General features: G+C 37.7%; 4 protein-coding genes across 4 annotated transcripts; all 4 read left to right on the top strand.

Annotated features, from left to right (window-relative positions):
* Positions 1–10,476: 10,476 nt before the first annotated feature.
* LOC121237847 (SNAP25 homologous protein SNAP33-like) lies at positions 10,477–20,608 on the top strand. Its single transcript, XM_041134747.1, is given in 7 exon segments — positions 10,477–10,482; positions 12,656–13,257; positions 14,830–14,851; positions 14,854–14,922; positions 15,141–15,268; positions 20,056–20,153; positions 20,363–20,608. Coding segments are annotated over 6 exon segments (912 nt in total). The 5' UTR covers positions 10,477–10,482; positions 12,656–12,762; the 3' UTR covers positions 20,463–20,608.
* Positions 20,609–57,861: 37,253 nt separating this feature from the next.
* LOC121236529 lies at positions 57,862–58,404 on the top strand. The gene has a single exon (XM_041132980.1). The coding sequence runs from the start codon at positions 57,862–57,864 to the stop codon at positions 58,402–58,404; it is 543 nt and encodes a 180-aa protein (XP_040988914.1).
* Positions 58,405–60,409: 2,005 nt separating this feature from the next.
* Positions 60,410–61,026, top strand: LOC121236419. The gene is made up of 2 exons (XM_041132843.1): positions 60,410–60,608; positions 60,801–61,026. Exons 1-2 carry the CDS (start codon positions 60,459–60,461, stop codon positions 60,891–60,893), a joined length of 243 nt encoding a protein of 80 aa, XP_040988777.1. The 5' UTR covers positions 60,410–60,458; the 3' UTR covers positions 60,894–61,026.
* Positions 61,027–96,069: 35,043 nt separating this feature from the next.
* LOC121236502 (translation initiation factor IF-2, chloroplastic) lies at positions 96,070–111,789 on the top strand. Its single transcript, XM_041132944.1, has 13 exons — positions 96,070–96,270; positions 96,424–98,051; positions 98,197–98,229; positions 98,502–98,615; positions 99,388–99,537; positions 99,691–99,789; positions 99,887–99,949; positions 100,729–100,884; positions 101,074–101,139; positions 102,034–102,270; positions 108,136–108,411; positions 109,280–109,468; positions 111,282–111,789. Exons 2-13 carry the CDS (start codon positions 96,519–96,521, stop codon positions 111,441–111,443), a joined length of 3,078 nt encoding a protein of 1,025 aa, XP_040988878.1. The 5' UTR covers positions 96,070–96,270; positions 96,424–96,518; the 3' UTR covers positions 111,444–111,789.
* The last annotated feature ends 32,390 nt before the right edge of the window (positions 111,790–144,179 follow it).

Below are 144,179 nucleotides of genomic sequence, written 5' to 3'. Positions count from 1 at the left end.
TGACAATGAATATTACGTGAAATGAAATACATGTAACAGATGGCATACTTAACTTAACATGACATACTTGCAATGCATAGCAATGTATAGAAATACGTGACAGAATATCTTATGTAACAGATGAATAATTCGTGATAGAATAAATTCTGTGTAACAGATAAATATGTAATGACCTGGCATAAAACATATGATAACATGCATACATACACTTTAGTTCCCTTACTTATCACTCATACACATTAAACTGATAGTAAGTTAAAAGCTAACTTACCTTGATAGTCGCGTTCTACGAGAATAAGTGTGAAACACGAGGAACTGTAAGAGGGTATTCTAAAAGTTAGAAATTAATTACTAACAATTAGAAATGTGAAAAGAGGCAACTTATAGTAAAATTACCATTTTACCCTTTACAAGTGGGAAAATGACTATTTTACCCCTAACTTAAGGATTTCATATTCTATCTCCACAAATTACCAAAATTTACATTCCTCATGTAAATTTTGTCCTAAACTCAAATATCAACTCAGAAAAATTTAAAATCATTCACAACTATGGAAAACTCACTATTGCCGAAACCTACTTAGGTCATTTCTCTTGATTTTGGTTCAATTCTTTCAAAATTAAAAACTCATGATTAAACTAAAATTTTGTAACAAAGATCTTCCTATTCTAAGTTTAAAAACACACTTAAAATATCCATTAGGAAAAATCTATTCATCAACACCAAACTTTTTGTAAAAAGACCCAAACTTTTTAACAAAAAGTAAGCCATTTAAATCACAAGTTTTGACCTTAATAAAAACATCTCCAAGAATTCCAAAAAATCAAATCTTACCTCTAACATATTCATAACATCATTCTAAGATCAACCATGCTTTAAATCATCAAACAAAAGTCACCAAAAATCACAAAAAAACACTTGGAGTTTTTGGTTTTAAACATAGTCCAAAACAGAAACTTTTCTCTCAACTACATTTGATCAATCTCTTGATCCATGGCTTAAAGACATGTGATCTTCAAACTAAAACATCACATGGTCTAACAATGTGTCCTAAAGAAGATCTAACCATCAAACTTAAAATCACATAGCTAAAATTCAACAAAACATGGATCTAACCCAAAAACATCAAATCTTAGGCCAAACCGAAATCCTCTTACATAGAAAAATCATATCTTTAAAAAATAATACTAAATATCTTCGAAATAACATCCTAAAATGTATATAAGAGGCTTAGGATCATCATATAAAAATATCAAAGCCTTTGGAATAAGATTATACCACGAAATATTTAAACTTTCACAAAACAAAAACTGTTTTCCCACCTCCAGTTTTCAAGTTTCTAAATCTAAGGAAATCTATCATCAAAAGCTTTAGTCATGCAATAAAACTCAATGAACATTCATAAAAACATGTTAAAAATACTTCATAAAATTTTCGGACCAAGATATGTCCATTAGCTTGGTCAAAAATTTCAAAACATATCATACTCTCCAGTTTCAAGCCCAGAATGACCTTTTCATGGTTAAAAATATTTTTTACTAATCAAATGAGCATGGATTGAGACGAATAAGATACCTACGGAAACTAGACTCAAAGACGAACAACTTAGTGAAGGAAAAATCGTGTGAAAATACTTACAAAGGGTCAAAAATGGCCACGTAAAAATACACAGAAATCTGCCCGAGAGAGCGCTTTTGGGTTTCTTTCTAAGAACGAGGGAAAGAAGTGATGAAATGGAGAGAAGTGTGTCTTGCACGACTTTAGACTCCTGGAAGGGGAAGTTATGGACTTGAAAGACCCTTTATTGGAGTTGGCTATGTGACATAAAGTAGAGAATAGTGGGAGGCATGGACTGCCTGTAGCAGCTGTGAGAGATGGAGGTTGATGGAGTGGATTTCTCCTTCACATCAAGGCACTATTAGGTGCAGCCAATGGCAGTGGATGGTCTGCCATGTGGGGGAGGAAACTTCTCCAAGAAGCTTTGCCAAGGTGGCCAATTTCGTGGGCCTTGGTGGGCCCCACCAAGTGGGCTTCAATTTGGGGTTTAAAGGGGGTTTGGTTAGGGTTTGAGATGCTATCAAGCCCAAAATCAATTTTTCTTGGCCCAATAAAATTCCCAAGGTTTAAAAGGTTGAATAATGATGTCATAAAAAGGATTTGATTAATTAATAGCATGTGGAAGTGATTTAATCAAATGATTAAACACAATTCTAGAAATTAGGTTAAAAAGGGTTTGGAGACCAACTTTAGGGTTTGGAAAAACCATTTAGGGTTTTGGTTTCAACCAAGCTTTTGGGGTTTCAATTGGATTCCAACCATTTAGGGTTTTGCTAGGGTTGAAACCCTCTTTGGTCTGGCACAATTTGGTTGAACAGATGAAACACAGTTTTGCTTAGGTGGCATGATCTCACACCTTGATTCCTTCACAAATCTATCTAATGGTTTTTCTTTGTGCCAAGTGTCTAATACTATTCACTATGTGTGGCTAAGATCTTGCCGAGTGACCAAATAAAACTTCCCTAACCTAATTTGGACATTCCACACTGTGATTTTAAAAAATACTGCACTCGGTGCGCTTATCGAGGTTACTATTCACTCCAAAAAATTGCATAATAAAATTAGTACTGAAAAATTCTAAATATTCATATTAACCTATAGTGAAAATAGTTTACCGAAATTCAACCCCGAAGTGCCACTAAAAATAATTTCACAATTTTCAACAGACGTTTCGTCCGGAATTATGAAAATAGGCTATTGCGCCATAAAATCCTAAATAATCCACTGAGTCTAATGGCGTAGACCATAATGCATTCTAACACTTCTAACTACCTCAAATAATTAAACTCGTAAATTTAGCACCATAGTGAGTGATAACACTGATTATGATGACAGACTAAAACCTAAGCGATTGGTCGATTCGTAAAAACGTATGGATTTTCACGAGGTTCCTAAGGTCAAAAGAAATTCTACCAGTGAATTTCTTGTGGGCTGTTACAGCTAATGTGTATGGAGTACATGAGAAAGCATCATTTGGTCAGTTTTATAGACTAGATTGGTATTTCTTTAAAGAGAATAGACTTTGTGAGCCTACTAGTCTTATGCGTGAGTTGCTTGTGCATGGATTTATTTTGATGGGTCATTTTGGTGTAAAGGAGATTTTAGACATAGTACATGAACGTTTGTGGGAGTATCATTTGCCATTCATTTACTTGTTGCATGAACGTTTGCGGGAGTATCATTTGTCTTTCATTGAGTTTGTATATAATTGGAGTGGACATTTTGGACCAAAGAAGATTTTAGACGTGTTGCATGAATGTTTATGGGAGTATCATTTGCCATTCATTGACTTGTTGCATGAACGTTTGTGGAAGTATCATTTGTCTTTCATTGAGTTTGCATATAATTGGAGTGGTCATTTTGGTGTAAGGAAGATGTTAAATGTGTTTCATGAACATTTGTGAGAGTAGTATTTGTCATTCAATGAGTTTACATATAATTGGAGTGTTCATGCTACTACTAAATTTTCACCTTTTGAAATTGTTTATAGACTTAATTCATTTACTCCTTTAGATTTAATGCCTTTACCTGTTGATGACAGGAGTAGCTTGAATGGACTTTTCCAAATTCTTAAACAAATTAATGATAATGTATATCAAATGAATCTTCTAGGTAAGTATCATGTTTCTGCTATTTTCAATGTTACTAACCTTTTTCACTTTGATGTAAGTGGAGATTCGAGGTCAAATCCTTTTAGGAGAGGGGAAATGATGGGCACCAAGATGGACCTAATCTTAAAGATCCTTTGCAAGTTCCAGATAGGCCAATTAAAAGGTCAAGAGCCAAGAAAATCAATGAGGCAATGCAAGGTGATGGGAACCAATGTGAGCCTAGTCTTAAAGATCCTTTGTAAGTTTCAGAGGGGCCAATTACAAGATCAAGAGCCAATAAGATCAAGGAAGCAATGCAAGAATTGGTGCAATCCACTTGGAATGAAGCTAGCAAGAGCCCAACACTCAAGATGGGCTTGAAAGAAGGAGAACCAGTTTTGATCCACTTGACAAAGCTGTGGAAGACATGACTTAGAGTTATTGTTTGGGCCTATTGTTGTTAAATGCATTCAATTTGTTTAAATCATTTAAAATATTTATTTTATTAGTTATAGAAATTAATCTAGAATAATCGGGCTTGAGGATGCTTGGCCCACATATGTTTTATTTTGTTGAACTAGAGTTTCAAGAGTTATTGTAGCCTCGTTACTGTAGCCGCGATACTATTCATCTAAGGGCATTTTGGATAAAAGGGGCTTTGTTTTGGCCTAGGGTTAATTGGGGTTTAGGTATTTAAATACCTTGTAGCCATCCAACACAAGCTCTTTAGATAATAATGAATTTTCATTGTGAATTGAGTTTACTTCTCTTGTTTTTTATTGAACTTATCAAAAGTAAATCACAACTTTTGTGGCGTTCCTCCTTGTAATATGGGTTCTTGAGACAGGTTATTCAATAGGTCTAGATTTTAATATAATCTAGGTTCTTGAAATAAGTTCTCAACGGGTCTAAATTCTCCATCTATTGACTTAATTTTTAGCTTTCTTGGTTGAGTTTTCAAATTAATTATAAGTTCAAGAGATTCCATTTCCACGGGTTCATATCAAGTTCAATTAGCTGCAAAGGACATGAACCTACGACTTCTAACGACCACACCCTCCTCACTGAGTTTACCAAAATTCTTGAATTCCTCCTTGATAAGGATAAGGTCAAAGCAGATTCAAAAGACAAGTCCAACTCTAGGATAAGTTCAAAGCAGATTCAAAAGACATCAGCTCCAAGTCCAACTCCAAAAAATGTGTATTCATTGGCATTAGTGACCTCCGCAAAGGTTACAAATGCCTTGATCCTGACTCTGGCAAAGTATTCGTGTCACGGCATGTAATTTTTTATGAGTCTTTATTTCCGTTCACAACACCTACACTGCCTTCAGTCATGCCAAAATTCCTCCTATAGCGTTGTCCACTCTGCTCCCTATTTTAGTTTCTTCAAACGACCAAACTGGCCATGTAGTTTTTGCTCCTCCATCATTTCCAGTTACGACGTCGCATATGGATCTCCCTGAAATGTCAGCGTCCCATTTATCTTCTTCCTCTGCTGCGATGACTGAGTCTTCTCCCCTGTTTTCAGTTCCTTCATCATCAACGCAGTCTCTGGTTCCCGCTCCATCCGCTGCTGCCTTGCTGTCTGAACCGCTTCCATCTCGTTCTCACCCGATGACCACCCGCTCACAGAACAATATTGTGAAGCCCAAACAATTTTTTGACGGCACTACTAGGTATCCTCTGCCCACTGCTCTCCTCACCATTTCCACCATTCCTACTGATCCCACATGTTACTTTGAAGCTCATAAATTCTCCGACTGGTGTCAGGCTATGGATGTAGAATTTTCTGCTCTTATGAAGCAAGGTGTGTGGACCTTAGTCCCTTATAAAGCTAGCTTGAACCTGGTTGGAAACAAATGGGTTTACAAAACAAAAATTAACTCTGATGGCACTCTTGAATGACGAAAAGCCCGTCTAGTTACAAAGGGCTATTATCAACAGCAAGGGTTAGACTATGATGATACTTTCAATCCAGTCATCAAGCCTGCAACTATTCGGCTTGTTCTTAGTCATGTTGTATCTCACAACTGGCCTGTACATCAGATAGATATTAGTAACGCCTTTCTCCATGGCTTTCTCTCTGAAATTGTATACATGCAACAGCCAGTGGGTTATGTCCATCCTCAGTTTCCTACTCACATTTGTAAGTTGAATAAGGCATTATACGGATTAAAACAAGCCTCGCAGGCTTGGTTCTCATGCCTCAGTGACAAACTGATGGATCTCGGGTTTATTAACTCTCAGTCGACAATTCTCCATTTATCTATGTCTCGGACTCTCTTACAATGTATGTACTGGTGTATGTAGATGATATTTTAATCACAGGATCAAACGTAAGTGCCATCACTTATCTTCTTACTCAGCTCAACTATGACTTTGCCGTAAAAGACTTGGAGCCCTTAAATTATATTTTAGGCTTGGAGGTCACCTCAGTTTCAGGGGGTCTTCTCCTTTTTCAAAGACAGTATATCCTTAAACTCCTGAAATGCACCAACATGTTAGAGGCTAAGCCAGTTTCATCTCCCATGTCCTCCTCCCAATAGTTATCACTTTTTTATGGCAACCCGTGTCCAGATGAGAATTTATTTCACAACATGGTGGGAGCTCTTCAATACTTATCTCTCACTCGCCCAGATATCTCCTTTGCAGTGAACAAAGTGTGACAATTCATGCATAAGCCAACGGACATCCATTGGACTGTCGTTAAACGAATACTGAGGTACCTTAAATTTTCTATTGATTTCGACCTACTCATCAAACGTAGTCCCTCTACACAGCTCTCAGTCTATTCCAATGCAGACTGGGTTGGCTCACCTTATGAATGTAAATTCACTTTTGGCTACTGCATCTACTATGGCCACAACCTTATTTCATGGAGCTCCAAAAAGCAGCCCACCGTGGCTAGATCAAGCATCGAGGCCGAATATCGTGTTGTTGCTCACGCTACTGCCGAGACCTTATGGTTATTATCCTTGCTTCATGAACTTCAGATATTTATTCCTTCTCGAAAAAGTTCATGATAAATCATTGGATGTTCGGTTCCTATCCAGTAAGGATCAAATCGCCGATGTGGTCACCAAACCACTAGTTTTTGTTCGTTTCTCTCATCTGCGCGACAAGCTCAACGTGAGATCATCCCCATTGAACTTGCAGGAGCGTGATAAGGATAAGGTCAAAGTAGATTCAAAAGACAACTCCAACTCCAGGATAAGTTCAAAGCAGATTCAAAAGACATCAGCTCCAAGTCCAACTCCATCCCAAAGTATTCGGATACCGTCATCTCAAGCCCAAGTTTATAGGAGATAACATTTATCATATTGAGAATATCAAATCTTGTAGCTGACTCTGTCTTGTAAATAGTTTATTATATATATACAATCTCTCGTCAGCCATTAAAGGCAGAGTGTAACCCAGTATTTCATCTTTTGTTTTACTCCTCAATTTCAGAAGCAGATATAGGTGGTAAGTTTCTCACATAAACAGACTTGATTTCATTTGCAAGCTTCGATACATCAAATCAAATAAAGGCTCCAAAATCCAACATAACCAGGAAGTTTGAAGGAAATTACAAACATGATATCTTATCCAATTTTGCCGCAAGAAATTTAATTTATGCCACTGGATTCAACTACGACTTTGAACTCAGGTTCACACAAGAAGAACATTAATTTCTCCATGCCCTAAGCCACAAGAAATTTAATTTATGCCACTGGATTTATCCCAAGTAGATTGTGGAACAGCAAAGAAGTGGAACAAAGTAATACTTCTTTAGATCCACAGAATATGGAAGGAAAAATTGTTAATCAGTTACCTACGAAGCTGAGCAAGGGCGGCGCTGGTTAGAAGGATGAGAGTTGTGGGTTGGCGCTGGGCAGACGAAGGGCGACGCGGGGTGGTGCTGGGCGACCTGCTTTGCTCCGTTTATTAAAATCGCGAGGAGTGGCAGCGCTGGGCAGACAGAGGAGCTAAGAAGGTGGCGCTGAACAGAGGGACTCCGTCACGGCGTGGAGCTAGGTAGAGGGAGGCGACGCGAGGAGCTGGCGAGGGAGGAGGTGGTTTTGCACGATTGGGGCCAAAATTCAAATGGCTTCGTGTAACACACCTCTAGTTACTTAAAATAAAAATAGACTGAAATTGCTCACTTCGAGGGGAGCACCTCCATAAAAGAAATGAAGAAGAAGATAGGAGAAAGGAATAGGAAATTTCATTAACTTTTCTGAATGATTAAACCCTAGAGCCCTTGGCTCATACATAAAGAAGATGATCCCTACATGGGCCTAGGCTAATCCAACTAAAGGCATACAAGAAAATAAAACTAAGGCCTAAGGCCCACTAACTCTATTGTAGTCCAAATAATAGGTAACATTAAAGTAAATGAGATTGTAAATGAAATTAAATTGACCCGAGGCCCATGACCCATGTATTTCGGTCGTGGACTATGACAAACCATCCCCTATAGAAGCACCTTGTCAACAAGATGCGTTATTCTTGCCCACAATTTGCCCACCACCAGGGTCAAAAACGAGAATTTTATTTTTACCAGTAGTTGGACCAAAAAGAGAAATCTCATTTAGAACACCAGGAGGAAGTCCAGCTTCATGCAAGAGATTTCATGCAAGGAGAGCAGACAATGGCGTATGCTCTGCAGTTTTCATAACAATAGTGTTGCCATATGCTAATGTTGGCCCGATCTTCCAGCCATACATGAGAAGTGGAAAATTCCATGGAATAATCTGACCTGCAACACCAATAGGTTGATGCAAGCTTTGCACATGGTATGGGCCATCAGCTGGGACTGTTAGACCATGAATCTTTTCCACCCAACCAGCATCATATCACATTAGACGTGCCAACATTGGAACTTTAATTTTAGTAGCCTATTCATATGACTTGCCATTGTCCCAAGTTTCAAGGGCTGCAAGCTCATCATTGTGCTTTTCTATCAAATCAGCAAAGAGCAAAAGTATCCTTGGTCTTTCATATGCTAGCATCTTTGGCCATGGTCCTTCATCAAATGCCTTGCGAGTAGTAACCACTACTCGATTTACATCCTTAGCATCCATCACCTTCAGCAACATGAGCAATCACATCCCCTGTCTTGGGATCCAATGTCGAGAAAGTTTTTTCTGATGCAACCTTGACAAATTGTCCATTAATCAAAAGTTAGGTATAATTTACTTGAACAAGTGGACGGACTGGTTCCTCAATAGCAGAAGCGATGCTATATTTACTTATTCCTCTACTCAGACTAGAAATATTACCACATGTAAATCTAACTTCCTCAGGCAATTCAACTTCCTCAACTTTACCTTTGACTACTGTGATCCGTTGACCCAGTGATGGGTTCCCATCAATAAGTTTTTGTGCATATTTTGCCATTTCAGATGCTTCCACAGCATAAACATGCTTTGCACCAGTCTGAGCAACAATTAATGATAAAAATACCAGTCTTTGGATGTAAACAGTGATGACTGCTATTTAAAATAACCATCGTATTTGAGTTCAGATAGCCCACATTACTCATTGCCTCATAGATCTAACCTACCATAGTTGTCCAATTGCTAATGACAACAGCTATATGCTTCCGCTTTCCTTTAACATCCCTTGCAATCGCCATACCAAGCCCAGCAAAAATGTTGTTGCAACCATGACCCTTTAGAATTGGAACAACTTGCTTGGCAAATAGCTTTGTGTTTGGTCTGACTTGGATGTCCACCAGCAATAGCACAGTCATTTTATCAAACACCCGACTTACAAGCTTAGTTATGGTGACAGCTGCATAAATCCTCACAAAAGTATTCCCTATATCAACTGACTGCATCGTCCCACCTTCTCCAACACTCAAGCACTGACCACAAGCTTTTATAACAAAAGAGTATGGAGGTGTAAAATACATGAGTAGAGACATCATGTAGATGATAATAACCAAGAAAAACTATAACGTAGGCTTGAAATTGAACAAGTATACAGATAAAACCATGGTAAGCAGCATGGCCATTGATGTGGAATACACCTTCACAATATTGTTAGCATACTTCATCAGACATGAAACCAGCAAGCCTGTGGAGCCAAGGTTTAATACAACCATCCAAGTTGTAATACTATATCCATTAAAAATTCGGTGCCACCAAGGATCATTCTCAAATTCTCCAATAATTTTCAAAGAAGACTTCCAGCACGTTCCAATTTGCAGAGCCTTTTCAGGCATATTCTCAAACAACTGAGGGACAAAAAATTTCTTACCTATATACATGAGATTTGTAGCTGCTTTCTTAGCAAGTTCCCTTCTCCCCTCGAGTTTCTTGCTGTCTCCATACACAAGAGATGATGTCTGAGTTGCAATAGTTGAAGAGACACAAAAGGAGGCACGACAGTTGTAGAATGTGCTTGTGAGGACGAAGCAGGCATTGATTGTTTACAAAACGAAAAACCAGGAAGCCCTAATGAAGCAGCAGTTGCTCTCGATACACCAAAACCCGTGAAAGATCCCATGCCACTGGAAGAAGCAACAGATCTGGCAAGAGCTGTTGTTGAAGCACTACCCTTCGTCGAAGAAGAACTTACTCCTAAACTAGGCACAAAGAAGGAACTTTGTGTAGTAGTACTACTACTGCTAGTAGCAGCCGGAGTCGAAGCACTTGTGGTGGTGATGATTGAAAACAACGGCGATGGAGATGTTCCGAGAGATAGAAAAGTAGGCGCTCTCAAATCCAGGATGGGATCTTCGTCCTCCTCTCCGATGGAGACTGCAACCTTCCCAAGCTTAACAATCAGAGCTTCATCGACGCCACTGGGATCAAACTCCCATCTGACGATTAGTGAGTAGGTGGTGCTAGGCATGACCGAACGAATAGAAAAAAAGAGAAAATAATTTCTGAGAGGAAGAGAGGGACACGAGATTCGGAGGGGGAGATCAGAGAATGGTGGAAATGATTTTTGGTTTCTAACGAGATTTATGGAAACATGAGAAAGAGTAAGCCGAGTGGGGATGACTACCTCATTTTCTTCCATTGTTGTTGTATATTTTTCTTGTTCTTGCAAAGTATAGAGTTGGTTTTCTAGATTTGATAACTCTTCGTTGAAGTTATTCTCAAAAATTTCAAAATTGTTTTTGACATCTTTAAATGTTTGCAAAATAACATCCAAATGTTATTGCGATTGTTTGACTTGCTCTTTGATATTGAGTAATTATGAGATAATTTCGTCCATTTCTATGGATTGATGAAGTAGCTGTCAAAGGAAAATCTAGCTCTAGATACCACTTGCAACACACCTCTAGTTACTTAAAATAAAAATAGACTGAAATTGTTCACTTCGAGAGGAGTACCTCCATAAAAGAAGTGAAGAAGAAGATAAGAGAAATGAATAGAAAATTTCATCAATTTTTATGAATGATTAAACCTTAGAGTCTTTGGCTCATACATAAAGAAGATAACCCCTACATGGGCCTAGGCTAATCTAATTAAAGGTATACAAGAAATTAAAATTAAGACCCAAGGCCTACTAACACTATTGTAGTCCAAATAAGAGATAGTATTAAAATAAAAAAAGTTGTAAATGAAATTAAATTGGCAGAAGCCATGGCCATGTATTCCGGTCGTGGACCGTGACACTTTGACAGAGAGAAGAAAAATAAAAGGGAGAAAAAAAAAATGACGTGTGGGGTGTGTGATCCGTAGTAGAGATTAATATTAGAGTCATCGGTGTTAACGTCCAAGCTGATAAAATAGATACACTTCTAAGGACAATTCCGCCCAAGAAAAAGACAGTAACGGGATCTTTATTCATAGAGAACGGATATATCATGGCCGGAAAAGGGCCTCCCGTCTCCGTTCTTGCTAGTTTTCTAGGGGGAAAAGCTGGGCCCCCCCAAGACTCTGCTGATGCAATTTATTTGTGCTTGCCCCAGCCTTTGTTATGTCTTCATTTGAAGGCTTGAAGCCGTCTCGAATATATTGCCTGCGCTCCACTCGTGCAGGATATTGTCCCTCATTTGGTGGAGCTTTTGAGGTACCCAGATCGAGTTACCCACTGATCATAATTATTGATGCGTTTAAACGATGGATTCTTTTTCTGGGTTTTGATGGATTTACTCTATATATATATATATTTTTTAATCTTGGCTTCTCTTGTTTTATTTTTAGTAACATCAATACTATTTCCATTTTCTTTCGTTTTCTAGTTTCTTACGGGCTATAAAGTCGAAATCCCTTTTACTAGCATGTGCTTGATAATCCTTCTGTGGACTTGTCCTTAAACTTTCGGGTACTTTTTGTAATATCGTACATGGGTTCACTTTTTGGTTGGTGAGAAAACAGGAAAGAAAAGGAAAAGAAAATGACTTTTCTACTGTTTTATTGCTGTTAGAGAAATTTTATAAGTCAACCGAGTGAAACCGCTGTCTTGGGATCCTCGTTCTGGTTTTCTCTATCCTCGAACGATCAATAATTTTAGATTCACGACTTTATTTTTTTCGCAACCTGGCAGAATATTCGAGTATGTTGATTCTTTGAAATATTTTTTATTAATTTTTAACCAAAAGATAATACTTATTTTGTTTGAACTTTTATACCGTTTGATCTATTTCGTTTCTCGCCAAAGTGTCCCCCGGTATGTTAATTTTCAAAAATTAATAGTAGAAATCTATGATTAACTTTTTCATGCTTCCTTTGGTCACCTCACTTCTTTGCTTTTGGAATTTCGGGTAGGTTATGGTCAACCTCGTAGTAATTTTTCCCCTCTTTGATGGTTACCTATTTATAGCAATGAACTGCCTTGGTTAGATTGCTCTTGGGTTTTTTTTTTTTTTATTCCTCATATTTCAGTTCTGGTGGCTTTGGATTATTCTTTACAATTTTAATTTGTAAACTTTGTTTTTTGAAGTCTCGAAGACTTTATAATTTTTTATACTAAATGCTCTTTGAATTTGGCTTGTTGGCAATCGATTTTCTCATTGTTACCGGTGGTGCAATCTCACATATTGTTCTTGTTTTCCTTTGCAGGATCATTGTTAATTTCTGTATGACTCAATAGTATCGGTGTTATATATGCAAGAGCTCGTACACCATCAACTTTTTTTTACTGAAGTCTGCATATTTTTCATTGCAAAATGTTTGGTTTAAAGAAATCTCCCATGAAGATTGCTAAACATAACTCAGTTGATCCTGGAAATTCTGTTCCCTCTAGCTTGAACCCTTTTGACCATGATGATGAGTTGGATAATAAGCGAAAACACAATTCCTCGAGGACTTCTTCTGAGCGTGCCCTAGTTACACCAAACTTTGGAACCAACCCTTTTGATGATAAAGAGCAGAAAACAACCTCCTCTTCTTCATCTTCTTATGCACTTACTTCAGCAGAGAGAAATAGGTACAAGAATGCTTTCCATGACTCTGGTGGATTAGAGAACCAATCTGTGCAAGAGCTGGAGAACTATGCCGTGTACAAGGCTGAGGAGACTACGACAGCAGTCAAAGGTTGCGTGAAGATAGCAGAGGACATAAGAGACAATGCTACCAAAACTTTGGTCACCTTGCACCAGCAGGGTGAGCAACTTACCCGGACCCACATGGGTGCTGCCGACATTGATCACGATCTTAGTCGGGTATGGCTCGTTTGCATATCAGAATATCTACTATAAGAAATTAGTTTATAGAAGTAAAGGCAAATTAAAGTGATATGTTTCATGTTTATCAAGGTATAAATTTATAATATGTGAGGATCGCATGGTTGTCTTTGATATTGTTCACTCTCTATAATAAGATGTGGATATTGATTTTGGATGTCAGCTGCATGCTTTAGAAATTTGATTTGTAATGTCTCTGCATTGGTAAAATCTCTTTTTATTTTGTGCTCATGTTCCTCCATCAACCAGTGTGTATAGTTATGACCTTAATAAAATAGCCCATGCTCCAAGAGTCAAAGATAAATATTTTAACCAGAAGTGGACTAATCTTCATAGACTTGGTATTTTATAAGATAAGAGTAAAGAGTAGGTGATCTTTTGAATTTCTTATTTAGTTGTCATCAAATGTCACCTGTAGGATTTCTATTATATTTGTTGTGTGCATGTTATGCTTTTTGGAGGAATTTTCTCATTCTTTGTTGTTATTTATTTGAGCAATTAGTACTCCCACTTTACTGAGACACCGGCACCGGGAGAGGGGGGGGGGGGGGTGGAGTTGTGATGGATCTGATTTTCATATATTGATATTCCTTTTTGAATCCTGTTTGTTATATTATTTTTACAGGAATTAACATGATGAAGACTGAATATATGAGAAGTGTTAAATCCACAAAGAATCTCACAAAAGTAAACTTACAAACTGACATTCCTTGTGTTACATCAAATCTAAACAAAAAGAACTTTCAATCTAACATACTACATCAAACCATGTCAATTTGTAAGTTTATTTTTGTGAGATCCTTTTGTGAATAAAGCTTTTCTCTAATCGTATCTCTTCAGTCTTCATAGATTTAGTATTTTTTATGATAAGAGCAAGAGACGTTAATCTTTTGATTTCTAATGTATTTTTCACCAAATGTCACCTGCAGGTTTCTATTATATTTGTCATGTTCATTTTATGCTTGAGGAAGGGAGGGATCAATCACTTTTATCAGTTTCATATACTGATATTGCTTTTTGCATCCCGTCTTCCTATTGTACTCTTGTTTAATATACATGCATCGTCAGAATTCCTTGCACTTTTTTATGGAGTTTCTCGTCATAGATTAATTTCACATCTTCATGGAATTGCAGAATCTTCAATCAACAAATACTTAACATGAAAAACAATTCAAAATGTGAAGACATATGACTTGTAGTCTCAATTCCGAAGTAGTATTGTAACATTCCAAGCCACATATCGGCCTATATTCTAAAAGAATTAGTCAATGTTACAATTAGAGCCTTTTGGAAATATTATAGAGAGTAAGTACATCTCTTTCAAGCAATTTGGAATCTCATTTACCACCTTGCTATGCATAATCCGGGTTAGTACAAGTATATATTCTTCATGGGAGTCTTGACATAGGAAATATTGCTTCTTTTTGCATTTCAGTCCTTTAATGGCAACTATGGTCCTCTCGATTTTTATGTTGTTGTCTTGGGATTTTCTTTATTGATATTCTGAATTTAAAGAAACAGTTTCATTTCATTATTATTTGCTGATTTCAGGGTGAGAAGCTTCTTGGAAGTCTTGGGGCATGTTCTCTAAGACTTGGAAGCCAAAGAAGACACGCCCAATAAGTGGCCCTGTTATCGTAGGAGGTTAATTTTCTTTCTATTCTATACATGCCATGACTCATTGCTCTCCCCCCTCCCCTGAAAAAACAAATAAAAATTATATTGGTTTTGGAAAATGATCAAAGAAGACTGGCAATGATTGAACCATCTCTGCCTTGCAACTCTTTGCTATCTGTCCTTTTTCATTATCATCTTTTGCTCTGTTTTCTTTATATGTGTGTTTTTTTTTTTTGGTTATACAGATGATTCATCCCGGAGAAACGTCAACCACTTGGAGCAGAAGGAAAGGTTAGGATTGAATACAGCCAAGGGATCATCAAACACACTAAACCCATCTGCTGAACCCATAAATGCACTTCAGAAAGTTGAGGTATGTTCGTCTTTTCATAATCGAGCAATAAGCTCTTTTCTTTTTTTTTTTTAACAAAGCATGAAACAACATTACTTTGAGGGGTTATCTGTTCGCTTGACCGAGTTAGTCTAGATTGGGTTTTGAGGGGTCATTTGTTTGCTTTAGTTTAAATTCATTCGCCATAAAATACGAAAGCAACATGTTTTGGGTTTCCCTCTAGGAAGGGGAAATTCGTTATCTGTTCATTCTATTGGGCCACAATGTCATAATAGATCAAAATAGTTCATTCTTTGAGTGATCTGTATATTATATAGGAACTTTACAAGAGAACTATACATGGGAAGAAACTAATTGCCAAGTGATTCTAGCATTCTAGCCTTATATGGAAACTATATATTTTGTCAATATGCTAATTGTACAAGCCTAAGTAAAGGAAGTAAAGGTAAAATAAGGAAAGAAGAATAGAAGGAAAGAAGATTGATTAATGGACAGCAATGTCCTTTGACAGCCCAATTTAAGAAGCAATGTTGATGGCAAGTGAGAGTTTTGGTGAAGATATCAGCAATTTGAAGTTCAGTGAAAACGTGTGGAAGAGTGATAACACGAGCTTCAAATGCTTCACAAATAGTGACAGTCGACTTCAATATGCTTCGTATGCTCATGATAGACAGGATTGGTCGTGATCTGAATAGCACTCGTATTATCAGCATGTAGAGGTGTAGGATCAGTCTTAGAAAAATCTAGCTCAGCAAGCAAACCTCGAAGCCAAATAATTTTGGAACAAGCAAGAAACATTGCTCGGTACTCAGATTTTGTAGATGACTTAGAGACTCTGTCTTGCTTCTTACTCTTCTAGGAGATTAATGCATCACCTAAGAACACACACCAACCAGTGATGGATCAACGTGTATCAGCACAACCGGCCCAATTAGCGTTGCTATAAGCAGTAAGGCGAGGAGAATTGCCTGCAGGAAAAAATAAGCCACGGGCAGAAGTGCCCTGAACATAGCGTATGATCCTACGAACAGCAACCAAATGAAGATGATGAGGGGTCTGAAGAAACTGGCTGACTTGCTATACTGCAAAGGAAATGTTCAATCTAGTAATGGTGAGGTAGACAAGACTACCCACCAACTTCCGGTATAAACTGGGATCAGCAAGTAAATCGCCCTCCTCTTTGCGAAGCTTGACATTCAATTTCATGGGAGTATCAACAGAGGTGGCCTCTTGTAGGCCAGCTGTAGCCACCAGGTCCCTAGTATACTTATGTTGATTGAGTGAAATACCAGATGGACCATGATGCACCTTGAGACCGAGAAAATATGTGAGAGATGCAAGATCTTTCATATGAAAGGACTCAGAGAGATGAGTCTTGAGCTGGCCAAGTAAAATAGAATCAGAACCAGAAATCACAATATTATCAACATAAACCAAAAGAACAACAATACCCATGTATGATTTCCGAAGAAACAAAAAAGTGTCATACTTGCTCTGCTTGAATCAGAATTGTAATAAAGTGGTTCGAAATTTATCAAACCAGGCCCTCGAAACTTGTTTGAGACCATAAAGGGAGCGGCGAAGCTTACACACATGCGAAGTCGAAGAAGAAAACAATCTTGGGGGTGGCTTTATATAAATACACTCTTTAAGATTCCTGTGAAGAAAAGCATTCTTGACATCCATCTGATGCAGTGGCCAATCATTGGAAGTAGCAAGAGCTAGAATTATACGAACAGTAGTCATCTTAGCCACAGGAGCAATGGTCTCTTCATAATTGACACCATATTCCTGATTATTCCCAAGTGCAATAAGTCGAGCTTGTAACGATCCAAACTTCCCATCAAATCGAATCTTGGTTGAGTAAACTCATTTGCAACCCAGAGGAACAATTGTTGGAGGACATGGCTCAATGTCCCAGGTATGATTGGCCTCTAGAGCAGCAATTTCTTCCTGCATAGCTTGTTGCCAACAGTTGTGCTTGGCAGCTTGTGAGTAGCATGTGGGAATATTAAAATTGGACAATGCAGTAATAAGAGCTGAAATAGAAGGGCCAGAAGAAACCCATACCTATCTGGAGGTACAGACACTTGAGGAGAGCGACGTACCAAGGGCTCTGGAGGTGCTGCAATTGATTGGTTTTGGAGTATGGTAGGATCAGATATCGGGTGAGCCACCAGAAGAGACTGTGGGAGGGATCATCTCGTATACATAATAACTGGTTTAAAGCGAGAGCTGACTTGATGAAGATATGAGAACTGCTGCTCAAAGGAGGGGAGGACCATAGTAGAAGGAGAGGACACAGGAAATAAATGTTGATTTTCAAATAAAATAACATTTCTAGAAATGCGTGTGCAATGTAAAGTAGGATCATAGCAAACAAATCCCTTTTGACACACATTATATCCCAAGAATGCACATCTAACAGATTGAGCAGATAATCTATGTCACTCATGAGGAGGTAAATGAACAAAACATACACAACCAAAGGTACGGAGATTATGATAATTAGGTTGCTTACCAAATAAGCGAAAATAGGGAGACTCCATTTGTAAAATTTGGAAAGGTAAATGATTAATCAAATGAGTAACAGTTTTCAGAGCCTCGACCCAGAACAAGGATGGAATAGAGGATTATAACAAGAGAGTACGTACCACGTCAAGAAGATGGCAATTTTTGCGTTCAACTACTCCATTCAGTTGGGGAGTAGCGGGACATGAACGTTGGTGAATAATACCTTTAGAAGCTAAGAATGCCTGAAACTCAGTAGACAAATATTCACCACCAAAATCTGTGCATAATGTCTTTATAGTCACAAAAAATTGTTTGTCAACATACGCTAAAAATGCAGTGAAAGTATGAAAAACCTCAAATTTAGAGCGAAGAAAGCAAACCCAAGTAAATCTGCTATGATCATCAATGAAAGTCACAGAGTATTTAAATTTTTCATGTGAACTAACTGGTGAAGGTCCCCAAACATCACTATGGATAAGATCAAAGCAATGAGAAGCTCTACTAGCATGCAAAGGAAAGGGAAGAGTTTTGCTCTTACCAAGTTTGCAAGAATCACACTTAAGAGATAAAGAAGAATGTTCTTTATTACCAAGAAAACCAAAGTGCAATACATGAGAGAAGATCTGAGTATTGGGATGGCCTAAACAACGATGCCACACCATACTCAGATCAGGAACATCATTACAAGTAAAAGACTTAATAGAAGAAACTGGAGAAAGTGCTGGAATATGCAAAAATAGTGGAAACAAACGCTCCACTTTAGGTCCCTTCGCGATCGGCTCCTCCGTTACCTGGTCCTGCACAACACAACCATCACCAGAAAAATTAACAGTACAATGGTTATCAACTAATTGACTAACAAAAATAAGACTCGTGGAAAGCTGAGGAACAAGAAACACATCAGTAAATTTAGAAGAGGCATGTCCAACAGCAGCTATTGGCAAAGAACTACCATTGGCAGTCTGAATGGCAAATTGACCAGCATAGGGCCAAACATGACACAGAGTGGTGGGCCTATTCGTCATGTGATTAGAAGCCCCCGAGTCTACATACTAGAGTTTAGTATGAAATTTGAAGGGAAACCGAAACCGAAAAAAATAGATGTGTCTAAACCGAACCAAAACCAAAACCGAGAAGGGAAAAAAATTCGAAGGAAATAAAGAGCTTAGTAACCTGGCTCTTGATGCCATGTCAAAATAGATCAAAGTTTTGTATGAATGGCCGAATCAATATGGCTTTTGAGTGATCTGTATATTATATAGGAACTTTACAAGAGAACTATACATGGGAAGAAACTAATTGCCAAGTGATTCTAGCATTCTAGCCTTATATGGAAACTATATACTCTGTCAATATGCTAACTGTACAAGCCTAAGTAAAAGAAGTAAAGGTAAAATAAGGAAATAAGAATAGATGGAAAGAAGATTGATTATGGACAGCAAAGGTCCATTGACACACAAACGGAACTTTGAAGACAAGGAATGCTCAATGGATGAACTTAGATGTTTTTTATTCAATACTTTATTTCTATGGGAAATTGCAATAGACTTCAATGGATCAAGCTTTCATAATTTTCTTGTATCTATTTATAGCTTTTGACCAACTGTTTTCTCTTGAATACATCCCATGTACTTGAGTTATGCCTATTCCTTCATTCCTATTAATAAAATTTCATATACCTATAAAAAATACAAAAGCAGCGTATCAAAAGCAACATGTATGTATTAATTGAAATATAAGACATGCTCAAAATGGGTTTCATTATTATGCGTAGGGTATTTGTTCAGTTCCTAATTTCATTCAAACTGAGCCGTCCAACCTGACTAAACAAACTGGGCCAACCCAAATTTTGCTTTCCCCCTCCCTTTTTGTTTATTGTTTTGGCCAATTCAACTTGATTCCTAGCAAGCTACAATCAAAATAATTTTGATTCTAGCAAACCATGCTCAGATTATGCTTGCTTTGCTTTATTTTTGACTTTTTTTACCCTTTTTGAAGATGCTTCCATGCAAATCTGGGTTTTGATATCCTGGGCTTGAGCTTGAACACATGATAAACTTTTATAGTTTTTTCAACTTTTTCTAATTTACCTCCTTGCCCACACCATTTCTTTCTCCAAAAGAAACAAAGAAAAGAATCCTTTTCTTTTCTTTTTAGACGTCTTTGTTCATAATGTTTACTAATGAATAGGAAACCTCTGCCTCCAAACTCTGTTAGTTTCTGTGGATTGAAGTTTTCGAGCTCTCCAGTGCAGTATATATCTGTCATTCAATCTCTTTCATTTGTGTTAGCAGGTGGAAACGGCAAAGCAAGATGATGCGCTGTCTGATCTAAGTAATCTATTGGGAGAGCTCAAGGAAATGGCTATTGACATGGGCTCAGAAATTGAGAGGTTGGTTGTGTTGATTCCTTTGTCTATTTGATGTTTTGCCATTTTAAAACATCCTGCATTCCCCTTTTCCTCTCTGACTCTCCCCTTTCAACCTTCTGAACAAAGCGAGGTGGCCGCACAACTATTGGCAGATATTGCACCTCACAGTCTAATCAAGTTCTTGAAACTGTAAATTTATTCCTTAATTACATCACTCATGATTCTTGCAGTCAGAACAAGGCTTTGGATCATTTCGATGATGATGTTGATGTGATAGACACACGTGTAAAAGATGCTACTCGACGTGCTCGTCATTTACTTGGAAAGTAGGGTGAGGATTTGCACTGCTAATTGTTTCTCTTAAAGCGCCCGTGGAAATGGATTAGAACCCCTTTGGTGCATATAGTGTGTGTGTGTGTAAGTTTTAAATTCTGCTCATGTTGCTTTACGCACGATCGAGAAAATGGCAATGATGATGTAAACTCATTTGATGGAAACTTTACAAACTTGCGTATACACGTTTTATTTTTTTTTTTCGGATTTGATGGAAACTGAAGAAAACTCATTTGATTTTCTTGGACAATGTATGGTCAGGATTGGCTTTTCATAATGAAAAAATATATTTGTAAGCCGATCCATGCTGTTAACATGATAAAACTTGATTTGTAAGAAAAAATTTAAAATTTAATTCTCTTACAAATATAATATACATTCAATTTGCATGTCACATCCTTCCCATCAAAACATGACAGTTTCCATCATATCAGTTTTTCTTCTTTTTAATTTATAAAACAAAAGAATGCTTTAAACCATCCAATGGGAGGCTGACACTAGTTTGCAAAGAAAAAACGTAATGATACCCTTGTGGTTGAACTACTACCGCTTTACTACTTGTTCTATATGGACAACTTTTTAATTTTCTCCAAGCTGAACGCAACTCTACCTATATCTCTTCTAAAGTTAACTCTATTCTAATGTGATGTCTACTTTTTATTAGAGACAAATTTTAGAAATAAAAAATGGCGCTCAAAATAAAGGCTTCTTCTTCAGCTTCTCTGAACGCTACTCTCTCTCTCTCTCTCTCAAACCAGATTGATCATTTCCGTTGCTTGCCCCACCATTTCGTGTTCTTGCCCCACCATTGAACAACACTAGCCATAGCCCACGAGCCCAAACCACAATCCAGCCCAGCGTCGGTGACTCTCCAATCTTCATGTTAACCCACCAACATCGCAATCCAAGAAACAAAATTTCTCTAAGTCATCCTATCAAAAATAGCATGGGCCGAACCTAGATCTCCACTATTTACATAACCCACAATCAATGCATTACAGGATATCACATTTCTCAACAGCATCCCATCAAACAATTCTTGGGCATTTACCATATCCTCCCCAACTTTGGCATGACCCCTTAGAAGAGAATTATAGGACAAAACATCTCCTTTTGCACCCAATTCATCAAACAGTAGACATGCCTTCTCCAACATACCACATTTACCATACATATCAATCAAAGCATTCGAGACTGGAACACACACCAAAACTCGTTTTCACAACGTGTCTATGGATTTCAGTTCCACGACAAAGATCATTAAGACATGCACAAGAGTTAAGCCAAAAGGGGTATGTAAAATTGTCTGGTCTAATCCCAAAACGAATCATTTGGGCATACAAATTCAGTGATTCAAAACAAAGCGACAGAATCTTGGAGAAAGTTCTAATGGCATGGTTGAAGAGAGAGAGATTTGGGTGAGAGAAAGAAGAGAAGACGAGACGGGAGTAGAGAGAGGCATAGAGAGAAACAAGAGTGGAAGCTAAAGAAGTGTTTCTGTGAATATCAAAGCGGAAGATGTGGGCGTGGATTTGCTTGAGCCGAGAGAGGAATGAGCATGTTTTTAGTAGATAAGCGTGTAGTTGTTTTTCTTAAGTCAAGCAACAAGAAACGAAATTTATATCATCTGGTTTCAAAGAGAGCAGAGCAGAGGGGAGGGGGAGAGAGAGAGAGAGAGAGAGAGAGAGAGCGTAGAAAAGAATAAGAAGAAGGGCACTTCATTTTGAGCGCCAATAGAACAAGCAAACATCACATCATGCAGAAATTTCAGAATGGATAAATTCGGGAGAAAATAGTGACCGCACCTGATAAACCAGTGAGCCAAAATAAAAATGGCGATTTTTGTCTTTTTCATCTTCATCGTAAGGTCGTCTACTTCCATGAGCATCTCAGGTACCTCCCAAAACCCTCATGCATAAGCTCTGTATGCTCATGTTTGCTTTCCATTCTCTTGCCAAAGGACTACTTTCAGTTCTTTTTCATTCCCAACACCAAGTTTTGCTTCTTCTTTTTTTAATTTTTTTATTATTGAAATTGAAATTGATCTTGGTTTGTTTGGTTTCCAAAGTTAGGCTTGTTGAAAAGTTTAGAATGATTTTTCTAATTGGGAGGAAATTTAAATTTGCATCGCATTGATTTGTAGATATTTGGTTCTTTCTTGTTCGATCTTTTGCTTTCTTGGTTACCAAATAGAGTGCAGAAAATATATAACTGTGAAAACGGTGTACATTATGAGATGATGAGTAGAATTTTTTGGATACTTTCATTTCAAACATGATTATGTGTGTTAATTGAGTTAATCATACGCATTTGAGCCAGGTTCCAACAACTCAAGTCTTCATAACTGGGCTGCATAAATGAAGTAGAAAGCAACTGAGAAAGTGTAAGGGTGTTGTTGTGTGTATGGATATGTAAAGGGATGGAAATGGATTGCACAGAATGTAAAATGAAAGGGAAAAGAAAATGTACACAAACTGTTTGATAAAAGGCAACCGAGATTTTCAAATTGCCAATAGGGTGCTTCGAGGGATCCCTTAACCTCCAAAATGAAGAACAATTCTGCAATAGTGTTTTTCCAGATGATTCTCTACCAGTGCCTTTATGATTTACATACCCACGCAACCTATCAAACTGCTCTACTAAGCTTCTTACACGTGTCCTTATTATAACAAAAAGCAAATACAACATCAAATGAAACAACATTCAAAAAAGACATAAACAACAGTGCTTGTAAAATGCAATGAAACAACAGTCTTCTATGGCAAAATGACAAGTCTCCTTAATTCAAATGGTGTGTATCCTTCTTATCTTCAAACGATGGGTTTCGAGCAAAACACTCAAACGGTGCGTATTGAGTTTCTTCATAACCCTCCTTCTATTTCAGTTCACTTAGTTCTCGAATGTTCATTACCCTACCTCAGAGCTCTCCCTTTGTCCTCCTCCTCTCTCCCTTAGAGAACCCTAATAATCCTCCTCCCTTAGAGCACCTTGCCCACAAGGTGTGGGTAAAGGGCTCACAACTTCCACAAAGATTCCCAACTATCATCCTCATGGCCAGTACTAACCCATTTAATTAACACCTCAATGGTGGTGCAATGGCCCCTTTTCTTCAAACGCCTGTCAACAACTTCCTCAGGCTCTGGCAAAATTTTGCCGTGAGTATTAGTGGGTGGAAGGCTTGGTAAGGGGTAGATCTGAGCCTTGAGTTTTCATTTCAAACATGAAACGTGAAAAACCGGGTGGATCCGTGAGCTTGGGAGCAGATCAAGCATGTAGGCCACTTGGCCAATACGTTGGAGTACACGGAAGGGGCCATAAAACCTCGGATAGAGCTTCAGGTTCTGTCGAGCAGCCATTAACTTCTGGCGGTAAGGTTGTAAACGGAGGTAAACATAGTCTCCCATTGAAAATCCCCTCTCTATGCATTTTTTATCAGCATAAAGGTTCATCATTGATTGGGCTGCTATAAGATTGTGCTTGAGTAAAGTCTTAATCTGTTCTCTGGTGTGTATTTGGTTTTCCACTAAAGCATTTTGTGTAGTGCCTGGAATGTAAGTAGTTAGCTTAGGTGGAGAGTAGCCATAGAGGGCTTCGAATGGTGATACCTTAGTTGCTGAGTGATGAGATGTGTTATACCAGTATTCCACTAAGCCCAAGTCTTAGGCTTAGCCCCTACGTAGCACCTTAGGTATCCTTCTAGGGTTTTGTTCAGGGCCTCTGTTTGGCCATCAGTCTCAGGGTGATATGCTGAGCTATAGTTCAATATGGATCCTTGCATTTCAAAGAGAGATTTCCAGAATGAAACTTGGGCATGCCATGATACTTGAAAACTTCTTGAAAAAAATTTTGAGCCACCAAGACTATAGTATAAGGATGAGAGAGGGCAATGAAATGACCATACTTGATCAATCGATCCACTACAACAAGAATAGCAGAAATCCCTTGGGACTTAGGTAACCCTTCCACAAAATCAAGAGAAATGGCTTCCCAAACTTGCTCAGGTATAGGAAGTGGTTGGAGTAGACTAGGATGAGGGACAATCTCATTTTTATTGGTATGACAGATGTCACATTCGCACTGTCTTTTTTATATCTTTCTTCATTCCAGTCCAAAAGAAGTCCCTTAAAGGCAGATTGTGAATCCACCACTATTCTCCCCTTCTTTAATATTAAGCCTTGCTGAATAGAATAACCCTTAGGAAGCTCTAGGCCTAAATTAAACTTGGTCAATAATTCCTGTAGGTCCTGAGAAGCTGCATAAGTGCCCTTAAGTTCCTCAATCCATAGTGGGGTAGGAAAGGTAATAACTGCCAGGGAGCCTTCCCTACTATGATAATTTTCATGCCTTCTAGACAAGGCATCTGCAACTTTGTTTTCCTTCCCTTGTTTGTAATTAATGGTGAAATCATACCTGAGGAGTTTAGTAATCCATTTTTGTTGGGCCACCATTCCCACTTTTTGCTCCAATAAGTATTTGAGGGCTTGTTGGTCTGTCTTGACCTTAAAAGTTTGACCCAATAAGTATAGGCACCACTTATGAACTGTTGTGACTAGAGCTAAAAGCTCTTTTTCATAAGTGGATAAGTTTAAGGCCCTGCCCTTTAAAGCTTTGCTAAGAAAAGCTATTGGCTGCCCTTGTTGCATAAGTACAGCACCAATGCCTCCTTCACTTGCATCACATTTCGAAGTGAAGGTTTGAGAAAAATCTGGAAGCCTTAAAACAAGTGGTGAAGTGACAACCTGTTTACAAACCCTAAAAGCCTTGGTAGCCCTTTTTGACCTTGAATTCCTTTTTAATAAGGGAATGAAGGTGGGGGGGGGGGGGGGGGGCAATCAATCTAGAGCCCTTTATGAATTTACAGTAGTACCCTGTTAACCCCAAAAAACCTCTCAAGGCTTTAATATTTTTAGAGACTGACCATTCTAGCATAGTAGCTAGTTTCTTAGGATCTGCCTTGACCCCCTTTCCCGTGACATTGTGGCCCAAATATTCAACTTTTGGTACCCCAAAATGACACTTAGATCTCTTAGCAAATAAGCAGTGGTTCTGAAGGGTTCTTAAGACCTGTTTTAAGTGGCCAAAATGATCCTCCATGAACCTGCTATATACTAGTATGTCGTCGAAGAAAACCAATACAAATCTTCTCAGAAATGGTTTGAAAACTGTGTTCAAGAGCTTCACCATTCATGTGGTATGATGCCATAAGGAGGAGTTGTTTGATGAAAGTCGACGTAGCGAGAAGCCTTGAAGATCCAACTTGCCGGATCCTGACCATCAAAGTGAGGGAACTTGAGCTTCATACCTCGTTGTAGGGGCCTTATATTGTCATTTTCAGCTTCAAGTGGTGGCTCACGAAGAGCCAACTGGGCTTGTAATTTTGTCTGAGTTCCCATCATTATTCTGAGTATGTCATTCATTTGCCTCATCTGATCTTTTAATTCATGTCTACTCTAGTCATGGTGGTTTAGAGTCTCTTAGGTTTACTTGTTGGAACGAGTATTCTCTGCCATTAGAATCCTAGGCTCTGGATACCAATTGTAAGGGTGTTGTTGTGTGTATGGATATGTAAAGGGATGGAAATGGATTGCACAGAATGTAAAATGAAAGGGAAAAGAAAATGTACACAAATTGTTTGATAAAAGGCAACTGGGATTTTCAAATTGCCAATAGGGTGCTTCGAGGGATACCTTAACCTCCAAAATGAAGAACAATTTTGCAATAGTGTTTTTCCAGATGATTCTCTACCAGTGCATCTACGGCTTACATACCCACGCAACCTAACGAATTGCTCTACTAAGCTTCTTACACGTGTCCTTATTATAACAGAAAGCAAATACAACAACAAATGAAACGACATTAAAAAAAGACATAAATGGCAGTGCTTGTAAAATGCAATGAAACGGTAGTCTTCTATGGCAAAAATGACAAGTCTCCTTAATTCAAATGGTGCGTATCCTTTTTATCTTCAAACGGTGCATTCTGAGCAAAACACCCAAATGGTGCGTATTGAGTTTCTCCATAACTCTCCTTCTACTTCAGTTCACTTAGTTCTCGAATGTTCCTTCCCCTACTTCAGAGCTCTTCCTTCGTCTTCCTCCTCTTTCCCTCAGAGAACCCTAACAGAAAGGGCATCCTTGGGGCCGAGGAGTCTACAATGCCAAAGTTAGTAAAGTATTTTCGAAGTTTATAAATAATGAGAAAGCCTAAAGATCAGAGAGCATTCTTGTACCTAAAATTTGCTATTTATACTAGGAGATAGGTGAGCAGGAGACTCAACCTCCTCCTCCGGGAAAGCGGGACCAGCCCCCCGGCAGCCCAAAAAACTTACCATGACCCCTATCGTGGCGAATGAGTAGGCCAGCCACATCGCCGTCCGAATTACCTCTCCATTGGATACCAAAGGGATGGGTGTAATGCCTAAGGCTACTTTATCCCTCCTGTGGTGGAGTGCGAGTCAGTCCTTAGCTACCCGAAAGGGAAATATTTACCTTCCTCGTAAGTGTCAACGGGAACGGGTCCAATAGCAGACTGCCAGAACAACCTACCTCTTCGAGCCAAAGGCCTCCTTGTCTCGTAGCGGCGGAGAGTGAGACCAGCCCCATAGATACTCAAAGGACTTACCCCGACCTCCGCTATGACGAAGAGTGGGTTCAGCGCCAGCTTGACCAAAACTTACCCTTCCCTGCTGTGTCAATGGGCCGGAGTGGATCTAGTATCAGACTGATCTAACAACGTACCTCCTACAGGGAATGAAGGGACGGGTTGAGCCAGAGGTAACCTTGTCCCTCTCGCGATAAAGAGCGGGTCTAGCCCTAAGTTGCTCGAATACTTACCCTGACTCTTATCGCGGCAAAGGAGCGGACTAGCCACATCGCTGACAAATTACCTCCTCAAGGTGGCAAAGTGACAGCTTGGCTTGAGGCATTCCGACTCCTCCCTGATGGAGTGCTATAGTAGTCCTGAGCTGCTCGAAGACGAAAACTTACATTCCTTGTAAGCGTCAACAGGTGGGAGTGGATTAGTTACAGACTGTCCGAACAACCTACCTCCCCGCAGACCAAGGAGACGGACGAGCCAGAGGCCACCTTGTCTCCCTGCAGCGGATAGTGGAACTATCCCCACAGCTACCCGAAGAATTTACCTCTACCTCTGCTAGGATGAAGTGTGGGATTAGCGACAGCCTGACCCAAACTTACCTTTTCCTGCAGTGTCAATGGGCGAGAGCGGGTCAAGTAGCAAACTGCCCAAACAACTTACTTCTTGAAGGGAACAAAGGGACGGATTGAGCCAGAGGCCACCTTATCCCTCCCACAACAGAGAGCATGTCCAGCCTCGAGGCTGCCCGAAAACTTACCCCAACCCCCATTGCGGCGAATGAGGGGACCAGCCACACCGCTGTCTGAATTACCTCCTTGGGGGGCAAAGGGGCAATTTGGCGTAAGGCATTCTGAACCCTCCTCGATGGAGTGCGGGCTAAGTCCTTTGACAGCTCCAACTTTGTACCAAGGAATGCGGACATCAACAACATGGTAAAAAGCGGCAAGCACATTGCATCATAGGCCGAAGGGCCCAAGTTTGCAAAGTCTAATTCCTACAAAGCTAAGGATGAAGTCATCATAATTTGCTTATTTTTCAATCAAGAATTAGATATACAGTGCCAACGGGTGGGAGCGGGTCCAGTCCCAAACTGCCCAGATATCCTACCTCCCTACGGATCAAGGAGACGAGTCGAGCCAGAGGCCCCTTGTCTCTCGACAGCGAAAAGTGGGACCAGCCCCATGGCTAACCAAATAACCTATCTCGGTCCCCCATTGTAGCAAAGAATAGCCCATATTATTTATATTCAACCCCATGACCACGGTGTTACTCGGAGGGCATAGAGGCGGGTTAGCAAAATGCTTCCTGACCTCTCCCACTGAGGAGGCAACCAGAGTCTCACTGACGCGGCTTAACTCCTAGGAGGGATTTCCATCCCCTCCAAGTCGACGGTAGCAGACGAGAGCCAACATACGCTGATAGCACTTCTCTCTTTTTTCAATTACGTATCAAAGTAAAGCACAACAATGCAAAATGGAAAAACGGAAGGACTAGGTGGGGTAAAGCACATCCGAGAGATCAACGGCAAAAAAGAAGGAAGTTGGCTCAAAGAAAAGTGGAGAGATATTGGCCTCATCAACGACATCCCTAAAAGCACTAAGAGAATAACTAACTAACGAAGGCGAACAAAGGCAGTATAAGCAGGGAACCGTCGGTCGGCGGGTCGTTGGGGATGGGTTCAGCCAAGTAGGGTGACCCTTGAAGCTTTAGACAATGACAATCCCCCGGCCCGACACAGACCCCATAATTCCCTGCGTCAGACCCCTCAGGCCAGCCATACAAAAAAAAAAAAGGAAAAAAAAAACCCAAAAGACAATGACTGTAGAAGATAGACAGTGAGCAAGAAGGATGATATTGAGAAATTAAAACGTGAAGCCGCAAGCTTACAAAGAACAAATTACAAAAGACAAGTTACAATGTAAAACGACAAATTACAAGCTTACAACGACATGTAAAATTCGACTAGATACGACAGAAAGTAGTGGAGGCGCAAGTAAACCAAAGTCTCTGATCATATCATATTTCAGTAGAAGTAGCAAACAGGCATCTCTATCATTACAGCGTGCTGATAACGCCAGAGGTTACCTCGAAAAAATTCAACAATGGAGATAATGAGGCAGCTAATTGGGCCGTATGGTGTAACAACTACTGAGACATTGCCAAGAGTCGCCCTCCTACCGTGGAGAGGTGCGAGAAACTGTTAGAGGAGGTGAAGACAGGAGAGCGAGATGACAATAGGAGGGCAGTCTTGGAGCGTGAGAAAAGGTGTTACATGATGGAGTGTGCACAAATAAAGGCTGAAAGCAAGTTTGAGCTTTGGAAGAGGAGGTATGGAACTGGAACCTCTAATAGCAGAGAAGAGCAAGACCCATCAGAGGAGCCGGTGTGACGCCCCTAGCCCCCACTTGGGATTGGACAGTGATTGAGACGCCGGGACATGTAACACAATATCCCTTGTACATGACAGATAATATGCTATGCACCTAAGTACACTAGCAGTATGCAATAACGATGCGGTGGAAAAATTAATAAGTCGGATAACTAAGTAACGCGATAAGCAATTGCAAAGTACATGGTACCACAAACTAATATCATAACCCAAAACATTGTCCCCAAAACATAAACATGGGCCTTAAAGGCAAAATATACCAAAAGTATGAAACATATAATTTTAAAGTTCCCAAAACACGAGAATCCCACAAAAGAAACATAAGTCCACAAAAGATGGCCATAAATGTTGTTGCCTTCTCTTTTTTTTTTTTTTTTTTTTTGTTTTTTTTTTTGCTTTTTCCACAAAACACTTATACTCCTGTACTCTTCATAACCATCGTCCCATTGGGAGATAGACACCAAAAGACCCCATGGGATTGCTGAGGCTCAGGCGGTAACAGACCTGATTATGCCCAAAGAATAACGCAGTAGTTGTAGCACAGATTTGGGGTGTCGATTCCATATAGAGACAAATTACAAGAATTGTAGAAGGAATAAAGAAACTAAAGAAAGATATTTAATGATTAATGGAGAACAAAGATTAAATTTAAATACAAATTTAAGTGAAGCAAAGTGACTAACGGAAAAAGTTCTCAAATTTGACAAACAATAAAGCATTAGGAATCCCTTGCACAAATATGGTATTTTAATTATTCTTAATTCATTAAATAACTCAATTGAGAACTCAATTCTTAATATTCCCAATCGGAAAGTATAGATTTATAAATTAAACCAAATGTAACCCTTTAAAAAATCATTAACCACTTTTAAAATACGTAAATTATTATCACTATTGAAAAAATCTAAAGATAACAATATACTCAAGAACTGATATTGCAGCAAAGAATTAAATCAATATAGAAAAATAATTGATCCAAACATAATCAAAGAGTCAATCCATTCAATAGAAAAAGCATGACTAAATCTATAAACAGAATAAATTCTATAATTATTTGGAGAAGAAAATATCAACAATGAATTGAGAATGATAAAACAAAAGAGTTTTAGTAATTGAAAATCAAATACATAAATTAAAAATAACATCTAATGTGCAAGTTCATCCCTAGCCCTACTTGAGAATTTAGTTACACATAAATATACTAGACAACAAAAATCTCAAGAGAAAAATAAAGTAAACGATGGCCATGGAAATTAATTTCGTCTCCCCTTCTTCAGAATTGAGCTGTCTCACCTCCTTATGAACTCCAAATTTCGTGCTAATGAAATACTTATATAGCGTAGGAAAGAAACCCTAATGTCTTTCATATTCCTGTATACAAAATCGTCTAAATTTTAGGACTCATCTTGGTAGCCACATACACGCTTCAGGATTATAAATTTGAAAATCGTTATTAGAGACAACTTTTTAGCCCTTTAAGATAGCTTTCCAACTCATCAAGAATCACGTTAATCCAATCTCTGAACGGAAAGTTATAATCAAAATACTAAAATATGTACAGGCTGTCTTCTAGCGAATTTTGGACTAGCTATTTCTCTTGATCCGAATTACTCTCAAACTCCATCATTATCCTTATTTGAAGAGTCCTACACTCATTGAAAGTTTTTAGGTTGTTCCAACGTCTTGCCCACTTGAAAGTCCTTTGAATTTGACTGGGTTTGGACTTGCTCTTTTATAGACACTAAAATTAAATATAAAAATCTACTCATGAGTATTTCAAAGTAAATAGAAACTCAATTCAAGAATACACATTAATTCCTATTATTTCTATTCACATTTTAGCATTTTAGTCCAATAATAGGATATTCAGAGTGCACTTTCGTACACTCATCAAAACCTAAATCCTTATCTACTACCTTTGTGTCAGCCTAAGTCTTAGAGGCTCGTTCTAAGTATGTAGACAATTGGTCCATGTTCCACCAAAACTTCAAGTTCTTAGAGGGTTGATGGATCGTAGCATCAATCTCTGTCTCACTAATACAATGTAAGATCTCCCTGAGTAACTTAGCCGTGTGAATTAGTACATCCGCAGTGTAGTCTTGACGAGCATGAACAGTAAACTCGTCTTCTATCATAGAACTATCTTGGTTCATGTTTCCTAGGTATATGGGGTACCTGTTACAACTTCTACTATTCCGGTTAGGGAATGGTAGTGGAAACTACCACAATAAGATTTCCAGAAATCTCAGCAAGTAATCACACAACATATCACAATTAATACAAGCATGCAAAAAGTATATCATGATATGCGTGCATGGACATGTACTTGACTTATGCCTTACCCAAAACTTGACTTATGTACTTGACCACTTACAAAAGACTTGTAACAAAGACTTAAACTTTTCATAAAATCTTCTTAACTTTTTTTTATTCATGTGATCTTATTCAGAACTTGCCTTATCAGAATGTATCACAAGATTTTCATCGAGTGATCCTTATCATATGAGCTCTTATACTTGTTCAGAGGGTGGACACGACACGGCTTCCCTACTTGCACCGCGTGTTCCTGCTAGTTATCGCACCATCAACGATCCATACACCGTGATGAATACGTCATATATAGATAATCATATTAACTCGACCTTACTTCGTTGGTTTACATGCCTTATGCACCCACTAGCATTAGGTGCTCCCTCACTCCGACATTCTTTAAAAAGAATTCATTCGAGGCTCGTCGACTATTCTTCGTAGATTCAGGAGTTACAACTCCATTCTTAAACGCTCTAGAGTGAACGAGGAGTTCCACTAGGACATTCTCTCGTCCCAGCACTTGGGGTTGTGATAAAATTTTTTCTTTGAAAACAATTTCTTTGAAAACATTTCTTCCCCAAATGCATGTAACATGAGACTTAACATGCTTACTTATACTTGACATATGACATATGAAATCCCGAGCATGAAACAACCAAGCATAACATGTTCATTTCATAGCATGATCACATAAAACACATGAAAAATCTAAACACATTCATGAAACCATGGGAACATGCTTAGGTCAAATTGCAGCCGAGGGGAATCAACCATCAATGGGCAGGATTACGTCTGGCAGAGTTACCCCTAAGGGCACTTGGGATTAAATCCCTCTCGAGGAGAGCAACCTGTTCCACAGACATTTCGCCCGGGGAAAGCTCCCACACACTTAGAGCCCTCAGATCGCATCAGGGATTCGGGAGGATATGAGTCTTCATCCTTTCCTCGCCGTTAGTGTAACCAAAGTGCCAGGCATCATCATGGACAATACAACAACTCCTCCCACAGAACCCGGATGGTATCATCACGGGCCTCCAAAGTGCTTAGCTTCGGCTCGATCGGTCTCCAAATCCCTCCTTCGTTTCCTTTCATCTTCTAGGTCCTTTCTCTTGTCCATCCAAGACTGGGAAACCTTCTCATACTGCCCCAACATCCACTTGTACGATTGATCGTCAAAGTCTTACCGCTTGCACAGTTTCAATTTTTCAGCCCGCAGTCGCTCAAGCTCCTGCTGACAGTTATCGAGCGACTTTTGTAGCCCCTCCCCCACCTCAGAGGCAAGCACCACTTTGAGACAAAGAAGGCTATCCTCATCCCATGACTTCGACAAGTCAACGAGGGCCTCCTCAACCTCTTCCTTCTTCTTCCGCTCATCTGCTACACAACATAAAGCAAGTTGTGCGAGCGAGCAAATTTCTCTATTCTCGCTTGCACCTCCTCTCGGCCATCCACGATGAACGCTGCCAAACGCTTAAAGTCCTACCTTAAAAGTCTGGGTTAAGGTCAAAGAAGGAAACAGACAGAGGTGCAGAGAGCTTACAAGCAAAGATCTTACCCTAGTGAAAAGCCTCTTGAGCCTACTATCCGCCTTGCAGATACGATCGACACGGCTCTCTGCAGCCATCGACTGAAAGTTTGCCAGGACCTCATGAATAGCCTCCTCATTCGCGTCGAGAACCGCAGAAGTCATAGCTATCTCAGCCAGAGGAATGCCCACCACCACCTCATTGGCCCAAGCAACGGCCCCTGCCACTTCATCACCAAGTGAGGCGACCTTGACCTCAGGAGAGGTAAGGGGACTCTAGGATGGAAACCCGCTCAGGAGACCCCTCGTACTCTGCAAAATGCTCCATAGGCAAGAGCGAAGGGAACCGCTCCAAGGCAATGCTAAGGGGCGAGGAGACTACTAAAGACCCCCTCACAACCAACGGGCCCGACGGGGTCACAGGAACGGTTTCAGCAGCAAACCCAAGAACTGGCGACTCAAGTTGAACATCCACAACAACTCCTCAAGCCAGCTGCACAGCACGAGGAAGGTTCACGATTGTCATCGTTTTCCTCGGCGACGATGGCTTTGGCTGAATGACGAGCACCTCCACAGAAAGGCCTCCAGAAGGAATGGGAAGGTCGCCAGAGTCAGCTCTGGCGGGGAAATCCTCTTGGGCTTTTTCCCTTTCTCCTCCATCGACGAGCTGGGAGAGCAGTTGCGGATCCGGGATGCAATTCCCTTAGCCGGAAGGCTATCTCAGAGCGTAAATTGGTTGAAGGGGTCAAATGCTGACGAAGGCTGTCCTTAGCTAGCAGAGCCTCTGAAAGAACGTTGTCTAGGTGGGCCTTTGCCCAAGCACGAGCGACCTCGATCCTTAAGAGTCTCAGCCAAGGTCGTAGTGGGATGACGGTCCTTGTCATCGCCTAGTACCCCCCATATGGCGCAAATAGGGAATGTGCGCCGACTAGCCTGGCCAACAGGGAACTACCACCCCTTGTCGAATAGAATGAAGAACAGACGACTACACCCCCTCGCAGTAGTATATTGCGACTCCAGCCGAACCAATGCTTTGAAGCCATAAGTGTTATGACCTCACCTTAGAAGATGGTGGGTGAGGAAGAACTCATATGCCGTGAGATTCGAGTAGTTAGCTCTAGCCTCCTCCAACGCATGACGCCAACCAAAAATAGTCTAGCACTTTTCGCACTGGACGACAGAAGGGCAATCTGAGGTTGCTAGAGAATATGGCGGGGTACACCGCCACTTTGTTGGCAAAACCCTCAGAATCTACCGCCCTTTCGGTAGGAGGAGGCACCTCAAGTTCCACAGTCTAAGGAACCCTGTACGTCTCCCTCAATGACTCCAACTCAACGGGAGTCACCTCCGAACGCCACGAGAAGACAGCAAACTCCTTTGGAGCAGTGTCTAATAAGTGTGATTTTTATGTAATTTTTATTATTCTTTTATTTATGAAAAGTTTCAGTTTTCCTTCAATACAATTGATTTTATTTTATTTCTACATATTTTTCTTTATTTTCTTGGATTTGAAGGAATGAAAAGATTTAGTGCGAAATGAGGGCATTTTTGTACAAAATAAGAGACTACGGATCCAGATTGACAAGCGGCAATGAGATCTGAAGAGAGCCGAGGAGACTTAATGGCGACCAGAATTGACTACAAGAGTTAGGCGATGAGCGAGATATTTTACCTCCTGGGCGAGAAGACTTGGCGACAAGACTCTGGGAGGTTAGATTGGGTGACTAGTCTAACTGATCAACTTAAAAGACCAACCTAAACGATATCATGGGAAACAACTAGCAAAGTGCTTGAAAGTAATTTTTATCAAGAAAAAGAGAAAGAAATCAGAGAAGGAATCCACAAGAAGTCCAAGTTTGGAATTCACTGGGAGACAATCTAGACATGCTTGAGTATTTCAATCATAACTTTCTACTCACATATCTGATGGATGCAATTCTAGATGGGTTGGAAAGCTAACTTAAACGGACATAAAATTGTCCCTAATAAGGATTTCTAAATTTTGACTCTTGGAATGAGTACATAGCCAGCAATAAAAGTCCTAAAAGTTAGGTGAGTTTTTAGGTGGGAATGATGGAAATGATTAGGGTTTCTTTTCTACCCTATATAAGCATATTATTAGCATGAAATTAGGGAGGAGAGTCTGAGTTTTAGAGTCCAATAGTCCATAGATTATTTTTTAAGTTTCTTTCAAGGAGACAGATCTGGGGAACAGAGGCAAGAGCTGCATGCTTCAATCGACTCCAATGAAGAACAATAGTTTTATTCTTTTTCTTTTTAGTTTTGTGATGAACTAATTTTATTTTCTAGAGCTGTAATGTAGTCTAGCATTGAACACACAATTTATATTGTAAGTTATTTTATTTTCAATATTTCCATGATTGAGTCTTTATTCCTTGTTCTTAATACTTGTAATTTTCTAGCTAATTATTATTCGATTTATTGAATTGCAATGAGACCGAGAGGTAATTTGTGACTAAGACTCTAGGATTAAGCACCATTAGTTGAGCAAAAGTAAAGATACTTTACTGTGATTAGTGTGATTTTTAAGAAAAATTTAAAGAATTTAAATGAGTCTCCAATTAGTTAAATTCACATAGAGATATGGAGTTATTAATTGAAGATACTTTTAGTATTGTTTGAGAGAAAATACTGAATAGTTAGGGGATTTTTATCATCAACTTGAGATAATTAGAATTCTATAATAAGGAAGAATAAATTGTGTGGGATTTGCTAGGTGAAATCAAACATTCTATATCTATTATTGTTATATTTAAAAATCTAAATTTTAATGCTCTTTTTTTCAGTTTAATTTAGATAATCTATTCCCTAAATTTTGATTATTCAAATAGTAATTAATTTAGTAAATTTCAGTATTCAATAGCATAATTAATCTCTGTGGTTCGACATTCGTTTTCTTTTAAACCACTTTACTACTTGTTCTTTGCACTTGTAGATATTTTATGCGAACAGTGTTGCCCTGCCCGTCTACAGCACGGGCAACGTCAGAAGATCTAGCCAGCCTAGAAGGACTCAAGGATTTTCTTGGGGCCATTAGCAACCAGGTAGAAAGAAGAGGAATTGGAGAGAACAACGCAAGGAGAAGTGCTTGAAAGAGGAAAGGGAACATAGGATATCCAGAAAAGAAAGAATAGACAGAGTAACCCGTTGTGGAGAAGGGAGGGGACCTTATATAGGCAAGCTCGATAGTTGGCATCTCGAGGTAGTAGGAACCCACGCGCCCCATGGAGTGCTAGAATCCCACGATCGCCTCGATTTCAGCAAAGCGTATCCAATGATGCAACATGGGAAATAAGTAACTAGCTGACACGAGTAATGACGAAGTGACTGAAGGGGCGCCACTTAATGTAGTACAATGGAACCTTCGAAGTACAACCATACAAACTGAAGGCAAACCATTGTCAAATATTGTGTAAAGATGAAAAAGCTACTCAGATATAGCTGGGAAGCAGAAGTGCGACACGTGAGCATAGAGAAATCCACAACCCCCCGTCCTGGGAAGGGAAAGACAGCATAGCCAGAGTAGCAAAAGTTGATTAATCAAGGAAGAAAAGGAAAAATTCCCATCAGACCCATCCGATAAGAATTGGCAGGGTAACTGTAAGGCGATTTCCCCCTCACTCATAAGCCTATTGGACACTCAACCGAGCATAATGGGCCTTGCCCCAATGCCAGGCCCAGGGCCCAAACTTGCCCTCGAAGTAACTCACCTACAAGGAAAAGTAAATAATGATGGATGATGGGACGAAAAGACCTAACGCCGCTCAGTCACACCCCACTCATAGGGAATCGTACAGGGCAGAACGGAAAAGACGGAGGACCTTTGATCTTTGACAAGGAGACATCGATAGAACACCAAGGACACCAGCAGGGTAAGGCAAATCGGTGAACCACTTCATAATAATGGCACCACTATCCTAGCTATACATCACATTAATGACGTCGTTGCAGCAATAAGCCGTATTAAAGAACTCTGACAAAAGAAACAATAAAAAGAATATGGACTCCATGGCGGTAGGCACGATCTGTCCCCCCTCAGACTCCTTGCATAAATAGCAACTTTCAAATACAAGAAGGGGCTTCTCTCTGATCACTAGACTCTCTCATTATTTACAAACTTTCAAAATACTCTACTAACTTTGGCATCGGAGTCTCCCCTGCCCCAAGGCCACCCTCTTCCAGTTTCCTTTTTCTCTACTTTCGCAGGCCTAGTTCTGAAGACTTGAGTTGTTGGAACCTAACCCAAATGTGTACGAAACACGACGTCAACACAATGTTTAATGAGAAGATGAAACAACACAAGGATACTTCGTTCAAGAGACCAGAAGAGAATTTGTAACAATAATTTTATTAATAAATTTATAAATTTTATGAAATTCTTTAATACCCGACTCCAAGCAAGCGAAGTAAGAATTTATAAGGGTCATTAGCACTCCAATAGTAGTATGTTAGCCAAGAGAACTTGGGATCAAGGATCCTCTATTAGTCGAAATATTTTAGGCATGTGCATTTGGCTAGTAAGAATGTCGGGTCATGTGCCCTTATGCATAGTAAATAAGAGTTTAAAAATGCATACCTAGTCTAACATGTTATCTATGGGTGGAAAAAAAAACTAGGAAACTGGAAAACCGAACCGGACCTGCCTGAACTAGTCAAACCAGCCCCAAGGCCCAAACTTGTCCCCGAAGTAACTCACCTGCAAGGAAAAGTAAATAATTATGGCTAATGAGACGAACAAGCCTAACGCTGCTCGGTCGCACCCCACTCATGGGGACTCGTACAGGGCAAAATGGGAAAGACGGAGGACTTTTGATCTTTGACAAGAAGACATCAATGGACCACCAAGGACACCAGCAGAGTAAGGCAAATTGGGGAACCATGTCATATTAATGGCACCACTACCATAGCTATACGTCACATTAATGACGCTGTCACAGAGGCATGTCGTATTAAAGGACTCAAAGTGAGCAAAAAAAAGAATATGGACTCCACGGGGGCAGGTACGATCTGTCCCCCCTCAGACTCCTGGTATAAATAGCAACTTTCATATACGAGAAAGGGCTTCTCTCTAATCCCTACACTCTCTCATTATTTACAAACTTTCAAAATACTCTACTAACTTTGGCATCGGAATCTCCCCTACCCCAAGGCTACCCTCTCCCAGTTTCCTCCTTCTCTACTTTCTCAGGCCTAGTTCTAAAGACTTGAGTTGTTGGAACCTAACCCAAATGTGTACGAAACACTACGTCAACACAGTGTTTAATGTGAAGATGAAACAACACAAGGATACTTGGTTCAAGAGACCGGAAGAGAATTTGTAACAATAATTTTATTAGTAAATTTTATGAAATTTTTTAATACCCGACTACGAGCAAGCGAAGTAAGAATTTATAAGGGTCATTAGCACTCCAATAGTAGTATGTTAGCCGAAAGAAGTTGGGATCGAGGCCCCTCTATTAGTCGAAATATTTTAGGCACCTACATTTGGCTAGTAAGAATGTCGGGTCATGTGCCCTTATGCATAGTATATAAGAGTTTAAAAATGCATGCCTAGTCTAACATGTTATCTACGGGTGGGAAGAAAAAAACTAGGAAACTAGAAAACCAGACTGGACCGGCCCAAAACCAGTCAAACCGGCCCTAAGGCCCAAACTTGTCCCCGAAGTAACTCGCCTGCAAGAAAAGGTAAATAATTATGGCTAATAGGATGAACAGGCCTAACATTGCTCGGTCGCACCCCACTCATGGGGACTCCAACAGGGCAGAATGGGAAAGACGGAGGACTTTGATCTTTGACAATAAGACATCACTGCACCACCAAGGATTCCAGCAGAGTAAGGCAAATCAGGGAACCACGTCATATTAATGGCACCACTACCCTAGTTATACGTCACAATAATGACGCGGTCATAAAGGCATGTCGTATTAAAGGACTCTAACAAAAGGAACAATAAAAATGACATAGACTCCACGGGGGCAGGCACGATCTGTCCCCCTTCAAACTCCTGGTATAAATAGTAACTTTCAGATACGAGAAATGGCTTCTCTCTAATCCATATACTCTCTCATTATTTACAAACTTTCAAAATACTCTACTAACTTTGGCATCGGAATCTCCCCTACCACAAGGCTGCCCTCTCCTAGTTTCCACCTTCTCTACTTTCGCAGGCCTAGTTCTAAAGACTTGAGTTGTTGGAACCTAGCCCAAATGTGTACAAAACACTACGTTGACACAGTGTTTAATGAGAAGATGAAACAATACAAGGATACTTGGTTCAAGCTACCGGAAGAGAATTTGTAACAATAATTTTATTAAGAAATTTATAAGTAAATTTTATGAAATTCTTTAATACCCGACTCCAAGCAAGCAAAGTAAGAATTTATAAGGGTCATTAGCACTCCAATAGTAGTATGTTAGCCAAAAGAAGTTGGGATCAAGGCCCCTCTATTAGTCGAAATATTTTAGGCACCTGCATTTGGCTAGTAAGAATGTCGGGTCATGTGCCCTTATGCATAGTATATAAGTAAAAATGCATGCCTAGTCTAACATGTTATCTACGGGTGGGAAGAAAAAACTAGGAAACTGGAAAACCAGGCCAGACCGGCCTGAACCAGTCAAACAGGCCCCAAGGCCCAAACTTGTCCCCGGGGTAACTTGCCTGCAAGGAAAAGTAAATACTTATGGCTAATAGGATGAACAGGCCTAACGCTGCTCGGTCGCACCCCACTCATAGGGACTCGAAGAGGGCAGAATGGGAAAGACGGAGGACTTTTGATCTTTGACAAGAAGACATCAATGGACCACCAAGGATACCAGTAGAGTAAGGCAAATCAGGGAACCACGTCATATTAATGGCACTACTACCCTAGTTATACGTCACAATAATGACGATGTTACAGAGGCATGTCGTATTAAAAGACTCTAACAAAAGGAACAATCAAAATGCATGGACTCCACGGAGGCAGGCACGATCTATCCCCCCTCCGACTCCTGGTATAAATAGCAACTTTCAAATACGAGAAAGGTCTTCTCTCTAATCCCTACAATACGAGAAAGGGCTTCTCTCTAATCCCTACACTCTCTCATTATTTACAAACTTTCAAAATACTCTACTAAATTTGGCATCGGAGTCTCCCCTACCCCAAGGTTGCCCTCTCCCAGTTTTGTCCTTCTCTACTTTCGTAGGCTTAGTTCTGAAAACTTGAGTTGTTGGAACCTAATCCAAATGTGTACGAAACACGACGTCAACACAGTGTTAAATGAGAAGGTGAAACAACACAAGCATACTTGGTTCAAGAGACTGGAAGAGACTTTGTAACAATAATTTTATTAATAAATTTATTAGTAAATTTTATGAAATTTTTTAATACCCGACTACGAGCAAGCGAAGTAAGAATTTATAAGGGTCATTAGCACTCCAATAGTAGTATGTTAGCCTAGAGAAGTTGGGATCGTGGCCTCTCTATTAGTCCAAATATTTTAGGCACGTGCATTTGGCTAGTAAGAATGTTGGGTCAGATGCCCTTATGCATAGTATATAAGAGTTTAAAAATGTGTGCCTGGTCTAACATGTTATCTAGGGGTGGAAAAAAAACTAGGAAACTAGAAAACCGAGCCAGACCGGCCTGAACCGGTCAAACCAACCCCAAGGCCCAAACTTGTCCCCAAAGTAACTTGCCTGCAAGGAAAAGTAAATATTTATGGCTATTGGGACGTACAAGCCTAACGTTGCTCGGTCTCATCCCACTCATGGGGACTCGTACAGGGTAGAACGAGAAAGACGAAGTACCTTTGATCTTTGAGAAGAAAACATCAATGGACCACCAAGGACACCAGCTGGGTAAGGCAAATCGGGAAACCACATCATATTAATGGCAACACTACCCTAGCTATACGTCACATTAATGGCGTTGTCATAAAGGCATGCCATATTAAAAGACTATGACAAAAGGAACAATAAAAAGAACATGGACTCCACGAGGGCAGGCACGATTTGTCCCCCTTCAGACTCTTGGTATAAATTGTAACTTTCGGATACAAGAAAGGGCTTCTCTCTAATCCCAAGACTCTCTCATTATTTACTTACAAACTTTCAAAATACTCTACTAACTTTGGCATCGGAGTCTCCCCTGCCCCAAGGCCGCCCTCTCCCAGTTTCCTCCTTCTCTACTTTTGTAGGCCTAGCTCTGAAGACTTGAGTTGTTGGAACCTGATCCAAATGTATACGAAACGCGACGTCAACACAGTGTTTAATGAGAAGATGAAACAACACAAGGATACTTGGTTGAAGAGACCAGAAGAGAATTTGTAACAATAATTTTGCTAATAAATTTATTAGTAAATTTTATGAAACTTTTTAATACCCGACTCCAAGCAAGCGAAGTAAGAATTTATAAGGGTCATTAGCACTCCAATAGTAGTATGTTAGCCAAGAGAAGTTGGGATTGAGGCCCCTCTATTACTCCAAATATTTTAGGCACGTGCATTTGGCTAATAAGAATGTCGGGTCATGTGCCCTTATGCATACTATATAAGAGTTTAAAAATGTATGCCTACTCTAACATGTTATCTAGGAGTGTAAAAAAAAAAAAAAAAAAAAAACTAGGAAACTAAAAAACAGGACCGGGCCAGCCCGAACAGATCAAACCGGCCCCAAGGCCTGAACTTGTCCCCGAGGAAAAGTAAATAATTATGGCTAATGGGACGAACAGACCTAAAGCTGCTCGGTCGCACCGCACTCATGGAGACTCATACAGGGCAGAGCAAGAAAGACGGAGGACCTTTGATCTTTGACAAGAAGACATTGATGGACCACCAAGGATACCAGAAGGGTAAGGCAAATTGGGGAACCACGTCGTATTAATGGCGCCACTACCCGAGCTATACGTCACATTAATGACGTCATCGTAGAGACACGCCGTATTAAAGGACTCTGACAAAATGAACAATAAAAAGAACATGGACTCCACAGGAGCAGGCTCGATCTATCCTCCCTTAGACTTTTGGTATAAATAGCAACTTTCAGATACGAGAAGGGGCTTCTCTCTTATCCCTAGACTTTCTCATTATTTACAAACTTTCAAAATACTCTACTAACTTTGACGTTGGAGACTCTCTTGCCCCAACGCCGCCATCTCCTTGTTTCCTCCTTCTCTACTTTCGCAGGCCTAGTTCTTGAAACTTGAGTTGCTGGAACCTAACCGAAATGTGTACGAAACACGACGTCAACACAATGTTTAATGAGAAGATGAAACAACACAAGGATACTTGGTTCAAGAGACTGGAAGATCATTTGTACCAATAATTTTATTAAAAAATTTATTCATAAATTTTATGAAATTTTGTAATACCCGACTCCAAGCAAGCGAAGTAAGAATTTATAAGGGTCATTAGCACTCCAGTAGTAGTATGTTAGCCAAGAGAAGTTGGGATCGAGTCCCCTCTATTAGTCCAATTATTTTGGGCACGTGCATTTGGCTAGTAAGAATGCAGGTCATGTGCCCTTATGCATAGTATATAAGAGTTTAAAAATGTATGCCTAGTCTAACATGTTATCTAGGGGTGTAAAAAAAAGGGAAAATTGAGAAATCGGACCGGACTGGCCCGAACTAGTCAAAGTAGTCCGGTTCGGAACCGATTTTCGTAATGGCAAAACTAGCCAAAATGGGACCCAGTTCCAGTTCTATATAATATATATTTTAAATTATTTTTTAATATTATATATAATATATATAATAATATAAATTAATTTAAAAACAAATTGAAATTGTAAAACTTTAAACTGAAATTGATAAATCACATTAATTGAAAAAGAATCCTAAATATCAAAATATTTGAATTTGTATACCAAAGTTGTAAATAAGATCACTAAAATATCATTACCAAATTTTTATGACCTAATAAATTCTCATTATATTCTTTTTTATAAGTACATAATACATTAATAAATTAGTAATACTAATATACATTTGTATATAATGTATATTAATTATAATTTACATTTTATGGCCTAATACTAATAGTCTAATACTATATTACTATTAGTAATATACTTTAAGTCTATATATAAATTAATATATATACTTTAAAATTGGAAAATCAGACTAAACTGGACCGGAGCCGATAAAAATCGGATGTTCCGGTTTAGGGAATAAATGGTGCGTAATCGGTTTTTGAAAATGCAAAACTGGTACATACTGGTTCAGTCCTAAATTTTATCTAAAACCAGACCGGACCGAACTAGTTACACCCCTAATGTTATCATATTCCATGTTGGAAACTTGGGATTACAAATATCGTGAAAACTAAAAGCATAAATATAAAGTCATGTCACCACCTTGTTCACTTATTCAATTGTCTCCACCAAAACAACAATAATATAGATAGCTCTCTTTAAAGGAAACATTAGTGCAATGCCTATGCCTCATCACCTTCATTGTCAGCTTCAGTTCAAAGATGCATGTGGGACCACAACGTTTATACCACGACTCGTAGACTTGCCCTTTTTTCCAATTTAAGGGATTACGTGTGGGTTTGTACTATGAAGGTTTTCAAACATCTATAGAAGTTTATTTCTTTTGTAAAACAATTATCATACTGCTAGGTGCGTCCGTAAACGATGGGAATGTGAAAGTGTAACCCAATATTGCATTTTTCGACGTCTCGATCTCTGTCAAATTTCAAGTAGAGGTTGGGGCGTCACACTCATAGATTGTTATCTCTATTTTAATGTTGGAGATTGAATCATATAGAAAAAAAAAATGTGAATAAAATGTGTCCACTGTCCAAGCTCTTTAAGAGCAATCTCAATGGACACAGACTCATTGGATTATGCAAAGTATTTGACCAATTGGTTTTTTCTACAATATATCTAAAACAAAAGTCATATTTGATATGCATGGCAGATAGGACTATAAACGAGCCGAGCTCAAGCGAGCATGGTGTGTGCAAGCTCGGCTCGTTCACAACTCGAGTCGAGCTTGGGCTAAGCTCGTTTACAGCTGGGCCTATAAGAATGCCCGAGCTAGACCCGTTTACATGTAATGCAAACTCGAGCTCGGCTCGTTAACAGAATATTTGATATCCAAAATAAATAATATAAAATTAAAATAAATGCATCAGTAAAATAACAAATTAAATACAAATTACATCATGAAGCCTTCAAGAGTATTATGACTATGGTACATTAAATGACACTTTACATCCTAATGGAACAAGTGAATCAAAAAATATTTTACAACAATAAATTATGAAATAAGGTATTTTAAATTTCAAAACAAAAAATGGGCTGTAAAATCAGTGAAGTCTTCATTCTTCATGAATGGAGCCAAAAATCTTGACATTGTTGCCCCCCATACACTAATACACTAATACACTAAAAAATTTAAGCTTATTTTTAATCCCTTGTTCAAGTACTATTAACTTAGTAATACTGTCAATGGATGTTTGACAGGAAATGCAAAACTTAACTTGCCTAAAGAATCATTGTCATATCTTTAACATAGTTACACAATACAATTATACAAGCAATCTAAGAAATAAATATGTGCATCAGGGATTCAGATAACACAGGCTACTGTTTGAACTTCTATCGGGCCCTCAATAGAGACAGTATTAGGGGGCCTCAGTATTTGTAATGTCTCCATCATCATCAGATATGAGATCTACTAAGCTAATCCCAATAGAATTTTCACTTTTATTCTCCTCCACCGGATCAACCAAATCCATACGATCATCCATTTGCTCCAAAAGCAAGGCACCTCAACACCATAAACACAAAACAGATTGGGTAAAGAAAAAACTTCATTTCATAAACACACAACACCATTTCATATTTGAAGAAAGAAAATATTTTATGAAGCAAAACATGTTAAGCACATCACCAATATTTCTCATATTTGAAGAGAGAACATAAACCCAGAACATATTGGATAAACACAGAACAGAACATAAACACGGAACATAATATAACTTAAACACATAAACACATAACATAACAAATTATAAACATATAAACACGTAACAAAACAATTTATAAACAGATAAATACATAACAAAACATAAACACATAAATATAGAACACCATTACATAAACTCATAAACACAAAACAGAACAATTTATAAACACATAAACATGTTAAAGAAAGCATGTTTATATACTTTCAGTAGACATAAAGCAAGAACTAAATCAAGGAAAAATAAGTTAAACTCACTGCATTGTGGATTGCAAGTTTTGCTTCAACTTTCAAGCATAGATTTGTAACTTGTAAGTTCTTTCTTCAGAAGGTTTTTTCTCAAAATTTTTAATATGACAATTATAAAGCTCGAAACAGATAGTATAATGCAATGTGCAAACAACAACAAGATAAAGATAGATTGGAATGATAGATAGAGACAGTCACAATCTCAGACTCTTACAGAAGCTTTCAAGCATGCATATATCATATATGTCGTGATTAAACATGTATGGGCCTATGGCAGGACAATATCACACTATCAGACCATTTCAGCGTACTAGGGTTTCCAAATACAAACATGAATCTCATGATTAGATATATAATACTAGAATTTAGAAATAATTAAGAGAGAACCAGAGGTTAAAAAAATACTCCAATAATTATATACGTGCTTCCAAACTTCCAAAAGAGTCAAGAACCAAATCTCCCAACTTCCCAACGAAATGGTTAGAAACAAGAAAATAACCTGGCTAATCGACTGATGGACGAACAAACATAGAACCAAAGAAGCATAAACCATGAAATTAGGGATTCAGTTGGTCTGTCAAGACTTGACTGCCATCTCTGAGATTGAGATTGCATTCACGGCTCCCCTCAAATCAGGTTGACGCCTCCATTTGTGAGGGTTTCGAGCAGTCGCAAACTTGCATACAGCTGCATGCCTTCAAGAATTAAGAATCAAGCCTTGATTCAAAGCTTCATTCCATGGAAATCACAAGGTAAGTGACAAAGCGTAGGACTAAGGAGGCTAGGGTTTCACGAATCACGATGAGTCTAAGAAGAAGTGAGACTTGTGTGTGAAACAATGAAAGTGAAATGGCAGAAGCGTGAAGGACAAAGGTGAAAGGACTGAAGGGGCGGCTAGGGCTAGGGTTGTAATGAGTTTAATCAACGGCTACAATTTGCTTCTACAGATTCAACAGCTCCGAATTACGGTTGTTACTTTATAAATCAAAGGCTACAATTTGCTTCTACAGATCCAACAGCTAAAAATTAGGGATATAACTTTATGATTTAACGGCTCAGATTTAGTTATAGAGATCCAACGACTAAGAATTAAGACTGTAAAATATGTTATATACTATAAAACTATATATTTAATATTTATACTATATACAGTTATACATATATAAGTTTATAACATTTTCTAACTTTATATATGACAACTTTATATTGCTTGATGGAACATTATAATTTATATTATTACAAGTTCATATTTTATTAAAAATAGATAAAAAAAAAAAATATTAATACTCCTCATAAAGATAACATTGTCTAACTTTATATATTTTTTTTATAAAAAATTTATATTTTATCAAACATTATAATTTATTACTCATAATATAATATTATAGTCATATTATATACTATAGTATATGACTCTATAATACTATTATACTAATACGATAACGACATTGTTTAATTTGTAAATTTATAATGTTATATATTATATAAGACTATACTACTAATAAATTATTAATTTATAATACTATATATTTATTAATACACCACCATATGTATGTACTATAATACTAATACGAAAAAAAAATTGTTCTCTCTCTCTCCTCCAGTGGGCGACAGAGGAGAAGTTAGTTAGTCTCCTTTATTCTCGTGTGGAGTAAGGGGAGCTGAAGTTAGCCATTGACAGTGGTGGTAAAGATCGAAGATGGAGGAAATTGAAGTTGAATGGGAGCAATTAAGATTGAATGATGAGGAGAGCATTCCGATAGCTGTGGATTTGGGAAATATGAAGGAATTATGGAAAAAGATGGATGATATGAACCCGTGGGAATAGAAATCCCTTGAACCCACAATCAATTTGAAAACTCCCCAAGAAAGCCAAAATCAAGTCAATGGATGGAAAATCTTGACCCGATCAGAACTTATTTCAAGAACCTAAATTATATTAAAATCTAGACCCATTGAAGAAACCGTCTCAAGAACCCAGATTACAAAGGAGGAACGCCACAAAGGTTGTGATTTACCTTTGATAAGTTCAAAAGTTCTATCAAAAACAAGAGGAGTAAAACTCAACTCACAATGAATAAATTCATCAAATTTCATAAACTTCTTAAAATGAGGTAACATAGAGTATTTAAACCAAATATAATTAAAACCCTAGACAAAATAAAGCCCTTTGTTCCAAAACTACCCTTGGATGAATAGTGTTGCGCGCTATAATACGGCGCTACAGTAACTCGGCTACAGTACTTTTGAAACCCTAGTTCGCTACAGTACTTCATAAAATCCTAGTTCAACAAAATAATAAATTTTTCAACTTGCCCTTGAATAGACCCCCCTTAAGTCCTTCTCATAATTAAACCCAATAATTCTAAACTAATAAAATAAGTCATTTAAATGAATTAAACAAGTTGAAACCCTTCAAGAGCCCAAAGCCTTTAAGTCTTGTCGTTGCTCTCTTCCATAAATTATCAAATGAATCAAAACTGGATCTTTATCCTTCAAGTCCATCTTAAATGTTGGGCTCTTGCTAAACTTGTTCCAAGTGGATTGCATCAATCCTTGCATTGTCTCCTTGATCTTCTTGGCCCATCTGGAGTTGCAAAGGACCTTTAAGACTAGGCCCATCTTGGTTCCCATCATTCCCCCTCTCCTCAAAAGGATTCGACCTCGAATCTCCACCTGGATCAAAGGGAAAATTGTTAGTAACATTGAAAATAGCAGAAATAGGATACTTACCTGGAAGATCCGTTAGATATGCATTTTCATTAATTTGTTCAAGAATTTGGAAAAGTCCATCCAAGCTACTCATGTCATCAACAAGTAAAGATGTTAAATCTAAAGGAGTAAATGAATTAAGTCTATAAACAATTTCAAAATGTGAAAATTGAGTAGTAGCATGAACACTTCAATTATATGTAAACTCAATAAATGGCAAACAATACTCCCACAAATGTTCATGAAACATATCTAAAGCCTTCCTCACATCAAAATGATCACTCCAATTATATGCAAACTCAATGAAACGCAAATGATACTCCCGCAAATGTTCATGTAACAAGTCAATGTATGGCAAATGATACTCACACAAACGTTCATGAAACACACCTAAAGCTTTCCTTATACCAAAATGACCACTCCAATTATATGCGAACTCAATGAATGACAAATGATACTCCCACAAACGTTCATGCAACACATCAATGAATGACAAATGATACTTCCACAAGCGTTCATGCAACACGTCATTGAATGGCAAATGATATTCCCAAAAACGTTCATACAATACAACAAAAGTCTTCCTTATACCAAGGTTACCCAACAAACCACCATGTCTATCACACACAAGCAACTTACGCATAAAACTAGTAGGCACACAAAATTTATTCTTTATAAACAAGTACCAATCTAGTTTATAGAACTTACCAAATGATGTTTTCTCACATATTCCATACTCATTAGCAAAGTAATCATCATTAGCATGCAATTCCTTATCATACTCAAGTCTCAACAATTTTGCATCTAAAATGAAGATAAAGACATACCTTCTTGCTAAAATATCAACCACAAAATTTTTCATACCTTGTGTATATTTGAATACATGAGGAAAAGTCTCAATACAGTCCTCCCACTTAGCATGCATTCTAGTCAACAACTTACCTTGTTGTCCCTTCAAGTATGTCAATGACTCATGTTCTTGAAAGAAAGGTCGGTTAGGAATTGTCGCACCTGGCACAAAATCAATTTAGTGCTCTATCTCCCTAATAGGTGGCAATCCACTAACACGCCTCTAGGAAACACGACCTCATATCCTTGCAACAAAGAGACAACAATACTAGGCAAAGATAGGTTAAGTTCGTTAGTATTAAGACTCGCCTTAGCATATAAACTCACTTTTCTCTTTGTTTTTCTCTCACTTTCTTCACTCTCTCATTTCTTTCCACTCATTTTTTCTATTTCACTCACTCTTTTCCTTTCACTCTCTTTTTTTCTATCACTCTCTTTTTCTTCATCTTTTTTTGTACTCTCGACCTCACAATTGTTTTCCAACTCATTCTCTCTTTTTCTCGAGGTCTTAGCCTCACTCACATCTTTTTTCTCTCTCATTTTTCTCTCTCTCTCCTTTTAGACCGCACTATTTCCTTTTTTCTCAATCTCACATTCACTCTTGCTTTTTAGCTCAATCTCACTTTCACTCTTACTTTTTAGCTCAATCTCTTTTTCACTTTTTCTTTTTTGATCACTCTCACTTTCATTCTTTCTATTTTGATCACTCTCATTTTCACTCTTTCTTTTTTTATCACTCTCACTCTCACTCTCTCTTTTTTTATCACTCTCATTTTCACTCTTTCTTTTTTGAGCAACCTCACTTTTGAGTTTCAATTGGTCCCCATGGACCTGTGTTGGAGCTAAAGGAGCAAGTTTAATTGTTTTTCCATCCTTCTCAAAACTGTACATGTTCCTTAACCCATCATGGATCACCTTCCTATCATACTGCCAAGGTTTTTCCAACAAAATATGACCAGCATGCATAGGCACTACATCACAAAGGATCATATCCTGGTATTTCCCAATTAAAAAGAAAACTAGCACTTGCTTATTTACCCTAACCTCCACGCAATCACTCAACCACTACAACTTGTATGGTCTAGGGTGTTTCAAGGTAAGTAAATTCAATTTCTCAACTAAAATAGTGCTAGCCAAATTAATACAACTCCTCAAATCAATGATCATACTACATACCTTGTTGTTGATGTGGCATCTAGTATGACAAATATTCTCGCTCTGCTGCTCGGTATCATCCATCTTAATTTGTGTATTGAGTGCACGCGTAGTAACAAGAGAATCACCATACTCTTCTTTCTCATACCCATTTTCAACACTAGACTCACTTGGCCTCTTATCTCTCATGTCCTGTAAATTTCTAATTACTGCATCTTGATGATCTATCTTATCTCTCACTTCACCCAACACTAAGTTCAACCGCTCAAACTATTGTTGCATGGATTGCAACACAAAGGATGAGTTATCTACCATCCCTTTTGATGAAGAGCCACTCCGGTGACACATTGTAAAGTACTGTACAAAAAAATGTAAGTGGAAAACCTCACACACTCTCTTACGTGTTTACACTCGAATAATGGCACTCCACTCGTGTTTCACTCTCTTAATTGGCTTTTTTCCAATAATAGTCTCACACACTCTTGCCTTTTATCTCAACAGTTTTCTTGCTCAAATTCTTTAAGAACTAGTTGAACTAAATCAAGATAATACAACCTTGTATTATTCCAACTAGTAATATAGATCCAAGAAACAAGAAACAAAGAAGGAATAAAATGACACGAGACTAAAGGAATTTATACGAGGGAAAGAGTAATTATAAAACAAGATATCAACTATAAATATGTAGTCAACCCCTTTGATGATAAAACTCAATCAACAACTATTTTTCTTTTCTCTTTGTTGTAACTATGTAGCAACCTTTGAATATGCTACCATTTTTCTTTCCTTTTCTTTTCCTTTCCTTTCTTTTCTTTTCTTTTCTCTAATTCAATCACAGATAGCAATATTCAATTGTGAAAATCAAGTAATTGAATTCAAGCAAACAAGAATTGACAATGAAGTAGAAGAGAAACAAGGAAACGACACTCTAAGCAATTGACAAACTTAGAGATGCATTAAACCCTAGAATTTTGAAACCCTAGGTGATGAAATTTCAGCCAAACCCAAAACCCTAAGAATTTCGGCAGCCTACTTTTTGTTTCTGCAATTTTTTTTTGGCAACCCTAGAACAATGTAGCCCTAGAATTAAATTTAAGGATGCAAGAAATTAAAAGATAGAATTAGACCTGATTGGAAACCTTGCTCTGAATACCAAATGATATGAACCCGCGGGAATAGAAATCCCTTGAACCCACAATCAATTTGAAAACTCTCCAAGAAAGCCAAAATCAAGTTAATGGATGAAAAATATAGACCCGATGAGAACTCGTTTCAAGAACCTAGATTATATTAAAATTTAGACCCATTGAAGAAACCGTCTCAAGAACCCAGATTACAAAGGAGGAATGCCACAAAGGTTGTAATTTACCTTTGATAAGTTCAAAAGTTCTATCAAGAACAAGAGGAGTAAAACTCAACTCACAAGGAATAAATTCATCAAATTTCATAAACTTCTTAAAATGAGGTAACATAGAGTACTTAAACCAAACCTAATTAAAACCCTAGCCAAAATAAAGCCCTTTGTTCCAAAACTACCCCTGGATGAATAGTGTCGTGCGCTACAGTACGGCGCTACAGTAACTCGGCTACAGTACTTTTGAAATCCTAGTTCGCTACAGTACTTCATAAAACCCTAGTTCAACAAAATAATAAATTTTCCAACTTGCCCTTGAATAGACCCCCCTTAAGTCCTTCTCATAATTAAACCCAATAATTCTAAACTAATAAAATAAGTCATTTAAATGAATTAAACAAGTTGAACTTCAAGAGCCCAAAGCCTTTAAGTCTTGTCGTTGCTCTCTTCCATAACTTATCAAATGAATCAAAACTGGATCTTTATCCTTCAAGCCCATCTTGAATGTTGGGCTCTTGCTAAACTCGTTCCAAATGGATTGCATCAATCCTTGTATTGTCTCCTTGATCTTCTTGGCCCATCTGGAAGTTGCAAGGAACCTTTAAGACTAGGCTCATCTTGGTTCCCATCAGGGGAGAGGAGCTTAGTTGGAAGAATATGCTCAGATCAAACGATTGGTAAGGAAACAATGAGGAAGATGATGGAGAAGATCTGGTGAGTAAACATGAGCATGAAATTTACTGAGATTGGAACAAATACTTTTGGGGTGACTTTTGCAAACCGTGGAGATAGAAACAGAGTTATTGCGGGATGCCCATGGTTGTTTGATAGCCATCTGTTTGCTCTTAAACAATTTGATGGAAGTACGCAGGCACACCTCCTGGATTTCACAATGGCAATCTTTTGGATCCAGATGTACAACCTGCTGCTAGGAGGAATGAATTGCAAGATGGGGGAATTGATTGGTAAATCCATCGGGAAGGTTCTAGAAGTGGAAGGTGAGGAGAATGAGGTGGCTTGGAGTCGCTTTCTGAGGGTGAAGGTGGAGTGCGAGCTTACAAAACCTTTAGCTTGAGGAATAATAGTGAGTTTTGAAGGAAAACAGCTCTGGATTCCATTTAGGTATGAAAAACTACCTAGAATTTGTTTTCGTTGTGGTTGTATAATGCACTCAAAAAAGGGGTGTTTGGGTGGAGAGTTGGGGGATACAAATGAAGATGTTGATTCAAAGCAGCTTGGAGTTTGGATGAGGGCCTCAACTATTAGAGGTAATCGGGCGGATAGGCAACCAAAAGCTTCAGGAATGGGAGGGAATTCCACTAATACTGATCAGGGGAAAAATGGAGAGGAGGAGATAGGTAGAGGTGTATTGAGGAAGGATAAGGGGAGCATGGAAGGTGGTATTGAGACAACAGAGGTGGTTGAGATGACTCAAGGGGTCCAGAAGCAGAAGATGATCAAAGTAGAACAAACTTTGGTGCCAAAAATAGTGAGCTCAACAGAAGATCCTAAGGAGGTTCTCTCACTTGCTACTGATAGTGAATCCAATTCAGCAAGCTTAAGGAATGTTAATGAACAAAAGAAGGGAAAAGCTAGTAGCTGGAAGAGGAGGGCTCGTGTCCTTAAAACTTATGGTGAGTCTCAACCTTCTAATTTGATTTTGAAAAGAAATGTTGTTGGTAATGTAGATAAGATGGGGCCTATGGAAGGAAGGGGAAAAAGATTGAGAAAGGGAATTGTTGGGATGGAAGGTATGAATTCAAATTGTATGGTGGAGGCTGCCCCGCCAAGACCAATGAAAACCGGAAAGGAGGTCTGGCTTGATTTTTCTGATGGAAACAATGGTGAAATCAGGAAGAATAGAGAGATTAAAAAACAAGTTAAAAATGGAGGGTTGTTTTGTGGTTGACTCTTTAGGAAGGAAGGGAGGTCTGGTTCTCTTTTGGAATAGTGAAGTGATGGTGGAGATTATCAATTTTTCTCAATGGCATATTAATGCCATGGTTAAAAATGGTAATGGAGAAGAATGGATTTTTACTGGTTTTTATGGGCACCCAGAGACTGCCAAGAGGAAGTTCACATGAGAGCTATTGTCCAGATTAAAACCTAGTGAGGGAAGAGCTTGGTGTGTGGCATGGGACTTTAATGAGATTTTGACACAAGATGAAAAGAAAGGGGGACAGATGAGACCTGAGGGTTAGATGAGGATGTTTCGTGATGCTTTAGAAATAAATGAGCTCTTTGATATGGGTTATGTGGGGGACTGCTTTACATAGAGTAATGGTCATGCTGATCATACTTTTACAAAAGAAAGATTAGATAGATATGTAGCAAATAAGGAATGGAAATGAAGTTTCCATTTAGTCAAGGTTGAAGGTCTGGTTGCAAGAAGTTCATACCAGAAACCTTTGCTAATGACTGCAAGTAATGAAAGGATTAGGGAGAAGAGAAGAAGATTTTTGTTTAAAGTTGAGACCAGTTGGCTTAAGGAGGATGATTGTGAGGGGGTAGTGAAAAAAGTCTGGGTAAAGAAGCAGTTAACACTTGAGCTAATTAAACATGTGCAGAATCTGTTGCTAAAATGCAGTGATGAGCTAACAAAGGGATTCAGAAAGAAAGATAGGGAATGAGGAAGGAATATTGAGCAATTAACAAAGAAGATAAAGGAATTGCAAGATATGGAGGGTCCCGAGGCTGTAGTTGAACTGAGAGAGCTAAAAAAAGAGATTGGGAAGTTGCTTGAGCAGGAGGATCTAAGATGGAAGCAAAGGGCAAAGATGAATTGGTACAAATTGGGAGATAAGAACACAAAATTCTTCCATGCTTGTGCCAATCAGAGGAAGAAAAGAAATAAAGTACTTTTGTGAAGGATGCTCAATCAGTTTTGAGAACTGAGGAAAATGAGATAGATGAGACTTTTAAGAGGCATTTTTCTGAAGTTTATAGATCTGAATCTCCATCAAGGGAGGCTATTGAGGAATGTATACGCCCCATTGATAAAAGAATAACAAGTTGTAAGAATGAGAAGTTAGAAAAAATATTTAGTGGGGAGGAAGTGGAGGTAGCTTTGCGAGATATGGGCCCTCATAAATCTCCTGGTCCAGATGGATTGGGGGACTGTGGGTGAAGAGATCAGTAAAGCAGCTTTGAGTTTTCTGAATGATGGCAAGTTTGAAAAGTCTTTGAATTTCACATACATAGCATTAATTCCAAAGCTGTCTGAGCCTATGGAGGTGGGGGATTTCAGGCCAAAAAGCTTGTGCAATGTCTTGTACAAGCTTATTGCAAAAACTTTGGCAAATAGATTGAAGAAAGTGTTAAATGGTGTGATCTCATAGAATCAGAGTGCCTTCATCCCTGATAGATTAATCATGGATAACATAATGGCAGCCTATGAAGCACTTCATTCTATGAAAACCAGACTCAAGGGCAAGATGGGGACAATGGCTTTGAAGTTAGACATTTCAAAAGCCTATGACATAGTAGAGTGGTGTTACCTTGAGACAATAATGGTGAAAGTGGGCTTTGGAATGAGGTGGATTAATTTATCATGACATGCATTACCACTGAAATTACCCAAGTACCCCTATAATGCAGAGGAAAAATCCACTAATTCACTCAACAAATTGGTTAGTCGTCAAGTATGTAATTAATTTGATAAACAATCAAGTATATAAAATAAACGAAATGCGTAACACTAAGATTGGTATCGAAGGGAAACCCCTTAAAGAACTCTTTAAAGGTAAAACCCTACAGGGCAGCCAAACCCAGAAAAGTCAATTTTATTATTTGAAAATCAATTACAAGTAAAGCTCAATTACAAAACATTTGTCAATTGACACTCTTACTTAACCAGACAAATGACCCATTTGTCTTCTACCGCAGTAGCAGCCAGAACCTCTGACAATCTTCAAACATTGGCTTTTCTCCTAGAACTCCAGTGACTGAAACTCGACCAATCAATTCTCCAACATGGAGTATGCACGCACTCATAAAAGAGAGATAAAACACTTTTCTCACACTCAAGTACCACTCTCTGAGAGAAACAGTATGAAAATTCTCTAAGAAATTTTCTCACTAAACTATGCACTGGAAAGTGCTCTAGAAAATATGCAAATCTGAATATCTACTGATCCTAACCAATAGGATCTCTTAAATAAAAAATCTAAAAATCAATTCCAATTGCAGTAGGATTCTGCTGTCGGAACAAATCTGATGGGAGTTTTATCTGTAGTAGGACTCTGCTGACGGTCGCGAAGTCATCTCCTGATGGAATGCTGACGTTTTGCGATAACTCTTCATTGCAGTAACAGATTTCAGATCAACCTCTTCTCTGGATAAGTGCAGATTTCTTGGGACTCGATTTTCCCATTTATGACTTATCTAAACAACCTCTAATACCTCCAAGATAAACTTAATATTGTTATAGATAAAGTCAATAAATAATTTACATTTATCCAAAATTACCAACTTAAAGATAGGATAAACTCTATCATTTTAGTCACCTAATCCTATACAAACTTATCTACTTAGTCATCTAGTCCTAGCCAAACTTTTACATCTACAACCACTGTCTCCTATGCTGTGTTGCTGAATGGAAAACCTGGAGAGGTGATTATTCCATCGAGAGGGCTGAGATAGGGTTGTCCCCTTTCTCCTTATCTTTTTCTATTATGTGAGGAAGACTTGAGTGGTTTGATAAATGAGGCTGAAGGGGCAGGGTTGATTAGAGGAGTGGCAGTGGCAATAGGTGGAGTAAAGCTTACTCATCTCCTCTTTGCTGATGACTGCATCATCTTTGGAAGGGCTTGTTGGGAGGAATGGGTGAAAATAATGGGCATTTTGCAGATTTATGAAAGGACCTTAGGTCAATGCCTTAACAAACAAAAAACCACTATTATGTTCAGCTCAAATGGAAGGAAAAGGGATTGGGAAAGGATTATAACAGATTTGGGTGCTCGAGTTCAGAATAGCTTTGAAAAGTATCTAGGATTACCTGCAATGGTGGAGAAATCTAGATACGATACTTTTAGAGGAATTAAAGATAAAGTGTGGCTGAGATTGAACAATTGGAAGAATCACTTCCTGTCTCCTGCTAGGAAAGAAGTCCTCTTAAAGGCAGTGATTCAATCGAATCCTACTTATTGTATGAGTGTTTTTGCACTCCCAAAAAAACTCTGTTAGGAGATAGCTAATGAGATGGGAGAATTCTGGTGGAGTTTCAAAGGAAATGACAAAAAGATAAGGTGGATGGGTTGGGACAAAATGGGAGCCTCAAAAAAATGTAGTGGTCTTGGATTTAGGGAACTTGAGAGTTTCAACAAAACTTTTCTAGCAAAGCAGTGTTAGAGAGTTTTTCAAAATCCTGAATCTATTACATCCAGGGTCTTACATGACAAGTATTTTAAATTTTTTGGTCTGTTGGAGGCAAAGCTAAGCAGTAAACCTTCATTAATTTGGAGGAGTTTGTGGGGGGCTATGAACCTGTTAAAAGAGGGGCATGTGTGGAGGGTTGGTAATGGGGAGAGTATAAAAATATGGGGTGATAGGTAGATTTCTCAACTGTCCTCTTATAAAATAAAATCTCCTACCAAGTGCTTAAATGAGGTTGATAAGGTGGCAGTGCTCATTGATGGAGAAAATGGTGAATGGAAAGTGGAGTTGGTGAAAGAAGTGTTAAATGAAGTTGAGGCTGGGATTATATGTGGTTTACCTGTTAGCAAAACTAGTAGGCTAGATAAACAAATCTGGGCACCTTCTAAGAGTGGGGTTTTCAATGTGAAATATGCTTACCATTTTGAAATGCAGAGGAGGAAAAGGTTGCTAGGGAAGTCCTCGAGGGTTTTTTTTTTAAGATGAAGGATGGAATGGTATTTGGAGATCAAAAGTTGCGGGGGTTACAAAGATTTTCATTTGGAAAGCTTTAAATAACTGCTTGCCAACTAGAAGGAACCTGTTTAAAAGAAAAATACTTGAAAATCCTTGCTGCCCTATATGTAATCAGTATGAAGAAACTATCTTTCATGTTTTATGGAGTTGTGTTGCAGCAGTGGATGTTTGGGCAGAAGGTAGAAGTCCAGTTCAGAAATGGCCATCAGAAGAAGTGGATTTTGGGTTTGTAAGGAGGAAAATGTCACAATCTTTGAGTATGGAAGAATTGGAATTGACTGCTATAGTCTTGAGGAATATCTGGTTAAGGAGAAACTAATTTATATTTGAATCATGCTTTAATAGTCCTGCTAGTATTTTTAAGCAAGCTGAAATGATAAGGACTGAGTATATGGTAGCAAATAGTGCAAAATACCCTAGAAGAAATCTTGCAGAAAGAGGGGAGGTGAGATGGAGAAAACCAAGGGAGGGGGTGACAAAAATAAATTGGGATGCTGCCTTTCTGAAGGATAGCAAGAGGATGGGAATTGGGATTGTGTTTCGAGATCAAGAAAGGGATATTCTGTTATCTGCATGTATACTACAGTCAAGGGTCATGTCAGCAACTCAAGTGGAAGCTACTGCTTTATGGAAAGCTATGAAAATGTGTGATGAGCTGCAGATGGGTGAAGTTGAATTTGAAGGGGATGCTTTATGCATTGTTAAAGCTGTAAACAATAAAGATGAAAACTGGGAGTGGGGAGGTCAGACAATTGAAGATATTCAGGGTTTGTTACACAACAGATCTCAATGGCTAGTTACTCATACATTTAGAGAGGCAAACAAAGCAGCTGATTATTTAGCAAAGTTTTCATTGAATGCAAGTGAAGAGGTAATTTGGATGGAAGATGGCCCTAAGGGTCTGTATAGTTTGATTTTACAGATAAAACTGTAACTATTTCTCATTAATGAAATTCAGAGGTATGTTTTGCTTCAAAAAAATAATAATACTAATACTAATATGATATGTTAATATAATAATATTAACATATGCTAATACACCACCATACATTAGTAATAGTATATGAAATTATGAATGCAAATTAGTTCTAACACCACCATCTTTCTAACACCACTATATATTAACATACATATACTATTACTAATATTAATATACCATCATTCTAACATACATATACTAATATGAATATATATATATATACATGAATATATATAATATGGACTATATCATCTATATGTGTAATTTGTAAAAATATAATGTTATATATTTATTGGAATTTGGACTCATGTATTCATCATAACTTATAGTTCTATAAGACTAGAAGATAATATTATAATTTATAAATTTATATATAGTATATGTAGTGGACTATAAGTCTATATACATAATTATGTATATTATAAATTATATATATTGTATTATATATGTAAAAATATATACGAATCGATTTTACAAGTCGACTCGGGTTTTATAATAGTTTGCTCATGAACATTAATCGAGTCGTTCGAGCTTTATACGAGTTTGTATCGTTTAATCATCGAGCTTATTTTATGTGTTTGTGAACGGTCTATTTAATATTCGATTCGAGTCGAACTTAAGTTTAATCGAATCGAGTTTGAGCTGCCTGTCAAGTATCTTGTTCATGTTACAACTCTAACGGTAGATGAACTAAATACTTTTTTTATTATTACTTTTGGAACTCTCTCTCTCTTCTCTCAACATTTCCTATCATATACAAAAGTCCCTTTATAGAAATAAATTAAAAAGTCCCTTTTTAATTAGACGTTTGTGGTTATTAGCATTAAATGATCATTGAAAATATGATTTTTTTTAACTAATAATTTAATTAGAATATGATTAATAATTAACATATAATTGGTAGATTGGTAAAATTTGATAAAAATAAATAAATTAAAAAAATAAAAACGTAATTATTTTAATATTATATAATGAATAAATAGATAATTCAATGTGAAGATTGGATGTAAATAGAATAAGCAAAGGCAAATTCATGTCATATTAGTTAAAACTTAGATTTGACTTTGGCTATTCCAATAAAAGTGCTCTAATAGCTAAATTCTATGTTTAGTCATTAGTAAAAAAATATTCTATATTATATCTTTTTCAATAATATATACAGTTTTAAAATGTACAAATTCTGCACTCTCTTTGAAAAAAAAATTGATACACATGAAAAAACTCGCATTTTAATAATAGACTTTACTATTTTTAAAATAAATGCTTGAAACTTGTCTACTTTAAAATTAATTTCTTTCAACAAATATTATTGGTTGGTTTCTTTTCTTTACTAAAGAGTAAGGAAAATGCTATAGGTCCCGACAATGTGTCTCGACTGTTTGTTTTTTTAATTTTTTTGCTTAATAATTAAAGAAGTATTTTTTTAATTGTGATTTTTTTTAAATATTTGAGAATATTAAAAAATAGATGAAGAAAAATTAAAATACACTTCTGGACACATTCAGTACCTGTAGTGCCACTCAAAGAGACTTTTTAAATTGGGTGGCTCTAAGCCTCTACAACCACCAATGGGGCTCCCCATTGTGCATTTTTTTTAATGTATTTTTTTAGTACTTTTAAATATTTAAAAAAGAAATTCACAATATCATTAAAAAATATTTTCTTAATTATTAAGTAATAAAAAAAAAAAAAACCTGTTGGAAGCGAACGTGAGGAGTAGCATTTCTCTTTTAAATTTTAAGCCTTGTCTTGAATAAGTTTAGGTTAGATTTGGATAGTGAGTTGAGAAGAAATAAAAGTTAAAAGTTAAATAAAATATTTTTAGAATATTATTTTTTTAATACTATTATTATTTTGAGATTTGAAGTTTAATTGTTTTTAATATTTTATGTAAAATTTATAATGATGAAATGACATGAATTAGATTGATATTATTTTTCAATCCAAACCTAACCTAAGGCTCGGTGCGCCCCTCATTTCCTCTGACTCTGTGTGAGAGTGTTGCAACAATGAAAGTTTCGGAGATTTCGATCAAATCAACAACCACCGGAACCAACAACAACAATAACAATATCCAGAGCAGTTCGGGGCAACCTCACAAACCAAAACCCCCTTTCAGACCAGCTCAAGATGACACCAAGCCTGTCCTGCAAGATCCAGTACTCTCTCTCTCTCTCTCTCCCTCCCTCTGTGTGTGTGTGTGTATATATTTATTTTCTTGACGCGTGCAGTTTTATTTGGTAGTAAGTTTTCCTATTGTGTGTTTATCGCTTAGTGGATAAGTTTATTCATTTTGTCGATTTAAGACTAATGGTAACTTACATAGATTTCAATTTCCACTATTTTTTTAGATTCTGAGATCGGACCCGTTGGAGAATGAGGAAGCTGTGCTCCGATTGCCTCCTTTCCCTGTTACCAGTAGAACAAATCTCGGTCCAAAATGAGTTCAATGCTACTATATTGTTGTATTGTACCTTTCTTCTTACGTTTTCTATCTTTTGGAATGTGATGTTGAATATGCGTTCAGAACCAATTGTGCTTCCCTTCAAATGAGAATTATCGGAATTTCTGTTTTATCATGCGTGCATTGCATACCTATGTATCATGTATGACTTGTATAATACCCATGAATGTGTTGGAGTTCACACACACACAAGGATAGTCTCTTAGGAGTAAGTTCTATGTTTGACTTTCCTGTGAAAACTCAATTCGAAGAACTTTATGCTTAATTCTATATGATACAACTCCATTAGATTCTTTTTTATAAATGTAATAAAACTATTAACTGAATTTCTTGGTTCAAATAAAGGGAAAATAGGAATATAAAATTCTGCTTTGCCTTTTGATTTATGGTTTTCCATTGGCCTCTTTCTCATAATTTAGCTCAAGCACAATTCACTCGTCCATGTGAGGCTTGTGTATGACTTGTATCGGCTGAGAGGGAAGCAATATGACATCGAGACAGATTGTACAGCTGCTAATTTCTAAGTAGATTTTTGAGACAACCCATTTCTGCATTCCTCAAACATTCTGTCAGGATTCAGGTGTCTTACATGACTTGAGTACAAGTTTGATCCTGTGTATTTAAGCTCTTGGGAACCCTTCCCCTGCAAGCTGGTTTCAATGATGAGTTGTACCCGAGTGTTTGTATCTTTTAATATTGAGCCCTACATCACGGTATGGGGATCTAATGCAACTGGACTTTGTAAGTGAAATACCTTGAGGGTAGATTAATGTGTTGGTAATGTATGGATATAGTGCTAAGTTATTGAATACTGATATATGGAGTTGAGTCACCAAAAAAGAGAAAGAGGTATCATTGGGTCAGCACTCTTCTTGCGAGCTAGTTCTCAAAGGTTAAGTTCTGCTCATGGTCTTGTACCACAATTCTACAGAGTAAGTACCCAACTTGTGTGTTCTATTATCATCGACTCATTGAAGGGCTATTTTCAAAGCTGCCATGTATGCTAGAAGTTGGTGACATGACATATGTGTTAGAGTTTATCATATTTACTTGGCTGTGAAAATGATGTGTAGTTGTTCTGGGTTGCTCAGATGATGCTTGATGTGTAGATAATGCAAACAAAAAGTAGAGTCCTGCTACCTATACTAACTAAATACGCGGTTTTGGACACTCGCTGACATGGCAGTGACAGGTGTCATTGCCACATCATTATTATTATTAAAAAAAGAAAGATATTTTTCGGTCTGAAAATTCTGTCTAGCCGTGGCAGCAAAACCCTAGGGGACTGTCTGGGTCTTCGGTTTGGTGTGAATTTTCTCTAACTTTCGATTTCTCTAGCCTCTTATTCTCTCTTCCGTTTGGTAGATTTTGGTGCGGACGAGTTTTAGGTGGTATTTGTAATCTTTTGGCCGTGTAAATTCTCATAAGCAGAAGTTTCAGGTCTGATCTCTATTTGGCTGTTCAAGTTTTCACTTACTCCCTTTGTCTCGTTGATGTCTATTTCACTTAATTCCTTTGTTTTGAAGGTTTTGAAATCACAAAAACAAAAAAAAAAAAAAAAAAAAAAAAAAAAAAAAAAAAAAAAAAAAACGTAGGGTTTTATAATAACCCAAAATTTAGAAATTACATAGATCAATCTAGGGTTTTCCAGGAACCCAAAAATGTTTGTAAGAGTAGAGAAGAAAAGGCATCACCAAGTTGTTGCCTCTATTGCTTGCACCACATCCAACTTTTTCCTGGAAAAAAAGTATTTTTCATATGGGAGAAGATGGTGCAGATCTGTTCTAGCCGTTTGAAAAATGAAAAAGCAAAAAAGGGATAGTTGTGAAAGAAGAGAGCACAAAAAAAAAAATAAGGAAGACGCAGAAAAAAGAGAAAGAAGAGAGCCTGAGAGAAAACTAGAGGTGTAAGGAGTTTGGTCTAGACCGGAAAAACCGACCGGATTGAACTAGACCAAACCGAAGTTGAGACCAGTCGGTCTCGATCCCACAAATTGTGGACTGAGAAAATTCGGTTCGATCCTTATGTCTATAAATTTTGGATCGGACCAGATCGAACTCCTATATATATTTTAAAAATATTTTTAATAATTTAATATATTAATTTTATATAATAATTATATAAGTTCATGATGTAATTTTCATCTAATTTATTATCTTAACCATATAAAATATAAAATAACATACGATACAAAGGAGGATAAGTTTTATTACCACACTCAGGATGAGATGTCAAAGGATGGCGATGAGAGACCCCCATTGAGCCCTGAGTATAGCATAGTTGGTGATTCACACTTAACTTTTATATAATGCATGTCTTACTTTGACCCCGATTTCGAGGACGAAATCTTGTTTTAAGGGAGAGGATGTAATACCTCTTAAAACAAGATTTACCATCTTGTTTGACCCCTTAAAGAAAGGGTTAAGCACAAAGAGGAGAGAGAAACACTCGTTTGAAAACCCCGTGTGAGAGTTACCATCTTGTCGCTGCCTTGGCCGGCGAGTGGTTGCTCACCGCCAGCTCAGACATCATCATCGAGCCCCGGCGACCTCACAGAGCGTTGTTCGGAGCTAGTCATCCCGTCGGCGAGAGATACACCAATGCGTAAGGTTATTACCCATAAGAGAGAACTTTATTTCGCCGTCACCTAGGCCGGCGAATGGCTCCCGACAGCACAGAATAGACCGACGGACCACGGCAGCTACGCCAAGGGTCTTTTGGCATTGGTCACCCTTCGTCGACCTGGTTTCTTCTAGTTTGGGTTCCGTTTCGGGCGTCCGTGTCGTTGGTTCTGTCTCCTAAGAAAACAGATCTGCCGCCACACACCCTTACAGGCGAGAGACACAGCACGGTGGTCACAGACCACCCTCCGTCTTTCTAGCTCGTTGGTCTTTAGTAGTGGTTCTTAGTCGTGTATCGAGTTTTGAATTGGTTTCAATGTGATGATGAATGGCTGTTGAAGGAGGGGAGTTGCTTAGTATGGGTTCTTCTATGGTATTAGCCATAGAATCTAAATCCTTTACTCTGGTGAAGGAAGGGAATGTTGGCCATTACTGAAAGGGGTCGAAGGGTGATTTCTAAGTTGGTTTTGGGTTCAACAACAGTGCAGTGGCTAGCTAAGGCCATGGAAGCATGCACAAAGGATGAAAAATAAGATTTTTTTCTCCACTGTTCAGAAGGTAGACGCAGCTTCACGGCGCACCGCTGCTCAACTACTCGAGGACGTTATATGGCAGTAGAACAATATGGTGGTGGTGGGAGGAGAAATTTTATCTTCATTCCTGAGGAGGGGGGCAATGGTTGGAGAAGGATGGGGGAGGTGCTGCGTGACTTTTCCTTCGGCAAGAGAGGGAGCGAAGGACAAGGTGCTGCAGGACGTGGCTCTGCTAGGGAGTCGCGTAGCAGACATGTCGGTGGCGTGTCAGGGAAGGAAAACTTGGAGGTGCACAAAAATCCCAGTAAATCCTCAATGGCGAGGCAATCCTATGCAGCAGCTCTAAAGACAGGTCATGTTTCGAGAGTACAGAGTGAAGGAGATTCACAAATCACGTCTCAGGACCAGCTTGTTGAGATGCACAATTCCTTAAAGGAGATGGAAACCCAACTTGTCGAGTTGAAGGCAGCGATAGCTTTCTTGTCTTTGAAAATAGACTGACTTTCAGTTGGAGGCAACAAGGTTGTAAGAAACAAGATAAGCCTGAAGCATTTAAACCTAATTAAAGGAAAACGGAAGATCGGATTTGGCTCTATCCCTATATCTAGATCCAGGAGAGTATGGCGGGTCAAAAAGAAATCTGGGTTATTTGAAGCAGGGTCTACATCGGGTATCAGCGTAGAGACATCAGTAATGGAATGTCATTCGCCTCATGTAACACAGGATAGACCAATATTCGGTACTATACCCTTGGACCTCGATTCCTCATCAGAGTTGAAGGAAAATGGTATACTGCCAAGGTCTGAAGGAGATGTAGGAACCTCAGAGGTAAAGAGACTTGTTGTCACTCCAGAATCTCCAATGAAGACCATGATACCATTGGAGCGAACCAATGGAGTTGCTGGAGAACCAAAGGTTTTGGAGTTGGTGTCTCATGTAGATGAATGCCTAGAGTCGAGAGTGCATTTGGATACTGTGTTTGGGGATAACGTTGCTCCCTTGGTGTTTCTTCCACCAATAGCGGACTGGATTTTGCCTAAAGTTAACGAGATTCAACAATTTGTGGGAATTTCACATGGAGGATGTGAAGACCAATTCAATGAACTAATCACTACGATTGAGGCAAGCCACGCACTTGAAATCAAAAGTTTCAAGAAAAGCAGGGAGTTACAGCGTCTTTCTTGGGCAATTAACTACGACGCTAAGGGTGGTAGCTCAACTAGAGGGAAGTCTAAAGGAAGGACATTGCGAAGACGGGAATCAAGGGTTTGGGCTTGGGTGTTCGGGTAGAGTTTTAGGTCTACGAGAAACAAGGGTTGGAGACCGGTCTGGTGTATTTTGAGTTATTTATTTCATGGGCTTTTTGGGTCATTAGGGGCTTTTTGGGTTATTTTGGGCAAGGTGTTTTCTTGTATACATTTTGTGTACTTGGTTTCTCCTTTGATATATAATATTTTTTTACTTATCAAAAAAAAAAAAAAAATACCCTGCCTAATTAACCAATAGGATTAATCTTTAAACGTCCTTAGATTAAAACTTATGATTTTGAGATTTAAATATTATTTTATTACTATTATTATTTGTTTATTTGTTTATTTTATTTATTTATTTCAATGGAGATATGAGATTTATTTCGACTATGGCACTTAGTGTCATTAGTTATTAAACATGAAAGATTAGAGAAGCAAGCTCATTAGTAATTCTATTAAGGCCTTTAGAACTTTAGGACATTTATGGGTCAAGCCTTAGAAGTCTTAAACCAAACCTCATAGGAGTATAATAGGAGTATAAGTCTTGGTAAAATAGCTTTGACCCAAATATGAGGAAGGCATAAGGCGTTTTGGGCCACGCATGGTATAATTTTGACCCATGGCCCAATTATGTCAAAGTAAGCCTTTCAAACCCCATGTTTGTGGATCTTGATACCTCTCTTAATCTCTCAAAATCTAGAAACAAGGCCTCTCATCCACTCAAACCCAAAGCCCATGGACCATTAACCCACATTCATGACCCTTTTAAGCCTCACAAGGCCCAAAGCCTTGTTTTGCTTCTATTCACTCTTCAATTTGAAGCCCAATACACAATACCATAAGTTTCCTCAAGCCCATGTCATACCCTAAGTACCCAAATTAAGTTTTGAATTTGGGTTAAGACCATTAATCAACTTACCCATGATTAGTGATCTTTAAACCATGTTTTGGAGCTTAATTTTCGTTCTTAATTTTTTTAGCCTTTTTGACCTTTTTGATATGATATTTTCTTATTTCATTATTCAATTACATGATTATTAGATCATATTAGGACCCCAGATAAAGTTTCACACATGCCATTAGAAGAGATGACAAATCAAAACCCCAAACTACACCAATCGGCACACATGTGTGCCTTTTGTGTGCAATGGATTGTTTTGCCTTTAAGCTCAATACTTTTGTGCCTTTTTTCTCAAGAGAACTATGGTATTTAAACACCCCATATGATCCCTTTAGGGGGAAAAAAAAAAAAAGAAAAGAAAACATCAAAACCAATTTCACCTTGGGCACTAGTTGGATGGGAACTAAGTTGGTTGAGTTTCAATCCCCTCATGCCTATGGCTGAGCCATCACCCAATGCCACGTCCATCACCACCCAATCCCCAAAAAGCCCTCATGGTTGACCAATCTTTCCCACCCAAAGAAAGCACCAAACCCAAGGCATCAAACCACATTTATTTTGGCAACCCACTTTCCTTCATTTGAGCTATCACTTCATGATCACTTGGCAGCCAACCAAGAACAGTTCCCTCATCTGGAAAGCCTTCCAAGAATGGCTTATGACCTACACAAAGCATCCATGGAGATAAGACAAGAGGGTGAGTCAAAGCCATGATCAAAACTGGCCAAGAAAACCACCCTTGAACCCGTCTAGTTCATGGATGATTTTGTTTTGTTTTTCTTCTCTTTCTTCTGTACCACGACCTGACCAGCACCCTTAGGATCAATGTAGCACCTGAATTGATGAAATCATGGTGATTTAGGGCATTATTCACTTTGCACAAGTGACACAAGATGATGAAATGCAAGCTGAAATTTCAGCTCCTTACACTACCACCCATATCAACCAATCCCATGGGCTTAGGCCAACATCTCCTCCCCCTTGGCTACCTATAAAAAGCCCATCCACCCTCTCATTTCCTCCACACCTCATCTCCAACTTCATTTGAGCATTGAGAGCCATCTTTCCCTTAGTTTTGAGAGAAACTGAAATGTGTGTGTGTACTTGAGTGTTATTGAAGTTCTTGTAAGTTCTTATGTTGGAAGCTTGAGTGGGCCATGAAATTTGTAAGTTTTCTTGCCCTAGATCTTAGTTACATGTCAAGTCTTATTTTCAAGTGTTAGATTGAATTTTGGTTAATTTTAGAAAAGGTTACCATGCTCAATTCAAAACCGGATTCATTAAGAATGGTTTTAAGTGCTTAAATTGTTTTAGTGAAAATTTTAGCTATGGCATGTCTTAGCATATTTTTGTATGATTTATTAATGTCTTAGAATGATCATGGAATGTTTGATTTTTTATTAGAAGCATGCCGTGATAGGTTTTAATTCTATCTTGTGTTGATCATCAAAACATGCATGGGTTTTAAGTAAGTTTGTGATTAAGGCACGAAGTTTGATTTATTCCACCTAGGCTTGATGATTAAGCATTTAGAAAACCTTCTGATTGAGATAAGAATGAAAATACATGTTTTGGGTGAGTTTTGAAAGCATGTCTTTGTGATTTATACTAGGAGCATCAAGCTAGATTAAGTATTAATGAAAATTAAGGTTTTTAGCCATGATTAAGTATTGGGATGAACTTGACCACTCAATTATTGGCCTTTATCATATCATTTAGGACTATAGTGATTACCTTTTACTAAAGAAAATTTGCATAAACATGCATTCATAGAGATCAATAGTTGAAATCACATTAAGACATTAACTAAAGTGCATGCACGGGTTGGGAATGTTTGAGCTAGTTCCATTTTGAATTGTACAATTCTAAGGGTATAGATGGTCTTAGAATATAAAAAATATGAGGTCCATGAAGTTTGGTTAAATTTGAGATTTGTTTGTAAATAATAGAAAATTTAGGGCCTTAGTGACAATTTTTTAGAGTTTAGGGGTATTTTTATCAATACTCATTTTTAAAACCTTTGATTATAAACATCTTCCATAGTGGTATAAATCCTAACTTAGTATGAATTTGATTTCAGCTACTACGACTTTAGGAAATTTGTAAGTTGGCCTCTAACTAACACATTAATAAGTTATTTATGATTTATTAATAAATGTCACATTCATGTTATAATTGTCATTTTGAGCATAAAATATCATGTTATATGATACATTGAGTGCATACTAACATGACTTGTGATATTTTCACCATTTTAGTATATTGCATCTATAAATGTCATTTTCACATGAAAGCTTGCTACATATGCACATATCATGAAATACATTTTTCAACATAGCACAAAAAGTTAATTTTTGTCATGACCCTAAAGGCTAGGATGTGGAATTATCCTAGTGAAACTCCCATGTCCACTCTAGAGTGTTTAAGAATGGAATGGTAACCCCTAGGTTGATGAAGAACAGCCAACAGACTTCGAATGGGTTCTTTTTAAAGAACGCCGAAGCGAAGTCAAATGTTATGACACCTAAGGCTGGTGGTGTACATGTTATAATATTATGTTATGTTATCAATGCATTGAAAACGAGTTTGCAAACAACATAGTTTCAACGTGAGTTGTACTACGATCACCAGTAGGTACTCAGAAACTGTGACAATACAACACGTTATAATGTTACAATTAAATTACTAATAATGATGAAACATTATGATTATCTTACTAGTAAAGTGAAAAATGTTCTTTGTACGAGAATGTGTGTCTCAGTTTTTTTAAAAATGTTGAGGAATCTGGATGAGTGACACGCACTGATTTTCCGCATTACATGCATTTCATATTTATCATTCATCATGCATAATTTATCTTTGTGCATTATAACGTGAGGATGGAAGTGTGGATCCAACTGATTGAGGAGGAGCTAGACCTTGAGAAAAGACTAGACCTTATCCTAATGTTTATAACGCTAGTCCTTCATGCTCTAGAACGTATGAAGCAATTGATCTAACTTTGGAGACTTTTTATGATGATTAGCTGTACTAAGATTATGCTACTATTTGGTTTGAATTTAGTTATTTTGGCATAAGTTTTATTTTCAACCTTAATCCATTGCAAATATTGCATTCTGCTAGTTGTACTTATAGGATATATTGCATATTAACTGTCATGTACGGGAGTATATAACCCTGTGTTACATGTCCCAATGCTCTAAGTCTTCATTCCATCCCAAGCAGAGGTTGGGGGCATCACACTTTCTCACATGATTTTTTCCATGTGTATGTTTATTTTTACAAATTACTTATTACTTTAACGTTACTCTTTCAAAGTACTTAATACTTGGTTTTAAAAGGATTTTTGGGTGCTTGTTACAAACCCCAAGCCAGGATGTAGCATTATCTCAATGGAGCTTCTCTTGTTACTTGGGTATGAGAAATCGTCGGGCGCGAAAGGGAACAGACTATTCTTGGAGTTGAGTGGAAGACAAATATGAGAAATACTCCAATGGTCTAAGGAATTAGCAGCAAGCGCTACAAAGTGTAGTCAGTCTAGCACATGGTCGAGCAATCACCTTGCAAACACTTGGCTAACGTGTTCGAACGAAGTGGAGATAAGTGTGTCGTTTCACTAAAGGCATGCACAAAAGGGCCACTTATCGAGAAGGAGAGAAAAAGGAGCCGCGGAAGCTAATAACTCTGACAAGACAAAGAGTTACCCGCCAAGGCAGGTAGTAGTCTAGAAGAGACTAGGTACGTGAGGGAGCTTTCTGAAAGTACATGGAAGTGCTTAGAAAAGTGGCAGCATAGCATGCAGAAGCCCTACTCCATCTGAAGGGTCACATTCGAGTGGTTCTGTGATGAAATGTGAAGGCTTGACGAGTCATGTCGTCTGAACGTAACAGTACAACTCAAGCCACGACCAAGACTCTCTTTCGAGGAAGTTTAGAGGACCAAGCATATGGGCAAACCATGCTTGGCAATTTGTCTCTGTCATCTTGCAGTATGGCTGAGAAGGTTTAAATAAAATCCTCATTGCAGATCCGGAGTCAGAAATAACATCTAACAACTCCACCCTATTTAAAGGACCTGGACGTGGGACAAGATCTCACTTTTGAGACTTTATTCACCAAAGCGCTCATGAAGTTAGTTGCTTCAGAAAGTAGAGAGCAGAGAGGCAATGAAAGAATTTTCAACATAGGAATGTAGGTTAGCTTCTAAGGCAGTGCTGGAAAATGTGGGATGAATGTTGTGAGTAAGAGGCATTGCATCATCTTTGTAACTTCTCTCCCCCATTCTAAAAGTATGAATAAATATTTCGATCATTATGTTTATGCCTACATTATGCACTGATTTCCAATGTTTGAATGTGTTGACTGTTTTCATTACATGACTTTGAATCCCTGTGTGGGAACTCAATATCTTTGTGTGAGAATATCTATCTATGTGTGAGAAGTCGATAGCGCAAGTATATGATCATGGGACGAGACGGAGAATTCCCCAAACCATTCTTGAGAAACATTTCCATGTGCTTCATATAAGAAGGAGAATGCCTCTTAGGGATTGGGGTGGAACGATGTCGTATTTGACCTCACTTGATAGTCGGGATGTAGGATCCCCCAACGTATCACATGTTGGTGTCTTCAAGTTGGTTGACCAGGTAAAAGCATCCCCAATACAACAAGTATCTCTGTGTGAGAAGTCTGTGTGATGAATATCTATATAATAAGTACATGTGCATCGGAAGAATGTTACAGGAGCTAAAACAAGCCAAATACTAGCTTTACAGGTTTTATACTTATATTGTAAACAAATTATTCCTTGTCATACTAATACTAATGTGTTTCTGTATTTTGCATAAGAGTAAAAGGCATTGTCCCCAAAGTGTGATCCCTTGCCATGCATATGTATGTACATGTGTTATTTAAGAGGGTAATTCCTCGCCACGTATGAGGATGCACGTAGCTGTAATTGTAAGGGTGATTCTTTGCCACGCAAATACATGTCTATCCAATCTTTTCGTGAAAGTGCTCATAGCATCTTCGGTAGCATTATCTCTCATTAGCAGTCTTGTCATAGCTACCTAACCTACCTATAGTTTCATTCTTGGGACCATAGATTTTGATGTAAATCCAAATCCCGGCATGATGCCCGAGTAAGAAGAGTCAAGTCTGCCCGACCCCTGAGTATGGAGACTAGTACCTGTTGTAGTTTTCTTGTACCTTCCATTAGAATATGTATAATATTAAGTCGGGCGACTACTTGTAATCGGTCCATCACCTTTTGGCGACTAACTGTATGTACATTTAGATGATGTAATATCTTGAGATTTAATGAAGGGTGAGAGGCCCCCTTTTATGGTGAAGTTTAGTATTCTGTTACTTAATAGCTAGCATTGTCCACGCAACGTAATCCGCTCAAACTTCTATTGTAATTTCATAGACATATACCTTTCACGTGTACTTCACTCTGGAAAATTACACACCTAATTCAATTTCCTCTTAGGTGTTGACCTTTGACCAGTACTCTTGGCACCACGGATCCTCGCCTAGACTTTCATGAGGAACGAGGCTCCACATTGGGAACGTCTAAGAATTGAGTAATGTCTCTTGGGTTGTCACTGGGTAATAACGAGATCAAGCGAGATGGTAACACTCTTAAGTCGATATTTTTGCCTCTCTACTGGCAGAGGATAAAGGACACTTGGCCATGAACGCGCCTAGTGTGGAATTGAGTATTGCTTGTTACGAAGTCGGTTGTAGTCATTACCCACGGTGTGGCAAAGGGAGCCATGGTGTGTGTACATGTAACGTCAATTCTTGTGTTGAGACTTTATAAAATAATTTTGGAAAATGAGATGGGAATTACTGGACTTTTTAAAACTTTTTATTTTCCTCCCCATGATATAAAAGATTCTATGGTTAAAATTAAAATCTACTTTGTAAATTAAAAGAGAGTTTACAACAGTACTCATTAGATTAAAAAAATAAATACAGAGTCCTTTTACAACATGTGAGTTCATACATTACATAAAATGTGCCTATGCTTCTGTCATCTATTCCATGGGCCATGTTTGTCATGACGCTTCATCCTCATTTTGAGTCAAATACTCAGTAAACATTAACTCATACTGTAAAAATATATTAATATAGGTTTTCATTCATGCATTTGTTATTTATCTACATAATTTATATAAAACATTTATTTTCTTTTGAAAACATTACAAGGTGGAGGTTTTTCTTTAAAAGAATTTCATTCTTTATAAAACATTTCCCACATCTTGTATATTCTTTCATAAAGAGATAAAACATTTCATACATTCATTTAACTCTTATCACTTTCCTTTGACCAGTACACACTGTTATGCCCCATGTGTTGGAGTTACCAGTTTATTGGTTCTAGGTTCTGTCCATGGCCACAAGTTGAGAATCTCTTTTAGTCAAGGGCAGGACTGGGTGCACTATCAGTACTACTTACTCGGTATTGCAGTCTGCCCTAGCCATTGATATCATCATTCATTCAGTCATAGCCGTTACGTAGCTTCATACATTAAAACATTATCTATTTCTTTTCCTTTCATTCATTTCTTTCAGTCCTTTCATTTTCATTCATCATTCCATTTCATTTCATAAACATCATTTCATAGCATAAGCATACACATCATCAATAAATATCATTTTATTGCATCATTTAAACATCGTTTCATAGTATCATTTAAACATAATTTCATAGCATCATTTAAACATTGTTTCATAGCATCCTTTAAACATCATTTCATAGCGTCATTTAAACATCATCATAGCATTAAGCATAAACCTCAAAATTTCATTTCATGGAACAAAAAGACAATAACTACTACATATAACATTCATTTCACATGCATATAACTATTCTTGATGTGCATGAAAATGGATTGCTAAAAAAGATCATTACATACATATACTTTAAACATTAATGCACTAGCATATATTCATAAGCATCATTTCTTTTCATAAAGCATCATAAAGAGAAATATTTCATTTTCATTTTCATATCATTAGAAAACTCTAGAAATGTATGAACAATAGTACTTACCTGGACTCCATGTTATTTTCATTTCATGCAATCCATTCATATGCATGTCAGATGGCAACCTACATTCATACATAACTTTACATCATTTATTTTCTCAATTGCATAAGCAATTTAACTTAGAAAATGCATAAAACTACCATTGACTTAGGCTTCCTTCAGTTAGACTCATTCAATTAACAAATCCATCCTCCATACATTCCTTTATCACCCTCTTCTAAATTATGAAAGTTGTAACTTGGGACCCACTTGAGGTCACCTTCTCAACACATAGCATTCAACTTCATGTTCTTATCCTTTAAGATATACTATCACTTTCATCATTCTCTCTCTACCTTCATTTCCATTTTATAACTTCAACCAAGTTATATAACTCATTCTTAACCAATACATACATCCCTTCCTCTATTCATATATAATCTAACCAACACCTCATCATAATCTCAACTAAGCATAGTACACAACTTTAAGCCAATTTTGAGACTTAAATATTGTATATTCATGCTTAATACATATTATCCATTACATATGGTAAATATTTTCAATACATGCATCCAACTAATTTACACATGTACCCTAGATTTTTATCATCTAAGTTCAACCTATAGTTCACCAATCTTGATATATTGAACTTCAACCATACTTCACTTAAAAATCCAACCCATGAAATCTCACGCCATCTTCACATATAAATACAGCTTCTTAATTTAATCTCAACACTTCACACAACATATAACCACTTCACAAACTACACAACCATCCCATCACTTTACAAAGCACAACCACATCACAAACTTCACATTTAATCCCCATCACTTCACACTACATATAGCCACATTACAAACTACACAAAAATCCCATCACTTCACACAATTCACAACCACATTTAAAACTGCATAAGTAATCTTATCACTTCATACAGCACACAGCATCACAAACTACACCATTCACAATTCACAATAATCAACAACAGAACACCTTTCACAACACCATTTCAGTTTCATAAGCATAATATTTCTTCTGATAAGGAGATAGAGATTTATACCATAAATTGAGGGCTAAGCCAGGCAGAGGTGCAACAGGCTGGAGGTGGGTAGTGAGGAGCTCAGGCATCTTGCTGCGTACTGGTCCGCGATGATCCAATGGTGGTTCGTAGTGACAATGATGGTTGGTTTGGCTTAAAGAGGTAGATGGCCCTACTGGTAGGGTGGTTCATGGCTGAGTATGGTTGAGTCATGGGCTTGTTGAGTCCTTGGTGCAACGTTACACGTACATGGGGTTGGGTGGTGCAAGGCAGTCCCATGGCTATCGGTTGGTGGTTGGCCGTGAGATGAGAGAAACAGAGAAGGAGAGGGAGGCGGCTGGGCTCACGACAGAATGAGAATTAACGACTGAGCTTCACGGTGACTAAGTTGGGCTTCACTAGCTATGCACGGTGTAGAGACGGAAGTCACGAGTAGGCTGCCGTGGTGGAACCTGTAGTGGAGGGAGAAAGCATGGAGGCTAACTGGGTGCTTGCTACAATCATGGACTGCAGTTTCTAGACCTCCATGGTAGAGGTTTGTGTGACAATGGAAGATTTTGGTTTTGGGCAGCGGCGGCTTCATGGATTCTGGATTTTGCATAAATTGACAGACAAGATTTACAACATAAGCTATATTAGGACGAGTCAATGTAAGATACTATAAGAAGCCAACTAATTGCCAATATATGGTGGGACCATGTAATGGAACTCCTTAGGCAACAGACAATTGTGATCTTGAAGCAAGAGTTGTGTAAACAACTTTAACACCATCTAAACCAAATTTGCGCAGAAGTGAGAGCACATATCTATTTTGAGTCAACATGAGAGTAGATGCATCTCGAGCAACTTGAATCCCCAAAAAATAATGCAGATTGCTGAGGTCATTCATGTTGAAGGCTAAGGACAATTGAGAAATAAATTGAGTGATCTGCAGAGATGAACTTCCAGTAACAATAATGTCATCCACATATATCAAAAGTAGAATAATATCAAAGCCGTGATGTCGATAGAACAAAGAGGTATCATAGGGACAACACTGAAAATTCATTTGCTGAAGATAGGTACAGAACTTCATGTACCAAGCTCTAAGAGATTACTTTAAACCATACAAGGCCTTGTGAAGGTAACAAACATAATCAGGTTGGGACGGATCCACAAAGCTAGGAGGTTGAGAGAGATAAACATTTTCTTGTAAATCGCTATGGAGAAAGATATTACTTACATAAAGTTGCTGGAGAGACCAATCTTGAGATAAAGGTAACGTTAAAACCAATCGAATGGTCCCAGGTTTGACAACTGGACTAAAAGTTTCATCATAGTCAAGGCCATGAAGTTGAGTGAAACCTCGAGCGACTAGACGAGCTTTATATCTTTCAAGAGAGCCATCCACATGAGTTTTAGTTTTAAACACCCATTTGCTACCCATTAAGTTCATATCTGGATGTTTTGGAGCAATGGTCCACGTATGATTAGCATGCAAAACATCTATTTCTTCCTGCATAGCCTTACGCCAATGGGTTCTTTGAGTGCTTGTTTGAAGGTTTTTGGTTCCTTGAATGAGCAACCAAATCTGCCAAGAAAAATGTGGGAATAGGAAGACGTGAAGAGAAGTAAACCTTGGGTTTTCTAGTAAGATCTTGAGCCCGAATAATCATGGGACCAGTTCAGGTGGGAACTGGTATAGATTCAGGCTGAGGAACAAGTGATGCATTAGATAAACTAGTGTTAGGAACATCAGACAAGGTTGATGTGAGGTATCAACAGCAACAGATGAAGAGCATGAAACTAGATCCACGGGTGAAGAAATTTTGAACTGCAGGTGTACATTTTGAAGGTCTTTTAGAAGGGGTCGAACCTTAAAATGTTGATTTTTTTTTTTGTGTATGACCTTGTACATGTTGAAATGGAAACATGAGTTTATTAAAAATAACATGACGTGAAATGTATATGTGGCGTGTTTGAACGTCCATGCAACAATATCCTTTATGTTGAAGAGAGTATCCAATAAAGATACATCTAGCAGATTTATACTCAAGTTTGGATCGTCCAAAAAATGTTAGACATGGGAAGCATGCACATCCAAAAATTATTAGAGATAAAAAAGGTGGTGAACGTCTGAAGAATATCTCAAAAGGTGACTTATTATGTAAAATCGGAGTGGGAAACCAATTAATAAGTGTTGAATGTAGTAGTCCAATATTTTCATGGAACATATAAATGGGCCATAAGCATTAAATCGGTCTCAACAACACACCGATGAAGACGTTCGGTGAAACCATTTTGTTCAACAGTGCCAGGACAAGAAAGCCTGTGAATAATTCATTGAGACTCAAAATAATTCTTCAAATACCATTAACATATTTCTCACCTCCATCACTTTGAATGATTTTAATGCGAGTGTGAAATTGATTTTCCATCAACATTAGGAGGAACTTGGGAAAAATATTGATCACACTAGATTTTCGCATAATGGGAAAATGCCAAATAAAATGAGAGTACTTATCAATTATAACACCATAAAAGCAAAAACCATCATAGGAGATAATGGGGGCTGGTCCCCATACATCAGTGTGAATGGTGTAAAGAAAAGTAGTAGCATAATTTGTATGAGATTGAAACGACAAGGTTATTGATTTCCCAAAATTACAACTTTCACAAAATGAAACAACTTTATTTGAAAATGGTAAAGAAGGTAATAATAATTGAAAAATCCAAAAATCTGGATGTCCCAAACTTGCATGCCATACACTGCCTAAGACTTTATTTGCTTGGAAACACCTTGGGTTGATTGGGTACAAGACATCCACCATAGAGCCTTTAAGTAGGACTCTGCTTTTCTTCAAATCCTTGATAAGAAATCCCAATGGATAAAACAAGAAGCGACAGTTATCAGCTTTTGTAAATTGAGAGATAGAAATGAGATTTTTAGCTATGGTAGGAACTATAAGAACACCATCCAATTTAAGATTAGTTTTAGGAAGTTAAAATTCACCAATACCAGTGATGGATAAAAAAGCGCCATTTCCAACCATTAGAATTGTTACCATGATAAGAATCAATACCTTCAGCTTCAGTAACATTAGAAGTCATATGTTGATTTGCCCCAATATCAGGATGCCAAGTATCCTCAATAATTTCACCAATTTGCAATGCCGCAAAAGCTTTGTATTGTTCAACCTCATCATCGGTTGCACAACAACTTTCAACTTTATGATTCAAACCACCACCACGGAAACAAGTGATGCAAGGGCAGTGACTTTCACCACATCCACGACCAGCATTGGAAGCATCACGATTTTTGAGTTGTTGAGGACGCCCACCAGATGCAGGACCTTGAGAAAGAACACCTCCTTTATGGCTTGTGTGATGTTGCTAGTTGGATGATGGAGGACCATGTCCATAGCCTCCATGACGACCTCGAGACCTAGAGTTAGAACCACCTTTGTTCGTGTAGAAAGCAACAGTAGATAAGCTCCTTTTGCAACTATGAGTCTTATTTCAAAGTCTCGAAGTTTTCCAATAACATTTCCAAGTGAAGGAAATGTAGCACGAGCATTTATAGCAACAACAATAGGATCAAATTTAGATCCCAGCCTCTTAAAATACAAATAATGAAATCTTCATCATCTATTGGTTTCCTTGCACCCCTAAGCGAGAGAGAAAGAGACTTTGCTTGAAGGTAGTCTTCCATGAACAAAGCACCTTTGGAGAGGGATTGGAGTTCACCTTTCATTTGTTGAACTCGGTCTCATGTATGACTTCCATACAAAGTTTTCATAATAGCCCAAGCATCATGAGCAGTCTCACTATTGATCACCTGAGATAGAGGAGTATCCAATAATGAACTATTGATCCATCCAAGAATCAATTGATCTGTGTGCAACCAACGTGCGACTAATGGATTCGGAGTTGACACATCACTATCACCAATGACAATCTATGGAGGACAAGGAACTTCATTTAAAACATATCAAAAAAAGACCATAGCCATAGAGGACAGGTACAAATTGAGTTTTCCACAATAGATAAATTGTTTGAGGCTAATTTAATTGAGATATCGAGGAGATTGGATTTAACAGAGAACGCAAGGGAAGCAAAGTCATCAATTTGTGGGATCGAGGAGGAGGTAGAAGACGACGCCATGCTATGTACCTCAGTGACTCTTGATACCATGTGAGAAAACAGTCTACACCAGTCTGTGCACTTTATATTAATTTATAGATCAATTACATCTGTCAACACTGAGATCTTACAACTAGTCTACGAAGTATACAACCTGTTATACATGGGCAACTAACAGCAATATTACAAAACATAGAATGCAAAAAACATGGACCATTACATGTGGAGAGTATCACTGCTAGAACTATGGAAACAGGGGATCACGATTATAACTATGGAAATAGTGGATCACAACTATATTCTAAAAAGTTATTTCAAAATGGCAGACACTGCAAAGATATACGTGTATGCACACTTGCTTGTGCCTATGTGCATATCATATATATATATATATATATTATCTCCACACAATCAACCCATCTATCACTACCATGTCGAATATAATTACACTAATGAGCTTTAACGGATGAAAAGAAATTTTTTGCATAGGCAGTTAAGATAAAATATATAGGAGCAAAAGGAGTTAAAAGGGTCAATGCAAATGATCCTTATGGCTTCATCAAACACCTCCCTTGTAGCCCCTCTCATGCCATTACACAATGAAGAATTACCATGAACAACAGCTACATGCTATGCATTTTATAACTTCTATTCCTTTAAAGGATGTCATGAATAGAGGTTAAAGGGACAAAATGAGGATGTATATGCATGATTATGTATTGAATATGTAAAAGAGTTGTAGTTTGATTGGACAAATTTGCTATAAATGATATAGAGGTTGTTTTTATGCATGAATGTACAATGGTTAAGCATCAGAGTTAGTTTGAAATTGTATATTAGGCTTTGTATTGGATTGAATTGTGAAAATGAATAAAGTCTGGTAATGTGCTATGTTGAAGTGTTGGGTTGGATGGCACATGGATAGAGGCCTTCGACTTTAAAGTGAAGAGGGCTATTAGAGACAATTGGATCCTAAAAACCCACAAACTAACGTGACACAGTGACAACGTCCACATCCCTTCACCAACATCGCCCCTCATCGTAGCCTAGCCATCTTCCTCGCCCTTCACCGACATCACTCTCTAATCTCTCTCTCACAATCTTTGGCAAGATGAGGGACATCGTCATTGTCGCCCCTCATCGGCAAGTGAGCGATCTCTCTCTCTCTCTCTCTCTCTCTCTCTCTCATGCTCTCTCTTTGGGAATTGAACGGGTGGGGGATAAGGGAGTGAAAGAAAGGGAAAAAAGTAACGTGGCAAACTGACTTCGTTTGGGTCAAGGGCGAGACATAAATATCATGAGGTTATGGTAGTACTATAAGAAACCCCTAAGCAAAAAAATTCAACCTTAATAAGTTTGCAACTTTGCTGGAGTAAAGTGACAAATATGTGATAGACTCCATTTGGCCTGAGGATGGAGCATTCATACCGTGAGGTTATGGTAATAGTATAGGATGCCCCCGGGTGAAAAAATCCAACCTAAATTTGTTTTCAACTTTGCTCTTAATATGTTTGTTACATGGTATAACAAAGTGGTAAAAATGTAACTAACTCAGTTTGACCCAACGATGGATGTACATACCATGAGACTATGGTGGTGCCATACGAAGCCTTTGAACAAAAAAATCTAATTGATAATAACTTGATTGTGCATACTTTCACTAATTTAAATAAAACATTATCAATATTTTAATGTCTAAATCACAATAAAACATTATTGTGCATAATGCCACATTAACCGATTTATTTAATTAAAAAAAAATATTTATTTAATTAAAAGAAAAAACAAGAAATCGAACACAAACAGAAAAAGGAGGGAAAAGGAGGGTATTGTTTTCATTTCAGAACAAAATAATCCAGCAAAAATGCAAAACATGGAAGAAGAAGATATTGAGCTCTGAGGCAGTCGATTTTTGGGTCTAGAAGAACCGTAGATCTCTTCATCTTCACGTGAATAGCTATAGGATCTCCTCTAGTGACTGAAAAGTTTTACATTTCAGAAAAAAAAAAATCAGCAAAAATGCAAAACCGTGGAAGAAAAAGATATTGAGCTCCGTGGCAGTTGATTTTTGGGTCTAGAAGAACCATAGATCTCCTCATCTTCGCGTGAACACTTGTGAGATCTCCTCCATCTCTGTTCTTCAGCTTCGTGTCTCCATCGGTAGCTTCAGGTAAGACATCCCGCATCGTCTGCTTCCTATGTTCGTGTCTTCGTCTTCGTATGTGGTGTTTTTGTTTGTATTTTGGTGGCTAGAAACATCTATAAGCATTTTAAGTTGTTAAAAAGGAAGGCTCCATAGCTACAGGATTCGTCGAGAGGCCGACCAAAAAGTATAGGAAGTAGGAAATTTACTGCACTGGTTATCTCCATTAGCTTTGTCACAAGGTTCGCATTTTATAGATGTTAGTATTTCATTTTACCGCTTCTTGCGTTGATAATGTTATAGTGCAAAGTGTCTGTTTTTGTTGGCTTCTTGTCACAGGGTAGGCATTCTGTTTTCAGAGCAAGGAGACAACCCTACAGGATTAATGGCACATTCCCATGTTTAACTACATGAAGACATCATATTAAGTAGAAAAAAGACAATTTGTGAGCTGATTTTGAGGTTTAGAGACTGGGTTGTTCAAACAAAACCATTTCATAGTTAAATTTTTAATAAATTTTCAAATGATAGAGTCCATTCTTCAATTGTTTTTTTAAAAAAAAAACTATTTCTTTTGATAATAAATTTAATTCATTGCATATGATTAATGGCACATTCCCATGTTTAACTACATGAAGACATCATATTAAGTAGAAAAAAGACAATCTGTGAGCTGATTTTGGGGTTTAGAGACTGGGTTGTTCAAACAAAACCATTTCATAGTTAAGTTTTTAACAAAACTGTCAAATGATAGAGTCCATTATTCAATTGTTTTTTAAAAAAAAAAAAATCTATTTCTTTTGCTAATAAATTCAATTCATTGCCCAGATTAATGGCACATTCCCATGTTTAACTACATGAAGACATAATATTAAGTAGAAAAAAGACAATTTGTGAGCTGATTTTGGGGTTTAGAGACTGGGTTGTTCAAACAAAACCATTTCGTAGTTAAATTTTTAACAAAACTGTCAAATGATAGAGTCCATTCTTCAATTGTTTTTAAAAAAAATCTATTTCTTTTACTAATAAATTTAATTCATTGCACAGGATTAATGGCACATTCCAATATTTAACTACATGAAGATATCGTATTAAATAGAAAAAAGACAATCTGTAAACTGATTTTGGGGTTTAGAGACTGGATTGTTCAAACAAAACCATTTCATAGTTAAATTTTTAATAAATTTTTAATGATAGAGTCCATTCTTCAATTGTTTTAAAAAAACATCTATAAGCATTTTGCTAATAAATTATTTCATTGCACATGCTAATTGCTAATGTAATTATATTTTGTTAATTTGTTTGGATCATTTACACTTATGCCTCTAACTAGGGGTGGGTAGCGGGCCTGCTTTCACTCCGCCCCTTTCAACTGGGCGGAGCACCCCATCTGTCAGATGCCGGGGGCGGGTGGCCCTGCCCGCATCTAACCCCCCAGGCGGGGGTGGGATAGGGGCAACCCCCACCCCACCTCGCACATCATAAATATATATAAGTATTTATATATAAAAAAATAACCTAGGCACGTCATTTCATGCTTGGGGTTTTGTTTTTAATACCCATAACGAAACAACGTCGTTTCGTTAATGGCGAAACGGCGTCGTTTCATGTTTTGTTTAGAATCCTCCCCCCCCCCCCCAAGATCACCGTCCCACTCACTCAACTAGAATCTCCGTCTCTCTCTCTCTCTCTCTCTCTCTCTGCGTCTCGCTCCATCGCTCGCCTTCACCTTGGGATAAGATCTGATTTTTAATTGGGAAACCCCTAAATTATTTTAGGGTTTCGGATTGGGGGGATTTTGAGGATTTACATTAATGTGGGATAAGATCTGATTTTGAATTGGGAAATTAATTTTTTTTACAACTTTTATAACCCATTTTAATTGGGTATTTAATTTTTTTTTATAGCTTTTAGTCTTTTATCACCCATTTTAATTGGGTAATTGGGTATTTCATTTCTTTTACAGCTTTTATAACCCATTTTAATTGGGTAATGGTATTTATTTTTTTACAACTTTTATAAACTATTTTAATTGGGTAATTGGGTATTTCATTTCTTTTACAGCCTTTATAACCCATTTTAATTGGGTAATGGAATTTTTTTACAACTTTTATAACCCATTTTAATTGGGTATACCGTATTTCATTTTTTTTACAACTTTTATAACCCATTTTAATTGGGTAATTGGGTATTTCATTTTTTTTTTTTTATGTTTGATGTTTGATATTCCAACTTCCAATATATATGTTAATGCTTGGATGTTAATTGTTTGGCATGTTGCTATGTTTGTTTTAATTTCAGATTTCTTGTTTGCTTGAATTCATGGATATGCCAGCAAATTCTAGTGTGGGCTCTCATTTCCATGTCCAGGGTACCCCTACCCCTACACCTACCCCTACCCCTACCCCTACCCCTACTCCTACTTCTACTTCTACTCCTACCCCTACCCCTACCCCTACCCCTGACCCAACACCTACCCCTACGACACTTTGCCCCGCCCCCAAGCCCAACAAGAAACATGCTTCTATAGTTTGGGCTCATTTCACCAAACTAGAGGGTGGTAACCCCAATATTCCTCAAGCCAAGTGTAACAATTGTGGAAAAATATATGGATGTCACTATAGGAAACATGGCAACTCACAATTAAAGGTGCACTTAGAAGAGCAATATAAAAAAAATCTAATATTAAGATCATTACAAGAAAAGAGCCAATCTAGGCTAAAAATTGGATTTCAAAACATGGCAGATGGGACTGGTGGGGGTGCAACTTTGAGGGGGTATACTAAGTATGATTCCGATGAGTGTAGAAGACACCTAGCTCGTATGGTCATCATGGACGAGCTACCTGTTCAAGTTGTTGATGGGAAAGGGTTCCAAGCATTTGCTCATTACTTGGAACTAAGATTTAATATTCCTTCTCGAACCAAGGTTTAATATTCCTTCTCGCCACATGGTGGTAAAGGATATAAAAAAACATTTTTACACTGAAAAAGACAAGTTGAGGGGTGAATTGGCCGGTCAATTTGTTTGCCTTACCATTGATACTTGGACATCAGTCCAAAATTTTAATTATATGTCTTTAACTGTGCATTTTGTTGATTGTAATTGGACAGTACATAAGAAAATTATAAAATTTTGTTAAATCACTAATCATAAGGGTGAGACAATTGGGAAGGCCTTAGAGGCCGCAATAAAGGAGAGGGTGTTGACCCGATTTCTTATAGTCACAATTGATAATGCCTCATCTAATGATGTCACATTGGAACATCTAAAGCCCTATCTTAGAGAGGCAAATAAGACAATCTTGGGTGGTGAGTGTCTGCATGTGAGATGTGCGGCACATATTCTGAATCTTATTGTTACTGATGGTTTGAGGGATCTTCATGACTCGATTGCTCAGGTCAGGACTACTGTGAGATGAGTGAGATCTTCTCATTCGAGGTTGGAGAAATTCAAGATTGCTTTAAGATCTGCGGGCCTAACATCCAAGAAGGGCCTTTGTACTGATATGCCTACACAATGGAACTCAACATTTTTTATGTTGGAGGCGGCCCAAAAATATAGGCTGACATTTACACTATTGGGTGATGAAGACATCCAATATGTTAAATATTTTGATGATCACGAGGGATTGGGGAAACCCGTAGATGATGATTGGGAGATTGTATATATTTTTATGGAGTTTTTTAGCCTTTTTTATGAGGTCACCACGACGATATCTGGAACTTATACCCTACATCCCATCAATTATGTCAGCAAATATGCAGGCTAAAAGAAGAATTAGATGACATGGTCGCGGGTGGTCACTATAGGCTGCGGGAGATGGCATTGGTTATGAGGTCAAAGTACAACAAGTATTGGAGAGATTTTACTAGAGCTAATATTTTGTTATATGTAGCTGTCGTCCTTGACCCAAGGTTTAAGGTGGATGGTTTGGTATTTGGATTGGGCCTTGCGTACGGACAAGCATGGGTGAAACTTATTGCAGCAAGGGTTCGGGAAACTCTTAGTAGATTATTTGATGAGTTTACCGTCCTGCGGGGTGGTAATATTGCGGTACCTACACCTACCCCCCACCGATTCAAGTAGTCGATAGTGGGAAAAGACGTAGATTGGACTGGGGTTAGAGGTTTGAGCAGACCCCCTTAATGCGGAGTTATGTAGAGGCTCAGTCAGAGATAGACATATACTTAGTAGCAAAGGTAATACCATTTTCACGAGACTTTGATATATTAAGTTGGTGGAAGGTGAATGCCTTGAAGTATCCCATCCTTAGAGGGATAGCCCGCAGTCTTTTGGCCATCCCTGTTAGCACCGTAGCCTCAGAGTCGGCCTTTAAGTATGAGGAGCCTTCAATTTACACGCAGAATTGGATTAAGGGAACTCCAATTCATATTCCGAATGTTCTTAAGTATGAGGAGGCTGACGTTGAGGAGGTGGGTGGTGATCAGTCTGGATCTGGTACTTAATTTAATTTAATTTTCTAATTTCTTATTAATTAATTTATTTTCATTTAATTGGTATTCATTAATTTCATTTCAAATTTTATTGTTATAGTGATACATGAGACGGCGTCTACGGCTACCTCCGATGCAGTATGACTTTGTATTGGATCCACCATTGCCATGGTTTGCACAATTTGTCTTTTATTTGTTTTTTGCATTTATAATTTTATATCATATTTTAGTATCTAATTATTTTGCTTGTATGTTTTTTAGCTTTTATATTCTCAATATACACATGCCGAATCGTAATGACCAATCTATGTTCATCTGCCTCATCTTCATCTCAAATTCCAATTGCCCAATCCCAATCTCATCTTGGTTAGTACTTTTAATATTTTGTATTTTAATTTTTTTAATCTTTGTTTCATTTTATAATTTTATAATTCTAATTTGTTTTATTTTTAACTTATTAATATTTCAGGTTTTATAACTTATTAATGTTTATGATCTTGATTTTCAGTCTCACAGCAGTCGACACAACTTACCACTCAGAGAACTTACCGCCACCGCGCCATCCTAAATTGATCAAATTGAAAATTTATTAGTTATAATTGTTAATTTACAATTAAGTGTAATGTTGTTACAATAGTTAATAGTACAATTTGTAATATTTAATATTTTTAGAGGAGCTTGTAATTTTGTAATAGTTTAAGTTTATTAGTTCTCTTAGAATCTTAATTTGTATAATTGGAAATTGTAATTTGTAATAACTTAGGGCATACTGCCTTAGTTATGATTATTACTTAATTAGTTAATAGTTGAAATTTAGTATATACTTAATAGTTCTATATATATATATATGTATCTTTTTTTTCAATTTTTAAATATTTTTTTTAGTTAAATTTTGGGTCCAAAGTGGCCCAAAAAATGGATTATGGGCCCAAATTGGTCCAAAAAAAGATTTTGAGCCATTTAGGGCCCAGAAAAATGAGTTGGGCTGAAGGCCCAATGGAGGGCGGACGGATGGGGGTCCACCCCCACACCTCGGCGAACGGACGGGGTACCCCGCCCCTCATGGGCGAGGATGAGATACGGTAGAAATTTTGACACCCCCGCCCAAGCATGGGCGGGGGGCGAGGGAGGGGTGGCCTTGCCCCTTAGGAGGCGGGTAGCACCCCTACCTCTAACATTTGTTTTCCTAAGGATGAGCAACTTAATCTGGTGATTTTTTTGTTGTTGTTACAGGAAGTATAGTTTTCCTTGAGATTGTTAGCATGGAAAAAGGAGAAGACCACTCAATTGGGCTAACATCATCTAGCTCAAATCCTTCAAGCGCAGTATGTGATATTATTTTACAGATTTGTTGGAATGTGCTGAGTTGATGTTTATTGGTTGATTACATTATTCCCCCATGGTTGCTACTTATCATTATTAGTTTTTATGTCAGGACATCCCAACAACTGCTCCAAACCTTTCAAATTACATGCGCGTTTGGCATGGACCAGTGCCTGCATGGTCACCGACCTTTATGCCATTTCCAGATGGCAACCAATATCCAATCAACATTCAGGTAGTGATGCAACTTTGTTAGTATTTTTTTTTTTTTTAATAAATATACCTTTTCAAAAGGTTTAATTGATTTAATTTTGTGATTTATGCAGAATGTTGATTACAAATTTCAATATGGGATATGATCTCTCATTCCTCTCATCACTACAAGCTCCACAACGAGCTCAAGAGTTCATATAGAATATCCACGCAATTGTAAGGAAACTGAAGCACCATATACATCCTCTAGACTTGATGAGGAGAGTACAGAGGATACACCAAATTCACGGGATACTGAGGATGGTAGTGCCTGGACATCTGAATGTGTCCAAATGAATGGTGGTGATACGATTGAGGAGCCAAAGTCGGGGATATAATTTAATTCTTTTGAAGAGTTATTGAGCTATTATAAACAATATGGTAAAAAATGCGGGTTTGGGGTGATGACAAAAAGGAGTGAAAAGGCTGAGGATGGGACTGTTAAATATGCCACCCTTGCTTGTGCCCGCGGTGGGAAGGCCCGGAATAGAACATTGAATGTTGTCAAATCATGTCCTACAGCAATGACTGAATGTAAGGCAAAAATTAATGTCTTAAAAGTTGAGAGAAATGTGTGGTTGACAACATGTCATAATATCCATAATCATGGCGTTAGTCCAAAGAAATCCTACTTCTTTCATTGTAATAGAGAAGTTAGCGAGACAGTAAAAAGAGTTCTAGATACACATGACTTGCCTGACATTAAAATGAATAAGAGCTTTGACAGTCTTCTTGTTGGCACGGGCGAATTTGAGAACCTCCCGTTTTTGGAAAAAAAATTTCGTAATTATATAGATAAGGCAAGAAATCTGCAACTTGGGAAAGGTGGCTCTAGAGCACTTCGAGAGTACTTTTTAAGAATGCAATACAAAAATCTCGGGTTCTTTGCATTGATGGACTTAGATGATGTCGGGAGGTTAAAGAACGTCTTCTAGCAGACCCCCGTAGTAGGGCAGCATATCAGTATTTCGGTGATGTGGTCACATTCGACACCACGTATCTGACGAATAGATATGCCCTTTGCACCATTTGTTGGTGTAAACCACTACGGCAAGTCAATTTTGTTGGGAGCAGGATTGATATCTAATGAGGATACAGAGATATTTGTGTGGTTATTCCAGACATGGTTAAAATGTATGGATGGTATAACTCTGAGCGCCATAATCACAGATCAGGACATAGCGATGAAAAATGTGGTTGCCATTGTATGAGCCATTCCAAGACCACACTTAGCTATCCAAATGCCCAAACAGCCACCGTACGTGGGTTAGCCGCCACATACGACCCTTCTGACATCATCGACTGTGAAGATCAGCGAGCAACGCGCGGGTTGTCCCGTCGATGGTATAACCCTCTATCCCTCGTTATTGATGTTAGATGTTAATTAGTTGATTAGGTTGTGGACTGTGCTGTTGGTATTTGTGGAGTTTGCTATATTGGGATGTTCTGTGTAGTGAAGTGTTGGGCATATCTGTGTAGTGTGCTGTGAAGTGTTAGGCGTAGTTGGGAATTGTGTTATGTAGTGTGGTTGTGGAGTATGTACTGTATTGGTACGTGGCATGTGGAATGGGAATAGTACACATGGAGTGTACTCCATGTGGTGGAGTGATGCACCATATGGCGTGTACGCCATAGTGGTGATATGGCGTAGCGTGTGAAAATGGAGTATACGTTGAGTGTACTCCAAGAGGTGCAGCGACAGATCGTGTAGCGTGTCGCAGAGATAAGGATGATTGTGTGGTTGATGGGCGTAGAGCTTGGTGAGTCGTGTCGGGAACTATGGAACAGTGTCCCAAAGTAGTTATGGTGTGGCCTGTAGTCTGAAGGTGACAAGTGTCACCATAATTGACTTATGGCTAGGAGTATGGGTGAAGTGGTAGAATAAGTGTAAGAGTGCACAGCGGAAGCATGACTGGGGAATGTCACAAAGTGACATGATTACCAGCAGTCGTGCTTATGACAGGTGAGGAGTTAGCGTAGGCATGGTGCAGCAAGATCGTGACGAGATGTCACGATGTGATAGGAGTACGTGAGGAACCGTACTCGTAATCAGTTAAGAGTTGGCGTAAGAATGACATAGTGGGATGTCAGGTGATGTGACAAGTTCACGATGTAGCTTGAGAGTAGTCTCGAGCTATATGATGTGACGTGAGGCGTGGTTGTGAACGGAGTCTTGTCATATTAAGTGTTGTGATGAACTGTCAAAAGGAACGGGTAGCATGAAGAGTCATGCTAGCCGGGTTAAGAGAAGGTTGGTATTGGAGTATGACCCTTGTCCCTACGATCAGGTGATCAACATGTTATATGTTAGTCTCAGGTGGTAAGGGGTAAAGTACATATGTAATTTAGTTAAACACATGTGCCAGACGGATTCACCATATGTAATGGGTAATCTGTCCTGAGCACAGTTACACGGTGCTTAAGCCTCAGAGTTGGCTTAGAGCCGTGTGGCTTGTATGGATGGGAATGAGGATTTAGTGTGGGCTAAGGTGCATGAAAGTAGTGACGGGTATATTGTTAGGATTGAGATGCGTGATTCTGTCGGTCAGAATCATGCGTCGGAATATGGTTAACAGAAAAAAAGGACAAATGTCTTAGTGTCTTAGTCTTAAGGTGAATCATGGGTTTACTTTAGTAATGAGCACTCGAGGCAAGAACGTCAAGTTGAGAAGAGATAGTGACCGTAAGTGGTCCCTGAAGGTGTTAGCATAGTAAAGGGCACGTAAGAGCATGAGATAGAAGGAGAGTGTTCCAAGTAAAGTATAGCTTATGTCTTCTAAGTTTAAGTTGCTTATGTACTAGATAGAGAATGACGCTAAGGTTATGTGTATGCATGTAGGTTGCCATCTGACACGCACATGAATGGACTGCATGATATAAAAGTAGTATGGAGTCTAAGTAAGTATTGCGTTCATACTCTTCTAGAGATTTCTAAAATACAAGAAACGAAAACGAAACGTTTTTCCTTACTAAACGACACGAAAGATGTTTTTACAAAAGCATGCTAAATATAAATAAATGTTCAAAGGTATACGTATGTACGACCCCTCCTTGGCAGCTCCTTTTTACACACCCAAAGTATTAATTATATGAATGTGAATGGATGATTATATGTTGTATCTATGGTATGTATTTTCTAAGAAAAAAACTGTTGCTTTAACTGATGCTTTTACGGTTGACATGAAAGATGATATTTAAGCTCACGCTTTTAAACGATGTTTTCCATAAACCGAAAGGATAGAGCTAAAATGAACTGAAAAAGGAACGATGATTTTCGAGCTTACACCCCAAACAATGTTTTTCTCATGAAATGATATTTTCTCATGAAAATGCTTTCAAATGACGTTTTTCCATGAACGAACTGTTAAATGAAAAGGACTGAACTGTAAGAAAGGACTTAAATGAAATGAACGTTTACTATATGAAGATATGTAACGGCCACATGAATGAATGGAAAGGGTACCAATGAATGGGCAGATTGCAATGCTGGGTAAGTAGTGCTGGAAGTGCACCGAGTGCTACCCCTGACTGAAAAGGGATTCCCAACCAGTGGCAACGAGCAAAGTCCGGGTCCAAAGGAAGACCGCTAACCCCAACACACGGGGCGTAACAGTGTGTACCGGCCAATGAAAATGATAAGAAAGAATAGATGAACGTATGAACACATGAACTTTTAAGAAATGAAAGCACTGACGGGAGAAACGTTTTACGAAAAGAAAGTCCATTTTAAAAGAAAAATTCCGTCCAGTGATGTTTTCAAAAGAACGCACGTATGCACGCACGCATGTACGTATAGTATGTATGAATGATGAATGCATGAATGAAAATCTATGTTGTTGTATTTTAACTGTATGAAGTAATGCTTACAAGTCATCGACTCATTTTAGTTTTTATGCATGTCCCTCCCCCCACAGGGACAGAATGAACTGCATGCGTCAGGATGGACACGACCCATGGGGAAGAGCACTGAAGTCTAGGCATGAGCGTTTAAATGTATGAGAGGTGTTTTTATTGTTAAAATTGATGATTTCTGTTGTGAACCTCTGTTATCCTAAAAGCACATTTTATTTTATAACGTAGAGTCTTGCACCTTGGGTATGGAAGTAAAAATTTTTAAATCAAACGGTAATTCCCGTCATCTTTTCTAAAATCATTTTATAAAAAGTCTCACCACAAGGACAGGCGTTACATAAGCATCCCAATAACAGTAGCAGTTTAACATTTTAGTGAAAGTAAGCATCCCAATAATAGTAGTAGTTTAATATTTTAATGATGTTTTGTGAAGTTTAAAGAACACTATGACAATTGAAAGGGTGGCTCATTTTAAAAATAGTTGATAGTCTAATAAAACTTTCAGTGAGAAATTGAGAATTGAACCCTGCTTATTCAATTCCAAAAACAGTATATCATGCAAAGTGTATCTTCTTGGACTGCAGTTGGCAACCCTGAAAGGAAAAAAATACTAAATAGATTTGCCATATGACATGGTATACTATCATTTTTGCACCAAAAAAAAAAAAAATCATTGTTTTTTGGGTTTGTGTGCTAGCACTTTTGATTATGTTTCATGCTATTGTGCTAGATTGTGTCCATTAGGAGGGCCCATGTTGATATGTAGTTTTAGCTTTGCTTATTTGACTCTTACTTTATATATGCCTATTTGTTTACAGTCATTTGATTCTCAAAATTACATTAATAATAATAATAATAATAATAACAATAATAATAATAATAATCATAATATGTGTCCTATAGCATCTCAAGGAGTTTCTATATTCATTGACTCTTCAATTTTCAGTTTGACAGCCATTACTTCTCTACTTAAGAAATATGGGATTGATCCCAAACAGACAAGAGTAAATACACAAGAGTAACTGTTTAATATGGTAGTGAGACTGTTATAGACAAGAGTAAAACATCCCACTAACATTTTACAGTAACAGTTTAATCAAATAAAATTTGCTAAACCACCCTGCTCAAATATTATTTTATGCATTCCATATAGATGCTACTACTCTCATACATGAATGGAATTTATAAATTGGCAACTTAACAACGATGATATGGTATGTGATTTGAATAACTACATGACTAAATAGTTAATGCAAGAATTATACATCATAGGCAATGTATTACATGACTAAATGTACAATGTATGATAAAGAATTATTGACTACCAAACATTTGGAAAGTAAAACCAAAGCACAGAAAAAAGAGAAAACTAACGACATTTTTGCTGTGAGGATACGTTGAAACTCGGCCCGATCGATAATTACATAAATTTTTTTGGGGTTAGGGTTAGGGTTAGGGTTTCGGGGCTTGATAACCAAACAAATTTAGGGTTAGGGTTTGAGGGCTTGATAACCAAACAAATTTAGGGTTAGGGTTAGGTTTGGGGTTTTGCAGGAAGAGGATTTTAGATTTGGGTTTGTAGGAAGGAGGGTTTGTGGAGAAGACGAAGAGAAGACAAAGAAGACGAAGATGATGTGGCTCTGTGGCTTCATGGCTCTATGTCTCCGTGGAGAAAATGAAGAGAAGACGAAAACAGTGACTTTGCAAAACCGTTGGTTCGTGGGTACGAGGGCTCGTGGGCTAGTGGAGACCACGAAGACTGACTGCGGAGAAGATGAAGACTGCAAAACACAGTGACTTCGCAAAACCGTTGGTTTATGGGTACGAGGGTTTGTAGGGTTCGTGGAGACCACAAAGAATGACTACGGAGAAGATGAAGACTGGGCTGCGGCGGCTTTGTGGGGTAGCCAGTTTGTGGAGGATGATAGGGCTTCGTGGAGTAGAAAAGGAAGAAGAAGACAGAGTGGAGGGTAAGTTTTCATGGGGATGAGCGAAATGGGAAAGAAGGCGAAGCGACCCTTTCTGTCTTCGAGGAAAAGGAGCCTAAACGACGACATTCCACTAATTGCCACATCGGATATGATGCTGCGAGGGTTCCCCTACGCGGTTGTGAGTAGCATTTTTTAAAGGATTATATGTGTATGTACACGCCCGTGAAAAGGGTGGAAAGCTAATGTGCAGGATGAGATCGCAAGGCCGAGCATGTGCAAGCGTAATTCATCTTTATACACTATATACATCATATTTATATTTATATTTTTTTTTTATTTTTTTATTCTTAAATTAATTGAATCGTTCTACTCATCATTTATATATTACACATAGATAATGCTAGAGTCACCACTGGGGGCTCCCGCTGGGAGTTTCCACTAGGCTCTAGCATGTATTTTTTCATGTGTTTTTTTAAGAACATCATTAAAATATACTTCATTAATCACAAAGTAAAAAAAATAAAAAAAATATTAGCCTTCCTGTTGGGAGCTTCCACTGGGATTTTTTTTATTTTTTTATTTTACTTTGTGATTAAGGAAGATTTTTTTAATGATGTTGTGAATTTTTTTATTTTTTTAAAATATTTAAAAGTGTTAAAAAAATCTATATAGAAAAAGAACTAAAAATAAATATGAAAAAACATATGCTAGAGCCTAGCGGGAGCGGGAGCCCCAGCAATGGCTCTAGCATTCTCTATCATACATTTAGAAAGAGAAAAAAATAAAAAAATAAAAAATTATGTGTGATGTATGATGTGTGATATATGAACGATGAATATAATTTTTCTATTAGAATACTTGTCAAATTTAAGTTTACAGACCTTGAAGTTATTTTATTCGAATTGGATTTTCAATCCTCGCATCAGAAGCACACGAAGTCCGGCAGCTATAAGATTCGGATATTACAAATTACACGTTAAACAGTATACAACCACAACATCTACATAGGTAGCGTACATTTTGACCACATTAATTTCTTTTTTTTTTAATATATATATATATATATTTATTTATAAACCACGGAATTGTTCTACAGAATAGCTACATGTCGTCCAAGACTCAAACATTCACAACTACAACCTCAGGGACACAATTTCCAATTTTTTTTTTTCTTTTTCTATTTGCCAACAATACAAGAATTTAACGGCAATGGAAAAAAAAAAAATTCAAGTGGATAATATTACAGAAGTAATACTACATGTAGTCGTGGAGTGCATATGTATCGTATAGTCGTTTTAAAAAAGAATGTGATCTACTATTAAAAATTTATTATTTTTTCATATGAATCTCGTATTTATTCACTCTTTTCAAAGTGATTGAATGACACTTGCACACTCACAACTGCAACTATTATTTTTCTAGGTTAAATACTATAGCTTGCTTTTTGGGGTGAGGCTACTTCTAATCTTAACTAAACATTGACAAAGCTCTAAACATTGATCAAATCCTATATAAACAAAATCAAAATCCTAAAGTTTTAAGACCAATACTTTCTCTCCTAATTCAACGGTATTTCAACCCCTTCACACATATCAAATCCTCTCTCTCTCTCTCTCTCTCTCTCTCTCTCTCTCTCTCTCTCCCAGTGCACAACAAGATCATCCCTTAGAGAAAACACACTAGAGGGCTCGCTGCGAATCCTCTCAAAAGAGATGAGTGCTTTTGGAAACGCGCATACAAGTGATGCATGGTTGTTGTTAGCTCGTGCCACTTGCATTGCAAAAGGTGACCGAACTATTACTTTTTAAGAAATCTCAATACATTTTGTTTAAATAAGTTGAGTTTCATTAAGAAAGATTACAAGAAAGCTCTAAAAAATACCTGGAGACAGTAACGACAGCCTGATAATAGCTTGAATGAACCGGTTAGAGGATAGTTCACGAAAGTTGGATGAAATGTGTTCTGCTTTGGGCCTCTTTGAAAATGTAGTTGTTGCCTCCACCTAGATTTACCTCTTATTCTTTTGTTCAAGAAAGATGATGTCGGGTAGCGTTAGGTCATAGATCTATGTGATTTAGGTTGCATTTGGGTAATGAGATATTCTCAGGTAATATGTGAATAATAATGAAAAAATAATAAAAAAATAATGATAGAATATTGAATAGTAATAAAAAGTAATAATAAAATAATGAATAATAATGAAGTATTCTGAGAATGTCTCTCAATACCCAAACTATAAAAACATGTCAAATCTATTTGATAATAAAAAAAGATTTACCACATGATATATCACGTTAAGTGTAAAATTCATTTTTTTTTTAGTAAAATTTGTATACACTCTAACCAGGAGGTAGGCTTGTGCAGGAAACCAATTGGCCTAGCCCGTTCGTGAAACCCGACCCGACCCGACCCGACCCGACCCGAAAAATCAGTTTTAAGTAATGTTTGGATTCGACTCGTACAACCCGGCAACTCAGCTCTTTAAAAACTCAATCCCACATTTTTATCCTCTCCAGATGAAACCTAGTCACTTCTCTTCCTCACGATACCATCACCATTGCCTCTGTTCTCTTTCGTCCGTCCGTTGTCTAGACTATTTCCTTTGCCACTCTCTCTGATTCTCTCTGTCCATGTCTCTACCCATTTCAACTTTCTCTCATTTTGCGGACTCCAACCGTTTGAATAAGTGCCTTAAAAATAAAAAATTGATTCCAAAGCCACTCTGAATGTATGGGTAAACTTGATGGGAATTACCGATGTGAAGAGGACAGAACCTTGGCTAGAGCTTTAGATCTGGGTGAAGAAGCTGGTGATGCGATTCCAGAATAAGGGGATTTGAGCTATCTACAACACTCGACAACTAGGTAAGAAAGTAGAAGGATGTTCTGATCGAAGATCCTGTGTGCTGCCGTTCAAAAACCAGACAGGTGTTCTGGTCGAAGATCCCATGTGCCATTGAAACTGTGAAGTTCTGCAGCAGATCTCTAGCCCTTTCGGTCCTTCTCAATCTCTCTCTCTTTGTTGCTTTTCTCTCTTGCTTTCCTCTGTAACTCTGGGTGAGGTACTCCTCAAAACCCGATGGGAATCACCAGCACAAAGAGGTGGTGTTGTAGGATTCAACAACTAGTTTTTGCTGGCTTGAGCATGTACTCGGCAAAAAATTTAAAATTTAAAATTAAAAAAAAACCACGAGTTGAATCTTCAGGTCAGGTCAGGTCGATTTGACACACTCAGAAAAGCGGGTCGGATCAGATCGGATTCAAATATTGAACGAGTTGCTCGAGTTGCAACCCTACCAAGAGGGGTGACAGTGTGGGATATAAAGCGTATCAAGAGATAAGGAAATAATGTAGCTTATCAATTGACTCAACAAGCAACTTTTTTGTGCATTGGAATTATAGACTTGGAAAATGTAATACCATGTATATCACCTATTGTAATGGCCGAAAAAAATTAAAAAAAGAAAAAAAACAAGGAGGGGTGACTTACTCTAAAGTATTGCACCCGGGTTTTTTTTTTTTTCTCAAATTATGAAGAAAAAAATGAAAAAGAAAAAAAGAAAAAGAAAAATTAAGTGAAGGCAGAGCACCACATAAACGAGGCACCCTAACCTTATCATATACAACATGTCAACATGATGGAATTGGAAGGCAGAGAAATGACCACACGTACTGTCTCTCCCTACCAAAATTGGATTTTTCCGTCCCCACCCTTGCGCCATACTATCCATAGCCACTAATATCGTTTACTCTAAACTTCCTTTTCCCCCATACACCCACACACAACTCTCTCTCTCTCTCTCTCTCCCCATTTGCGAGATTGTTTCTAACCTTAGGAATTCCAGAACGCTGTTGTTTCTTCTCTGTTCTGTCACAAAATTTCTGGTGGAGAGGTAAGATTGTTTCTTCTTCTATATGTCGTAAATTCTGGGAGGGTTCCCTTTCTTCGTGTATATATATTGATATTATTGGGGGCAATTTTATTCCTTGAAAAGCTCAAATTTCTTCCCTTTTTTTGTTGAAAATTTCGGTAATTCATATTGTAGGAACTTAGCTAATTGACTTGGAATTCGTAGACAGCGTAGAATGAGTAATTACTGAGAACTGAAAGGTTTGGTTTTGGGACTGGTGGGGCGTACCCATGCTAATCTTAGTAGGAGGAAGTATGCAAGGAACTATGACTTCTCTGGTGAGTTTGGGAAGTAGTATAGCGTCCGAAAGGTCCCACTCCTCTCTGTTTAGGAGAGTTTCTTTGTCTAAAGGAAATTTCACGGTTAAGAAGAAGAGATGGCACTGTGTGTCTTTGTCTGTCTGTAAATATTCGGTCACAACAACTGACTTCGTCCCCGATCAAGGCAATGCAGTGTCCCTTAATCCATCTAGTAACACCTATAGAGGAGGAGGAGGAGGAGGAGGTAAAGGTGATGAGGGTGATGCAGGTTTCCTTCTTAAGCCTGCTCCTAAGCCAGTGTTGAAATCCTTAGGGTCCAAGGGTGAATCCCTTCCGGTCACTTGGGAACCATCTGGAATCAATGGTGATTCTTCTGATGGTGAAACTTTAGAGGATGCTGACGAGAGGAATAAAGTGATTGAGTCGCTGGGAGAGGTATTGGAAAAGGCAGAAAGGCTAGAAAGTTCGAGATTGAGCGAGTCTGGAAGCAAGAGAGAGAGTGGGTTTGCAAGTAAATCTACATCTACTACGAGTAGTAATTTGACAAGTGGTAAACCGGCTCAAAATTCTAAAACTTTGAAGAGCGTGTGGCGGAAAGGAGACACAGTCGCAACCGTCCAGAAGGTTAAGGGATCATCATCGAAGCCTAGTAACATGACTGGAAAGGAAGAGATGAAAACAGGGCAAGGGGAAAAGATAGACCCTGAAGCCCGTACTTCTTTTACACCCCGTCAACCACCTTTGAGACCTCAACCAAAATTACAAGCAAAGCCTTCTGTAGCTTCTCTGCCTGTCATAAAAAAACCTGTTGTCTTGAAGGATGTTGGGGCAGTTCCAAAATCTCCAGTCACCGATGGAACTGATTTAGAGTCGAAAACTACAGAACGTAAACCGATTTTGATCGACAAATTTGCTTCCAAGAAACCGGTGGTTGATCCTCTGATTGCTCAAGCAGTTTTAGCCCCTCCACGACCAGGAAAAGGCCCTTCCACTGGAAGGTTCAAAGATGATTATCGTAAAAAAAATGCCTCAGCGGGTGGACCACGGAGACGGATGGTTGATGTGGACGATGCTGACATTCCAGATGAGGTATCGATTCCTGGTGCATCCATCGCAAGGAAAGGGAGGAAATGGAGTAAAGCAAGTCGAAAGGCTGCCAGACTTCAGGCTGCCAAAGAGGCAGCTCCTGTAAAAGTAGAAATCCTTGAGGTTGGCGAGGAAGGTATGCTGATTGAGGAGTTAGCCTACAACTTGGTTATTGGTGAAGGTGAGATTCTTGGGTATTTATACTCAAAAGGAATTAAGCCTGATGGGGTGCAAACTCTGGACAAAGATATGGTGAAAATGATTTGTAAAGAGCATGATGTTGAAGTGCTGGATGTTGATCCCATTAAAGTTGAAGAAATGGCGAGAAAGAAGGAAATTTTTGATGAAGAAGACCTAGACAAACTACAAGACCGGCCTCCCGTTATTACTATAATGGGTCACGTGGATCATGGGAAGGTAAGTGGCAGCAATTTGGATCTTCACTTCTGTTTGGACCTTCTGCATCTATTTCCTATTACTTTCTATTGGTATTGCTTTAAATTTTAGTATATCCCTGCAGCTAAACTTTGCTAATATGTTTTTGTTGCTACACCCTTGACAGACAACCCTTTTGGATTATATTCGAAAGAGCAAGGTACATATGGAAGCTTAATCATCTTGATACCCCTTTCAGTTTCTTTTGCAATGCCCATTGTGGGGTCTTATGGATTTGTTATTTGTAGTGATTTCAATTAATTTTGTTTCTATTTCTATTTTGTGTGATACTTTTATGATTTGGCTAAGATGCATAATTTAAGACAAGCTGCCCATTGTCTTGTTCGGCTTTGGTACTGGATTAATATTTTATTGGAGTTTGTGCTGGTTGTGCTATTGTTCAGCTAATGCCTGACTGCTGGATATTTGCAGGTAGCTTCATCTGAAGCAGGTGGCATTACCCAAGGTATTGGCGCATATAAGGTGCAAGTTCCTATAGATGGCAAGGTGCAGCAATGTGTTTTCCTTGATACACCAGGGCATGAGGTACACTTCCAGCTAACATGTTAACTTTTAGCTTTTCTTATTCCTCCCCTTCCCCCGACCTCAAAAAAATATATACATTATTGTTTCCTCTTTTATAATTCATATTTTGTGGTTTTATAGTCTTTGTTTGAATGGTAAATTATCTTTTGCTAGTGCATTTGTAACGACCTAGAGAAAGCACTAGCAACGCCTGCACTACAACCCCAAAATGACTTAGTCAATTTGAAACTTACCTAGTGAAGACTGGTTTCACCTAGTTAGTAGCGAATGTGGGATATAACTCCTGTGATTACCTTTATAATTTACCCACTCTATGTAAATTAATTCCTTTTCTTGATGTGAGACTGGGGTGTTATGAACTTCCCCTTTTAAGTTCCTGATGTCCATGTGAGGTCTATGTCGTACAATCCCATAACTAGTGGTAGGGCTTATTAGGTAACTCTGATACCATATTTAATGACCCAAGGAAACCGCTAGCCGTTATAATTTTAAATGACTAGTCCATTTGAAGCTTATTGAGAATTACTTATAAAACCCAATTTCATATAATAAGTATCTAATGTGGGACTTAACACCTATAACTACCTTTATACTTACTCTATATGAGTTGTTCGTTCCACCAATGTGGGACTGGGGTGTTACAACATTGTTATTTTCTCGTTTGTGATCTGTAATTTTCTTGTGCATTTTGTTATTCCCATTGTTACTTACAAAAACAAATTTCTTGTACGTCTTTTGTTTTATGGATATCTATTATCTCTGCTCCTTTTAGGCCTTTGGAGCAATGAGAGCTCGTGGAGCAAGGGTGACAGACATTGCTATTATTGTAGTCGCTGCTGATGATGGAATCCGTCCTCAAACAAATGAGGCCATAGCTCATGCCAAGGCAGCTGGAGTTCCAATAGTGGTTGCTATAAATAAGGCATGTCAACTATAATTATATGGTTATCATATTTCTTTTTCTTTTTGGGATAATATGATAAAGCGGAAAAACACTTTTGAAATTCTTTTTGCTCTGCTTTGTCATGGCTTCAGGACTTGCTGATTCTCAATCTTATTTCTTCCATTGCACCAGATAGATAAAGAGGGAGCAAATGCAGAACGAGTCATGCAAGAGCTTTCGTCCATTGGTTTAATGCCTGAAGACTGGGGTGGTGATATCCCAATGGTTCAGGTTGTTATATCTCAACTGCAGGGTTTGTAATGACTGATATTGATACTTTATGTAGTTTCTGAAATTGAAATTTTCTTTCTTCGATCTCCTCTAACAGGTTAGTGCTCTTAAAGGGGAGAATATAGATGATCTTTTGGAAACTGTCATGCTCGTTGCCGAGGTGAGTTAGATGTTATTGATGTGCAATTTCTTGTAATAAGTTACAAAAAGGTCTTGCTTATCCACCTCCCCCCCCCCCCCCCCCCCCCCCCCCCCCCCCCCCAAAAAAATGAAATAAATGAAACCTAGTTTTTACTATATTGGTATTCAAAACTTTGGGGAAAGGTTTATTTCTCCATTGTTTGTTTTTTTATTTATCATTATTTGTGCATTCATCTTTCTTTCTGGGGTTCACAACTAGAGTAAAAATTTTGCATGGACTAGTCTTTTGTTCGTATGAAATGATTTATCCTTTGTAATGGGTCACTCTGTCATGGGGTAGGCACAATACCTTTTTCTATAACAGATTTAGGCATTTTTCTTACTTATCAAAAAAAAAAAAAAAAACATATTTAGGCATTAGGATACATGATTTTCACCCTTACACTGAAAAGCCTTGAGAAGCCATAAATACACTAAAATTCAGAATCTACTATAGGTGTGACTTGCTGAAATGTTTCCGAAAATGAAGGCCTATTTAATGTTTTAAAATTTGTGCGCAATAACATGTCAGCTAACCCGATGGTAGAGAAATTATGTAAACAGAGGGCTCTTAGCATACTACCATAGATTTATGGTCGAATACCACTGCATTAAGCCATTGGGGCTTCTGGGAGGAATGGGGGAGGGGGTTACTTCTCATTGTGCTACACAGTGTTTGGAAAAAAATATGCAGATCTTCATCTTGCTGTTTTGACATCTTTCTCCTTTATATCCTTAACATTTGCATGCTTGTTTTAGTTACAAGATTTGAAGGCTAATCCTGATAGAAGTGGAAAGGGCACAGTCATTGAGGCAGGTCTTCACAAAGCTAAAGGGCCACTAGCTACATTTATCGTGCAGAATGGGACACTTAAAGTTGGTGATATAGTAGTTTGTGGAGAAGCCTTTGGAAAGGTTGGTATATAGGAGTTTGAAGCTCTAGAAGTTTCTAGAAGATAACCTATCAAAAAAAAAAAGTTTCTAGAAGATAAAGTATCCTGATCAAAGAATTAAATTTTGCATGCTTAATTATTTAGTTTGATTGTTTTTCCATTATGCCCAATACACATTTTTAAGGGATGTTTTTATTATGCACATGGTCAGGTGCGGGCTTTATTTGATGACGGTGGAAATCGTGTCAAGGAAGCTGGACCCTCTATACCTGTACAGGTATTTACTTTAGTTGATGTGAAGTGGTGAATTGTATTATTTACTTTATATTTTAATGCTTCCCTCGGTGAGATGGATTAGACATCACGTAAATGTTTCTAACATGTGAAATGTTTAATTGAAATGGTGGCTAAAGACCATTGTAAGCGTTTGATCTTCAGACTGTTTTTCTATTACTTTACTATCTTGAAGAAGAGGTGAATTTAATAATTTAAAATTTTATTCTGAAAATTTGTATTTAGCAGTGTATCATGATGTTGCCTCCTGTGGAGTTATTCGAATCAAATAATATTTTAATATCAGTCCTTAATTACCCCCCTTAATGAATATCACCATGTTTGAAAATTTTCTTGCAAAGTCAAATTGTAGAAATCTTTGCATCAACTTCCTATATTACATTCAATTAATATATATATTTTTAATTCTTTTGATAACCATATTTTCGTGTTTTACTTTTTTTAGCTTATCGTTAAGAGTTTGAAAAATAATAGAGATTTGGATACAATGGAAATAACAATGAGTGGACAAAAATACTTGTACTCCCCCCCCCCCCCCTTTTTTTTTATTAAAAAATGCCTTAGATTGTAATCTTGGCTAATCATGCGAAAAATGAAGTTCTCATCGCCTCAACCCACGGAAGGAAAATTATTGGTCGGAAGATCTGATGGACTTTGGTGTCTCCCCTCCCCCATTTGACCAGTACATGCAAAAAGCGTAGCTTATAACGTATAATTTTGAGCAGAAGAACAAAATCTCTGTGATTGGATGCCTTCTTTAACAGCAATACACAAGGTCTAGCAAAGATATATGGTCCATGTTAACCCTTTTTTCTTTAATTCCTTGAACTTTTGGTTCAACTTTTAGCTTGTAATTTATGTCTATGTGCATTCGCAGGTGATTGGATTAAATCATGTTCCAATTGCTGGTGATGAATTTGAGGTTGTTGATTCCCTCGAAATTGCACGTGAAAAGGCTGAGTTGCGTGCTGAATCATTACGAAATGAACGTATCTCAGCTAAGGCTGGAGATGGGAAGGTTACACTTTCTTCCTTGGCTTCTGCAGTTTCAACAGGAAAGCTCTCTGGATTAGACTTGCACCAGCTGAATATTATCCTGAAGGTTGATGTTCAGGTACGCATATTTATTTTATGTATTTTTTTTTAAGTAAATAAGTTTTGTATACTTTCTGTCTTGCGCTTTACTTTCTCTGGATTAAACTTGCACCAGCGGAATAAATTTTTGTTAGAATTTACAAGAAAAGCAAGGCTATGGAAGGGGGTACACCAGGGCAGGGATTAAAGAATGTGGCTCTTGAAAATTCTAAGGGTTGAATGAAGTAAAAGGGGAGACATAGCTGGTGTATTTATAGGATACATGACTTAGGCTTCACGATTCCTAGGCTCTTTGGATATGGAGGCAGGGAGAACGTCTTATTGAATAAGGATTTCATGCAGTTGAGTTTTCTCAAGGTTTCCTAATGTATTGGCAGCTAGGTTTATGTGGATATTTTGATTGCTACTTAGGGCTATAGAGCTCATAATGTGGCGGCAAGGCTGTGGTTTGAGTCGATTGAAATTCCAAAAACTCTTGCGGCAATGAGGTTTGAGAGTGGTGGCATAACACAGATGGCTGTATAGACCTGGTTCTTGGAGGTTTCTTGGAGATTTTCTTGTTTGTTGGATGTTCAAAGGTATTCTAATGGGGCTAGGGGTTTGGCAGCCGTTTTTTTGGATGTTCTTGGATTTAATTGGTCGTAGAAGCCAGCTCCTTGCGAGTTTCCTGCAGCTTTTTAGTTTTCAACCAAAATTAGGAGTCCTAATGACTGTATATCGGTAGCAGCATAATGAGGATATAGGTTAACCTATGTCACAGTTCTAATGGTTCAAAATAATACTGCAGTGTTGGCCAGCTACAATTCTAGGGCTTCTTGACTTCACTTTTTCTAGTAAAACTAGGATTCCTAGTCCATCTAGGAATATGGAAATTTCAAGATTCCTGTATTTTTCCTATTTGGAGAGTAGATTCTATTAGGAATACTCTTAACAGCGATATTGGATTAATTGACACCAAGTAATGTGTAAAGACTTATAGATCTATGGGTCTAAATTGGAAAATTCACTCTGCCATGAAAATCTAGGGCGGAGTGAATTTTCCAACCCGCTAAGTGGACTTACCAATTTGCCAATGCTGGAATTGGTAATCCAACCTGTTAAGTGGACTAATTAATGTATAGCAAATCATATTAATTAGTAATCCAACCTGTTAAGTGGATTACTATCCACTTAACAAATTTTGGTTCTTCAGATTAGTAATCCAACTTGTTAAGTGGACTAATTAATGTATAGCAAATCATATTAACTTTATAAATTTTGGTTACGTCTTTCTTGCCTTTATATCCTTGAATAATATAAAACAAAAGATTTTGTGAAATTCGGAATGATCTATATTTACTTATCCTGCTAAATTAAAGTTGCATGCAAGCACTGCCTCTGTATGAACTTCTTGAGAATGTTATAAAAAACTGGTATGGACAGCAAGTGTAAGGCACATGCTTGGTTCCCCATATCCAGCAATCAAAAGAATTAACCTCAAAAGAGATATCTAATAGTTTAACCATGCCAAGTTGGAGGTACAAATTAGTAGGAACACCCCATGTATGTTACAAGCTCAGGTAATTCATTGATGCTTTGTTTCATAATGAGCATTGTAAGGAACAAGTCATCAAAATAAAACACATAAAAGTACTTGTACATACAACAAACAGAATCTAAAGCATGTAGTTTCAAAAGCCACCAAAGTTTCAAAAGCCATCAATAATGATAATAAAGAGCTATGTAGTTTCATGCGAATCATCATAAGTAGATAAAACTTTACATCTATAACGCATTTTCCTTGGGCTTCAAAAGGTGAGGCTTGAATGCAGACAATGAACCATTATCTTGAGGAAGTCCTTGCAATTTTGTCCAGGTCCTTAATGCCATCCTATGATCAAAAGGATAAGTTGATGTGCATTTCTATCATATGGAAAGACATGAAAAACTGGTTTATTTGTTTTGTTTGTATAGTCTAACAACAAATTCAGAACACAAGAAGTAGCCAATGAAGAGAGCATTGAGTTAGCAAGAAATTTGTGAACAGATTGCAGAGAGAGAGAGAGAGAGAGAGTTGACGTAAATTTCATATTAGGTTTGATATTAGGTTTCATATTGCTTTTCCCTTTTCGTTTTGATGTTCTATTGTACCTACCGGAAGTAAGTTGTTAGCTGGTTTGTTTCTTGGTATCAGGGCAGCTGGACAATATTTGTCAGCAAAGCATAGCTCCCTCCTATAGATTATTCTATTAGTTTCAGCTCTCCATTTTAGTTGCCTTTTTTTCCCTAAGCTGCATAGCTGACGGTTTTTTCCCTAACTACACAAGTAAGTTTTGTGTAGTTGTCATATTTTTTTCCCTAGGCTGCATAGCGGACAGTTTTTACACAATGCAACCGTGCAACATTGATGGATCAAAAGAACCCATTTCTACTACATTCGAAGACATGGAACATTGACATAAGCATTGACATAACTCCGACACAACAAAGCACATGCTCGCTCTTATAATACAAGGTTATCACACGCTAAAAAAACTTCATAAAAAAAGTCGTATTTTTTCGAATAAATACTTTGTCCCAAGTAAAATTGAAGTGCGTTTAGAATGATTTTTTCCCAAGCTAAAAAATAGAGTACATTTAGAATATATTTTTTTCCTCAGAATATATCTGTAATTGTTTTTCAAAATCTAAATATAGTTTCGAACCACTCATATCTTTAAGATAAAGAATGATATTAGCACTGGTTTTCCAAAATTAAAAGAGCCTCGTCTATCCTGAGGCAATTCAAACCAAGATATAGAGGAACATAAATATAGAAGCACCAACAATAGAAGTAACAGAGTATACAACAACATAAGAGCAAAGAAATAAAACTATACGAGAGAAATGATACGTATTTCACCAAGCAAGATTTTAAAGACCAGATGCTTCTCTATGCTGCACCAAACTGCCACCCCAAGACATTTTTTTTAGAAGTAAAAGTAAAAATTTATTAATAGGAAAAGGCATAGCCCAAGTACATAGGAAGGATACACAGAACATGCCTAAGTACCACTAAGCACCAGTGAGGGATACAAGCAAATCATGAAAACTGTCCTCATTCCAAATTATGACGGAAACCCAAGAAAATAATGTATTATAAAAGAATCTCTTCATCTTATCCAAGGAACGCTCCTGGTCTTCAAAACATCTCTGATTTCTCTCCATCCACAAACACCACATAATGCAAAGAGGGATAATTTTCCACACAGCAGCAATGTGATTATTTCCCCTAATACTGTCCAGCACTTGAAAATAACCATAACTCTTCTAGGCATAACCCATGGCACACTGGTCCGGTTAAGGATCTCATTCCACAAGAACTGAGCCACCTCACAATGTAACAATAGCTGGTCCAAGGATTCCCCATTTTTCTTTCACAAGAAATGCCGATCCATAATGATGAGACCACGTTTCCTCAAATTGTCAGTGGTGAGGACTCTCCCAAGAGATGCATTCCGTATAAAGAAAGCTAATCTTTTTTTTTTTTTTTTGATAAGTATAAAGAAAGCTAATCTTAGGAGGGACCTTACACTTCCAAATAGCCGTCCAAGGAAAACCACGATCATTAGAGAAACCCAAGAGGGCCTTATAATAGGAACGCACCAAGAACCTTTTACTCCCATCAGGAATCCTAATCATCCTATCCTCCATCATGAGTCAAAAAAATCAGCAAACGTTCCAAGTTCCCAGTCATGAGCTGCTCTCAAAAACTGACATTCCAATAGAAAGAACCATTAAAACCACCCCAAGATGTGCTCAATTTCAAGTAAAAATGCCAAAATAGGCCAAAAACAGGACCGCAACAAACTTAAAATTAAGGAAACAAGGAAGCTGCAAGATGCGCACCAGGGGTGTAAGTTATTTGGTCCAGACTGGAAAACCCAACCGGACCGAATGGTCCAGTCCATATATACCTTAGAATTTCGGTTTTCGGTCCAGTCCAAGGGTGTGATTGTTTTGGACCGGGCTGGACCGGACTGACCGAAATATATATAGTTTTTTCAAATATTTTTTATAGATATTATTTTATATAATAGTTATATAAGTTAATTATGTAATTTTCAAATAACCTATCACCATTGATCATATGTATTTGGAGTTTGGATGATATTGCATTTTTGAATTTCATTTTCTCTATTTTTTTTTTCTAACTTTATTATGATGATTGCTAGTTCTCATGGATGGATATGGATAATTTTGATAATTTTTGCAACTTTATAAGGCTATTTTCAAGTACAAAATGTGCAAATAAAGATAAATAGTTGATATTCAAAAGTGTAAACATTGTGAGCTTTTTTGTATTGATGGGCCGAAAATAGTTAAAATACACATTAGAAGTGATTTTGGGCTTTTTGTATGTTTGACGCATTTACACTGGCCCGGACTGAATTTGACCGAATGGACTGACCTAACCGATGGCTACTAGTTTGGTCCAGTCTATAGGGGTAATCGGTCCGGAAAAAGGGTGGACCGAAATTTTCGGTCTACGAGCCCCCTGGCCAGCAGACCAGCTGGACCGATTACACCCCTAATGGGCACACCAAGAAAGAGATGGAGACAACAGAATGATGGTTTGCGATAGGTGTAGCACAAAATGGGGGCCGGGACAGGAACATAAATATCTAGAAGAGTAGAATCCACATCTGCCACAAGAGCAATCAATGAAGACTAAATCCATCCACATTGTTGTACCTAGCAAATCCAGAGATTAGACATGCAACTGAAAGGTTTGATATGGAGCTGATCAGGGAAAGCTGTTTTCATGCAAAAGCTGACCGCGAACGTGTACTGTTCTGACATGGAGCCGAAACTGTAGAGCCACATCCTGAAAGCTGGCTGTGTGACCCTCACCATTGTGTCGCAGAGTTGGATTCAATGCTACCAAAGCAAGAACCTCTGGACTTCCCTATCGTAAAGCAAGAATCTCAGAACCTCTACTGGAAAGAAAGAACAATCAAATTGGAAATTGATTTGAATCCAACTGAAAAGCAAGCCTGATAGAGTTGCAAACAGAAGTCAACCTATTCGCAGGCTAAGCTATCCGAAACACACAGATTTTCCCATCATACCAATTTTTGAAATAATAAATTGAAAAGAGTAGAGAATTTAAACAGAGACTCACATGAAGGCAGTACTTGGCCAAGAGAATTGACAATGCCTGCATTAACATTGAAAAGATCATCATGGGTCACTTTGGTGTATGTGTGTGTTAGTTTTGCAGGGAGGGAAAAGGGGGAAAAAAGCAAACAAGAAGATAAGTCTGTGCAAATCGAGCAGAATAAGCATCAAACATAATCAAATACAGAAATGTTGAAACATGAGAAAAAAGGTTACTGGTTTTAGAGAGAAAAATGGCGTACCGACATGAATTCCACAGCAAGAAACTTTTCTGGGAAAAGAGCCGGAAATAAAAAGGGAAAAGCAAATGAAAAACCGGAGAGAGAGAGAGAGAGAGAGAGAGAGAGAGAATGATGACAAGGACATTGGACGGACACAAGCTGCACCACAAGTGTAATAATATATGATAAGACAAAAAAGCCAATAACTTCAGCAAGTATCCAAAGGTAAAGCAGCACCTATGTATAACCAGTTGGGGGCAACAAGTAGAGCCATTTGGAAGGACAAAAAACCCAATGAGAAAAAATTTGTTCCTGACATAATTATGTATAATTTAATGATATCTAATAAGTTTTTAGATTCTCTCTTGTGAATGAAAATTTGAATGTGTGTCGGATCAATTCATTTGTTGGACAATTGGTTATGATTAGCAGAAATATATGGTGCTTGCGCACATATCATTTCTTCTCAACTATGTAGCTTTATTTACGAGTTACCGAAGTTAAATTCTCTTCATCATGAGCAGGGATCCATTGAGGCTGTCAGACAAGCGCTACAGGTGCTCCCACAAGATAATGTCACCTTAAAGTTCCTCTTGCAAGCAACAGGTGATATAAGCTCTAGCGACATTGATCTTGCAGTTGCCAGCAAAGGAATTATTTTGGGATTCAATGTCCGAGCTCCAGGTTCTGTGAAAAGCTATGCTGAAAACAAAGGTGTTGAGATGAGACTCTACAGAGTCATCTATGAACTTATTGATGATGTGCGGAATGCAATGGAAGGACTCCTAGAGCCTGTTGAGGTGAATTCAGATAGCTTATTTTAATTATGTTATTTTACTGAAGATGCTGTGCATAGATGCCATGCATGGTGGATATTATGTATGTCCAATTGTGCTCAAGAGATTTTATTGTGCACTTAAGGTGGCAGTTTGCCTAGGTGTCAAATTTATCTAACCTTCCAATCTTTGGACAAACCTTTTTTTATAAAAGTTTTGAATGGATACAAGTTCTTGAAATCTCCTTTTTCTTCATTCATCTGAAACACAAAGATCATAATGAAGTGTCTTATTTAATATGGATACGATATTTCACATGGGCTCCAAACATTGCTGTAATAAGACCAACATAGCCTTAACCCAATTGCTTGTGTTGGTTATGGAATTACCTGTATTACCTGTATTTAGCTGTCAGGGGCTTATTTTCTACTAAATACTTGTGATAATGTCATTTTTCACCACCTTTACCTTCAGTATTATTAATCTTGAATGGTCCTTTTGGTACTTTATAAAACAAAATTTCAGCTCAGAAGGGGGGGAAAAAAAGGACCATATTGTGCTTGTCTAGATCCATTCATTAATCTTTTAGGTTTGGGATTGCTCGTTGGCCTCTATTCCATAGTATAAAAATATATGAAGAAAGCTTCCTGGTGACTTACTAGATAAATTATGTGTTATTCTCTTTGCCTGGACATGCTTGCATGATCGGGAATCGGCATCTATAGCATAGTTCAACCTCGTCAGCAATGTCATATACTGTTTACTACCACTTTATATGCATGCATGTGTATGTGTGTATGTGTATGTGCGTGTATAAGATGCCTGTACAATGCACAAGCATGAGTGTCTGCTTAATGCTTACAATTGAAAGTTATTGTTCTTATGTTGATAGGATCAACTAACAATTGGTTCAGCTGAAGTCCGAGCCATTTTTAGCAGTGGCAGCAGTCGTGTTGCTGGTTGCATGGTGATAGATGGAAAAGTAGTAAAAGGCTGCGGCATTCGGGTCATTCGAAAGGGAAAAGTAGTTTATACTGGCGTTCTTGATTCATTGAGACGAGTTAAGGAAGTTGTGAAAGAGGTATGACTTTGAACAAATTTTGCACTGTTTTGTAATACATGGATACGCCCACATTTTGTATTCTGTCCTTAATCAAACAAATATGCGTGTGTAATTGATCTTCTTGTCTCTCTGATGTTTTTCTAAACTTCCCATCTTTTATCGATTCTACTAGAAATCATAGAAGAAACTGTTACAAGTGTGAGTTTATTGGATTGTTTCATCAGTGGTGTTGGGTTAGAGGGATCTTCTAGCAATTCAGATTTTTTTTTTTCTTTTGATAAGTAAAAAATATTATATATCAAAGGAGAAACCAAGTACACTGAATGTATACAAGAAAACACCTTGCCCAAAATGACCCAAAAAGACCCTAATGACCCAAAAATGACCTAGCAATTCAGATTATGCTAAATCACCTTACGATGGACAATCATGTCTTTGATATCCAGTGCTTAGGACTGGGAAAAAATGAAACCATTGCCATGCGCACATACATATAGTTATATGTTCTCATGTACATGATCCTGTGTGTGCTGTGTCATGGGGGCTGCCTAGGAGGTGGCGTTGTGTGGATGGTAGATAAGAGAGAGAGAGAGGAGTAATACTGGTGGAAATATCAGTCAAGTTTACATATTTGCAGCATTGTCTCGTTTTTAACATTAAAGCACGGATAAAGAATAAAAACTTATTTTAAGCTTGGCTTTGTTCCTAGGACTTAATACCTTAGGTTTTACTTGTCACTGCCTAGCACAATTTTCATCTAAATGTGATTTGAAAACACTTGAAACCTGAGTTCATACCTGCTGTTGTCTCACACAACTTTGAGATAAAGGCAGAGTTAATGATGGTGAAAACCCTAAAAGTTAGTTAATTATAGGAAGTGCGTTTTAATTAAATATTTTAGAGGTGAATAAGTACAAAGGTAGTGTTATGCTGTTGTTGAAACAAATGAAAATAAATGATTCGGTGTTGGTTAAACAAATTTCAAAATTGGTTTAACTCTGTTTCCTATTTAACCATTTGGTGGGTTTTTGGACAGTAGAATTAAGAGGAAGGCAAATGCTTCTAAATTTCTTTCTTTCTCGTGCCTGATTCAATTACTCCTGGTCTTCTTTCCATTCTTTTACCATTTTTGATTGAGAGCAATCAAAAGGTGAAAGTGTGATCACCATTCTAATGGATATGCCATGTGCCAACATTTACTGTAGGGCATAAACAGTAATGTCTTACTCTGATGGCTGAAATGGATATAATTATAATGTGTCGTGTTTGCTGGCTTTATCATTCTCTTGTCTGGAATTGAAAGCTATAGGTCATCTAGAACTTAATTCAAAACTGGAAAAGACCCTTAAAACTAACGGTTTCTTATTAGTCCGGTATTTTCATGAATAATTATTTGTCTTTGCTGGTTACTATTAGGATTTTTCCCTCCCTCCCTCTCTCTCTCTCTCTCTCTCTCTCTCTCTCTCTCTCTCTATATATATATATATATATATATACTTCCCTGGAGGTTATTGAGTAGGATGTAGAGCTTTAACTTGATGCGTAGCATATGTTTTTCCAGTATCAATGTAAGGCCATTTTTTACAGAAGGATATCTTGTGCTTTACTTCATCATAAGCGTGTATTTAAGTGTTCTTTTGTATACTTCATGTGTACATGGGCTTCGCCTACTTCTTTCGTATCAATAAAATTTTCATTTTACTCATCAAAAAATTTTTTTACGGCCAAATCTATGCAGGAACAGAGTAATTGTCATGAATATTCTTGTAGTCCTATTGTCCATTTTGCATTGTTTTCTCTCTTTTAAAATGCAGTGTGTCCTCTTGGCCAGGTAACTGCTGGACTAGAATGTGGGCTTGGAATGGAGGATTATGGTGATTGGGAGGCGGGAGATGTTCTCGAGGCCTTCAGTACAATTCAGAAGAAGCGGACCCTTGAAGAGGCATCGGCTTCCATGGCAGCTGCACGTGAAGGAGTAGGATCTGAACCGTAGAAAAGCATGTGGCTAACAAATTGCCTTCTAAGCTTTTTTCCTCGAGGAATCCGTGTGCCTTTTTCCCTCAACACAGAGGCACCACTGTCCGATTGGCGCTTCGGCAATGCTTTCCCAGTATTAATTGGTTACTTCGCATCACTTACAATTGACTGGAGTGTTTCTGCCAAGGACATGAGCTTCTAGTGGTTTTGCCTTTTGTTATGTGCGCATGATTATGTACATAACGATATCATATTTAGCTTCTTTTTGTAAAGGGGAAACATTTATTCAAGCGGTAAAATTTCAACATGGACAAAGCTTTATCAACTGCATAAAGAATTCAGGAAGAAAGTTATAAGATTCATTTTGGTGCAGTGACATGGATGCATAATTTCTATCAGCTCTTGTTGGCAGCCATTCCAAAGGGCTGAAAATTGTTCCAAAGGGCAATGCTTCATGACATTATTGAGGCATCTCCTTTTTGAGTCCTTCCATTGCATAGACAGAGTGATCTTTGGAAACAAGCTTTTATTTATGATTCTCATATCATATGATGAATTTGACCAAAATTATCAAGTTTGTTTGATACTGACCAATAAAAAAGTGACATTGTTACTTATCAAAAAAGAAAAAAAAAAAAAGTGACATTGTTACAAAATACATCTGTGATAATGGAGAAAGGACTAGAAATGAAGATAAACTCTAATGCCAAGAGAAATATCATGTTGATAAGGAGCATTATAAGGATAAAATGAAACATGTTGATATGTGAGAGAAAAATATCATGCCTTGAGGTGTGAACCTAATCCAATTTCCCATCACGTATCAGCAGCATCATCTAGTTGTAATGAAATTATACAAACCAAGTGGTAAACTAATTCAGCCTTGTTTTGGTTTGAAGTAAAGGTAGAGCTTCCGTCGAAAAAGATGTCTATATATATAAAAAAAAAAAGCCAATTGAGGGATTACAAATGAAAAAGAACAAGTGCCAATGACAAACAAACGAGGAGAAGAGTTCACGTGATATTTTCTTCAATGAATTCTTCTGTGCATTAAACGGAAATGTTGAATGTGTTGTTCTTTTTGTATGTGAATGGTGTCTATTGTACGTATCAGGGATAGAGAGAAAAGATTTGATGATATTTTTCTCTGTTGAAAAAGGTAGGTGCCTTCTCAAAATACCCTATTCTTGATACCTATCTTCCTAACTATCTGCATGTGGTGTGTCTAAGCTTGACGTGTTATGTCCCAAACTCTCTGAAGAGATGCGTGAATATGAAAATGCCCAACATCCATAACTCAAGAGGTGTACAACATATGCAAAATACGTATGCATAGTTCGATATGATCCAACAACTAATGAAGAACTAGGTTAAAATTAGCTGACGCATTGTGTTGGATGTTGTTAAAAATAATTAGAAACCCTTTTGTCGCATAAGACTGTGAGATACAATTTTCATGGTGGGGATCTTGAAACTTCGATAGAATTTGTATTTGTAGAACCCAAAGGTTGTATGTTGAAGTTAATTAACTGCTTGTAACTCCCCCACCCATATAGACGCTATATAGGTTATGGGGTACCCATTACTAACATATGTTACACCGTTAAGTTCTAAATTTTTATATTTTTATCCAGGTGGAGGAATTGAAAAAACTAATTAACTATTGATATGTAATGCCCCAAACCCAAAAAGTTAAGGTAACATCAAATTCATAACTTAGCGTGATAACATATCAATAACAACTGAAGTTTATCACTTAAAATACTACCAGTAATAGTTCCTTTTATGCTTTAATTTTAGGTGTTTCTTTTGTATACTACCCGTGTAATTGGCTGTCTTTTTTTTTTCCCTATAAAATCTTTAATAAAAAACATACATGAGTATAGCTTAGTTGCATTCTTTTCTTCATTCCATAGGTTTAGAGTTGCCATGGGTGTAAGCAAGAGAGAACACCTACCTCATAATAGAGTACCCCGAAGAATAATTCTCTTGGTAGCTAAGATTTACGTAAATATCCTTCACCATTAGCATATGAAGTCCTGAATGAAAGACTTGGTTAAATTGTGACTCATAACATTTGATCCGGTTTTCCGGGTTCCGGATCGGGCCAGGAAAAAACCTGGCCTGGATGAACAGTCCTATGTAAGCGTTTGGCAACATGGTGGCCGCATAATATAAATTATAACAGCATTCAACTCTACAAGTTCACTAGAAGCTACAGAGCAGTATAGTAATCTTCTCCTCCTAGAACTTTTACATTCCTGATGCAGCATTACTCTTTCCCATTGAAAGTACTTGCTAGAAATGATAACTAATGAGAGCATTATCAAATTAGCATGCTGTAATCCCTTGCTTTGAAATGCAAGTCTCGACATCCTTAGAGAGGCAATGCTCTTTCAAATGCTTATGAAAATTGCTTCGCAAGCAATCACACCAAGCACAAGTACTAAATCCATCCAAGAAACCTCCTCAATTTACAAATGAAAACAAAGCACATATCAAGCAAGACTAAAATCCAAAAGCCCTAAATTCCACAACAGCTAAAAAGAAAAGACACCTGGCTCAGAACAAAGCTCTTGCCCTGGCGAGCGTGGCCGCAGATGGAAATGACGCCGAAGGGTCCCTTGAGGAGCTGGAGCGCGGCTACTACTTCGGGATCCATATGAAATTTCCCTTCTTGTTGCAGTGGACGAGTCTGATCAATCTTGCCAGGCTGCTCACCTGCGGCGCCGTAGAGAGAGATGGAGAGAATGGATGGGGCGAGTCGGGGGAGGAGGAATTGTCTCTTCCTCTGAAAGGCCTCATCATGGTTGGCTTCCCCTGAGTTCTTCTCCGATCTGTTCCTGCTCTCTTCACTTTCGATATCCTTTATGTTTTAACCTTGGTTTTCTTTCCCAGTTTTGAGAGACAGAAAGACGACGGGTTTAAATTTTGAAATTGGGCGGGAACTCAACTACTAAGGAGGTGAGAATCCTAACCATTTGGCCTTTACTGGGTTTATGTTTTGCAGGTTGTTTATGTTTATTGTTGCTTTGTAGTGGTCATTTTGGAATAGATTGTATTGTGGTTTTATGGTTATTAGTTCTTTTGATGCCTGGGTTCGGGTGTTTTGATTATTTGTAACACCCAGGTGTCGATTTTTTGTAACCACGATTTTCATCTGCCACAAGTGAAGGCAATTAATAAACTTGGGGTACCCTCCTCTTCTTAAAAAAAAAAGGTCTCTATGGGGCTAAGGCAAGGAGATCATTTCTCCCCCTTTTTATTCATCTTAGGAAGTGAAGTGTTATCTAGGCTTATTATCAGAGAAGAGAGTGAGGGTAACATCTAGGGCATCATCATTAGCAGGAGTGGACCCTCCATAACCCATCTGCTTTTTGTAGATGATTTGATACTCTCTAGTAAAGCCTTTACCCAAAATGCAAACTCCTTCCTCAGATGTCTAGACAAATATCAATCCTAGTCTGGCTAGAGGATCAACAGAAATAAATCTTCCATTCAATTTAGCAGAAATTCCTCAACTTTAGATATCAAATCCATCAAAAAAATTCTTGACTTCAAAACAGCTTCTTCCAGAATCAAATACCTGGGGCTCCCTTTAAGCTTTAAAAGAAATAATAGGCCTCAGTATAATGAAAGTTTGGAGAAAATCCAAAAGAAGCTCTCTGGTTGGAAACTGAAACTTTTATCTCAGACTGGTAGAACAACTCTGATTAAGTCAGTGGCCAACTCCATCCCAACATATTGGATGTCAAGCACTATGATTCCTAATACCATCTCTAAGAACATTGATCAAGCTTTTATGAGATTCTGGTGGGGGTTTGATCCAAAAAAATCCCATAACCTCACTCCAAAGTCTTGGAAGTCCATATGCAAACCCAGATCCATGGGAGGACTAGGGATAAGACTCACATATGACTTTAATAAAGCCTTGCTTCACAAAATGGGTTAGAATCTTCTTAATAATGGTTCTAGCATGTGGAAGTCCCTTATTATTGAGAAGTATGTGAAACAAGATTCTTGGTTGTCAATACTTGGGAAACCAACTGATTCCACCTTTTGAAAGGGCCTGCTTAAACAGAAGGACTTTTTACCCTCTAGTTTATGCATGCAGATTAACAATGGAGCTAATACCAAAGCTTGGATTGACCCCTGGATTCCTTTCTTATCCCCCCCAAAATTCCAACTCCTTCATAACCTAGTATAATCCAAGATCCACACTTGAAGGTGTCTGAATTGACCCTTGAGGAATCCAAGATATGGAACTCTCTCCTGCTAAATGCTCTCTTCTCTTAGGACACTGCTCGAGAAATAGAGAAAATACCTCTTGCCTAGCTTCATTTCTATGGATGCCTCCAGCCCACGTTTGAGATTTGACGGTGACTGAATGCATCGGGACATATAACACAAAGCTATCCCCGTACATTACAGTTAAAATGCAATGCACCTAATAATCTAGCAGTATGCAATAAAAAGCGTAGCAGAAAAATTCTTTTCTATCTACTTAAGCATGGTGGAAAAATAATAAGACACATGGTACTTGATAAGTGTTATTTTTATGTAATTTTCATCACTCTTTTATTTATAAAAAAGTGTCATTTTTCTTTCAATACTATTGATTTTATTTTATTTCTATACATTTTTATTTATTTTCTTAGATTTGAAGGAATGAGAAGATTTAGTCCAAAATGAGAGCATTTTGATACAAACGAAGAGATTACAAATCCAGGCCGATGAGAGGCAGCGAGATTTGAAGAGAGCCGATGAGATTTGGGCAAGGAGCCTTGTGCTGTGGGCAGCAAAGAGATTTCTCTCGCCCAAAAGCGAGAAGACTTACCTCTTGGTAGGCCAGGAGACTCGCGACCAGAAGGCGCGAAGACTTGGCTACAAGGCTCTAGGCGGTTAAATTGAGTGACTAGTCTAAACGACCAACTTAATAGACCAACCTAAACGATATCATGTGCAATAACTAGAAAAGGCGAGATAAGTCTTTTATTTCAGTTGGGAGTCTTTCTACTCGATAGGCGAGGAAAGGGTCGTGTGGTCTTTGTGACCTCCATGCCAGTTCATTTGTGACCTTCCTACCAGTTATATTCAGTGCACACAACATCTACTTGGTGGGATAATTCCTCCTAACCAGGATCAATCTGCTGTTGACCACCAGATCTGAGTTCCGCAATCAATTTAGCGGCGACCAAATCCTCCCGAACTCTGCAAATCAAGCCGCATATAACTGAATCTTCCATTTTAGATAATTCTGATATTCTTGGAATAATTTCATTTTATGTTAACATCTATCTTTAGAAACTATTTTCCAGATTTTTAGGCTAGATTGTGGCCACATTTATTTTGTTTCCGGATTTGAGTTTTGACATCTATTTAATCCCGACTTGTGAGATGAATAGGGAGTCTTTGGTTTTTAAGTTTCTAGTTTTGAGTTTTAGAGAGTCTGAGCTTAGGTTTCGATAGTTTTGAGTTTATTATTTAAGTGTCTTTCAAGGAGGTAGATCTGGGGGAGCAGAGGCGAGAGTCGCATGCTTCATCAACTGACTCCAACAAAGAACACCAACTTTATTATTTTTCTTTTTAATTTCATTATGAACTAATTTTATTTTCTAGAGTTTTGTTGTAGCCTATCATTGAACACACAGTTTATATTTCAAGTTTTTTTATTTTTAATATTTTCATGATTGAGTGTTTATTCCATATTCTTAATGCTTATAATTTTCTAGCTAACTATTGTTTGATCTTTTGGATTACAATGGGACCAAGTGGTGATTTGTGATTAAAACTCAAGGATTAAACGCCATTAGTTTAGCGAAAGTAGAGATGCTTTACCCTGACTAGTGTGATTTTCAAGAAAAATCCAAAGAACTTAATGAGTCTCCAATTAGTTAAATTCACATAAATATATGGAGTTATTAGTTGGAGATATTTTTGTTATTGTTCGAGAGAAAATATTAAATAGTTAATAGATTTTTATCATCAACTTGGAATAATTGGGATTCTACAACAAGGAATAATAAATTATGTGGGATTTGTTAGGTGAAGTCAAATGCTCTAGATCTATTCTTATTATTTTTAAAATCTTAATTTTAATGTTTTTTCTTCAAGTTAATTTAGATAAACCATTCTTCAAATTTCAGTTTTCCAAATAATAATTAATTTAGTCAATTTCAATACTCAATAGAATAATTATTCCATGTGGGTTTGATAACAGTTTTCTTTAAAACACTTTATTACTTGTTACGATTCTGTGCACTTGCAGATATATTTTTATGTGAATAGTACCAATTAGTGCAAATATCCCAAAAGCTTTTTACTAAGTAATTGCACCATCAAAAGAGTTAAGTTTTCAAAATACTCCCAAAACATGGGACCACATCCAAAATATAGTCATATCCACAAAAGTAATCTTCTTAGGTCCTCGAGGGGCCGATCCTACTTGGCCCTTCCTTGATGCATAATCCTCCTCAATTCCTCAAACAGCTTCATTATCTCTACTAAGAATTGGTTAGTTGCCTCCAATCTAACTACAACGGATGGCTTTGAGGGATCCTTAGGGCTCTTCGGGGCCTCCTTGACTATCTTGGGAACCGGTCTCTTGCGCTTCCCCATCGGGATTTCCTACACCTGTTACAACTTTTACGTTTTGGGAGGGGAATGGTAGTGGAAACTACCACGATGAGATTTTGAGAAATCTCAGCAAGTAAACACTCAACATACCACAGATATCGCAAGTATATAAAAGTAAAGTAGAAATGAATGCATGGACATGTGCTTTGATGTAAAACTTTGACATATGCAACATAGACTTTCTTGTAAAACAACTTTTCATCTTTTAAACTCTTAACACATGTTCATATCATTTGAGCTTAGGTTCTTGTTCTTATCATAACATATGATTCCATTTGTTATCATAACATATCATGTCATTTCATAACATGTCATATTGTGATCATATCACATCATTTCATATCATCTCATTCATATCATGGCATGACATAACATATCATATCATGGCATATCATAACATATCATATCATAGAACTCAAATGCTTTATTCATATCATATAATTTACATGTTTAGGTACCTCACGATTCCCATATGCATCGTGTGTTCTCCGCTAGTTACCACATCGACCAACGATCGCTTTGATCGAGGTGACTACATCATAAACAATTCTTTACGACAGTTCGCTTATTTCGCCTTCACTGTATTGCACCCACTAGCTTTAGGTGCAACCTCGCTTTGGTATCCTTCCATAAGAACCATTCGAGGTCCATCGACTGTATTTCATCAACCCAAGGGTCTCCACTCGACTTTAAACACTCCAGAGTGAACAAGGAGTTCCACTAGGGCATTTCTCCGTCTTAGCATTTGGGGTCATGATAAAACATATTTGACTCAATCTTTTAAAACCATGGACCCAAATGCATGTGCATTGGACTCATGATGAACCACTAATCTTATGCATGCAACATGCAAAAGCCGAATTAGATTCATCCCTTAAAGCATCAAAATAGATTTTGATAATCCAAAAAGGGGTCTTGGCCGTTTTGTCTAGGCCTTCCAAAATGTGCATTTTCATCATCCCAACTCATAAACACATGGTCCCATTTAATCTTACATCCAAACGAACATGCAAAACCAATATACAAGTTAAAACCGAAACTCTTAAGTACCATATTCGAAATCCTTCTTAATCAAGGCATCACAAAACAAGGCATTCCATCACTCTTATCCATAGACCGAAAATAACATCATAGAATAACATGGTTCAAGCAACGATTTCATGCAACATATTCATAACATCATATAGGCCGATTACATATAAGAAATAAAATAGCAATACTCAAGCAACCAATCAAACCAAAGTTCAATAGTATATACAAATAATATCAAGAGTAGGTTGAAAGTTTACTTACAAAATCTAATGATAATATTAGCAAGAAAATCTGAAAATGTAACATACCATATTAGAAATCATCAAACAAATCCTAATTTTGGAAATATGAGTGAGTGTGAGTGTCTTAAGATTTTCAAAACCATTTTCTCATGCTAAAAACCCTAGAGCCGAAACCCTTGGAGGTTCAAACCCTAGTTTTCCTTTTAAGCCAAAAACCGAACCTTGCACTAACCTAGATCACATGTTCATGTGTTTAAAACATCAAGAACATTTCGGGTTCCATCTTCCTTGAAAAGAAAACCCTGGTTTCTAGAGTGAAAGTGTGTGTTTGTGTTAGAAAACCCTAAAATCGAAAATGAAGAGATGAGTTTTTCACTTGGCCGTGCGTGTTCATCATGAAACGGTGATGAGATTCTTCCCTCCGGGTGCTATGCTCCTACTCAAAATATTGATGAAGAAATCTTAGTAATATTTGAAAATGGTGGTAAGAATGGTGGTGATTGGCTAGTGAGAAAGTGGAGACTTTAGAGAGAAAGGTGGTGGCCGAATCTTCCAAGGAAAAAGCAAGAAAACTTTTGAACAAAAAGAGCCTTCACATTTTCGGCTATACCTATATATAGTGCCCCAACGAATACATGAATGACACTTGGCATGGCTTTCTTCCATCTCCCTCATGATGGGATTGCATGGGAAGGGTAGCTTGTGCATGTGCCCTTCTTCCTTCTCAACCAAAACCCTCTTTCTTCCATTTCCCCATCTTGTCCTTCATCTCTTGTCTTGGTTCAATGCACTAGATGGTCAAAAGGTAATTTTCTCAAAACCCTAATATTACAAGATATTCCTCCAATGCATGAATGACAAGTGGCATAAGGGTGTGTGTGTGTTCTTAGGTGCCGAAATGGCCATGTCACTTGAGGTGACTTTTTGGTCATTCCTAAGGTCACTTTTTGAATATCTTCCTCTCCCCCTTTTGTTGTCGTCGACTACATGATCCATATCCCTTACAAAAAGCCTTCTTAAAACGTGCTTTTGTCTTCCAAAGTATGACGCATTTTAGAATTCTAAAAGTCACTTTTATCCTAAGCTTGACATGTGTCCCATTTAGAGACTTGTGCCTTGAAAAAGTGGCGCCTAACACCTCCCAACCGAAACCCTAAGTCCTTTTTGCTTCTTCCACTTTTTCATCTAAGGATCTAATGCATGGTTGACAAGTGTCACTTTAGTCATTTTTCCAAAAAGACCAAAAACTCATTTCCAATGCCAAGTGGCGCCTCCTCCTTACTCAAGAGGTCAACTTGGGCCTCCCAAGGTCAAAATCCTTAAGGGCTGAATTCCATTGGCCTTTTATGGGTCTTTTCTTCTATTTTCCTCTTGTGGGTTCTCTAACTTCACACTCCAAGATCCAAATCCAAAAATAAAAATAGAAAATGGCCAAATGAAATCTTCCAACACATAGCCAAAGATCCATAAACAAATTATCATCCATACAAATTATGAATGAGGTTCCGTATAAAAATCTGGGATGTCACAATTTCCACACAATAAGAGATAGCCTTAGATGCAGGATGCATCATTCTTCTAGAAACTTTTCTATTAAATCTGTTTATGTAGCTTTAGTAAACCGAACCAGAAGCAACACCCATTCTCTTGTCTGGAAAAGAATTTGGGCTTTGAAAATCACAAACAGACTTAAACTTTTCATATGGAAAGTTTTTAACAATATCCTTCCAACCAAATCTCTGTGGAAAACTGCTTTTCTCTTCAGGAAGAAAGAGTGGTTTGCCCCATCTATAACTTGGGTGAAGAATCTACCTCTCATCTATTTCTTGATTGCCCATATTCTAGAGTTTTGTGGAGACAATCCCTTTGGCCCTTCAACATCTCCTCTATTGAAGGTCAAGATATTAATTCTTGGATTACGTGTTTCTTAGATCTTGAAGTCAAACTCCAAATTGTCGAAGTTGATTCTCACAAATTCCAATTATTTGCTGCTGTGGCCATGGACAATCTCTAGTTTTACAAAAACCAAATTGTTCACACTTCCAAAAGTCTATCTATAGGTCAATTTGTAGAACAAATCAGTCAGTCCTATAGGGATCACAGTAGTGCATGGGGTTGGAAAGATCAAAACCAAAACATCAATTGGGTCCCCCATCCAAAGAAGTGTCCATAGCATTTGATGTAGCAGTGAGAGCAAGTGGTACCACCTTAGTTGCAATAGGCAGATCACATAACAAAGGCATCTCTTTTGTAGTAGCAGTCCACTCCAATAGCTGCAACCCAAATCAGGGAGAAGCAATGGCAGGATTCATTGGAGTGAAAGAAGCTCAATGTAAGCAACTAAAAAATATCATAATTAAATGAGACTCTCAAAGAACAATAACAGATTTGAAGGAATCAAAAGAAAGTCAAGACTGGATTGTAGAAGACATCATTAAAGACACAAGACTAATGCTGAACAATTTTGAATTCTGAGAAATGGTTAAAATACATCGATCTCAAAATCGATACGCACATGCAATTGCGTAATGGGCAGCCTCTAACAATGTAACTGGAAGCATACCCCTTATTAAAATTCCACCATGCTTACTGGATTTTCACAGTGGAAAAGATCCACCAACCTCATCTGTATAAAAGTTTATATATCTGTACTGCGACCTTTATTATCAATGAATAGGTAATGTTCTTGAGGAAAAAAAAAAACAGCGATATACACTCGTAGTAAACGCATTATGCGAAATGGACGTCTATTGAAATATGAACAACTATTCGCATAAAAATATATCTACAAGTGCACATAATCCTAACAAGTAGTAAAGTGTTTTAAAGAAAACGGATATCAAACTCACATAGAATAATTATGCTGACTAAATTAACTACTATTCGGAAAACCAAAATTTTGAAGAATGGTTTATCTAAATTAAATTGAAGAAAATAATATGAATGCCTCATTTGTTTTCAGGAAACTTCTCAACTTATCTCATATCATCTCATCTAATCATTATAAGTTTCTCAAATTCCAATACAAAATAAAATAAGTAATTTAATTTTTTAAAATCTTAAAACAAAAATAATATTAAAAAATATATTCCAACAATATTTTACTCAACTTTTTAACTTTAATCTCAACTCATCTCATTACATCTCATATGCGAAAACAAACGAGGCCTAAAATTCAGATTTTAAGAGATAATAAGAATAGATCTAGAGCGTTTGACTTTACCTAGCAAATCTCACACAATTTATTCTTCCTTGTTATAGAATTCTAAGTATCCCAAGTTGATGATAAAAATTCCTTAATTATTCAATATTTTCTCTCAAGCAATACCAAAAATATCACCAACTAATAACCCTATATTTCTAAGTGAATTTAACTAATTGGAACCTTATTAAGTTCTTTGGATTTTTCTTGAAAATCACACTAGTCACGGTAAAGTATATCTACTTTCACTCAACTAAAGATGTTTAATCCTAGAGCTTTAATCATAAATTACCTCTCGGTCTCATTGCAATCCAAAAGATCAAACAATAATTAGGTAGAAAATTGTAAGCATTAAGAACAAGGAATAAACACTCAATCATGGAATTATTGAAAATAAAATAAATTGGAATATAAACTATGTGTTCAATACTAGGCTACATCAAAGTTCTAGAAAATAGAATTAGGTCGTAATGAAATTGAAAAGAAAAAGAATAAAACTGGTATTCTTTGTTGAAGTCAGTTGATAAAGCATGCGGCTCTTGCCTCTGCCCTCCGGTTCCGCATTCTCGAAAGAACACTTGAAGAATAAATTCTAGAACTCTAAACTCAGATTCAGACTCAGACTCAGAACCAACATGTATTCATCCCACAAGTCGAGATTAAATAGATATCAAAATTCAAATATGGAAACAAGATAATTGCGGCTACAATCTAGCCTAAAGATCTGGAAAATAGTTTCTAAAGATAAATGTTAACATAAAAGAAATTATCCTAAGAATAACGAGATTATCTAAAATGGAAGATTCAGTGACATGCAGATTGAATTGCGGAGCTAGGGAGGATTTGGTTGCCAACAGATTGATTGCGAAACTTGAAACTCAGATTTGGTGGTTAGCAGTAGATTGATCCTGGTCAGAAGGAATTATCCCATTGGGTAGATGTCTTGTGTGCTGAATATAACTGGCGTGGAGGTCATAAATAAACGAGCGTGGAAATCACAAAGACCACACAACCCTCTCCTCGCCTACCGAGTGCAAAGACTCCCGACCGGGATAGAAGACTCTTCTCGCATTTTCTAATTGTTGCCCATGACATAGTTTAGGTTGGTCTTTTAAGTTGGTTGTTTTAGACTAGTCGCCCAATCTAATCACCTAGAGCCTTGTCACCAAGTCTTCGTGTCTTCTAGTCCCGCCTTCTAGTTGCGAGACTCCTTGCTATGGTAAGTCTTCTCACCTTTGGGCGAGAGAAATCACTTTGCTGCCCACGGGACGAGGCTTCTCGCCCAAATCTCATCGGCTGTCTTCAAATCTCATTGTCTATCATCGGTCTAGATCCTGAGCCTTGCGAGCTACCAAGCTGCTCTACCCCGCGACGAAGAGAAAAAATGGGAACTAATGGACAAAGAAGGATTGAGTACACCCCTATACCATATCGGTACAAATAGAATAGCCTATTTATACAGAATGGTAAAGGGGCCCCTCTATGATCGATGATCATAGAAATTAAGAGATATCGTATCTTCTTTTATACCAAAATGCTCTCATTTTGGACTAAATTTTCTCATTCCTTCAAATTCAAGAAAATGAAGAAAAATATATAGAAATAAAATAAAATCAATAGTATTGAGGGGAAAATAACACTTTTCATAAATAAAAGAGTGATAAAGATCACATAAAAATAACACTTATCGAATACCCCAAACTTAAGCTTTGCTCGCCCTCTAGCAAAGAAGAAGAGAAAGACGATTAAAACAAGCATTGGTTTGATTTAAAAAATTTATTGCCTCAAAGATTGTCAAAAGTCTATAATTTAAAGGAATTATTCAAGATCAATCAAGTTCAAAAGATAATTGAAAACTCAATTCCACGCATTATCCATTCCCACATTCATGCATACCTATCACTCTCACTTCATCATTAGCTCTCCGGATAGTTTTATGCAAATAAGTAAATAAATAATGGATCTCTAAACACTTTATAGGCTTGCTTTTCAAATCACTCTTCACTAATGTAGAACAGAAACTATCACCAGGGATCAATAGGTCTTTATTAAGCTTGTAATGTAAGGCTAGGGTGAGGGCTACAAAGAAATGGTAGGACTCAAATAAAGCAAGAGAACTTAAGTTTGAATATCAACAGAATAAATAGAGCATTCTCACTTCTAACACAAACATCTCTTCTCAATCATTGTAAATCTCTCAACATACCTCTCTTTATTGCATTTTCAAGTATCTCTCTCTTTACCCCTTTATTTGGCAGGTCGGATTTTTCTACTTCTTTTTTTTCTTTTTATTTTTTTTAATGGAAATATTTCATACCTTTTCGACTACCTTTGTGGATGACTCTCGTCGGCCTTTTCTTGTTGGCCACACAGTAGACGAGTTGACTTTTCACACCCCAAATTTATGATTTTCATAATATGTGGTGTCCCCAACCCCTGCTTGGGATTGGATAGTGACTGAAACGCTAGGACATGCAACGCTAGGCTACACACCTCTCATAAATGACAGATAATGTGGCGCCCCCAGCCCCTGCTTGGGATTTGAAGGAAACTGAAACTTCAGAACATGTAGCACCAGGGTTACGTGCCCCTTTTACATGATAAATAAGATGCAATGCACCTATTGATAGCTAACAGAATGCAATATATCGTAGAAGAAAGTCAACTTTAGTCCATTTAAAGGAAATATTAATCATATGAAACATAAGATCCTATTACTTCTTGCATAAAAGTAAAATAGTCATCATAGTTTATATGAGTTTCTAAAGAACTCGTGACGTGGACAGTCTCGAATCATATGGCCAGTTTGAACACATCCAAAACATGCACCGGTGGCAAACCGACATTCACCATTGTGCTTTCGTTCGCAACTACGACAGGGTGGTGGCCTCACAGGCACCACGTTTCCGGCCATCTTTCCTTTTCCTTTATCCGGTGTGTAAGGGGCCTTCTTTTTTCATATGTTCTTTCAAGGTGAGTAGGGAAGTCCTCTTTTATGATCGTTCTGAACTTGAGTAATCAAATTACGTTGCTCCGCCTCTGCTATTGAAGTGACGTTCACTAGTCCTCGAAAGCTCTCAATCTGCAAGCAAGCAATTTGGTTTCGAATCCTAGGTTGTAACCCATCTTGGAATTTCCTCGCATGCATTTTCTCTGTGCCGAATATTGCTCCATTTACATACTTCCTTGGGTCAAGTTTGTAAACTCGAATGCCTTCTGTTGTTTGGTTGTTTCTAGGAAGAAAGGACTGTCGAATTCTTTCTTAAAACGTTTCCAAGCAAAAGTAGTGATATCACCCAATTATTGTGCTAAAAGCTATCTCTTCATGTCCCACCATATGCCAGCCTCTCTTTGAAGTAAGTGTCCGGCATATTGGACTTTCTGATTCTCCATACACCCACTAATATCGAAAGTCCGGTCTAAATTGATGAGCCACTTATTGGCTTTCAAGGCTCCTTCCGTTCCTATAAAATTCGAGCATCGGTACACCAAAAATTTCTCAAATGGACATCCTCGATTTTCGCCTCTAGGCCGCTCCTGTCTCATATTCTACCCTTGCTCCATTTGGTGTCTTACTACCTTGGTCATTTGCCATATAGTTTCCACAATAGCTTGACCTCCTTCTAACAGAGGCTTCCTAGCCTCCCGATCTCATGACCTTGGAGATAAGTCGTCACGTTGTCTGCGCACCATTGGTCCTTTCCTCCTGAAATGCACAAACCAATGTGTCAACATTTACCTTTCCTAAAGCAGAGTTCTACTCTCTCTTTACTTCACAATAGTGATCAACCGCATGCATAAACTTCAACGTTCTTCCTTCTTAAGGATTCAAACCTATAGCTACAGATTTCAAGCCTATAACTATTATATTCCAATCCTATCATCAGGTACCAAGCATTCCTAGGACAACTTATGGTTTTACCAAGAGGTGTAATCACTCTGATACCACTTGTTGCAAATGTCAAGGCTGCTAAGCCCCCTGCAGCAACAAAGAACAGAGGTGCAGGCAACAAACAAAAACCTCAAATGCTGAGCTAGAAGCTCTTATCTAATATGTTAAAGCCTGCTAAAAATTCATCTGGGATTTCACCGGAAAAGAAAGTGAGAAAGATGAGGGCATCTCAATTCAACAAGAAAAGTTGTTCCGTGTTGGGCAGAGTTAATTAGGAATTAGACAGTTAGAGTTAGGAGTAGAGTAGAGTAGAGTATTTTATTGTGTTCTTATCTTTCAGTATTTTTGGAGAAAGCTCAGGTGAAGAGAGGGAGTACGGCAACACGGTTGAGAGCCTAATGGACCAACTGTTGTAGCCGAGTTGTCCTCCTTCACCTGCAGCCTCCATCTCCAGTTTTATTTTTATATTATTTCAATTTGAAATCTATGATAAATTATTGCAATCTCGGAGCTTTCATTTGGTCCAAAACTAAGATTGGCTGACTAATCAGTTTTCTCACTAAAAATCAAACGAAACTTATAACACCCCGCTCCTTCCTTCTGACGGCTTCTTCTTTCCGACATAAGCAAATTCCAAGGATGGAATTATGCAATATTCCGCCCCTTCCCTCTAGCGATTGCGAGCCTCGTTATGCGTGTCGAACCTCGATGGCGTGTTTTTAAAAATAGTATGTGATTTCTAAAAATAGCTTTGTGTTTTGAAGTTATGTGTATTTTAAATGGAATATTCCCATCATTATTTAACTAATTAATATTTTAAATAACTCAATTATATTATCTTTGAAGAGCTCTAAAAATATTATAATTGTGGAGAATATTTTATATAAATAATTCCAGTTATTTAAAATATTATGAGATTTAAATTATGTTTAAAACTCTAATTAAATTAAATTATTTATTTTTTAAAGATGTTAAATAAGTCTTCATCATTTTATTAATGATGAAGGAATATTATTTTATAAACTAAAGTTTAGTTTGAATGATATTCTACCTTAATTCCTCTTAGTGCTTTTAATTAAGTTAATGTTTATACATTTTCAAATCAGTATTTAAGGGTCACCGTTAGATCGTTTTGTAGATCCCCAGACATTGGGTTTTAGGATAAAACCCCAGCCCCTCTCTCTTTCTCCCTCACTTTTCCCTCCTCTCTTTCTCTCTTCCCTCTCTCCTTCGGCTTGCACTGCATGACACCCTCTCTCGCCAGATTCCTCCACTGCCCAGCCCGGCGCCGCCGTGCACCGGTGAGCCTCACCGCCCCTTCCACTGGCACCACCTCACTCCGGCGAGTCCCCCCACACAGTTCTCCCTCTCTCACACTCTCTCTTGCTTTCTCTCGGCAATGCACAGCCCGAATGGGCTTGTGTTGCTGCGCCGCCATGCGCCATCCTCCGGCTCCACCACCTCCACAGTAGCCTCCCCTCCCATCGGCCATCCTCCTCCAGCGAACTCAGCCTCCATCTCCCTGCCGTTTGCCCCCACGAGTCCACCTCTCTCTTGCACGGGTTCTCCCCATCCATCGCCGTATGCCGCCACCCACAACATGTGACCACCCTCTCCGGCATCCTCAGGCCACCACCAACCCATCCCGACCACCCATGGCCCCGATCTGCCACCTATGCTCCCTCACTCTCTCACGGCATCTCTCCCCCTCACACACAACCAATTTCCTCTCCACCACCGTGGACCGCCGTGCCACCACCACCAAGCCTCCACGGCTCCACCAGTAGCCTCCCTTGACCTCCCTTAGCTGAACCCTAGGTCCAAACCACCACTTTATGTGGTGGGTAGCCAGTACACATGATAGACAACCACTGCGCATGGCTGATCGCCACTGTACACGGCAAGATCCGCTGTGTTACGCTCCTTGCCATCATCACAAGGCCACCATGAGCCCTTCCAAGATCACACTTAGCTATCCAAACACCCAAACAGCCATTGTACGTTGGTTAGCCGCCACGTACGACCCTTCCTACATCATCTGCTGTGACGATCAGTGAGCAATGCACAGGTTATCCCGTCGATGGTATAACCCTCTATCCCTCATTATTTATGTTAGATGTTAATTAGTTGATTAGGTTATGGACTTTTCTGTTAGTATTGTGGAGTTCGCTGTATTAGGATGTTTTGTGTAGTGTAGTGTTGGGCATGATGTGTAATGAAGTGTGGGGCGTTTTGTATAGTGAAGTGTTGGGCGTATCTGTGTAGTGTGCAGTGAAGTGTTGTAGACTATGCTGTGAAGAGTGGTTGTGGACTATGTGCTGTAATGATGACGTGGCATTGTGTGGAATGGGAAGAGAGTGTGTACTCTCATGGCGTAGTGTGGGATAAGGAGAGTATATGTGAAATATACCCTCCTGGCGTATTGTGGAATGGGAGGAGTACACGTGGAGTGTACTCCAAGAGGTGCAGCGACACACCGTGTGGCATGTCGCAGAGATAAAGATGATTGTGTGGTTGATGGGCGTAGAGCGTGATGAGTAGTATCGGGAACTGTGGAATAGTGTTCCGAAGTAGTTATGGTGTAGCCTGTAGTCTGTGGTGACGGGTGTCACCGTATTTGACTTATGGCTGGGAGTATGTGTGAAGTAGTAGAACAAGTGTAAGAGTGCGCAGCGGAAGCATGACTGGAGAATGTCACGAAGTGACATGGTTACCAGTAGTCGTGTTTATGATAGGTGAGGAGTTAACGTAGGAATGGCGCAGCGGGATCGTGACCAGACGTCACGATGTGATAGGGGTACGTGAGGAATCGTACTCTTGATGAGTTAGAAGTTGGCGTAAGAATGGCATAGTGGGATGTCAGGTGATGTGACAAGGTCACGGTGTAGCTTGGGAGTAGTCTTGAGCTATATGACGTGACATAAGGCGTAGTTGTGAACGAAGTCTTGTCTTGTTAAGTGTTGGGATGAACTGTCAAGTGAATGATAGCATGAAGAGTCATGCTAGTCGGGTTAAGAGAAAGTTGGTATCGGAGTATGGTGCTTGTTTAGACAAGCAGATGATCAACGTGTTTTATGTTGGTCTTAAGTGATAAGGGGGTAAGGTACGTGTGTAATCTGGTTAGACACATGTGCCCGACGGATTCACCATATGTAATGGGTAATATGTCCTAGACATAATTACACAGTGCGCTTAAGCCTCAGAGTTGGCTTAGAGCCGTGTGGCTTGTATAGATGGGAATGAGGATTTAGTGTGGGCTAAGGTGCATGAAGGTAGTGATGGGTGTATTGTTAGAATTGGGATGCGTGATTCCGTTGGTCGGAATCATCTGTTGGAATGTGGTTAACATGGAAAGGAAGATGAATGTCTTAGTGTCTTAATCCTAAGGTGAATCACGGGTTCAGTGATGAGCACTCGAGGCAAGAACGTCGAGTTGGGAAGAGATAGTGACCGTAAGTGGTCCCCAAAGGTGTTAGCATAGTAAAGGGCGCATAAGAGCATGGGATGGAAGGAGAGCATTCCAAGTGAAGTGTAGCTTATGTCTTCTAAGTGTAAGTTGCTTATGCATTAGATAGAAAATGACGTGAACGTTATGTGTATGCATGTAGATTGCCATCTGACACGCACATGAATGGACTGCATGGCATGAAAGTAGCATGGAGTCCAGGTAACTATTACGTTCATACTCTTCTAGAGGTTTCTAAAATACAATAAATGAAAACGAAACGATTTTCCTTACTAAACGACACGAAAGATGTTTTACAAGAAAGACATGCTAAATATAAGTGTTCAAATGTATACGTATGTACGGCCCCTCCTTGGCAGCCCTCTTTTACGCACCCAAAGTATTAATTGTACGCATGTGAATGGATGACTATACACTGTATCTATTGTATGTATTTTTTAAGAAAATCAATGAACTGATGTTTTATGATGCCATAAACTGATGTTTTACGGAAGCCATGAAAAGATGATGTTTAAGCCCATGCTTCCAAATGAAGTTTTTCCATGAATGAACTGTTAAATGAAAAGGACTGAACTGAAAGGATTGAACTGTAAGAAAGGACTGAAATGAAATGAACGTTTACTGTATGAAGATACGTAATGGCCACATGAATGAATGGAAAAGGTACCAATGAATGGTCAGATTGCAATGCCGGGTAAGTAGTACTGGTAGTGCACTCAGTGTTGCCCCCTGACTGAAAAGGGATTCCCAACCCGTGGCCACAAAAGGAGTCTGGGTCCAAAGGAAGACCGCTAACCCCACACACAGGGCGTAATAGTGTGTACCGGCCAATGAAAGTGATAAGAAAGAATGGATGAGCGCATGAACACATGAACTTTTAAGAAATGAAGGCACTGACGGGAGAAACGTTTTATGAAAAGAAAGCCCATTTTAAAAGAAAAATCCCGTCCAATGATGATTTCAAAAGAACGCACCTATGCACGTATGCATGTACGTATCGTATGTATGAATGATAAATGCATTAATGAAAACATATGTTGTTATATTTTAACTGTATGAAATAATGCTTACGACTCATCAACTCATTTTAGAGTTTATGCATGCCCCTCCCCCCCCCCCCCCCCCACAGGAACTGAATGAGAAGTACGCGTTAGGCAGACTCGGCCCATGGGGAAGAGTACGGAAGTCTAGGCATGAGCGTTTAAATGTATGAAAGTCTTGTTTTATTGTTAAAATTGATGAATTCCGTTGTAAACCTCTTTTATTCTCAAAGCACATTTTATTTTATATCGTAGAGTTTTGCACCCTAGGTATGGATGCAAAATTTTTAAAATCCAACGGTAATTCCCGTCGTGTTTTCTAAAATCATTTTGTAAAAAGTCTCACCACAAGGACGGACGTTACAAAACTGACCTGTGCAGAGGGGTGAAACCGCCTAGACTGGTTCCGGCCAGTTACCAATCATTTTGGTCGGTTTGAGCCATTTTTCTTGGGCCCTTTTTTGGGCTTTTGTTCTTGCTCAATTCAACATTTTTGGGTTTTTTTTTCTCAATTCATTATCTAAGATCTTTCTGAGCTTTTTTTTTAGTTGATTTCAAATTCAAATTTGCTGAATATTTTAAACCCATTTTAAATAGTCAATTTTATTTTAATTTTAATGTCATTTGTAATTTTCTACTATTACTAACTAGTAACTATAATACTATATTACTTACTATTTACTACATAATTAAAAATAAATAAAAATAACTTCACTAGATGTTTAGTATTACATAATACATATTACAAAAAAAGATAAATTGTCTTAAGCATAGCAAAAGGCAACTAAAAAACGTAACATATATACTACAAAAAAAATCCAATTTACCGACGTTTATATTTCCGGTATTTTTGTATGTGCCTGTAAATATATATTATTGCCGGAGTTTATTTTTTGTGCCAATAAATAAGAAGTTTTGCCAGCGTTTACATTATTATGCCGACAACAATATATAATAGTTCAAGCATTTATAAAATCGTCACTAATTTATTAATTTTGTGCCGGTAAATAATAAGTTTTGCCGGTGTTTACATTTCTGGCATTTTTGTATGCACCGATAAATATAAATTATTGTCGGCACTTATTTCTTATGCCAATAAAACAGAAATTTTTCCGGCATTTATATTATTACCCTTTTGTACTGGTAATTATATTAACTTAAACTTTTATTTTTATTTTAAAATTATATTGTTTATATTTTTAAAAATAAAATAGCAAATAGAAGATGAAGAACAAGATAAAGATGAAGTAGTGGAAGATGAAGAAGACGAGGATTAAATTAACTTCTAAATCAAATAAAAGTTCTAAATATTAATATAGTATAGTATCAGGACCTTATTTATAATTATGTATTCAATACAATTCTTTAATGTAGTTCACAAGATATTATTTTTTTTTTAGAATCCTGGAAAATAAAATTTTGTATTTAGTTATTATTATTAAATTATCTTTTAAATCAAATAAAAATATAAAATATTATAAGATTACATGTGTCCAATTAAATTGTTTAAATTATTTGCTTACTAAAAGGCCATGTGTGCATAAATAATAGGTTAATAACCGAAAGAGTAAAATTATAAAAAAATTAATCAGGTTGAAAATTTTAAATTGGCGCCCTCCTTCCTCTCAAATTTTCAGTAAAATTTTAAATCTCCCTCTTAAACTGCACACAAGAAAGGCAAAGTCTCTCATTTTCATTCACCAACGCAGGAGGGATTGGGGGGGGGGGGGGGGGGGGGGGGGGGGGGGGGGGGGGGGGGGGGGGGGGAAGAGGAAGAGGGAGAGAGAGGAACCCATGGCGCCGAAGTGTAAAGTGGAAGGGTAGGCCCACCAAGCTCAGGACGTCCACCAAGCCTCTTGGTTGGTTACCATCACTGCACAGAGATGAACGAGAAAGTTTACAGGCTTGGGAAGGCAGGCCAAGAGTCTCACTTGGCCATGATTGAATTCGACAGGACTGAGAAAGAAATTACTCTATTGGGAGGATTCCCCCACTATGGTGCTGTGAAGGAGGACTATCTTTTGATAAAGGGATGTTGTGAAGGCCCTAAGAAGTAAGTGGTCACCTTGAGGCAGTCACTCTAGAAGCAGACGACTAGGGTTGCTATGGAGGAGATTAAGCTCAAGTTCATTGATACATTGTCCAAGTTTGGGCATGGCCGATTCTATACAACTCAGGAGAAGGACAAATTTTGTGGGCAGGTCAAAGCTTGATTTGCTAAGTTAAAGATCTGTTGGTACTCTTTTTTCATAAATTCTGATGTCTTTGTTCCTTAAAAAGAAAAAGCCTCTTGATTGGCATGTGGAGAGCAAACCAAGCATTGTGTTGTTCCAAGGACCAACTTTGTCACAACCCCGCCTCGGGAAGGGCGGGATCGCAATGTACATACTTGTCCTTTTCTTTCCATTTTCTTTTTCTTTTTCCTTTTCCAGTAATATGCGATTAACATGAACATGACACACGTGTACTTCAAATTTCTAATTTAATAAAGGGAAGACCTGATAGACATCCTATTCAAACGTTCACCCATAAGGGACTCTCAGAGTCCATCCTAACATAAAACGTCTATACATAAATATAACTCATCATCCATATAAAGTTGAATAGAATGTTCGACCATAAACATAACCCATCATCCATAAACATAATTGTTCTAGTTAGGTAAGGTCCTAAGCGTCTGCTTCTCCCTCTGCAGTAGTGCCTTGCTCCCCAGCCTTTTCGTCATTACCTGGACGTTTAAAACATTTAAAACAAAAGTGAGTCGAATACTCAATAAGCAGTACACCATGCTGTTAACTTATTAATCACATAATCTTTTCTTTTGAAAACATGCATACATAAACATTTGATAATCTTGGCAATGCTTTCATGCATAACAATTTAAGGAATAAGCCATGCTTTCATGCATAAACATTTTAAGAAATAACTATGCTTTTATGTATAACAGTTTAAGAAATAACTGTACTTTCATTTTTCACTTTTTTTGGCCGATACACACTATTACACCTTGTGTGTTGGGGTTAGCGGTCTTCCTTTAGACCTTGATACCGTCCGTGGCCACAGGTTGGGAATCCCTTTCAGTCAGGCGGCAACACTGGGTGCACTACCAGTATTACTTACCCGGCATTGTAATCTGCCCGTTCCTTTGGTACCATTTTCATTCATGTGGCCGTTATGTATTTTCATACAATAAGACATTCATTCATTCAGTTCTTTTTTTCATTCATCTCAGCCCTTTTCATTTAACAGTTCATTCATAAAAAACGTCGTTTAAAAGCATGAACTTAGACATCATCTTTTCATTTAACAGTGTATTCATGAAAAACATCATTTTAAAAGCATAAGCTTGAATATCATTCTTTTATGACATCCATAAAGCATCAGTTTATAGGGACAATTTAACATCAGTTCATAGGGACATCTTAAAATGTTTTCTTCGCGTAATTTAAAACATCAGTTTATAGGGACATTTTAAAACACTTTCTTCACATCATTGAAAGCATCACTTAAAGCATAAGGCATAAGACGTTCCTTTCCTTTCTTTTGCAATCAAAACATTTTCATCATTTTTCTTACTCCAATGCACATGCATTTTTATGAAAAAGATACATTTTCCTACTATACTACATATAGGAATAATCAATAAGTTTATTGAGAGAGCATGTATGGAAACCTCATGACTTAGGACCTATGTGCATGTATTACCTTATACACATACACACAATTATAATCAATAGGGTGTTTAAACAGGGGCTATCAAGAAATGCTTGTACATACTATACACATTTACTCTTTCTTTAGAAGAACATTTGAAAAGAGAGAGAGACATTCTTTCATAAAGAGAGCTTAGTGTAAGAAGCATGGTCATAGCTGCTTATCTTTATGCTCCTCGATACTTCCAACGTCAATATAGTTCCTATTCCAATAAATAGCTTAAGCATGTCAATACTCATACAATATTTTTTAGCCCTCCATTTAAAAGAGAAAGCCACAATACTACAATCTAATGTCCCTCCTATGCTTAGCATTAACGTGATGACTACTCCTCACATCAACTTACAAGAGAAATAACTTAAATATTAAGACATGCTAATTGTCCATGAAAATGTTATTTTAAAAGTTTACATGAAAAGTAGTTAAGAATTCATAAACTTCAAGCAAGGTCTCTTTGGTTCAAGCTCACTTTGAGTTGTGGACATTAGGAGATAAAATCTGAAAATTCTCAACAATGGGTTTTAAAATAGATTTAGACATCTCAAGTAGGCTAAACAAGCTTAAGAAACATGCCATTTAAATCAACTTGTGGTCCCTTATTATAAAAAGTTAGCTCATCAATATTTTAGACTCTTGGGTTAGGTAGAATTTAATCAAATGAAAGACAACATAAATGGGCTATTTTTACATCAAGATATGGCATGACATAGGCTTAGGGGTACTTGGACAGCTTTGGCCCAAATAATCTCTTATATCTAAACTAACTAAGTTATAACCTATTCACATAAGCAATATGTTAATTAGTTTAGATAACATATCGCATTAAAAATTAGCGTAGCATAAAGTATAGCAAGGTTACCCATTAATAAACTTTAAAACCTTTAAACACTTAAATTTATGATTTACTCACTTAATACCTTTAAAAAAGCAAGATATAAAATTATAGAACCAAGAAAAATCTTTAAACCAAACCTCTAGCATCCTAATACCAACCAAACCTCAACACAAGGCACATGATACCAACATATATAATTTAAAATAACTTTAATCATTACCTATAATTAAACCAAGTTTAATAACAATATACTATTTTTGAAATATAGGAAAATATAAAACAACTATAATACCATTCGGTTTGGGCAAAAGACAGGGCATACATATTTATTTGCAAGATGATAAATTAACAACATCAAAATACAAGCTAAAACAACTTAGTGAGCTTCCAAAATCACATTAAAAACAAATGAGTCAAATTAGAATTTTTACCTTGAGCTCTTGGCCCCTTTCAAGAGGCAAGATAGAGGACCAAATAGTGGTATAACCGTGTGGATGAAGAGCCAAAATAATAGAACTGTTTTAACCCCAAAACCAAAACACCATAGGTAAGGAAATTGTGAAACTCGAAATCCACATATAAATCACACTAGGGAGTAAATTAAAAGTATATTATCTTCCATATTTCACCATTTGGAAGATGAAATCAAGCTTTAGTTTCAAGTTTTGTGGCAAAACCGAAAATGGGTATGGAGAGAGTATACTTGTATGGCTTGGAGAGGATGAGAGAAAAATATTTTTCTTTTTCCCTTGCTATGGAGTCACAAGCTTGACGATGATGAGAGGTACTTGCTTTCTTGAAGATGAAAGGGAAAGAGGAAGGAAAGTGATAAAGGTGGCGTTGGCTTGGTTGCTTGGAGAGGAAGATGGAATTTTCTTTTTCTTTTCTTGGGTGTTGATCTTCGGGTGTGGGGTAGAATGCCTTAGGATTAGTTTTTATTTTTTTCTTCTCTCTTTTTGACTTGCCTTAGACGATGGGTGCTAGGAAAAAGTGAATCCAATAGCTTCCTTAGGAAGCTTATGGGTCCAAGGAAAGAAAGAAAGAAAAAAGAAGAATTTAGTTGCTTTGATCAAAGCTTATCACATACGCTTGAGAGATGAATGGTGGAGATCTATCCATCTCAATGATACTTTTCACCTACCAATCCAATGGTAGAGAATAATTGTGTCATTTCTTAAATAAAGAAAATTAAAGGACTTAAGGGAAATATTTCAAAGTCTTAAACATAATACCCTTGATTTGTTTTAATAAATCATATTTTAAAAATAAAGCATACTCATCTTAAAATAAAATAATTAAAAGTAATAAAAATCTTTATCTCAAAATATTTAACTTAAGGAATTAATAAAATGACTTAAGGACCTACGTAGTAGGACTCATGTATTACAAGCTTCCTGCGCGTTTACATGTTTTCCCCCCATTTTTTATCTAGTTATACCCATTTTGGTTTCTCTTGCTGGGAGGTTCATAAGAGAGATGTTTTCGGGAAGCAATTCCCAACCGGGTTGCTTTTAGTCATTGGACCATTTAAGAGGAGTTACTATTTTGTCCCTTAACTTTTTTAGCCCGACTGGTTATAAGTGTAAGGTGGTCGATTTTGAATAAAATTAGTGTTTGTTCAATGAAGGACCTCTTTGGCCAGTGCAGAACTGTGAAGGACATTGAGGTTCTTATTCTTTCTTTCATGTTTATGCAAATTTGAATATTTGGTTTTGAATTGTGTAACTTTGAATAGTCGGTTTGAGAACTTTGTAGTATGGATTAAAGATTTTGATTACCATAGAAATTTGAGTAATGGGTTTTGGTTATGTGTACTAAAAATGCAGATAATAAAGCAGAACAATGGGAAGAGTAGATGCTAATTTACTTTTGTCACAATCGCATCTACCAAAGAAGCTCAAGCCATGATTGTAAATTTGACTCTCATGTAAGTTGTTTTGTTATTTATTCCATCTATATGTGTTTTATATTTGGTTATATGTGTTGAATAATGAAGAATAAATAGAAGCGGAATTTTGGCAATATAGTAACACTCCCATGGGGGTATTTGTCCCATAAGTTGGTGATGAACAAAAGGAACTGAGTGCATTCATTTGTGCACCAATGACCCTATTTATAGGCCATCATGCACTGGTTGGCAAATGGCACAACCATTGGTAAACCAATGGTAACCCAAAGGTCACAACTTTAAGAAGTGACACAACCTTTTGATTAAATCAAAAGGGGCTGTGTCTCTTGACACTTCACTAGTTACACACAACCTTTTGACTAAATCAAAAGGCTGTGTCTCTTGACACTTCCTTAAGCATCACCCCTAATGGGAACCATCACCATGTTAGAGGGTGTCATTCCAAGGGGTACACCGTTTGGTGATTACACCCCTTAGAATAACATCTCCCACTTGATCACACAAAACGGTGATGATCCAGTTGAGTATTTTACCTTGGTACCAATATAAGTTTTCCACTACTCAACTCTCATTTGCTACTCTTGCAGATCGGCATTAGAGCATAACAAGCCTCTACATGCACACGTTTTTTGTTATTACCTTATCTGACCGCACCCTTTACCATATGCGCTCCCATTGATCACATATTAGGGGTGACTTCATTTCACTAAAAAAAAAAATAGTGAACAACATCAATTCTCCATGACTGGATCAATAATTCATATCCCGTGATTGGATCAATTATCCATACCCCTATCACAATTTACGACTTCAGCCAAATACATATCACATATATTGACCTGCGCTGAATTTTCTTTAAGTACTTCCTCTAAAGGCTATTCCTGAGATTTTCCCTAATCACCTTATCAACGACTTTGCAAATGATTAATCGGGTAATTAACTCACATTTCACTAAAATTTTAGTAAATGACACTGAATTTTCGTTAAGTACTTACTCACCTGAGTCTTTCCTCAATCACCTTATCAGCGACTTTACCATGATCAACCTTTTACTTGGTTAATCAACCTACATTGAAATTTCGTCAAGTACTCACCCTAAGGCCATTTCTAAGGTTTTTCTTGATCACCTTATCAGTGACTTTACAAATAACCGAAATTTCATTTGGGTATCACCATAACTCCAATTTTCTAGGCGTCCCCAGAATTTGTTAAGTTATGCATGTCGACCATGAGATTGCTTTACCTAGGTTTCTCTCAATCCCATTCTAGTCACATGTTCTCTGAATTTTTCCAGAGATAAACCTTTGATCATCGGATCTGCTACCATCTCGATCGAGGAAAAAAAATTAACCTTGACCTCCCCTCTTTCCACTATATCTCAAATATAGTGATAATGCACATCAATGTGTTTTCCCTTGGACTCTGTATTCCACTTTTTATAAATGAAATGGCAGACTGATTATTACAAAACACATTGATTGGTTCTGTCGATGTACCCAAATTCAAGCTTTCAACAAAGCGTTTTATCCGCACTGCATTACTCACTGTAGTACTACAAGCAATATACTTTGCTTCCATAGTAGACTTAACAACACAACCTTGTTTCTTACTTAACCAAGAAATTGTTGTTCCACCAAATAGAAATATATATTCAGTTATAAATTTTCTATCATCTACATCACTTCCAAAATCAGCATCACTATAGCCGATTAATTCTAGATCATTATTTCCAAAGCACAATTTCTAAATTTTGGTACCTTGTAAATATTTTATATACGCTTCACCGCTTGCCAATGTTCTTTACCTAGATTGGATTGAAATCTGCTTACCAATCCTACTGTATGACAAATATCTGGTCTGGTACTTGTCATTGCATACATGAGGTTTCCCACAGCTTGAGCATAGGGAACTTTAAGCATTTCACTTATTTCCTCCTCATCTTTTGGGCACATACTTTTATTTAAAGTATGAGCTTTGCAAATAGGCGTACTTCAAGATTTACAATTTTCCATACCAAATCTTTTAAGTACTTTTAGATATTTTTCTTGATTTAAATACAATAGATTTGAATTTCTATCTCTAGAAATTCTTATACCAAGAACATATACGGCCTCACCGATGTCTTTCATTTCAAATTTAGATTTCAAGAATTCGTTTGTTTCATGCATCATATCTAGGCAATTACTTGCTAATAATAAATCATCAACATACAATGATAATAATGTTAATTTATTATCATTTTTCCATATGTATACACAATGATCTAGTAGACTCATTTTGTATCCCATTTCTATAATGGCTTGGTGAAATTTCAAGTACTACTGTCTTGAAGATTGATTAAGTCCATACAGTGACTTCCTCAACCTGTAGACTTTCTCTTCATGTCCTTTAATTTGAAATCATTCTGGTTGAATCATAAAGATATCCTCTTTTAATTCACCTTTGAGGAAAACTATTTTTACATTTAACTGATGTTATTCCAATTCATCCTGGCAACAATGGACATGATGATCTTTAAGGATATGAACTTCGCCACAGGCGAATATGTATCCACAAAGTTTACACTTGGTTGTTGAGTATATCCCTTGACCACTAACTTTGTTTTGTACATTTCCAAACTACCATCAACTTTAATTTTTCTTCTGAGAACCCATATACAACCAATAGCTTTTCTATCCTTTAGAAGATCTGTTAACTCCCAAACATTGTTTTTGTTTATTGTTTTTATTTCATCTTTCATGGCCTCAAGCCATTTATCTGAATCAATACTATTGACTGCCTCAGAAAAAATTTTAAGATCATTATCTAAATTTTCCAAACTAGTATTTAGTGCATAATGATCTTGAAATAATATTGATGGTCTTCTGGATCTTTTACTCCCATTGTCTCTGACATCAATATCTGAAGATTTATTTTCATCTGACTCTCTTTTATCTTTATTATTCTGTATTTGAATAATATCAAAATTTTCATTGTCAGACTCTGTGGAGATCTGTTGATTCCCTAAATCATTTAATAAATCTATCTGATCAACAGAAGTAATAAGGTTCATATTTTTCAAGAAAACGGCATCCTTACTTTCTATCAATCCTCTTTCAGAATGATAAAATCTGTAGCCAGTTCTGTTTTCTACATACTCAATAAACTTGCATTCCCAGGTTTTACTTTTTAATTTATCCCTTAGTGGCCTCAGGATAAGCACTTATGCCTTACAACCCCACACTTTGAGCTTGCTAAAGTTTGGTTTATGTCCTGTCCATAACTCGTAAGGTGTAAGAGGTTTTATTTTAGTTTCAACTCTATTCAATGTATATAGCAGTCAATAATACTTCACCCTAAAAATGTATTGGTAGATCAGCATATGCCATCATCAATCGCACCATATCCAATAGAGTTCTATTTCTCCTTTCTACAATGCCATTATGTTGAGGTTTATATGGCATAGTATAAATATGTCTTATACCATTCAATTTGCAGAAATTATCTAAAACTTCAAATTCTCCTCCTCTATCACTATTTAAAGGCCTACCCAACTGGGTTTCTACTTCTAATTTAAATTCTTTAAATTTTTCAATTGCCTCAGATTTATGCTTGAGTAAGTAGATATGCCCATATCTTGAATAATCATCAGTGAAAGTAATAAAGTACTTCATTCCTCTATGAGTTTTTATTTTAGAATGTCCACAAACATCAGAATATATAATTTCTAGCATCCATGGATTTCCAACCTTTTGAAAAAGACTTACTACTCATTATTCCTTTGATACATGATTCACATATATCAAAACTATCTGAGTTTATTTGTGGTATTAATCCACTTTTACACATTCTGATCATCTTATTTTTATTTATATGGCCTAATCTTAAATGTCATAAATATGCACAATCTGCAAACACATTCAAATAATCAGAAATAAGTACTTTATTAATATCAACATTCAGTAGATACATATCGTGATCTTTCACGCATTTCATTGACACATTGCCCTTACTTATTACAACGGTTCCAGACTTAAACTCAACTGTGTAGCCTTTTTGATCTAGTACTGGCACTGATACTAAATTTCTACAAATACTAGGTATATATAAAACATCACTAAGTAAAATAACGGAACCATTCACTTTGAATTTATATGTACCTTGCCCCAAGATATCGCAATATGTATTGTTGCCCATATACACTCTATGTGCTCCTGTTTGTTTATCTTCAAGTTTGACAAACATATTTTTGTTCCTGCATATATGTCTTGTTGCTGTAGAGTCAACCCGCCATGAATCTGATGCTGGTTCCACTAGCGTTACTTCTGAGACTGTCATCACAATTTCCTTGCTTTCTTGTGCTTTTCCTTTATTAGGACATTGTGATTTGTAATGCTCATTCTTTCCACACTTGAAACAATTTCCAAAAAATGGTTTATTCTTTTTCCTTTTTAACCATTTCTTTTTCTTAAACTGTTTTGACTTCATCTTGTTTTGTGTAGAACGCTTGTCCTGAGCCATCAATAAATTGGATGATTCACTATCTTTATTCCTTCTCTTCATGCTTTCTCCTTCAAGTACTAAAACTACTGGAAGCGATATCATTGTTACTTCATTTCCACTGCGTGTTAAAGACGTAACAATGTGATCCCAAGATGAAAGAAGACTATTTAGTATGGTTGTAACTTGCATGCCAATGCAAACTCAACTCAGTTATTAATCTTATATCAATCATTGATTGTTGCTGCCTTTATCAAGAACAGAACTTCATACCCAGTCCGACTCGCCAGGTCAAAACTAAGCTTGAGTTAAGCGAGTATAAAAGGAGAAATAGAAAGAGCTGCAATCAGTACAACCGTACTGAGATACCTTTTATCAGTGAGAGGATGACCAGTGTGACGCCCCCAAATTTCACTTGGGATCAGACGGACATTTGAAGCATTGAGACATGCAACACAAGGTTACCTGCCCCCGTTCATAACATATAAGATGCAATGTTCCTAACATGCATCTAGCATTATGCAATATTCGAGATGATAGTGATTTTAATATTATTCGAGATGATAGTGAAAAGGTGGGTGGGCTTTTGCAGGCTCCTCGGGCGAAGAGGGATTTTAATGACTGTATTCATGCGTATGCGCTGGTGGACCTTCCGTATGAAGGTAATCGTTTGTCATGGTGTAATGGGAGGTTAGGGGGTAGAAGAATTTAGGCTCGATTAGATCGTATGCCCTAACCCACCATCATTTTCTTTCTATAGTAGCTGCAAGGGTCCTGTAGATGACTCCAAGTCGTGGGGCATCATTTGGATGGCAGAAGATCCCTCAAACCACCCTTGAAAATAGGTGGATGAAGGTGGTTTTGTGGTGGCAGAAAATTAGTTCGGTTTTGGATCTTTTTGGGCAGCAAAAATGAGTCAAAATCCTTCATGATGGTTATGGGACTTCTTGGTGATTGGGTGGAGAAGGAGGTGGCATGGGTTGGTGGTGCAAACCATGGCAGGAGGCTGGTTCAAATTCAATCCAAATGGTTCCTACACAAACTAGACCAAGGTGCACCCGGTTTGGTTCTTTGAGTTGATTCGTGCAACCAATTTCATCCAAGGCTCAAACTGAGTTTGTGAGGGTCTCATAAGATGTTTAAGGACCATATTACCCTTGAGGATAAACCACAAAAATGTTGGGCTCAAGGGCAAAACAGTCCAAGCATACAAAGGGCAATGCACAAAACCGATTGAAGCATGGTTTGGGCTTGTTATGTCATTTTTCTTAATGACATGTGGAATGATTTAGCTAGGGTATTAACATGGTCTAATCATGGTTTAAGGGAGTATTAATTCAAGAAAATTTGAATTAAAAAGTTTAAGAAAAGATTAAGCATGATTAAGCTTCAAAGCATAGCTTAAAGTACACTAACCTCAAGTATGATGGTTAATGGCCTTAGCCAATTTTCAAAACTTAATTTAGGTACTTCAAGTGTGATTTGGGCTTAAGGAAACCAACGGTAAGGTGTATTGGACCTTCGGTCTTTGAATGGTAAAATGAGTACAAACATGGCTTTGGGCCATATGGGCTTGAAAAGGGCCAAGGGTCCAATCTACACCAATGGCCTTATGCCTTCCTATACTTGGGCCAAGACTAGTCTTGCTTTCCTAAGGGCTTAGTTCAAGGTTTTCTTGGGCTAGGCCCATGAATGCACTTGGGTTCTAAAAAGCCTCACTAAAATTACTAATGGGTTAGCCTCTATAATCCTTAGCTTATTAACACTAAGTACCAACATTAATGTTAATCCCACTATCAACCTTATTGAAAATGATTAACCCAAAAATAAAAGCCTAATCTAGAGTACTTAAGGGTTAATCAAAGGTTAATTAAGCGGGATGTTACACCTTAGCCGGAGAAGACAGAGCCAGGAAAAGAATGTTGAGAAGGACGAAGCAAACGTGGCTGCTATGTTGCAGACTGCAAACGTAGTAGTCCTTGTTGCGATTGCAAATGTCTTACGACAGTGAGCAGTACCACGATAATGGTGAAAGGGTTCAACCAGAGAAAACAGAGGCAGTGGAAGAATGCTATCGTGGTAGTCTCCTAACATGGCAACCATGTGGCACAATGATGTGGCTCTGATACTATGTTAGAATTGTATTCTATACATCATTGTGCATCTTTCAATTCAGCCTAATATGGCCTTTATATAAACGGTCAAGGCAATACAAGAACCTCACTTAAGAAATATGAGAATCTTATTCATACACATAATTCACATACTCGCATATACACTAACAGAAAGAAAATGCAGGTGTGAC

Source organism: Juglans microcarpa x Juglans regia, chromosome 6S (genome assembly GCF_004785595.1).
Source record: "Juglans microcarpa x Juglans regia isolate MS1-56 chromosome 6S, Jm3101_v1.0, whole genome shotgun sequence".
Classification (NCBI taxonomy): Eukaryota; Viridiplantae; Streptophyta; class Magnoliopsida; order Fagales; family Juglandaceae; genus Juglans; species Juglans microcarpa x Juglans regia.
Note: the sequence above shows the minus strand (reverse complement) of the source record. Positions and strands in the feature narration are given on the sequence as shown.

Bases quoted from the DNA above. Each gene is read 5' to 3' on its own strand.
- LOC121236529 (XM_041132980.1), top strand. From the start codon at position 57,862: ATGGTAGCAAATAGTGCAAAATACCCTAGAAGAAATCTTGCAGAAAGA.
- LOC121236419 (XM_041132843.1), top strand. From the start codon at position 60,459: ATGAAAGTTTCGGAGATTTCGATCAAATCAACAACCACCGGAACCAAC. The intron at 60,609-60,800 runs GTACTCTCTCTC...CTATTTTTTTAG, and splicing joins AGCCTGTCCTGCAAGATCCA to ATTCTGAGATCGGACCCGTT.
- LOC121236502 (XM_041132944.1), top strand. From the start codon at position 96,519: ATGCTAATCTTAGTAGGAGGAAGTATGCAAGGAACTATGACTTCTCTG. The intron at 98,052-98,196 runs GTAAGTGGCAGC...CACCCTTGACAG, and splicing joins GTCACGTGGATCATGGGAAG to ACAACCCTTTTGGATTATAT. The intron at 109,469-111,281 runs GTATGACTTTGA...CCTCTTGGCCAG, and splicing joins TTAAGGAAGTTGTGAAAGAG to GTAACTGCTGGACTAGAATG.